Source organism: Cibotium barometz, chromosome 7, assembly GCF_041138505.1.
Source record: "Cibotium barometz isolate CiBa-2024 chromosome 7, ASM4113850v1, whole genome shotgun sequence".
In the NCBI taxonomy this organism is placed as follows: Eukaryota; Viridiplantae; Streptophyta; class Polypodiopsida; order Cyatheales; family Cibotiaceae; genus Cibotium; species Cibotium barometz.
In genome coordinates, this window is record NC_141052.1 from 4,307,865 (window position 1) to 4,452,043 (window position 144,179).

The 144,179-nt window shown below is 40.9% G+C and overlaps 3 protein-coding genes across 11 annotated transcripts; 2 read left to right on the top strand and 1 right to left on the bottom strand.

Annotated features, from left to right (window-relative positions):
• Positions 1 to 62,773: 62,773 nt before the first annotated feature.
• Positions 62,774 to 65,729, top strand: LOC147636599 (uncharacterized). Its single transcript, XM_086799810.1, has 2 exons — positions 62,774 to 62,874; positions 65,009 to 65,729. The coding sequence occupies exon 2, from the start codon at positions 65,010 to 65,012 to the stop codon at positions 65,637 to 65,639; it is 630 nt and encodes a 209-aa protein (XP_086655936.1). The 5' UTR covers positions 62,774 to 62,874; position 65,009; the 3' UTR covers positions 65,640 to 65,729.
• Positions 65,730 to 66,340: 611 nt separating this feature from the next.
• Positions 66,341 to 73,940, top strand: LOC147636600 (uncharacterized). 2 transcript variants are annotated; one of them, XM_086799811.1, is made up of 6 exons: positions 66,351 to 66,415; positions 67,232 to 67,304; positions 73,053 to 73,103; positions 73,190 to 73,262; positions 73,357 to 73,613; positions 73,717 to 73,940. In XM_086799811.1, the coding sequence occupies exons 3-6, from the start codon at positions 73,055 to 73,057 to the stop codon at positions 73,857 to 73,859; spliced, it is 522 nt and encodes a 173-aa protein (XP_086655937.1). In that variant the 5' UTR covers positions 66,351 to 66,415; positions 67,232 to 67,304; positions 73,053 to 73,054; the 3' UTR covers positions 73,860 to 73,940. The 2 variants fall into 2 exon arrangements, with proteins under 2 accessions (XP_086655939.1, XP_086655937.1); XM_086799813.1 differs by lacking the exon at positions 67,232 to 67,304 and having other exon boundaries at positions 66,341 to 66,415.
• A 3,305-nt stretch (positions 73,941 to 77,245) lies between these two features.
• Positions 77,246 to 117,952, bottom strand: LOC147636601 (uncharacterized). Of its 8 annotated transcripts, none has more exons than XM_086800031.1 (9): positions 117,785 to 117,952; positions 108,933 to 109,088; positions 108,737 to 108,853; positions 99,860 to 99,988; positions 99,558 to 99,734; positions 99,320 to 99,460; positions 99,005 to 99,199; positions 98,854 to 98,925; positions 77,246 to 77,461 (listed from the first exon to the last, which is right to left on the bottom strand). In XM_086800031.1, the coding sequence occupies exons 1-9, from the start codon at positions 117,908 to 117,910 to the stop codon at positions 77,306 to 77,308; spliced, it is 1,269 nt and encodes a 422-aa protein (XP_086656157.1). In that variant the 5' UTR covers positions 117,911 to 117,952; the 3' UTR covers positions 77,246 to 77,305. The 8 variants fall into 8 exon arrangements, with proteins under 8 accessions (XP_086656157.1, XP_086656161.1, XP_086656162.1 ...); XM_086800035.1 differs by having other exon boundaries at positions 98,833 to 98,925; XM_086800032.1 differs by lacking the exon at positions 77,246 to 77,461 and adding an exon at positions 77,483 to 77,742.
• Between the last annotated feature and the right edge of the window lie 26,227 nt (positions 117,953 to 144,179).

Below are 144,179 nucleotides of genomic sequence, written 5' to 3' on the forward strand. Positions count from 1 at the left end.
TCCACTTCCTTAGCTATAGTGACAGCTCTAGCTGTTGCAGTATGAGGTGGAAATCTCTCTCTTTGGTTTCCCCAATTCTGGGAGGGAGTTTGGAGACTACTTTGCATGGAGACTGCACGCTGAGTTGGCACTCTTCTGGGGTTGCCCTGATTTTGGTGTGGGAGACCCTGATTGGACTGATACGAAGGAGTATGTCTGTGAACTCTCAGGCCCTTGCTTCCTTGGCCCACAGAAGGAGATGGACAATCCTTGAGCTGGTGCCCAAGCCCGTGACAATCAAAACACCTGTTCTGACTTTGAAGCTCTTCCCTCTGCATTCTTGAAGGAGCCGGAGTTCTTGAGAAAGGGTAAAAGATCCCTACCACCTCTGCGCAAGGAATTCGGGGGTGCTAGCAGCGGAAGTAGCACTTCTTGTGCGAGACAGAGCCTCTCACTCGGGGCCTCGCCCACCACGGATTTTCGGACAAGAGACTAATCCCTTGGTTCTTCCAAAATCGAACCCGAAAAAACTTCCCTCGCCCAGAAAGCATAGGCGATTTCTCCATAATATTTTTATTCTAACGTAGTCAAGAGCCTTAACTAACCAAACTGATCCGACCAAACCCATAAATCACATGGTCAGATCAAGGAAAAGACTTGCACTTGGACATAGAGACCAATGCTTTTTTCCTCATCTCGAGAGGCACAACCATTGATTCTTTTCCATAGAACAAGGACTGTCTGAGATTTACTTCATGTATCGTACCATAACAGAATTGAGTCTCATTTTAGGGATCCATTAGTCCAGCCTAACTCCATCCAGTCTCGTAGGTCCAACCACTATAGTGATGGAATCCATTTAGGAATTTGGTTATGTTTTGTCCCGGGTAGCAGGGAAAAGAGTTCCCAGGCCCCCTAGCCAACATTTCATGCAAACTTCAAGATAGCCACACCACTTACACACCCAATATGAAATTGCCTATTTCACAGATTCAGCTGACTTTAAAACAATCTTTTAATGAAACCATAGTATCACTGATCATAATCCTCCAAAATATCCGGTTGAATTTTAATTTCCAATCATTCCTTCATCGATGTACCTATGGCATCGTTCGCAACCAAAACGCTCACCACCTGTCCACTCACAGGGACGTTTTCAATAGTTCCTAGCTCATATTACCTAGTAATATATTCACTTATAAAAATCCAGATGGACTCTCCATTGAAGATCAGCAAGATCAACCAATAGATCCATTTAAAAGAGCCATGGACTCATCCATTCACATCACATCTCATTCATTCACATCTATCCCAATTCATATCCCATCACATCTCATCCATTCCCATCACATCTCATCCATTCACATCACATCTCATTCATTCACATCTATCTCGATTCACATCTATTCACATCACATATCATCCATTCACATCTATCCCAATTTACATCATATCACATCACATCCATTTGACATTCATCACATTCATTGTATCCCCATTCCATCACATACATTCTATCCACATTAGATCATGTCCACATCTATCCACATCATATCTCATTCATTCCATGCACTTTACATCACATCCACATCATATCTCATTCATACACATCCCATCTCATTCATCCACATCCATCCAATCATTCACATGCACGACTATCCACATCTTTCCATACATTCACCTCTATCACTTCACATCCACATATATTCACATCACATCACATTTCATCCACATCTCTTTACATCACATCACATCACATCTCATCCACATCCACATCCACATCCACATCACATTCACATCCACATCCACATCACATCCCCTTACATCACATCACATCTCATCCACATCCACATCACATTCACATCCACATCTCTTTTCAGCACATTACATCTCATCCACATCCACATCTCTTTACATTACATTCACATACACATCCACATCCATTTATATCACATTCTTTCACATACACATCCACATCCATTTACATCACATTCTTTCACATATACACATACACATCCACATCCATTTACTTCCCATCTCACCCTTTCACATATCCTCTCATCACATTCACATCCACATCTCTTTTCAGCACATTACATCTCATCCACATCCACATCACATTACAAAATAACACTTTTGAAATGAAAATAAATCCTTTATGCATAAAATCAACTTTAATGAGAACAACACTTTTGAAATAAAAATAATTCCTTTATTCAACTTTCTATGCATAAAATCAAATTTAATGAAAATAACACTTTTGAAATAAAAATAAATCCTTTATGCATCTTTCTATGCAAAAATCAATTTTAATGGAAATAAAACTTTTGAAATAAAAATAAATATTTTATGCATCTTTCTTTGCATAAAATCAATTTTGATGAAAATAACACTTTTGAAATAAAATTAAATCCTTTATGCATCTTTCTATGTATAAAATCAATTTTAATGAAAATAACAGTTTTATAATAAGAAAATTTCCATTATGCATCTTTCTATGCATAGAAATTAAATTTAATGAAAATAACACTTTTATAATAAAACAATTTCCATTATGCATCTTTCTATGCATAGAAATCAATTTTAATAATTAATATCAGTGATATCCATGCATATTCATAGGTGAATATGTACATGGGCATTCTCAGTTCAGTGATTTTGCTGCAAAGAATTCACTATTGGGTGATAAATCATCTACATCCTTGATAAAGTAATGGTCTACAAGACGAGCAACCTCTAATTCGTGGCATATTATTATATTCTAATTTAACATTTCTATGTATACAAGATCTTTGATCTTCTTCCCACATTTTGAGTCCACTGGGACAACCAAGGTCGGTTTGCAAACAATTCTTCTATGAGATCCCTTATTCTTATAGTGATCTGATAAAGATCTTGCATGGATTCCGAATTACTATTATCTATAGGGGAGTCGTCTTCATTCATCGACATTCTTATGAGATAACAAAATTCATTAGACTCATTTTTTAAGGAATTTTTTATTGGATAACTGGAATTAACAAAGACATTTCTTTATTTATATATCGTTTTAATACGTACAATAGAGAAATACGGTTCAAAGATCAAGCTCTCATGTGACTATGCATAGCTTGACGGTATAAAGTTGGGGATATATGTGGATATCTTCGTGTCCTTACTACTAAGAGTGCTATAATTTTACTTCTATGTATAAAACATTTAAGAAGCGTATACATACGGCACATAAGCCTAAAGTCTGGGGGTATCGGATCATAAAGTACAATATTATAGGTAACCCCTAACTTTCATAAGATCATTGCCAAAGAGATATTCTCTCTCAACTTCTGGTGCTGATTGCAACATGCATGGATCCTCTGTCCATGAAACCACATATACTATCATCACTCGACAGGATCAAGAAAATAGAGATTCTTAAAATGTTTTGCGAGCTGGTTTCTACTTGAACGGGTCCTCGCTGACGAAATGAGATGCTCAAATGCAAATGCCATCATATCTTGACTCTGGGGGCCAGATCGAGAATACCCGACAGATATGGAGCATCCATCTATAAAACCCAATTTACTAACTATAAGTTTTCACCATGGAAATGAAGTTCATCATGTGAATTTCATCTTCCTTACTACTAAGAGTGCTGTAATTTTACTTCTATGTATAAAACATTTAAGAAGCGTATACATACAGCACATAAGCCTAAAGTCTGGGGGTATCGGATCATAAAGTACAATATTATAGGCAACCCCTAACTTCCATAAGATCATTGCCAAAGAGATATTCTCTCTCAACTTCTGGTGCTGATTGCAACATGCATGGATCCTCTATCCATGAAACCACATATACTGTCATCGCTCGACAGGATCAGGAAAATAGAGATTCTTAAAATGTTTTTGCGAGCTGGTTTCTACTTGAATGGGTCCTCGTTGACGAAATGAGATGCTCGAATGCGAATGCCATCATATCTTGACTCTGGGGGGCCCAGATCAAGAATACCCGACAGATATGGAGCGTCCATCTATAAAACCCAATTTACTAACTTTAAGTTTTCACCACCATGGAAATGTTCATCACGTGAATTTCATCTTCTTTGTATGGTTGACCATTTCTCATTTTCATCATTCTAATTTCAATTTAAATTAACCCAATCTAGATGTGTAGGACTCTAATCTACTCAATTTTTAGAATTCAGGAGAGTAAACAATAAGAAAAGTTTAATTAATCAAACTAATCTTTCTAGGATTAAGAAAGGCTGAATTGTAAAGAAGAGAAGGGGGTGGCCTTTTCATCAAGGCATAGCATTAGAATCTACTTTAATCATTTATAAAACAAGAAAATTAAGAAAACCATAGATTTAAAATAAAAAGTAAGTGTAAGCTTTCCTTTGGTGGCTTGATGGATTGAGGGTTCTACTCTTGTTTGAAGCAAGAGTGGCCACCAATTACCTTGAAGAGGATTAAGCCAAAAACAATTGAATTATCAAGAAAATTCAATGTAAATGGCTCATGGCTCTGGGTAGGAGTAGAGTAATAGTGCATAAACACCATTAGACCTTTACAAAAGGGGGAGGCTTCTATTTATAAGAAAAAGTGAGCCTCTAACCAAGAAAATTGATTCTAGAATTTTCCATATCAGTTTTATCAATTTTTGACCATTTTTAGGTCAGTTTAGCTTACTTTTTGGGATCTAGTTGAAACAGGAGAGATGAAAATATCTAGTTGAAAAAGGAGAGAGGAGAGATGAAAATATCTAGTTGAAACAGGAGAGAGGAGAGATGAAAATATCTCATTATTTTTGAGTTTAAAACTCCTCCACACATGTGAAATAGGAGCCTCCTTCATGAGGGGAGATCGCCACATTGAGTTGTCAAACATGCATCATTTCCTCTAAATCTCTCTTAATTTTTAACTAATAAACCTTGTACTTAGTCAACTCTTCATCTTATGTGAGCATTTACTCATTTTTGGGGGTTTTTCTTTTATTCTTCAATTTATCTCCTCCCTACATTTGGATTAATCTTATTGGTCCATAGAAAACTTAATTGGAGCATAATTCAAAATTTTCTAAAAATCTGGACCCTTAGGCTAGGTCCTTTTACCTATTTTTAATTAATTCCAATTGCACATTGGAAAATTCAAGTTTTGAGTTTCTGTTTTAGGAGAAACCATTTTAGACACTAGGAGGATTTTTATATCCAAAAATATCTCAATTTTGAATTACCTCTCTCTAGATATTTTCTCTCTCTAGACCAAAATAGATAAAAACAAGATCTGCTATTATTCTGAAAAGGGGATTGATTACAGGGGGAGAAACTGGACATCTTGAGGGGCTGGGGAGGAATCTTACATCCTATCCCACTTAAAAAATGCAAGATGTCCTCATCTCGAAGGTGGAGTATGATCTCTTTCATCATCTTCTTTTTAATCACTTCCAGCATTACTGCCTTGGAAGTGGACGGCCGATTTGGAAACATCTCTCTTTGACTTCCCCTATTCTGAGGCGGAGGTCTTGCATTACTTTGGATTGAAACTGCAGGTTGGTTAGAGGGTCTACCTCTCTGGGATTTCCTTGATTTTGGCAGAAAGAGACCTGATTACTCTGGAAGGAAGGAGCTGGAGTCTGGAATCTTGATCCCTGATTTCCTTGCCCCGAAAACCTTGATCCAAAACGAGGTGAGAAATCCATACTATGATGTCCAAATCCTTGATAGTTATAGCATTTCACTCCCTTGCTCAAGGGTGGAACTTCTGAAGTTGAATTCCAGGGGATTGAGTTTCGAGAAAAGGGCATTTCTTCCATTCTGGAACTTCCCATATCCTGGGCTTGACCTGATATCTTTTAGGCGGTGGAAGGTTGGAATCACCTTCTAGAATTAAAAACCTTTTGAAAGGTGATGGTGTTGGCTTTGACGGGACTTTGAAATCAAAGGCCTTGGCGAAATCCTTCTCCATCCGCACTACTTCAGCCATGGAAACTCGCTTGGAATTCTTCACTAGGATATTCAAAGGCTCGTTCAGTCCTCGAATGAACTTGGCCATCAACTATTCTTCATCTAGCGGTGGTGAGTATTTTAAGAGGAGAGCAAATGCTTAGTGATATATTTCAATAGTTCTGCTCTCCTGGGTTAGCTCTAAGAATTCGTTCATCTTTGTTTCCAAAAAGCCAGGAGGACAGAACCTCGTCCTTAGGTAAATTTTGAGATCATTCCATGTCTGGGTATTCCGATCCAGACGGTTTGTCTCGCAGTGGTTTCTTCATGCCACTCTGGCTGTTTCTACCATCTTCAACCTTGCAAGAGCCGTTTTTCTCTTCTCATTGTACCCAGTGACATTGAAGTACTCTTCCATTGCTTCGATCCACTTCTCTACAGCCTCGCCCAAGTTTTTCCCTTCAACCTTGAAAGGTTCAAGCTGCAATCTATGAAGAGTTTTACAAACATCCAAGTTGAGCTCTTTCTCATCGAGTTGGGGGTTGTCATTTCTACCACGACGACCTCGATCCATGTTCCTATCAATATGAAATTTCTTGTCTGGAATTAGTAGAACCAGACAAGTACTCACCCACCCATAATTGAATGCCTTTCTTAACTTTTGCTTTAGAATACAGATACGCACACACTCCTCTTTAAACTTTAATTTTTAAAAATAATTATTGGTTATAGATGTCATAACTCAAAATTTCCATTCAATCCTTGTTTCTCACAAAACAATATCACTCTGGACTCTCCGTTGAGACCAGTAGGTCAGCAACGAGATCCAGTAAGAGATTATAATAATTTTCTCGTCATCATACATATATATATCTTCCGCGACATACGCATGGGTGTCCTAAGCACCGCGAGCCCATGCATCGCCTGGTCAGAACCCTCCAGGATCCTCCTTAGGTGTCCTGGCACTTCACTCAGGAACCGCTTTGTCGACCCTCGCCCATCGTATTGGAAGCACACCATTTGCCGCGTGAGCCGTCCTTTGAACACTCATGTTAGGGCTTTCTTATGTAATTCTTAGACCTTAGTCAAAGGGCTTGGGGGTTAGTTACGTGTGGATGTACCCTTTGGGATGTGAACTGAGTAGTTATTACCCTGACAGTTGCATCTAGGGATAAGATGGATAGGACGTTGATTCTGATCGCTAATGAATGAAGGAGAAGTTCTGCTATGTCTTTGCTCAATGTTTATCATGTCTTTCTTAATGTTTGTGCAATCATTATGCTATCACGATGAATCAGAGTTTGCGCTCTGATGTGCTCTGAATGGTGTTGAGTGATGTATTATTTGTTAATGCCTTGTACAGAACCTTTTAGAGGGCCATGTACACATTGGCGATCTTGCGAGTTCGAATGCCCTGAGTTCTGGGAGGATATAACATATTCAGAGGACCGCTAGCCTTGGATGTCTGAAGATAATTCAGGAAATTCTTCACGGTGGTTTCAACCACAATGGTTGATTAGGATGGAGCCTACAATAGGAGCATGCAAAGCAAGTGCTGCAGATTCAGGAGGCGAAATTAGATTTAGGAGGCAAAATTAGAGGCAAAATCAGATTCAGGAGGTGAAATCAGAGGCGAAATAGATTCAGGAGGCGAAATCAGATTTAGGAGGCGAAATCAGATTTAGGAGGCGAAATCAGATTGACATAATCAATTATGGTTCTTGGAAGTTAGATACTGAATGATTGCTCTGATCTTGCAGAAAGCAGACTACTCTGAATCTGTAGACTGCTCTGATCTTGTAGCAGACTACTCTGAATCTGTAGACTGCTCTGATCTTGTAGCGGACTACTCAGAACCTGCAAGTGGAGCAAAATCAAAATCTGCAAGTGCAGCAGAATCACAATCTGTAGGTGCAACAGAATTAGAATCTACATATCCTTGGTGGAATTCCTCATTCAAAGTGCTACTTCACATTGGAGGTTGACGTGTTCCAAGTAAGCCATCATTCAGATTTTGCATAATAAAGACCTCAAATTCTGATTTTAGAAAGTTTTTAGCAATGTTTGAGCACCTATTTGTCATGAGTGGAGTGGATCTCGGTATAGCACCGCAACTCTCCATTCCAAGCATACATATGGGCTCTATTTGGTGTGGTGCATTGAATATGAGAGCTCACATAGCTATCTAATTTCTAACTTCAAATATGGGTCAAAAGAAGAAGAATAAGTGCTCTATTTGTTTGAAGCATGAGCATTGTACGAAGGAGTGTCCATACATTTGTGAGGAGTGTTGCATGGGAGATGATTGCAAGAAGTTTTGCATGATTGATCTATGCACAAAATTTCACAAAATCATCAAGCATTTTCATAAAGCATCATCATGTGAGAAGATGAAGAGAGCTAGAGAGAAGCTAGATGTATTTGAAGGAGTGTTGGAAGATGCATATGAGTATCATCATGTGAGAAGATGAAGAGAGCTAGAGAGAAGCTAGATATATTTGAAGGAGTGTTGGAAGATGCATATGAGTATCATAGGGATCATGAGGGTAGAAGATGTAGATCTTGTTCTAGCAAGAAGAGGGTGAAAAAGTTGGAGAAAGCATGTGAGAAATTGAGGGAGAAATATGAGGATGAATTTGTAGGTGAATCAAGTGATGATGATGAATGGTTTAGCTACCAAATGGAGATGCCAGTGATTGGAGTGAAGGGAGTACAAATGGGTGAGAGCCAACAAAACCCAAAAGATACCCCTAGCCCAACATTAGAGCTAGCTCATAGAGTAGTTAAAGATTATCCATCAAAAGAAGTGATGAGAATGATGTCATGGTGTATTAGAGTTTGTATTTCTTGTGTAATTTGTGATGTATTGCAACATAGCAATGAATCCCAAAAAGATGATGTTTACTTGCATAATAAGCATGTTTGTGATGGAGATGGGATGGAAAGGATGGAGGCTAGAGGCATAATTGAGGATCTAGAGGGCCAAAGAAGCCAAATAGAGTCCCAAGATGGCCCTACACTCATGTGATAAGACATTCTTTATTAAGGCATATGCTGTTGTTTAAAAGAATACAAACTTTAAATGGTAAATCAATCAAATAGATCACTGTAACAATCCATAGAGAAGCCGGGGCCATACCTCAACCCCTAAGAATGATATATAATTGAAAAACAAAATATGTATATACCTTATAGAAATTTGTCATTTATCGTTGTCTTTGCTCGTATTAACAAGAGCTTTAGAACTTGACATATGAGAATAGAGTCCTCTAATACCTTGTCTTTTGATTAAAATCATCCAATAATCTCCAAGCTTTATCTTCTCTTACTCATACTGTGACTCTTCTCTCTTTCTAAGGTCTATGGCAAAATAGCCTTCTCTTATAGGATTACGGTCTACTATTCTTTCTCTACAAGAAAAGCTATGGAGTTTTGGTCTCTTCCTTCGAAAGACCATAGAAATCTAAGCTTCTTTTCTAAGATATTAGATAAGAATGAAGGGATATATACATCTCAAACTCTAGGATTACCTTGAGGCTACTTGCTACCTTCTCACAGTTTTCTCTGTGTAGAGACCTTGACAGAAACAGTAAATTGTTTCGACCATAACTCTTTGATAAAAACTCAGAATATAGTCATATAACCAGTCAAAAGAACGAGAAAGTATCTGGTCTACAAGCCATTGTTTCGACCATAACTCTCTGATAAAAACTCAGAATACAGTCATATAGCCAGTCAAAAGAACGGGAAAGCATCTGGTCTACAAGCCAACGCGGGCAAAATAGGCAAAAACGTTTGTATATAGCCACAAATGCGCCATCTTTAGAAACGCGTTGATTTTTCACATTTTTAGTATGCATGGACTCTAAATATGTAAAAGTACTCTAAATATGATCTCTTATCACCTAAACTCAAAATTCTATTTTTGAGAATACTTATCTCTTAATAGAACTATTCTTATATTCTTATTTCTTTTAGGATTTTTGGAGCTAATATTTTTATTCTAACACTTTCCTAATGTTTCTAGCCTTGTTGTCTCACTCTTCTCTAATTACACTCTCTTTCCTTATTGAAATCTATATTAAAAGAGACGCATACATACATGGCTTGGGAGGAACCTTACAATTATGAATCAATCCATAATTGGATAATGATCCAATTAGTGGTCATTCTAATCATATCAATAATATTAAACTTCACTCTTTCAATTAAATTGAGAATATAAGTAATAGTATAGTAGAGCTATGGTAAAATTTTTGTAAAATAAACACATAAAACATTTTCATTCATAATATGAAAAGAGGACTTCCTACCATATTCTAGGAATTATCATCCTAGATTCATTGAATGATTCTCATTGTAATCATGGAGAAATTGATTTTTATGTTTATGCATAATTAGTAAATTAGAAAAAAGAAGAATTTCTAGTAATTTATTTTTTTGTTAAAAGAGTAATCCCCATGACATTGAAAATCCATGTATTCCAATGATTTAGAGAAAAAAAATTGGAATGCTAAAATAATGTATATTTTATGAAAGATTTTAGTTAAATTTATCTTTTTATATAGATAAATTTTTATGATGAAAGAGAAATTCTCACCATATTTAAATTTAAATATTTAAATAAGAAAAGTATAATTCCTAGTGCAAAGGAGTTAATGAAGATTTTTATTTAATTTTTAAGAGAAAATATAGTTAAATTTATCTTTTTGTATAGATAAATTTTTATGATGAAAGAGGAACACCCACCATATTGGAATCCAATTAATTAAATGAAGAAAGTGTAATTCCTAGTGCAAAGGAGTTAATGGAGATTTTTATTTAAATTTTAAGAGAAAAATTTAGTTAAATTTATCTTTTTACATAGATAAGTTTAAATGATAAAAGAGAAATTCCCACTATATTGGAATTCAAATGTTTAGATAAGAAAAGTGGAATTTTTAGCTTAAAGGAATTAATGGTTATTTTTATGATATTTTAAGAATAATTTAAATAGATTTAATTTAGGAAAAAGAGGAATTCCCATGATAATTGGATTGCACTCATTAAAATGAGAAAACGAAGGATTTCAGGTTTATTAAAAAAAATAGGTATTTATATTTTGATTAAAAGATGAACTTGCATGATATTTGAGAAAAGATGGATTTGAATTAAATTCTAATGTCAAAAGATGAATTTCCATCATAATTCTACTTAATGAATTAAGGTTGAGAATTTATGTGGGAAAAAGAATATCTTGGATATTTGAATTGGTAAAATCACTAAATGGATATTTACCCAAAAACTAGATGTTTAGTTGAAAGTTATCCTGGTAGAACTAAACTGAATGAATTTAGTTAGACTACGTGAGGTCGGACAGTAAACCTAATTGTCCTTCTCTCGAATTGAATCAGACAAAAACTTTGTGAGACCAATTCCAGTTACTAAATCCAAAGAATAGACTACCAAAACTAATCTAGTTTTTTCCTGACCAATCTCACCAAGAATCTAGTTGGATAAATGGATAAAATGACGGGTAGATTACCCTCATGAGAAATCAAGGATCCTCATTATGAAACTGGGAATTATTAGAAAAATGGGTCTTTGGAACCGATCTCAAACTAGAATCTCACTTGCATTCGAAACTCTGTTTTTTATTCAAAGGACAGTTTTACGCCAGAATACTGGAGGAAGCATTTGGCTTATGTTTTTCTAAGAGGAGGTTCGTTGGAACAGTTCACGGGGAGTCATCAAGGGACGTCACCCACGGCAAAGCCTACCGAGCTCTTGACTCTACTAGCCTCAGTACGGTTAAAATGGTGCGCTTCCAGTACGATGGGCGAGGACCGACGAAGCGGTCCCTAAGTGAAGTGCTAGGACACCTAAGGAAGATCCTAGAGGGTTTTGACCAGGTGATGCACGGGCTCACCGGCTGCTAGGACACCCAGGCATACATCGAGGAAGATATTTGATGGGACAAAAAGGAAAGGATTTTGGAAACAAAAACTTGATACTAGATCTCGTTGGTTGGCCAGACAACGGAGAGTTCAGAGGATGCATTTTTATAATACAATGGACTTGAAATTTTAAAAAATGATGATCGAAAATATTATGATTTTATTCAAGGATTGTCTTAAAGCCAATCGAATCTGTTATAAATGGCTATTTCATATTGGGTGTGTACGTGGTATGCCTATTTGATTTTTGCATGAATCGCCAGCTAGGGGGCCTAGGAACTCTTTTTCCTCGGTACCTGGGTAAAAACCCAATCAAATCTTTATAAAGGAATCCCACCAATTCAATGGTCGGGTGGTTGGCTAACCCATGGGCTGGCTGGATCGGAGGATTCTTGAGAAACAACTAGATACGATTAGTTATGTTAATCAGTTTAAATCCTGAGAAGACCTTGTTCTATGGAAAGGGATCATCGGCTGTGCCTCAAAAATGAGGAAAAAAGTGGTGATTCCATGGACCAAATGTAAGTCTCTTCTTGATCTGACCATGTGACTTCAGGCTCGGTCAGATCAATTTAATTTAGTCAAGACTTGACTCGTTAGAGTAATCTCCTAGTTAGAAGATTTTTCCCCTTCCTGGCAGAATCGCTCGTGCCTTCCAGGCGAGTGGAGTCTTCCGGGCCCGATCTCGGAGGGACCGCCCCCCGGGCTAGCCTCTCATCCCGGACATCCGCGGGCGAGGCCTCGAGTGTGCAGGACCCTCGCCTCGTGCGGGAGGCTAACGCCGCTTCCGCCGTCGAAGATAGGAGCCTTGGACGGACGGGCGAGTGGGGACCTCACAGATGGTTTAATGAGTTTACCATGTATTCTAGTATACAGAGAGATGGTTATAGTGTTCTTACTTTTGCATAAGTTACGCTTTGGTTCTTACTTTTAAGTTCACTCTATCAAGTCTTCAAATCCTCTTCTACTTAGAATGATTTTTTCTTTTTTTTATGTAGTCTTTTTCTGAAGCATTTCAAGAGCATCATGACAATTTGTACAATACCAACCACTCCACCATTGATGATTCTGATTATGAAGAGAATGAAGGTATAGACATAGATGACTCAGAGGAAGATGTTGAAGTTCTTGAAGAGACTTCTGGGTCAAAGTCTCAAGATGTGAGTGTGATACTTTGCTTTCTGGACCTGGAGCTCCAAAGTCTAATCCTTCAGAATCTTCTGGTCTTAATACCATAAGAAATAAAGCCAAAAGGTTTCATATGGTTAATGAGAGACCCTTAATTTGTGTCTAACATAGAATGTCCTCCATTGGATCCTGTTTCAAATAAGAGACCACTAGAAGTTAAAGTAATGATGAAGGAGAAACCAACAACAAATGTTTTACCCCTTCTTGTTCTTGTGGATAAGTCTTCTTGTGTTAACAAAGAGAGTTTTGAGAGATCAAAAATCAATCAATACAAATACTTTGTCTTGGGGGGAACTCACTCTCTCATTGCTAAAAAAGAGTTATGTGCTGAGTATCCTCATGTAGAGAGCTATAAGACAGTCCTAGCATGGGTCTATGCTGGGTTAAGTGATGATGATGCAAAGCTACTTGCCCTTGATCATAGCATTGATTTCGAGATGCGACTATCCATGTCTTTCTTACAAAAGATAAGATTTTTTTCACAACGAGTGGATCAATCATATTTAGCAAGGTCATAAAGTTAATGAAGCTTTCAAAATCAAGCTTTGTGAGCAAGTTGGCCTTGTCACACAAAGAAGTCAAGCAAAGCTGGACGCTCTAGAAAAACAAATGTTCGAAGTCATGACAATTTATTTCAGTTGGCCTTTCGTGATGAAGAGATATGGGATCTACAAGAAGACATTTTCAAGCTTTGGGAGAGGAAGGTAAAATCAAAGGGCAAAAAGTAAAGCTCCCACCTGGAAGTCAAAAGGGCAAAGGAATAGGGAATGAGGACACTTTCGGAAGCCAATTCCTGAAGAAATGCGTATCACAAATTGGCAAGCAATGCAAGGAATATGTGAGAAAAATATTATCATAACCATCTTGGCACAAGTGAAAGGAGGTTCTTTGACACTCATTGAAATGGCAAAGGAATTAGAACAGTACGTTGCTAATTCTTCTTTTTAAATCTACTTATTTTATTTCATCTAAAGTTGTTTTTTCATTTTGTGTTTTTTTGAAATAGGCAAAAGACTTTCTTGTACATGCAAAGAATCATGATTGAAAAACTTAATTGCAAGGATTGGAACGAGGTTCAAATGTTTCATCCCATCACTAGTTAGCCAAGCTCCTTAGAGCATTTCATTTATCTTTTCAAAAATGTAGTAAGTAAACTACATATTCAAATAGATTTTTTTGAGTGTTTTTGAAGGTTTTGTAGAAATTTAAATCAAATATTTCAAAAAATTGATTTTGATTTTTTTAATCCAGTCAATGTGTATTCTAGAACACATTTAATGTTTACTTATTTTTATTTTAACAAGTCTTGAGCACCTCATGCTCCCATAAAGAGCATTCCTCAAGAGTTTGAGCAACATTTGAGTCGCGCAAGGGCAGAGCGGAAGAGATTAGAAGAGGCACAAACTTTGGTGACCATTTAAGAGGCAAATATTTTCATTTGTGATGATGTGTCTGTAGAACCAGTTCAATATTTTGTTCATGAAGGCAAAGTAGAGAACATGGAATCGTTTGTGACTGCTAGCCTTGTTGATGCTCCGTATGGATTTAAGGCACCACACTTAATACACGACGAAGTAAAGTACAGTGTAAGTGCATATAAAAGAGTCATCAATGCTTTCAAGAAGGTCACAACGATTGAATCATGGTGGGCACTGGTAATTTTTCATGCTCATGATCAAATCTCTGCTGCTGCAGAGAAAGCATTCGTTGACAATCAAATGGTCCATCATCTATGCATATTGTATGTTAAATTTCAAGGATTCTTTTGCAAGTTATAAAAGCTTAAGTTAAAGCCTAACTTTTTCTTTTGTAGGACAAAGCCTAACATCAAAGGCTATAAGCTTGACAGACTTTCTTTTGCTGCCAAGTTTGCTACCATTGGTTTCAAGTCTTTTACGGGTTTGAACAGTAAAGAAAATTTTAATTTTGCTTCTCGAAACCTAACCAAACAAATATTTTTGATAGACCAGGCGTGTGTCGAAAGCTTAGGGATCTTTCTGGTGATTCAAATGAGGTCATGAATCCTTATCAAAAACCACAACTTTTGATGATGGATTTAATTGAGCTTCTATCTTTAAAAGGAGAGTGGATCATGGATCTTTTTGTGGGGATAGGTAATCATGCAACCTTAACTTTTTACATATTTTATATTGCTCATTTAAGTGAGCTTTACCATGTTGATTCTTTTTTTCTTAGGAACAACCACTATTAGTGCTTTTAAAAAGGAAGGAATGCTGTAGAACTAGATCCAGTTCAAGTTTGTTTTATTCAACAACGAGTCGGTGCAAGGAAAGAATTGTCAAACGAGTTTCAAGAAGTTGGAATGAAATACATGGCAACAAACCCAAGAGTTGTGGATGCGTCTGGATTACCCTAATCACAATGCTAAACTAAGGTGGATAGAAATGAAGAAAACTCACAATGAGAGTGTGCTCATTAAGATGCACTCAAGTACAATTAGACACCAAGATGAATTAGCTTTGATACATAAAGAGACTTGAGATAAGTGTAAGTGATATGATTCATTGCTTGAAATGCCCCCCTTTTATATGAGGAGGTACACCCTTGGTCTTGTACATGAATGTGGGATAAATCCCTTTGCTAATGTGGATTCATGCTAGGTTTTGCACTTTCTTGGCTTACTCAACTCACTCCCTACCTTTTACTTGTGCTCTTTAACACCACATCTCTCAAAAACATCATCCCTAAACATTTAGGAGATCTGCTTGATCCAACAAGGGTACGCTCGTTCCTTCACTAGTGTACACTCGTTCATTCATAAGAGTACGCATGTTCCTTCACAAGTATATGTCCATTCCTTCACAAGCAAATGCCTGCACCATCTACCCAACCACATCTATGACTTCCTCAAAGTGTACATCCATGCCTTCCATAAGAGTACATCCATGCCTTCCATAAGCATACATCCATGCCTTCCATAAGCATACATTTGTGCCTTCCATAAGCAAACGCCCATTCCTTTCTTAGCCACATTCGTGCCTTTTAGAAAAGAACACCCATTCCTTCTATAAGAGAATTCCCATTCTTTAACAAGTATACAGCCATACCTTCACCCTAAAAAAAGCATTGTTCAAAGGGGGATTTGGCACTTCCACTTCCCACATTCATGCATTTACAAACAAGCTTTGTTTGACGATGTTGACTTTGCTGATGCTCCCTTGATTGTAAATTCAAGCCCTTTGGTCAACAGAGTGTGGAGCTAAATGGTGTTAGTTCTTGACAGCACCAGTGAGAGTGAGGAGCATCCTAGCATGGGATGCACTACCCCTGACTTTGATGGGACTAGAGACCCGATACCTCATTTAAAAATGTTCAATCAGATATTTGAGGCATTTGGCCATGTAGATGAACAAGTTAAGGAGGTGAGTGCCTCGGCCTCACCCTAGATGGCAAAGCCAGGGAGTGGTTTTAATAACTCAAGGTGGAGGATAAAGCCACCTTTTGACACCTTGAAAGTAGGATACTCATGCCAAGGAACCAAATGGAGCCCAATTGAAAAATTACACAACGGAAAAACAGAGGGATGGGAAATCCATTCGGGACTATATCAACTGGGTGAGATACCTCCACTCCTGCTGTAATGACAAAGACAAGGAAACTCGTTATCTTGACAATTTCATGAAGACACATCCGAGGCATCTTTCAAAACCACTAGCACAAGATCTGAAGGGAAAGGGAAAGAGTCCTCTTCAGGACAAAAGGTACAAAAATTGGCACAGAAGCCTTGATGCACCAAATTAGAGAATAGACCAAGGATGGGATTGAGTCGGCTAACCCCATCTTTACCCAAAGAGGGAATTAGGATGGGATTGAGTCAGCTAACCCCATCTTTACCCAAAGAGGGAATTAGTATGGTGCCCAATCTGTCAAGATAACCACACTAGCATAAAGTGTCCACATTTGAGACCCCATCCCACTCTCTATTGCACTTATTGTTGCCAAAGATGGGGCAATCATGAAACCAAAAATTGTTACCATCATCAAAGAGCTGCTTAAGCGCTATCCCAAGCTTTGCCAACAAACCCTAGACAACCGCTGGCCTTTCTAGCACCAGCATTGCATAATGCACCTCAACCAGGCCATGAAGTGGCTAAGAGAGGAATTCTTAGGGTACCCAAAGTGCCCTTACCACCCTATGTACTACCACCACAGCCCCCCCCACTACCTCGAATCATCCTCGTTCATCAATTAACCTTGAATAAAATCTTCAAAGAGGGTGATGAGGGGGAAGCCATAGAAGGGACCACCTTTGATCTCTTTGAATCAAACAGTCCACCCTCCCATATCCTAAGTCACTACTATGTGATGGAGGGAGACAGATGTACCTTGTGTACCTAGCAATCCCAACTCCGCGTGGGGACATGAATTGAATAACATGTCCAAATGACTACCCATTCAATGCTATCATTGTGTAGGACCTTGCCGAGTAGCTGAGTGTCCAGTCAAAAAAGGGATGGCTAGTACTCGTGTGAATACCTCCACCATAACTCCCTTACGCACATGGTGTGGAATAGACCATATTGACAAGGACTGTCCCCTAGCACCACAATGGGGAAAACACGTGAGCTAATCCTAGCACAAGCATTAATTTGCTAAGTTTATGAGATGGCTTTATCCATATGGTCCCTCTTAATACAATTACGAGAATGAAAAGTAGAAGAAGGGCCTAGCTCACACTACTACTACAGTTGAGGGAACTTCATAAAATTAGGGATACCCTAGACATGCAAAAGTTCTATCACATAAGGATGTTTGAGAACAAGCACGTGCAACAAGGTGCTTGCAGAAGAAGAGGGCCACGAAGATAGGCAAGGGGGATAGCCATGTGGTCACATAAACCGAAGATGGAAAAACCACCAAATGAGTCGACCTCCTTGTCTGAAGGGGAGAAAGTACTACCTTCATCCCCTCTTTTTAGAGGACAGATAGACCCCGAATAGCTACCCCAAAAGTTAGCTGAATATCCTAACCCCATTGAAGAAAAATAAAGGCTAAAGGTGGCTCAAGAGTTTTTCAAGGATGGTTAAGCTCAATTGGAGGAGCCTCAAATGGCATACCTTGAACCATGTCCCTCGATCTCGGACATAAGGCCAAATGAGGAAGCTCAGGAACATAAAAGGGGTTTCCATGATACCCTATGAGAGACCTCCTTGAGTGGTAGCACCAATAGCTATAGATACCCCCCCACCAGGGAAACCCAATTTGCAGAATATCTCAAAAACCTAGGAGATGACCACCCAAAAATAACTGGCATGGAAGTCTAGGTTCTAATACCCTACACCTACACTTCAATCCCAATGCCACATCCTTAACTTCTTTTACCACCCCGGATGATGGGACTACATTGATATTTTTATTCCCCCATGAGCTATGCCCATACCCAGCCTCCACAAAACATCATTAACAGAGCCATCCAATGGATGTGCACACATGGTTGGCATGTAGTCAACAAGCCCATTAGGATATCATAGAATTTGGAAGTAGCTCTACTGCAACTCATGATTAAAGTTTATTCACACCACACTCCATGTAAACTCCTAAACTTGTGGCACTTTTGTGTGTCCAATGCCTTTATAAAGATATTAGCCACATGATCCTTTGTGCTGACATATACCAAATCTACATCACCTCTCTCTCCCAAAGCGATAATGCACCTCAATATGCTTTGTTCTAGCATGGTATACTCGGTTATGGCCAATTGTATGCTAATCATGTTATCACAATAAATGACAACTTCCTTATCCACCACGGGCTCACCCATATCACCAAGTAGCTTCTAAAAAACCAAGCTACCTCACAAGTTGCCATAGTAGCACCCCTATAATCTGCCTATGTATTCAACAAAGAAAGTGTTAGATATTTATTACGACAACTCACAGTAGCACTCCCAAAACATAAAGCCATAGTAGACCTCCTATCTATGACACTAAAAGCCCAATCAGCATCTGTGTATCCATGTAGTTGCATCTTTGTACTAGCCTCATAATAGAAAATTCCATAATCAATTGTGGACTTTATGTACCTGGGAATCCATCTAGCCACTTTCAAGTGTGGCTTCCTAAGGTTCTGCATAAACTGACTCACAAGTCCACCAATAGTATCACTCAAGTCTAGCCTAGTAATGGTCATGATAATTAAGCTACCCACACTATGCAGCTATACGTAGTGGGGTTCTCCAAAAGCTCACGTTTATCTCTGGAAATCTTTGTGTTCTACTCCAATGGCACTAAAATAGGCTTACAACCTATCATACCATACTTGGACAACATGTCCAACTCATATTTCCTTTGTAATAATAGAATACCATGAGGTGATCTCATGATCTCTATGCCCAAGAAATACCCCAACTCACCCAAATCCTTCATCTCAAACTTCTTTTTCAAAAGCCTCAACATCATGTATGTCATCATCACTATCTCACCTTTGATAAATCAAGGCATCCACATAAATTATTGATAGCATGATCCCTCTATTTATCGTTTTCACATAAAGTGAAAAATTTGCATTGGATATCTGAAATCCAATGGTAACAAAATACCCCCAATCTTTTTTGACCGTGCTATGGGTGCCTTCTTCAAGCCATACATGGCTTTTCATAAACCGCACACAAAATCTGGGTATGCATCACTCTCATAACCTGGTGGCTACATCATGTATACTTCTCGTAAATCACCATGCAAGAAGACATTCTTTACATCCATATAATGTAAAGACCAACCCTTCGTTGCAGCCACAACAATGAAAGCTCTCACAGTTGCCATTCTCATAACCAAGCTGAATGTCTCCTCTTATTAAATGCCATAGGTCTACACATATCCCTTAGAAACCAATCTTTCCCTATACTTGCTCACTAAACCATCTATGTTATGCTTGACCTTATACACCCACTTACATCCAATTGTCTTCTTTTCCTTAAGCAAAGACACTAACTCCCATGTTGCATTTGCATTTAATGTTGCCATCTCCTCTTTCATGGAATCTTCCCATTTTTTATTTCCAAGTGCCTGCTCAAATAAGTGGGCTCCAACTCTTATATTGCTTTAACCATGTAAGCATAATGATGGGTTATATATACATTATATCTCAACCTATCACAATAGGATACGGAACCCTCGTAGACCTGTGTACACCTGGATTACTACCATGGGGTCCTCAAAACAACCCTAGTTTTCCTTACACTAGGAGTCACCATAGATAGAATGCCAAGCTCATCATTGAGGCTCTACTCACAGCCACTAGAGTCGCATCCACATATGAGTGACCTATTCATGACAGATCAAGCATAAAAGGTTGATCTACCTTTTCCTTCCCTTTGCATGACACATGTGTACCTACATCTATCCTCAACATGCATGACCATGACATTAGAGGGCTCCCCAAGTCCACTAAGCACCTGTGATTGTTGCTATACATGTGGTGCAGCATCATTACTTATATCTTCATCTTCTATTGTCTACATTGGTGCATACTAGCTACTCATCTTGTCAAAGATAACATCTTTGCTTACTTGCATCTCAAGAGACGAGTGATAGGGTTATAACATCTATTGTGAGACCCCATTGTCCCCTCTGTGCATCGGATTCCCGGTTGCTACTAGTAACAGAAGTAGCTTCCTCATGCGCAGGGCAGGGTTTCCTACTCAGGGCCTCGCCCTCAAATATCCAGACACGAGACTAATCTCGTGGTCATTCCGAAACCGAAATCGAGAAAATTTCCCTTGCCCAAAAAACGGGGATGATTCCACCTTTTTTGCTTTCTTAACAAATTTTCTAACGGGGTCAAGAGACTAAACTATCCTTCTCCTGATTAAACCAGATAGAAGGAAAACTATTACTGACTTAATTTGAAGAAACCAATGCTTTTTTCCTAAATCAGGCATAGCCATTGATCTAATCATTTGAGAAATTCTTTAGGTTTTTATTTAACTACTCGAATTCTAAGCGTATTCCTATTATTTTAATTTAATTATTAAAACCCCATTGATTCTAGCCTAACCCCATCCGGCCTATGGGTTAGCCACCACCCAACAACTGGAATCGGTAGAACCTGACAATTACTCACCCACCCATAATTGAATGCCTTTCTTAACTTTTGCTTTCGAATACAGATATGCACACACTCCTCTTTAAAACTTTAACATATAAAATAATCCATTGACAAATGATTATTGGTTACAGATGTCATAACTCAAAAATTTCATCCAGACCCTTGTTTCTCAAAAAAATAGTATCACTCTGGACTCTGCGTTGAGACCAACTGGTCAGCAACAACGAGATCCAGTAACAGATTACAATAATCATTTCATCCATCATACATATCTTCCATGACATACGCATGGGTGTCCTTGGCACCGCGAGCTCGTGCATCGTCTAGTCAAAAACCTCGAGGATCCTCCTTAGGTGTCCTGGCACTTCACTTAGGGACCGCTTCGTCGGCCATAGTCCATCGTATTGGAAGAAGCCCACCAGGCTTTGCCGTGTGAGCTGTCCTTTGAACACTCCCCGCCATGTTGCAAAACCGAACTTTCCTTAGAAAAACATATACCAAATGCTCCCTCCAGCATGCGTAAGAAAGTCCTTTAAGAAAATAGGGTTTCTATGCAAGTTTTCAGATTGATTTTATTTTGAATACAAGGAGTATTTCTTGAATCAGTATCCCCAAAACTTCTTGATCGGCATTCTGAATTTCATACCAGAATTTCTCAAATTCTATAACCTTGATCCACATATCAATTCGAAGGGTCTCAAACTTAGTTTCAGATTTGGCGAGAGTTTTGAGTGTATTTTTCTAAACTGGTCACATCTTCTTTCCTCGAAACTGACAAAAGAGTTTGATCTTAGTAGTCTGATTCAAGGTTCGAGTTGGATAAGATTTTCTTTTGAACTATCTTTCTCGAAAAGGTTTGATAATTCAGTTACTAATTTTACTGAATTTCTTTCTTTGAATATTCACTTAACTGATTTCTAAACTAGTTACAAACTCCAGTGAGGAATAAATTAATCATTTGTCTGAATATTCGGATCTCGATAGATTCTCTGAATTTTCTTTTTACAATCCGTGTGAATATGAAACGATAGAAATTTCTCTCTTAGAGTATTTAATTATTCATTTATCAAATACTCATAGAATTTAAGAGAATTCTAATTTTCATATAAAAATTCTTTATGCATCTATTTATGCATAAAAATCAACTTTAATGGGAACAACACTTTTATAAAAATAAATCCTTTTATGCATCTATTTATACATAAAAATCAATTTTAATAGGAAGAACACTTTTAAAATATAATTTCTATGCATCTTTCTATGCATAGAAATCAAATTTAATAAGAATAACACTTTTATAATAAAAAAAATTCTTTATACATCTTTCTATGAAAAGAAATCAATTTTAATATGAATTACACTTTTGTAATAAAAAAATTTCCTTTATGCATCTTTCTATGCATAGAAATAAATTTTAATAAGAATAACACTTTTGTAATAAAAAATTCCTTTATGCATCTTTCTATGCATAGAAATAAATTTTAATAAGAATAACACTTTTGTAATAAAAAAATTTCCTTTATGCATCTTTCTATGCATAGAAATCAATTTTAATAAGAATATCAGTGATATCCATGCATATTCATAGGTGAATATGTACATGGAGTAATTAGAATATTTCTTTTAGATGCAAAAATGGTGGGAATTACTCTTTTGGAATAACATAAAAACAAACTTTCTTTTTCACAAAATTCTGGAAAATTTTACCATAACCTTCTTTGTATGGCTGGCCATTTCTCATTTTTATCATTCTTTATTTAACTTAAATTAACCCAAATTAGATTTATAGAACTCTAATCTACATAATTTTTTAAATTCAAGAGAGTAAACAATAAGAAGAGTTTAATTAATTCCTTAGTTAATCTTTCTAGGATTGAGAAAGGTTGGAATGTAACACCAGCGACCTGCAATTATTGTAGTTTTGGTCAGTCCCCATACATCTAAATATATAACATCTAATAGCCTTGCATTGACATGCTTTTCATGTGGGAAAGGATATTTGACCTACTTACCAAGCTGGCATGCTTCACATACTCTATGCATACCATCAACCTTAAACTTTGGCAAACTTGTAGCAATATTATAGGCCTGAATAGACTTTAGCTACTATATATTCACATGACCTATGTTCTTGTGTCATATGTCAATATCTACAATGACACATGTTCCATGCATAAACATGGCTGCCTTTACCTCAAGCATATTCAAAGTAAATATCTTGCCATTTATGTTATCCTTTGCAAGCAAGCAACACTGATTTTTGAAGTCTTGCACAAATTTAAACATCCTTGAGGATTAAACCTCACTTGTAGACCCTGCTAAACCATCTATCCAACAGAAACAAGGTTCTTTAAAATATACGTGCAGGCGCAAGGCGCTCTGGCGAATTGTGGAGAGCTCAACGATTGTAAGGGTGGCCGCCTTGGGTACGAGAAGCGGTGGCTAGTGATGCTACGGGCGACTGGAGACGCTGATGAGACAGGCTTAGCTGGTGCTGGTTGCGAGTGCATAGCCAACGAGGGGTGTGCTTTGTAGCTGACCAAGCCGCCGTGAAGGTTGCCTGGCCATGCATGATCGTGGCTGGCGTCAAAGGCGATTAGCAAGAGATAGCAAAAAGGGACGTGTGAGAAGTGATAGGCTGGCGGAGGCCTTGGAGGTGATGACAAAATGACTTGGAAGTGGAGGTAAAGAAGGCGCAGAGCAGCTGGGGCGCTCAGTAAGGGTGATGGCGGTCTACAACAGAGAGGAGCAGAGGTTGGGCGAATAGTTAAAGACGGGGTGGCAAAGAGGGAGCAGTGAAGAGGGCACGCGTGGCCGTATAAAGGATTGTGCAGGCTGGTGGGGCTAGTAGCACTGTAGAGAAGTGGTAGAGGAAGTGGCTGACAGAGGATCAACACAGAGACAGAGAGAGAGAGAGAGAGATGTTTGGGTAGCTGCTGCTGCTGCTGCTGGCGACACACATAGAAGTGATGGGCACACAGAGAGTTGAGGGTTAGCTGGTGGGGCGCCCTCTGAAGAGAGAAGTGGCCAGGTTCTTTTTGGTGTGGTTGGCACAGCACACAGGCGAGAGGTTCGCGGTGATTGGGGATGTGGTGTATCCTCGGCAGTGATGACAGGTCAGAGTGTTGATGTGTTTGTGGTTGCAAAGGCTTGGTCGTCAGACGCAAGGTTGTAGTTCCTGAGGTGGTGTGGCCGTGGTGGAATTCCCTTAGTAAATCCAGGCCTGAGTGTTTGTAAGTTGTGTGAGTAAGGCTTCTGTGTCGGGAGAAGCTTGTATGATGTGTTGATTGGAAATATATTGCTGGGTGTTTGCTTTGTCTATGGTGCCCCTGTTTTGTGCTGTCTTTTTGGCGTGGGTGGGTGGTGAATTGTGAGAAGTGTTCCAGCCGGTGGGGCTGGTGGTGCCTCCACCGTGGTGTTGTTATTTTCCAAGTTTGGGGAGGTGAAGGGCTATAGAGGCGTGGTTCTTTTCTTCTTTTTTTCACCTCATTCTTTCTAAGTATGTCAGGCATTTTCCTGAGAGGTGTTTTGGGCTTGTGTACATATGGAATGCATGGCGTGTGGAGAGTTTTGCCCGCGGGAATGCCTTGGCAGATGTACAGGGTGGACGGTTTTCATTTGGGCTTGTGTAGGCCTGTCCGGAATGTGGTTCATTGGAGATGATATCAGCGTTTGGCAGCTTGGTTGTGTATGCATCCCTTTAAATGAATGGGCACTCAAAGCTGTATTCAAGTGTGTGGAAAGCATGGGGAGCAATTAAAGATTAAAGGGCATTGAGGAGGCCATCTTCTAGGCCTTAGGAAAAATAAGAAAATAATAATTAACGTGGCCAATTTGAGAAAAGACACATGGCTGTTTGCCTTGCAGCCAACGTTGGCTAGCACGTGAAAGGAAGACGCGAGAAGCTAGCGAGCGCGCGAGTGATGCGCAGCTGCAGACAAAAAGTGGAGGCCGCCTTGTTTTGTTTTGGGGCTCTGATCGATTTGTAGAGAAGAAGGCAAAGGGGAGCCGCCGGGATGCAACCAGAGATTGGGAGCCTCCCTTGTGAGGGGCAGTGCAAGAGGGCGTTGGATGCAATGAGACAGGTTTTGGGTCATTGATGACGTGTGGCTAGGCGCGCAGCCGGGAGCTACAGTGAGCGGACAGGGCGAGTCAGGTTTTGAGGTGGTGTGGCCATCACCTAGAGCCGGGGGCTTCCCTTGTGAGCTGGAGGCGTTGAAGTCAGCTGGTGAGTGCGCAGGCAAAAAGCGTCGACGTGTGGGCTGGTAAGGGTGAGTGTAGAGACGCAAGGTTGGCGTGGAGGCGCAAAGGATAGCAAGGGGAGCCACCAAATAAAGGCTGGCGTGAGAGGAGTTGGGGCGCAGCCACACAAAGACACAGAGGGGAGGCCGCCTTTGAGGTGTTGGCACAACAGAGTGCGCAGTAGTTGGCGCAGAGAAGCGGACAGAGGTGACAGGCCGGCAAAGGGTGGCTGGTGTGGGCCGCTAGGTGAAGCCGGATGTGGAAGCACAGGTAGGTGCTGAAGACAGGGTTGGCGAAGGGCTGCAGGCCTCTGGGTGCGCAGAGAAGACGGGCTACTAGGGCGGCCCCTGGTGTGGACACCGAGCGGGTGATTCTGGGTGAGCAAAGGTGGTGAAGGTTGCCACCTGGAGCGAGGGTTGACAGACGTGGCGAGTCAGGTTTTTTGAAGTGGAAAAGGCGGATGCCAAGAGGGAGAGACGTAGCTCTCGCTGGAGCGAGCAGGCGCCGAAGACAAAGTAGCCGCCTTATAGAAGACAGCTTGGGAGCTGAAGATGCTGCAGTGAGTGTGGAGGGCAAACAGTCGGGCTGGTGTGGTAGCTGCTGTGGGTGCGCAGGTGTAGCTGGCGAAGATGGGAAGGTTAGGAGCTGCCTTGGTACGAAGGACTCGTGGTCAGTTGAGGAAGACTGGCTGCAGGCAAAGAGATGGAAGCCTTCAAGGATAGACATGTCGATGAAGTCTGTTGGTTTTTGAGAAGGGATTCCAAAACTTAAAAGTAGGCACCAGCTAGTAAGGGTAGCCTGGAGAGCATGTTGAGGCATCCACGTGTTGGCTAGTGTGGACTGTACGTTGGGGTTGTGGGCCTTTGGTCCTTATGCAACTATTATACGGGTGCTTGAGTATGTGAACGCTATCTTTTTGGGACGGGGACTCCTAATTTGAGGCGACGGCCTTGATATGCATGTTGGAACCAGCGTACAATCCTTCCGGTTGCACATGGCTTGTTCACAAGGTAAAGCAAAGCTTGATGATCTACGAAGAATGTAAATTTGTTGGCCAAAAGGTAATGCCGAAACTTCTTCATAGCATAGATCATAGCTAAGTCTTCTCTTTCCGTGGCGGTGTAATTCTTTTCAGCACTATTCAACTGGCGCGGCTAGCATATGAGACTGGAAAGTCCATTTTGTTCTCGCCTGGTTGAGCTAAAATACAACCAATTGCAAAAGCCGAAGCATCTATATGTACGTGGAATAAATTATCCCAATCTGGCAACCTGAGAATAGGTGCCGTCTCACTAATGCTTTCTTCAGCTTTTCAAAGGCTTCTTCACAATCCTCTGTCCATTCAAATACAACAAAGAGTGCGTACAATGGCCGTGCTATTTCAGCGTACATGTAGATAAATCTACGATAGTAGCCGCAATGCCTTATAAAAACTATTACCCCTTTTGCATTGTAAGGTCTAGGTAGCTCAACAATAACAGCTATCTTTTTCGCATCCGTGGATATACCATTCCTAGACATAATGTGGCCTAGAATCTTCCCTTGCCTAACCATAAACTTGCATTTATCAGGGTTAAGGCATATGCGATACACTCTGCATTTCTCAAAGATTTTTTTGAGATGCTCTATGTGTTCTTCTCTGTTGATGGAATGCACACACAAGTCATCCATGAATATTTCAAATAATCATAGGTATTCTTTGAACACATGGCTCATCAGCCTTTGAAAGGTGGCTGGAGCGTTAGTCAAACAACTAAAAGGCATGACTCTATATGCAAACACTCCCCATTCTGTAGCAAATGTGGTTTTGTGTTGATCCTTGGGATCAATAGATACCTGGTTGTAGCCCAAAAATCCATCAAGAAAACTGTATGCCTTCTTACCAGAGCTACCCTCTCCAATACATGATCAGTGAGTGGAAGCGAATAGTGGTCCCGGACAGTAGCAGCATTTACTTTCTTTAGATTGACACATACTCGTAGTTTTCCATTCTTCTTAGGTACTACCACAATCGGTGAAACCCATTTTGTATGTTCAATCTCATAAATAAATTCAACCGCCCGCTAACAGCTTGTCAATCTCTTCTTTGATCTTTTTGGCAAAATTATCGTTATACGTGTAAGGACACTACTTGGACGGCTTGGCATCCTCTCGCATGGGAATTGTATGTTGGCAGATCTTTGGATCTACCCCCTTAAGGTCTTTGTAACTCCAAGCAAATATATCTCGATACTCTCTCAGAGTAGAGATTAGCAATTCTTCCTCCGCTTGGGTTAAGTCTGTGGGGAATCCACACGTTACGTTGCTCTTCACTTGGTTCTACCAGGTCTATTTTCTTGGCGTCCTCAGTCCTGGTTCCTCAGGTTTTTGTCGAATAGGTTATTGCAAGACTATTTTCCGATCTTGTATGGTGAATTTCTTGAAGTTTGAGGGGATATTTGTGGTATCCTCTTCTTCCTTTGAGTCATCACTCATGGAAGACCATGCTGCTTTTAGCATTCTCTTCCTTTCTTGCACTAGAGCTTTACGCTCCACTCTTGTCATGGTGCTTTGTTCAGTCTTGACTAAATGCACTGAAGCCTTAGATTTTAGCTTCGATTTTTGTTTCCTCCTCTTCTTCTTTGGGTTGTCACTCTCCTTAGTTTTTTCACTAATTGAAAGCCGTATCTCCATTTCATCTCGTCTTTGATGCAATCATCAGCTCCCAAGTAGTACAAGTACTCGTTATTACCTACAAAGGTTGGAGGTGGAATAAAGTCTTCTTTATCCACATCTTCTCTTTCTTTTTGTTGTTGTTGTCTCTTTTTCTCGACTTTCTGTTTGCAAAACTTCCGGTGACTCTTGTAAAACTTACGTTTGTCACTACTACTAGGAATACTCAGCAAGACCTCTCTGCCCTTTAACAACAATCTTATCTTCTCTAACTCTGATTCAGGGACGATGGCATCGTCATCAGAATCCTTCCCATCATAGGATTCTAAGCATCTATCCTCATCTCCTTTGTCAGCTAAGCTGTACTCAAGAGGGGATACTTTCTCTATAGATACCATATCTCCTAGCAATAATGATTTGTTTGCTTCATACCTAGGGGCTTCTTGAAGTTCCTCTGCATAGCTCGGTCTTAGCATTCTTACGGGAATAATGATTTGTTTGCTTCATACCTAGGGGCTTCTTGAGGTTCCTCTGCATAGATCGGTCTTAGCATTCTTACGGGAATAATGTCATACCCATCTGGATCACATAACTGTGTTTGCCTCGACAATGCACAAGTGTCTATGGTAGCTAAAACATGGTTCTATTCTAAGGGATCTATCAAGTTCTCAAGAAAAGGTATAGGGATATACGCCTCATCTGTCACACTTCTGTCTATGGTAACATTTCCAGGTTGCAAGTCTCGAGCGACAAGATGCTCCACAGATCCATAGATCAGCTCTTCCTTCAGACATAGTTGCTCCCGATGCTTCTGAAGAAGCGGAATCAAACTCATCCATAGGAGAGTGCGTCACATCTCGATAAGCATGGTTTTTCAGATTCACCCTCGTGGTTACATTCTCATGTCTGAGGTACAAGTAATTGTAACCCCAGTCTTGAATCATTTTGAATTGGCGCAAGAATGGCCTTCCTAGGATCACTTCGTAATTTGTGTTCTTGCCAAAGTCTACAATAGCAAAGGTATGTCCGTACTCAATGCCACATGACTTGACTATAATGTTCTCAAGAAATCCTATGGGACTCTCTAGATTTCCGTCTGCCACATGACTTGACTATAACGTTCTCAAGCAATCCTATGGGACTCTCTAGATTTCCGTCTGCCAATTGCAAACTCATCCTTGTACTTCTAATTGCAGGTTTTCCCCACATTTCCCATATAGTTTTTGTTGCTATACTCACCTCTGCTCCGCTATCTAGAATAGCTATAGATTCAATCTTGTTGATCTCCATAGGAAACGTAGTATTTCCTTCGTCGTCTTCACAATGCTTGCCAACTTTGTTCACAGGAACTGGAATTGTTTGCTTAAGCATTAGCTCAGAAGCCTTTACCTTCAACAACTCCTTAACCTGGATGTTCTGGTTCCACAATCCTTGCTAAGTTAATTGTGTAGCCACTTCTCCCCACAATCTTGGCCTAAGCTTTAAGAACTCTGCGAGTGGAATGGTACATGTAACTGGTGCCGACATTAAAGCTTGCAAACTCCCTATGTCTCGTTCCTGATGAGGTTGTCGTGTCATTGATGGTACTCGCATGATTTGGCTATGTGCTTCGTACAGTCCTAAATATGAGGGCAGTGTCTTGCATGTGAGCTTGTTGCTCTGAGCTGAGACAACAGTCTGAGCATCATCTGGTAGAGATAAAGCATCTAATTCTTGAACCCTTTGATTCGAGAATCCTACTATAGAGAACGGTGGTGACTTGTCAGAAGATGCTAGATCTTCAACTTGTTTTTGCACCGCTTCCCACATCTCTTGCTACTTCTTCCTCTATTTCAGGAATTTCATCTCCAAAATTCGCGATAGTCAATGGTTTTGACTCGTCTGCATTGGCATGAGGTAAATCATCTTCTTCAGGCATTTTTGGGAAATGTAGAGATACAACTTCACTTCCCTTTTCCATGCTTGGCGTGGCTTCTGGTATCGTCTCTAAGTTAGGCTTCAGAGAAGCATGTCCTCTTGCGTACATAGGTGGTGGGCCGTCTATTAGAGTCTGAGTATCCCTAATCAACTGCTTATGGATAGCCAAGTTGATTGTCTCTTCACGAGGGTTGGGATATTCTTTCAGCTTCTTAGGCAGCTCGGTCAGAGCTGTGATCCTACTATTATATGCTTGAAGCGCTGCATCTAAAGGCTCGTACACTTTGTCCACCTGAGCTTTCCTCTCAGACTCGGATGCTTTTCCCTTTTGCTCATTTTGAGTTTTCTCTCCAATTTGTTTCGTTTTCAACATTCCTTCTAGCTCTTTTGGGATAGAGTTTCCTCCATCAGAGCTCTTCTGCTCCTTCGACTTCTTCCTCCCCTTGTTGCGTGGTTTACGTCGAGTTGATTTCTTTCTCTCTTTTCCGTCTTTGGATAGAACCTTAATCTCAGAGGGTTTCTCAACAACCTCTTTGACATTCTTTTGCGCTTGGGCTCTAGTCACTACTCTTAGCGACACTAGTTTGTTCTCCTCCTCAGATGTCGTGTGGGTGATGGAATCACTTCAACATAGTTGAGGGGCGCTTTAGCTTTTTGTGCTGCCGGATCCGCAGGCTTCAACAAGCAATCCTTTGGTAGATGGTCAATGCTACACCCTTGGCAAAACCTCTCTATAGGTGGAAACGTAGATGTTGTGCCTATGTTAGCTAAGAGGGGTCGTTTCTTGTTTGGACATTCTCTCGCCCAATGTGGTCCACCACATTCATAGGATGGTCCTGTTTGTTGCATGGGGTATAGTCTCTTTGTAGGATATGGTCCTGGATAACCTTGAGTCTTGGTTGGCTGAGATCCAAAGAGCTTGGATCTCCATTAAAGTCATGAACTAGGCTTGGTCCGGTTGGGTTCTAAAAGTAGGGTTCGACAAGAGGATGCTCCATTTTGATGTAGTATGGTTGAGAGCTAACCATCTCCATTCCTAATTCAGGATTCTCATATTCCACATATCTAAAGGAGGTTGTGCCAGGTGGAGGAGGTTTAGCTCCTAGCACCGGCCGTGCTTGCTCTTAAGCAACTAAGGTTCTCTCATGGTTCACAACTTGCTGCCTAGGTGCAGAGTTGTTTGCTTGTTCCCTTTGTATCCTTGCAATGTGATTGCAGTCCGAAGTCACATGTGTGTAGTTCCATTTACAAAGCTGGCACCACTTCTTTGTTGGTTGATTGCCAACCAATGGTGAGAAGGTTGGGCACTGCTCGGTTTTATGGCTACCTCCACATCCTCTACAGACGTAGGGGCCTAGGTACAGTATGCATGTATGATGGTTGGGGTCGGTAGGAAGGTCTGTAGTATTGCCCCATCTTTTTCAATACTATCTCGGCAATTTGATCTGGATTAACTAATGGCACACTAGAGTCAGAGCCCTTCCCAGAGCTACGTTTATCATCCAGATGACTATCTTGGTTTCCCATGCCAGTCATGTCAAAGTTATCATCATAATCCATGGCATCCATGCAACACTCATTGAAGATGACATGCTTCTTTGCGTACAAGTGAGCGTGAAGCGTCTTGTTTTGTAAGCCTTCCAGGAAGATAGAAATTAATCTTCCTTGGCTTGGCTTCTCATCGTCAGGGCATCGATTGATGTACTGCTTTAGCCTATTTACGCAATCTCGCATAGATTCTTGATCTTTTTGCTTAAAGGTGTAAATTTGAGCTACCGCGTTCCCATTTTTGAAAACGCAGCTATAAAGCTCTTTTCCAGCCCATCGAGAAAGATCGCTTTGCCTCAGGCTCTAAAGTTTGAAACCATGATAAAGACTTACTCTCTAGTGTCAAGCCAAATCCTTCGATTTGCGTATGCGTATCCGTGACTTGCTCCACATGTATAGCTTGCTTAAAAGCTGCTATATGGTCATATGGGTCATCGGATCCGTCATACTTCTTGACAAGCTTTTGCAGCGCAGATGGTCTCACTTTTCTAGAATATTCATCGTCATGTCTCCTATATGAGTCTCGGCCTCTAACTCTAGGCTCTTCAAATGTCAGTTCACTTGGTCTCTATGGGGTTCTCTTGGAGGTATATATCCACTTGCTCGTGGTCTTTCTTCTCCCCTAGATTCTCTAATAGCCCCGGGTCTCCTCGTAGGATCAATCGTTGGAAAGACTGGTCCTCTAGCAGTTGTTCGCATGGAAGGTGCCGGTCGAGCCACACTTGGGGTTCTAGCCCATGGGGGTGCTAGTGTTTTTCCTCGAAATGCAGATTCATCTAGACGTGCTGTGTCTAAGATAGACACGGCAGATTCGTCTGGACGTGCCGTGTGAGACACCTCAGTGAAAAGGGGCCTTCCTTTCCATGTCATTTCCCTAACCTCCTCTGGCCATTCAAGGGTTCTAAAGTCGTTCCCCCATCTATCATGAACACGCTTAGTGAAACCTTCTAGATGCTCTACAATTATTGTATGCGTGACTGGAAGCTCTAAGCTCGGGTGCTTAGTGGTTGCATAGTAGGTTTCTACCACATCCCTATACACCTCTTTAATTGGGTTGTCCTAATAGATTTTAACTACTGGAATTTCTTTTACTATGTCCCATGGGTTTTTCTTGGTCTCTTTTTCTTTTCCCGTTCTTTCTCTATCCTCCCAATTCCGGTCAGAAAACAATTCTTCAAGTAAAGAAATGGGCGTACCAAGTCTGCGGCGCGATGTTCCTGGCACATTTGGGTCCGATGGAAGCTCCTTCTTCTGCTTTGTTTGTGCGCTAGGTTGAAGTACACCCAAAGCATCCACTTGTTCAGGATTTTTGGTGATCTCGTAGCATACTCCATTTCTACCCATGTACATATCGTCTTGGTAGTTTACCCATGGTGTTGGTTCAAACACAGAATGAATGTCTACAATTTTAACAACAAACCGGCTCATTGGATCTTTGTAGATCTCACCGCCCGCCATGCGCGTTTGTATACAAGAAATGGAGTCTCATGTTGTCAATCAACTCCCCATCTGCTGGGATTTCAAATGGATTAGCAGAATCTACCATACCAATGGGTGTGGATGGTCTATTCATGCCAAATGACTCGTTTACATCCATTGAAATATCACTCTCGGTTCTTGAGAGGCTCTCTGTTTGAGACTCCGAAGATGTCTCAAGAATGCTCTCCAAGTTGCCAACAACCGATTGAGTGCCGCTCCCTTGAGTGGTTACCCTAGATGGTGCACTAGTGTTACATCTCCCTAGTATTGTTCCCGAGCGTAGATGCATACGTTATTTTTAGCACCTTGCAGTGTCCAATTTTTGAAAAATAATTTTAATTTATATATATATATATATATATATATATATATATATATAACCTACCTAACCACTAAATGCAACTAACATGAATATGTGTGTATATACATATTTTATTTTATTTTATTTTATTTTATTTTATTTTATTTTTAATTATTACACAAAAATACGAATTATGCTAAAAATACTAATTATGCAGATTACACTAATTATGTAAAAAATTACAAAAATTTTTAAAAAAATACAGAATATGCAAAAAATGTGGACTCAAAAAGAAAACACATAATTTATAGATTTTTTAACTATTATTTATTATTATTATTATTTTAAATGCAAAAAACCTAAAAATTACCTAGTATGCAGAAATTGCAGATTTTTAAAAAATTAAAGACTAACAAAAAAAAAACACTAACCTTTTTGCACTGGCACCTTATCGTTTTTGCTATTTGCGCCGGCCACCTTATCCGGCCTCTTTCTCTCTGCTGCTGCGGGCACGTCCACCCTCGCTCTCTCTGCTGTGGCCACCTTGGCCTTCTTTTCCTCTGATGCGGCCCTCTTCTCTGCTGACGCCACCCTCGGACGCTCTTCTGGCTGGCGATGGCAGCAGCGGGTGCCTAGAGCAGCTTGTGCAAATGGACAACGCAGGGCAGGTTGTGGCGTGCCGCAGTGCTTGTGACGCTTTTGCAGCTCCTCAGTATTGCTGCACAGGCGCCTTCAGCACCCCTCAGACCTGCGGACCATCTAGCTACTCCGAGCTCTTCAAGAGCAGCAACAAGAATCAACCATATACTGCTGCTTTTCCCCCTCAGATCTAGCGCATATATAATATATATTCACTAGTTGAGGGGTGTATGTTGAACTTGCAGCAGCTCTGCTCTGCTCTGCTGCTGCTGATGATGATCATATGAGCTCAAGCTGCATTTTCTAAGCATCTAACATGCGTTACTACTCAAGCTATGCAATTATGGCCTTCAATTGGAGGTTCCAAATGCTGTTAATGTTGTTGGTGCTTTCATTATGTCTGCAAAGCGGCCTCTGCAAAACTGATCACGCCGCTGATGATGCGTGCCCCTCCTTTGTGTTTGCATTTGGGGACTCTTGATGAGGTCAAGTAGCTTCGACCCCTTGAATGTTTAGAATGTAATGGCTGCCAAGGATCCTCAACCAACCGTAGGTCGTATCCCCGGCAGCGGCGCCAATGGAAAGACGGTCGTCTCCCTACGTATGCAATATGGGCAAGTAGACTACGCTCCTAGCTCACCAATGGAATGATAAACACTCCTTTCATCGCTAGGGGATTCAACCCGGTTAAGTGCATGGAATCTTATCCCTTTCGGGAGAGAATGCTATGAACACCACTACCTTGACATAGACTTTACACACACAAGCTCAATCTTGCCATAGCTCATTCACTCATCATCCCACTCATTCATGCATCCAATACAAGAAGAAGGCTAAGCTAATGCACACACAAGCTCACTCATAAGCACACAAGCTCAAAGCACACTTCATTCTCAAGCACTTACTTCCCTAGCATGCACACAAACCTTGAAGCTTCTAGTATTAATTTCTCCCCTATGATTTATTTATTTGTCACATTTTATTATTTATCTACAATTAAAAAAAATAAAAAATAAGACTTGAAAAATTTGATTCCAACATGGCTAGTGGGGGTAGTTTGTCGTCATTAGGTGGATTAGGGGGGTTTTCTCATATGTTGTCGTCTGTGTCCATCTTGTCCAAGGCCAATGTCCGAAACCATATTTGCCAGGTAGTGATTACTACTCGCGAGATTGAGATGATGTGATCTCCTTTAGGCTCGCGAGGGATTCATTGACATAATCTCCTGATGTTTTCATGTCCGTAGATGACCTCGTAGGTCCATCCATAGTGATGGGACATGGAGTTAGTGGACAAGCAGTCATTGTAGAATGAGGATGCTAATGATAATTACTCCAAGGACAATCTTCTCAATGAGGACACCTATGGAGATGATACTCAACCCATAGATATGGAGTTAGAGGAGGCTCAGATGGATATCTCGAGGGGTCCATAGGCTAGTTGTTTTGTAGTGCATTGGAGAGAAATTAGACCAAGATTTTATCCATGCTTAGGAATATTCATGCCCATTTGGATGTAGTCTTGCTACTCCTAGAGGGAATGTTGTTATGCCGAGATCTGCACAAATGAGGGTGCATTTTCCTCCTACCGAGGACGTAGTGCCTTGAGTAGGATCGCGGGTTGGAGGGCCTATGAAGTCTGCCAGACTGCTAATGTCCTCATCGACCTCAAGCCACTGAGCTTTAGAGGAGAGGACAAATCGTGCAATAAGGACTCGATAATATCTTTTTGCAGAAGTGGTAAGATATCCACAACCTCAGGTAGGCATGCCAGAGTATGTGAGGCTTGTAAAAGTACAGCCTATCTCGTTTGACAAGCAAGGCGTACAAATGGTGGATGATTTTGGCCGAGAGTACCAAACTTCCAAGTACCTTGGTAGAGTTTGAAATAATATTTTGGAAAGAGTTTTTGCCTTGTGAATGAGTTACAGAGGTCTTGGAGTGATTGGAATAAATGCTTGAGGGCATCTCCCTCACATAGTACATCTCCAACTACCGCAAGATTGTGTTGAAATTAAAGGGAATCGATGAGTACCAGAATTTATGTGGATTCATGAGAGGATGACCTAGACTATGAGGCTTTTGTAGAGCCTATATTTTGGTGAGGCCATAAAGTATACATAGAATTATGACAACATTTCATGTCACTCTAAATCTGGGCTTAGCAAGATTACTCAGGATAAAGAGGGCTCTAAGTTTAAGAGGAAATTGTTCTAGGGAGATAGGGGGCAAGGGGACTAGAGTAAGCACAACAGAGAGGGAAGAGTGGGTGTTAGGTGAATAAACTGCAACATTTTCAGGCAAAAAACCAATATAAACCCACTACAAAGGAACAGTATGAGAAAATTAGAAAGGACATAGCAAGGTACCATGTCCAAATCTGGGACTGGAGGTAGTTCCAGCAATGCCAAGAAGGATGGTAAATCCTCTTGGGAGCTACATACTATGCAGTTACCACTTAGTTCCATAGAGTTCAGAGAGGTGACTGTAGGACGCACGGATAGTACCCTCATGCTTGTTGCATTACCTAGGCGATGTGCAACCATCAGTGGGACCACATGATTTAGTCCCCTTATATGGCAAGTTAGATGGCCATAGAGTCACTGTCATGATTGATAATGAAGCCACTCACAACTTCCTTAACTACACATTAGTTAAGAAGTGATTACTAGATACCAAGAGTGACCATAAGTACATTGTATCATTGGCTAACTTGCCACTATAAGATTATTTGGGACACAATGGTCTTGGGGGTATCTTTAGCTATGTAGGTCTACGAGGCCTGTTTGGATTTTCAGGTCATACACTTGGGTAGAGCCGATATTTTAGGCAAGGAGTCGTATAACCTTGGCCCTAGCCTCAGTCATATCTACCAAGACAATAGCTTAGAGTTTCTGCATGAGGGGAGAGTGGTGAGGTTACAGAAAGAGTGATCAAGAGGTTCCAGTTGCACCCATGATTTTGTCCCTAGAGTTGTGTCGTGCCCTCTCGACGTTGATAATATATAGCATGTATATATTTGTACTCTCTTGCATTAATTTTTTTTTGTAGATGAAATAGATGTGAGTGATAAAGGTTTCGTAGTTGAAACTAATTTAAGTTGTGACAACTTAAATGGCCTTGGTCGAAACCATTGTTTTCCAAAACATGTTTTGTCTTCTTGTGAAAAACATGTAAATACCAAGGCTAAAACCAAGATAATAAAACAAAAGCACATTTAATTGCTTTGAGTGATTTATTGCGAGACATTAGGGATGTGTTTCCCGATGATCTCCCAGATGGGGCTCCACTAGCTAAGGAGCTTGACCATGGCATTAATGTGCCATCAGGGTCAAAACCTATAAGAAAACTTGCTTATAGATTAAGCCACTCCAAGGTAAAGAAAGTGGAATGCTAGTTAGCCAAATATATGAAGAAAGGGTTTATAAATACGCCTGAGTTCTTCACCATGGGCATCACCCATTCTTTTGGTAAAAAATTAAGATGGGTCTATGTGGATGTGCATAGACTTTCATGCTCTTAATTAGATTATGATTATGAAAAATACCCAATGCCACACATTGACGAGTTATTTAACCAACTTAATAATGTGAAATACTTTTGTAATATTGATCTTATATCCGAGTATCACCAAGTTAAAAGAAGGAAACAAGATATTCCCAAAACTGCATTTAGGACTCGTTTTGGACATTATGAGTTTCTAGTCATGTTGTTCGTCTTGAGGAATGCTCCAATGACATTTATGATGCTGATAGACAAGGTTTTACATCCATATCTGGGAAAATTTGTAGTATTTTTCCTTGATGACATACTTGTATATAGTAAGTCGAAAGAAGAACACTTACAACATTTGCATTCAGTGTTCAAACTCCTTAAGGAAAATAAGCTATTTGGGAGGGAATCCAAGTGTAAATTATGTACTAAGGAGATCCACTATTTAGGCCATATTGTCTCTACAGATGGATCTTGATGGCAGATGCTACTGTCAGATGGCCTGAACCAAGAAATCTCAAAGAACCGTAGATTTTTCTAGGTATTTTGGGGTTTTACCGACAATATGTAAAAGGACTACATGAAGATCAGAGTCCCCTTAACCGATGAGCAAAGGACAAAGGATAAAACTATTCGTTGGGGGGATCCTCAACAAAGAAATTTTGAAAATCTCAAGGTGGCCATCACGATGGCACCAATATTGAGCATTGTGGAACCAAATGAACCATTGGTTTTGGATACAGATGCTAGTGGGGAGGCATTGGGGCAGTTTTATTGTAAAGGAGATGCTATGTTGCATTTGAAAGCAAGAAGCTTGCCCGTGCCTTACCGTTAAATGAGCAAGTGTTACTTACTATTATTCATGCTCTAAAATAGTGGTGACATTATTTTTATGACTATGTTTGAGGTTCTTACAGATCATGAAAGTCTCAAATAGCTTTCAAGTCAAAGTGAGTTAAAGGATAGAAAAGCTCAGTGGTGGCGGAGATCCTACAAACCTTACTCTGTTACCAGAGAGGTCAATTTAACATAGTAGTGGATGCGCTAAGCTGCCTGATGGTGAACGAGTTGAGTTTCACCACCTTGAAGAGTAAAATCTTGGAGTTACTATATGGTTTATGTGAGCATCATTCATCTTTTTTAGAGATATGGTAGCAACCAACTCCCTCGTCTAAAAAAGGAGTACTAGTTTGACGAGACTAGTTTGAATCTTTTTGTGGAAAGAGGAGTGAGTGCTAGCCCAAAGAAACTAGATGAGTCTCTCGGGTTATGTATCAAGGGGGTGGACTCTTCACAACCATTTGACACTAATTCACTTGGGGGTGATAAACTTCATCGGGGGAAAAAGTATAGACACTATTCCATTGACAATGAGTACCTGCTTCTTCGGGGGTGCCCTATTAAGAAACCATGTATATCACGTGCATTTAAGGGGTATTTAAAAACCCCTTACCTGTGAATTTTTCATGAATAAAATGATCCCTTTTTCTTTATGGACTTACGGTTTTTTTCAAAACCAATTAAAAAAATTCCTTCTATAAAAATATTTATGTATATTTGCCTTGAAATTGTAAAATTTATGTATATTTGCCTTGAAATTGTAAAATTTATGTATATTTGCCTTGAAATTGTAAAATTTAAAACCCCTTCATTTGAACTCAAGTGATATACTTACATATTTTTAGGTGAACCCCTCGAGGTACCTGCTCTATAAAGGTAGAGTTTGTGTACTAGCTATTGGTGATTTTTGGGCCCAAATTCTTATAAAGTCACAATAGTCTGAGTGCTGTGGTCATTCTGGGATACGAAAGACCTATGCACTAGTTAAAAGACAATTTTATTGGCCTAGTTTATTTAAGTCTCTTGAATCTAACATTACCACGACCGTTCCATTTTTGCCACGGCCATTCCATATGTGCCACGACTGTTCCTTCCCAAAGGGTACGCCCGTTCCAAAGTCTTCATCTTGTTTGCCGCACCCGTGTTTGTTTTGCCATGCTCGTGCCATTTCCTCTTGCCCCAGCTCTAGAAAGTGTACGGCCCATCACATCAATAAAGTCAAATAGCTCCATTCTCGCTGTAGTGCTAGAGACAAGTTCTCTGATGAATGATTAATTCAGAGATTCGTGGAAGGTTTGGATGACGTACCCTTACACAATTCATTGTCTGCCTTAGCCCATACATCCTTTGAGCAATGTTGTAGGAGTGCTATTGAGGACAACTTCAAGGGAACATGTTCTCGAGATCTTTATGGATGGGGTACATCAAAAGCCTAATTCAAGACCACTAGCACTAAAATGTGATGAAAAGAGCAAAGATTCCACATCTGGATAGCAAGTTGAGCAGTTGGCCCCCACTACATTAATGCAGTAGATGACCCAACATTGGAGCCAAGGTCAGGATTGGGTGGGCCAACCCTATCTCTATCCAAAGAGAGAGCTTGCATGGTGCCCGCCGATCTATTAAGCTAACCATACCAACACGGAGTGTCCACATCTGCGACCCCATCCCAACCTCTATTGCATATATTTCCAAAGATGGGGCAATCACTAGGTAACAAACTGCTATCAACAGAGGGCTGCTCAAGCCCTTGCTCTACCTCAAGCCTTGCCAGCCAACCCAAGGCAACCACTGGCTTTGCCAGCACACCTGCTCTCCATAATGCACCTCAACTAGCCCAAGAAGTGGCCAAAAGAGAAATTTTTAGGGTTCCTGAAATTCCCTTATCACCCCTGATTCTCCCACCTCAACCCCCATTTCCATGAATCACACTAGTTCATTATCTAATCCTAATGAAAGTCTTTGAAGAAGGGGATGAGGGGGAAATTCTAGAAGTTCCTACCTATGAAACCCTTAAGCCAACAAGCCCTCCCCCTCAAACACTAAGTCACTATGTTATGGAGGGTGACCAAATGTGCCCAATGTACTTAGCTACCCCAATGCCATGGGGTAGAGACATGTATAAAATGGCGAAATGACCACCTATGCAATACTACCATTGTGCAAGACCTCACTAAGTGGCTGAGTGTCCTATCAAGAAAGGGATGGGCAATTACCTCTGTAAGTGCTGCTCTCGCATTTAACCCCTTTATATGCTAGGTGTGGAATTGACCATATGTATAAAGATTGTCTGCTAAGATCTGGAACAATGAGGAAGGCTCGTGAAGCTAATCCCAACATGAGCATTAACCTATTGAGTGTGAGAGATGGCTTCATCCACACGGTCCCTCAATGTCGTAACCCAATTACAAAACAGACAGAGAGTCTCAACTCTTACTATATCAAAAGCATCTACCTCACGAGTGGAAGATGGCACGACAACACATGCATCAACCTCTTTGTCAGAAGAACACTCAGCTACCCAATCCCGGGAATTGATTGATGCTAATCAACTCCCAAAAAATCTTGCTGAATATCCTAGCCCCGTAGAGGAGAAAGAAAGACTATTGGGCATCCCAAGAATTGGTCAAGGATTGCCAAGCACAAATAGAAGACAAGCCTCCTACTATTTACCTTAAGCCTTGTCCATTGGTCTCCCATATGAGACCTACTAAAAAGGCTCAAGTATATTCTAGAGAGCTCCTCAACCCATCACCCACAGAGGCCAACAGAAGCGCAGTAGCACCCACTGTAGCATCTCAAGGTACATGATGTATTCCATGTCAGTTTGTTTAAGAAATATGTACCTAGCCCGAGTCACATGCTTGACAGTTACCCCCACCAAGGAAATCGGGGAGCTGAAATTCTCAAAGATCTAGGGGATAACCACCTTAAAAGAACTGATACAAAAATCCCTATCCACATCCCATATACCGCCTCTAGGTCACGGGCGGTGATCCTGGATGAGGGAGAAGGAGTGAGCATTGTTACAAAAAAATGTTGGGAAAAATGGGGAGCACCTGCCATGGATGACACCACATTACTAGTCAAACTCGCTGATGGAGCCATAGCTAAACCCATTTTTCTACTGAAGGATTTGAAAATAAAGATCCTTGGAACCACATACCGCCAAACCTTTGTGGTGATGAACTTTGGACATCAACCTATTTCTTATGACTGTATCCTTTGGCCACCATTCATGAGAGAATCAAGGATGATCCATAATTGGGATACCAACCACATTTACATTCGAAGAAAGGATCAAACTGTAAAGATCAACCCACGCACATGGAAGGTACATCCAATGAGTGGCAAACCCTATTTCTTATGATTGTATCCTTTGGCCACATTTACATTCGAAGAAAGGATCAAACCATAAAGATCAACCCACGCACATGGAAGGTACATCCATGAGTGGTAGACCCTTTGCAGAGGACTCAATAACAACAACTAGATCCACTGTAGCCCATCTGTGTTAAACGTGCCACAAGAAATTAGATGATGAAAAGGATAGTGAGGAATGTGCACCTCTTGCGGAGCCAGAAGACTCCAAGAATTGGATGCATATCTTGCCACCCTAGACATTCTACCTAGATGCACTCGCATGAGGGTTGCTATGGGCAGATGAGCAGAAGATCACATCTCTATATATACTTAGCTCGGCATACCTGCCTGATGTTGCCATCACCCAGGAACTTGAAAAGGCCATTAGATTGGAACCATCAAGAGACACACGCTCCCACAGGACTCGCAAGCCTGATGGATTCCCTAGGCCGCCAGAATGATATGTCTTTCGAGACGATTTAGACACCCACTGGCTAAAGTATTTTGGGGTAATTAAGGTTCCTATGGGCCAATAGGATTATCCAAGTGTTGGGATGAGATAAATCCAAAGAATAAAAGAAAATATCCAAAAATGAGTAAATGCTCACATAAGATGAAGAGTTGATTGAGTATAAGGTATCTTAGTTAGAAACTATGAGATATTACTAAAAAAAATGAGATATTTTAGAATAATGATGCATTTTTGACACCTTGGTAAGGAGAGGGGGACTCTTGAGGTAGGTGCCTATTTCACACATGTGGAAGGGCTTTTAATTCAAAAAAATTGTGATATTTTTATCTCTCCTGGATCAAACTGGATCAAAAAGGGAGCCAAACTGGTCCAAATCTTGTCCAAATTGAGTCAAACTAAACGTGGAAAATTCTAGAACCCAATTGGACTTGGTTAGTGGCCTCCCTCACCTATAAATAGACCCTTAGTCTTTTGTAAAAAAATCTGTGAGCTATACCATACCAGTATTACATTAAAATAATCATATTTTCTATTATCCCTTAAAAATCCTCTACTTTTGGAGAGATTGGAGCTTCTCTCTCTCTTCAACAACTCTTGGAGCTTTCTTCTCAACTCACTAAACCAATTTATTGGTTGGGGGCTTCACTTCTAGATAAAGAAGCTAGCCAAACCTAGAGGTAAGAAGGAATTTCATGGTTTTTGTTAGTATTCTAAAATGATTTCACTTCTCAACCCCTCTCAAGCTTGAGAAGTTTCTAATTAGTTGTTTTCAATGCAAATCAAGCTTTCTCTAAGAACTTTAATGATTAATCACAAAAAAGTTAATCTTTATGCTTATTTTGAATGCTTTTTATGTATATCTCTCTCTCCTAATAGAATAGTCATTTCTATGGCTAATTCTTTAGAAAAAGAATGCTCTCATTGATAAATTCTTAATTCAAAACCAAACTCTAAGCTTATTAAGCTAGAGGTTAAGAAAATAGCATTTTTATGCTTTTATGTTAATAAAATTATAGTAAATTTATGATTTAATTCCATAATTTGGATTTAAGTTTAAGGATAGTTCTTCTATCATAATTGTATTACAAAGTCTTATTCTTTTCTAGAAAAATTAAAAATTAACTGTAAGCGGCAGCAAAGCTATGGCAAAATTTTTAGAAATTAACACATATCTTATTTTTATGCATAATGCTAAAAGAGGACTTCCTACCATATTCTAGGATTCCTATGCAAAAAGAATGATTTTTATCATATTCATGAGAAATAATTTTTTTTATAATTATGCTTAATTAAATTGATTAAGAGAAAAGAGTAATTTTTGGTAAATTTATTTTTATACAAAAAGAGAAATTCCCATGATATTTGAGAATCAAGTATTTAAATGGCAAAGGAGTAATTTTTGGTAAATTTATTTTTATGCAAAAGGAGAAATTCTCATGATATTTGAGAATCAACTATTTAAATGGTAAAAGAGTAATTTTTGGTAAATTTATTTTTATGCAAAAAGAGAAATTCTAATGATAATTAAGATCCAAGAAATTAAATGGTAAAAGAGGAATTTTTGGCACAATTCAAATTATGAGTATTTATCAAAAGTGAAATTTTGAGGATTATTAAATTTAATTGGAAAATATGGGTAGAATTGATTTTTGTAAATCCCATTAATCTTTTACTCAAAAAGAAGAATATTGAATATATTTCACTTGAGAAATTTGAGAAAGAATATGAAAATATCCATCCAAAAAAAGTACCTTTAACTAGGCCAAGCAATTGGCAGAAACTTTGAAAAGTCCCATCGGTATCGAAAGTAGAAAACCGTACTAAAAGTGGATGTGATAAGATGTGAATGTGATGTGAGGAGATATAAATAGATGTGGATGTGAATGTGATAAGATGTGAATGCGATAAGATGTGAATGTGATGTGATAAGATGTGAATGTGATGTGAGGAGATGTGAGTGGATGTGATGAGATGTGAATAAGATGTGATGCGATGTAAATAGATGTGGATGTGAATATAATGCGATGAGATGTGAATGGATGTGAATGTGATGTGATGATATCTGAATGGATATGATGTGATGTGAATATGATATGCTGAGATATAAATGGATGTCAATATAATGTGATGAGACGTGAATGGATGAGATGTGATGTGAACGGATGTGATGTGAATGGATGAGATGTGATGTGAATGGATGTGATGTGAATGGATGTGATGTGATGTGATGTGGATCGAGATAGATGTGAATGGATGAGATGTGATGTGAATGGATGTGATGTGGATCGGGGAAGATATGAATGGACGAGATGTGATGTGAATGGATGTGATGTGATGTGATGTGATGTGGATCGGGGTAGATGTGAATGGATGAGATGTGATGTGAATGGATGTGATGTGATGTGATGTGATGTGATGTGGATCGGGGTAGATGTGAATGGATGAGATGTGATGTGAATGGATGTGATGAGATGTGATGTGGATCGGGGTAGATGATGTGAATGGATGAGATGTGATGTGATGTGATGTGGATCGGGGTAGATGTGAATGGATGAGATGTGATGTGAATGGATGTGATGAGATGTGATGTGGATCAGGTTAGATGTGAATGGATGAGATGTGATGTGATGTGATGTGGATATGGGTAGATGTGAATGGATGAGATGTGATGAGGATAGATGTGACGTGATGTGATGAGGATCTGAATAGATGTAATTGGATGTGATGAGATGCGATGTGGATGAATGTGATGTGATATGGAAAGATGTGATAAGATGTGATGTGGATGAATGTGATGTGATGTGGATAGATGTGATGTGGATAGATGTGATGAGATGTAATATGGTATGATTATATGAGAATGGATGAAGGATGATGGGAATAGATATGACTGGTTGTGGTGGAATAAGCAAAGTGAATTGATGTGGAACAATGTGGAAAGATGAGAGTTCGTTATTAGAAACTGTATTTATGATGACCTGTTTTATATCAAGAATGCTGGGAAAGCATTTTTGACCATCTTGTGAATGAGGTCATGGTGACCTAAGTGATAAAGTTACAACAACTGACAGAGAGTCAACAGAGGACGTCTTGCGTAGCAAGGTCGGTCGAGGTCTTGACTAGCATCGGTTTGATTTAAATGGTGAGCTTCCGGTACGGTGGATGAGGGACCAAGGAAGCGGCCTATGAGTGAAGCGCTAGGTGACCTGCGAAGAAACCTCGAGGGTGCTGACCATACGGTGTTCGGGCTCTCGCTCATCGAAGATACCCACACATGCATCGAGGAAGAAAATGGAACAAGGTATTAGAGTTATTTTCTGAACTCGAGCATGGATCTGGTTGATTGTCCTTGCTGGTCCTCAACGGATGAGTCCATGGCTCTTTTATATGGATCTGTTGGTTGATCTTGCTGATCTTCAACGGAGAGTCCATCTGGATTTTCTTATGTGATTGTATTACCGAGTACTATGAGATAGGAACTATTGAAAAGGCCCCTGAGTGAACAAGTGGTGAGCGTTCTGGTTGCCAATGATGCCATCATAGGGACACCGATGAAGGAATGATCAAAAATTAGAATTCAAGCTGGATAGAGGATTATGATTAGTGATACTATGGTTTCATTAAAAGATTGTTTTAAAGACAGCTGAATCTGTGAAAACAGGCAATTTCATATTGGGTGTGTAAGTGGTGTGACTATCTTGAAGTTTGCTTGAAGCGCTGGCTAGGGGGCCTGGGAACTCTTTTCCCTGGTACCCGGGACAAAACATAACCAAATTTCTAAATGGATCCTGTCAGTGGTTGGGTGGTTGGCTAACCCATGGGATTGGATGGGTTAGGCTAGACTGATAGATCCCTAAAATGATACCATTCGTGACATCAAGAATGGCAAGAGAAATGATAAAAGAGAAGAAGTTCAAGGTGGTTCAACGAGACATAGTGGATGAATTTGTAACCAACAATATAGTTTCAGCTGCATTGTGGTTTGCGGATATTCAATCCGCCATGGATTCAAGTGGAGTCAGTCGTGAGGGTCATAGTGCCATCTAGAAGTAGTGTCATCACTCCTTGAGGCCAAAGGCATTAAAGCAAAGCTACTTCCAACACGTACAAAAGTTTGGAGACATAGGATGGAATTAAACACAGAAAGGTTTTGTCGTAGTTACCCAGACCTCATCACCTAGAGCGATATTAGCACACTACCCCTTCATGACCATTGGGGATGCCCGAGAAGTCATTATGTCATGTAAATGGTTCATGGGTGATTTTGTTATTTTTGAATGCATGGCATATAGCGAGAGTGAGACCAGACTAAGTATTATCAAAATGATCCCATGTGAAACACGAGAGTCGTTAGGTGTACATTTGGAACTAAATCATTGTTTTAGCATGTGATTTATATTTACATCTTTGTGTGGCCATATCTTCGTGTGTAATTTGGTCTATTCATAGCTTTGTGGAACACTGACTTGATTACCTTTATGAGTAGATGAAGAGAGGCATACATGATTCTAAGTATGCGTGCATTATGATGATGATCTCGATAGTATATGCAAGATACTTACTAGATGTCCAATGGTATTCTTGATGGTGGCATGATCACCACCACGATTATTTTTTTTGGCCATGTGCCATTATTTGTACATATTATTTATCCGCGTTGCAGGCTATTTGTATTAGTGCATGTGAACTAGATTTATTACTCTATTTTTTAACAGTTTAACCCCAATTTTGTATCAGGCAACAAGTTTAGCTCCAATGGGCTAATTTTGAATATAAATTAAAAATCCTCATGTCGTGAAGGGAGCTACATGCATAAGGGGGAAATTCATCCCAATCTTGTGTTGATGGTGCAATTTTTTTTTTTAATTTCTTATGCTATGGTTTTTGGACATGGCTTGCTGCTTAGTTAGCATGGAAAAAGGTACTAAGGGCCATGTACTCTTGCTAACAAAAATTCCTAGGAAGGGTCATAACCATATTTACTTTTACCCATCACATGGCCATGAAAAAGATCGAGACTTGGAAGAGAGACCAAGACTCCATACTTACTTGTAGCATTGATGGTACCTTATCCCATGAAGGGAATCCTGATATGGTTTTCATTCCTAAGAGACTGCTAAGAGTATTTTTGTTGGTAAGGGGTAGTAAGGGCCATGTACTTCTACTAGCAAAAATACCTAGGAAGGGTCCTAACCATATTTACTTTCACCCATCATCACACATAGCTATGAAAGGGTCCTAACCATGTACTTCTACTAGAAAAATAAGGGGTAGTAAGGGCCATGTATTTTTTTGGTAAGGGATAGTAAGGGCCATATACTTCTACTAGCAAAAATGCCTAGGAAGAGTCCTAGGCATATTTATTTTCACCCATCACACATAGCTATGAAAATACCAAGACACGGAAGAGAGACCGACCTGAAAATGCATAGGATAAAACATGGCTTCCTTCTTAAGACTCATATGGCATGGAAAGGGGTAGTAAAGGCTGTGTTTTCATAAATAAAATGCATGGACTCCATAAACCATTTTATCGATGAGCATATCGCATATGGATATTGTCCATCTATATGCAATATTTTCCATCCATAAGCTTGCTTAAGAGTTCCTAGAGTATTTTTCATCTATAAACTTGCTCTTTTAAGAGCTTCTATAGTATTTTTTATCGATGAGCATATTGCATATGGATATTTTCCATCCATATTGCATATGGATATTTTCCATCCATAAGCTTGCTTGTAAGAGCTCCTAGTGTATTTTTCATCCATAAACTTGCTCTTGTATAGAGTATTTTTAATTGGATGGATATTTTCCATCCATAAAATAAATAAAATACATGGACTTGATGAACCATTGTATCGATGAGCATATTGCATATGGATATTTTCCATCCATATGCAATAATTTCCATATTGCATATGGATATTTTCCATCCATAAACTTGCTTTGTAAGAGCATCGGATGGATATTTTCCATTCATAAACTTGCTTGTAAGAGCTCCTAAAGTATTTTTGCAAGCAAAATAACCAAAAAGGATCTTAACCATATCTATTTTTTCCCATCACCACATGGCCATGAAAAGGACCAAGATTCCACCTACTTGCACCAATGATTAGATAGTCCATGAAGTGAATTCCTCCTTGTTCTTCATACCCATGGCCCATAAATAGGGCCCCAAAGGGTATTTTCACTAGGGAAAATACCTAGTAAGCCCATAGTTGCAGGCTCACATGAAGTGGGAATCAACCAACAAAACCTTATCATGATCATATATCCCTACTCTAAATATATTCATTCAACCACTCATTCAAATCCAAAAAATGTCGTTGACCTCTTTGTGACATCAATTTTTACATCTCTTTTAGCTCCGCCATAAATGTTTCAGTTTTCATTAAAATGGTGTTTATATGTATAGTTTTTATTTTTGGGTTGTTCAATTATTTTTAAGGTACAATAACGCCATTTGGCTATTTACATGTTTAGCTTTTTTTTGCCATTTGACTATTCTCATGTGAACATTCATATAAAAAAACTAAGATACAACAAATTATAAACCTAAAGTCCCTTTGTATACTAAAAAATAAGAATAAAATAGTATCAACATCCAAATGATTATTAACAATAAATAACCAAGAAATTAAATCTCATGATCTAGTTAACATATGATTCCTTTTTCCATTATTAGTATAGCTAGCCCCACTAGTAAGGATTTAAAAATGAAGCATATTAATTTTAGTAACATACATACATACATACATACATGCACACACATACATATGTATGTATATATATACATACACACACACATATATGTATGTGTGTCTGTATACAGACACACACACGCACACATACATATATGTCTATGTGTGTGTGTGTGTGTGTGTGTGTGTGTGTGTGTGTGTGTGTGTGTGTGTGTGTGTGTGTAACATATATAAATATACGTATGTATGTATATATACGCCTCCAACTATCGTGAGATTGTGTTGAAATTAAAGAGAATCAATGAGTTCCAAACTGTACGTGGATTCATGAGATGCATACAACCAGACTATGAGGATTTTGTAGAGCCTAGATTCGGTGAGGCCATAAAGTATGCACATAATAATTATGACATTACACATCGCTCTAAATCTGGAGTTATTAGCAAGACGACTAAGGGTAAAGAGGGCTCCAGCTTTAAGAGGAAATTATTCCGGGGTGATAGGGGGTAAGGGGACCAGAGTGAGCAACAACAGAGAGGGCAGAGTGGATGCTAGGCAAAGAAACCACACTATTTTCAAGATGAAATTCAATCTAAATCCACTACGAAGGAACAATATGAGAAAGTTAGAAAAGAAAATCTATGCTTTAGCTATTTTAAGGCTAGGCATAGCAAGACAGCATGTCCAAAACTGGGAGCTAGAGGTAGTTCTACTAATGCCAAAGAAGGATGGTAAATCCTCTTCGGAGCTACATACTATCAAGCAGTTACCTCTTAGTTTTGCAGAGATCTGAGAGGTGACTGTAGGAAACACGGATAGTACCCCCATGCTTGCTATGTTACCCAAGCGATGTGGAAACCATCACTGGGACCACATGATTTGGTCCGCTTTTATGGTAGGTTAGGTGGTCGTAGAGTCACCATCATGATTGATAATGAAGACACTCAACTTCCTGAACTACACATTAGTTAAAAAGTTGTGATTGCCAAAGACCAAGAGCGACCATAAGTACATTATATCATTGACTAATGGTCACAATAATATTGCTTAGGACATAGTGGTCTTGGGGGTACCTTTAGCTATGCAGGGAGCTATGAGGCCTCTTTGGATTTTTCAGGTCATGCATTTGGCTAGAGTCAATATTTTAGGCAACGAGTGGTTGTATAACCTCGGCTCTATCCCAAGTCGTAGCTACCAAGACAATAGCCTAGAATTTGTACATGAGGGAAGAGTAGTGAGGCTACAGGGTGAGCGAGAGGTTCGAGTTGCACCCATGATTTTGCCCCTAGAGTTGTGTCATGCCATCGTCGACAATATATAGTAGGTATATATTTGTACTCTCTTGCATCAATTTATTTCCGTAGATGAAATAGATGTCATTGATAAAGTTTCCATAGATAGTTGAAACTAATTTAAGTTGTGAACTTAAATGGCCTTGGTCAAGACCAATGTTTCCCAAAACCTGTTTTATCTTCTTGTGAACAAAACGTAAATACCAAGGCTAAAACCAAGACAATAAAACAAAAGTACATAGTTGCTTTGAGTGATTTATCGTCGCGAGACTTTAAGGATGTGTTTCTCGATAATCTCCCAAATAGTGTTCCACTATCCAAGGAGCTTGACCATGGCATTAATGTGCTACTAAGATCAAAACCTGTGAGCAAACCTACTTATAGGTTTAAGCCACTTTGAGATAAAAGAAGTGGAATGCTATTTAGTCGAGTATATGAAGAAAGGGTTTATACGCCCAAGTTCTTCACCATGGGCATCACCCATTCTTTTGGTAAAAAATAAAGACTGCATTTAGGACTCGTTTTGGACATTATGAGTTCCTAGTCATGCTGTTCGTCTTTACGAATGATCCAAAGACATTTATGATGCTAATAGACAAGGTTTTACATCCATATTTAGAAAAAATTATAGTAGTTTTCCTTGATGACATGCTTGTATATAGTTCACTCTGACTTGAAAGCAATTTGAGACTTTCATGATCCGTCCGAACCTAAAATGTAGCACCATACAAATAATGTCGCCATTTTTTTAGAGCATGAATAATAGATAGTAACTCTCGCTTGTGTAAGCCGAGTAGTAAAGCTAGGCACGATCAAGCTTCTTACTTTCAAATGCAACAGAGCGTCCCCTTTACAATAAAACCGCCCCAATGGCCTCCTCTCTAGCCTCTGTCTCCAAAACAAATGGCTCATTGGGGTCCACAATGCTCAATATGGTTTCCAGTCGAGATCTCCTACAGCCGTAGGGCTAGAGAAGGAGAAGTTGCAATCTGTCAAGGAAATCATTGACGACATGCAAGGCATGTTGCAAGGTAACAAAAGATAGCATACGTAGTACACAAGATCATGCAAAGATGTATGCAGACAAGGGTCGCAAAGAAGTAGCCTTTAAAGAAGGTGTCTTTGTATATTTGAAAGTCCCTACAAAATTGGAGACTTTAAAGACGGTAAAGTGTCAAAAACTTTCACCTAGATAATGTGGTCCCTTTAAAATCCTTAAGAAGGCCGGTGGTGGATTAGTGTACAAACTTAAGTTGTCGGAGAGCTCTCGAGTTCATCCTATTTTTCATGTCAGTAGACTGCGAAAAACCATTGACCATAAGGAGAACATAGTTTCTCCAAGCGTTTTGTTGGAGTTGATAGAACCACCATCTATTCCACATGAGCCCGAGAGGATTCTCGGATTTGGAGATCGGAACACGAGGCACACTATACGTACCGAGAGGCACTTGTTAAGTGGAAAAATTGCGAGCATGAGGCATCCTCGTTGGAGCGCTTGAGTACGCTAACCAAGAACTTTTGAGAGTTCATTTTCATGGATGAAGATTCTTCCTAAGGAGGAAGTGATGTTGAATAGCCCATAGCGGCTTACGGGGAGCTCAATCAGCTTCAACACTACCTGTCGAAGCATGGGCAGTGAGCGAGCCGGGGTTCAAGGGAGAGGGCACCTGGGCATAGTATCGCAGCCAGGTGGCCACGTATGTGTGGAGAGGCAGGCCACCATATGTACCCGACAGTGGGGAATATTAATCCCATTCCCTCTATGGTTGGATGGTGATCCAGAATTGTCCTCTTTCTGTCGTCACTACCTACAACATAACATGTAAGATTAAAATGTCAATCCTCGAGGAACATATCATGTTAATTTTCTAACAGATGCATGGAATACCTTCCACATGTAATAAAATGTCATTACTCGAGCGTAACATGTAAGATTAAAATGTCAATCCTGGAGCATCATATCATGTCAATTTTCTAACACATGCATGGAATACCTTCCACAACATGTATTAAAGCAACAAACACAATGAGGTTGCTTTACTTGAAGAAAAATCTTCACAACATGGAGATTGAAGAGTGCCAAATCATGGCATTGTTCTTGATAGCCTCAAGGAGGTGTGTGATGAGGTACATGCAATTGATCAAGTGGATGATGTGGATATGGTGAGCATTGTGTTCAAGGCACTTCCTCTAAGCTATCAAAGCTTGCACACAACTTTAATGATTCAGCAAAGCACTCCCTCTTTTGAAGAGCTCTCGCGTATCTTACTTCACTCATGAGGAGAATGGAAGAATGCCAAGGGTTAAAGGGGAGTGAAGAGAATATAATATGGGATCGAACTTCCAAAGAGGAATGAGGACATGGTCATGGAGGAAGAGACAATTACAAATTTCCTTCCAACCATCCTATGCAAAGACAAGGTGAGAATTTCTTCATTTGGATAGCCACAACCAACAAAGGTTCAATCTCTATAGGTAGAGGAAATTGTAGGTCATCTAACAATAATGCAATGCAATGCAATGCAAAGGCCCATATTAATATTGTGGAAAAGATGGGCACATAGAGAGGGATTTTTGCATTAAGAAACAACGAGCATAGCAAGGTAGTGGAGGAAGAGGAAGAGGACAAAGCTTCCCCAACTATAGAAAGAAAACGTCAAATTTTGTTGACCAGAGAGAGCAAAAGGGGAAGAGCTCTTTCTCATGGCAACAACTACAACCTCAACCCATGATGGTAAGTAGTTTCTTAAAACTTTTGGAAGAGGGGGCATCCTCTCATATGATATATCATAAAGATTGCTTTGCAAAATTTTGAAAGTGTTGCCATATATATAGGCAGTGATGTGTGTGAACACACTTAGGACCACCGGGGCACTTTTTCCCTCCTTAGGAGGTTTTTTCCCCGGCTTGTATATACACCCATCATTCTAGGGCTAACTTATCTTTGTACATTGACACAATCTAATACACTGTGTGTTGTGTGCATTCTTGCTTCTTCTTCTCCAAGCTTTGTGCGCTTTCCTGCAACCCTAATTCCAACAATTGGTATCAGAGTAGGCATCGGCTCCCAGGGTTACGTCACTAGCACCCTCCGACTCACGTTCTCCGATTGAGGTGAGCTTTCACTGCGAGCGCTTTGCAGGTCCCTATACTCTGTAGATAAGCTCGTAGGGCTTGGCGTTCTCAGAAATTGCATCTGAGGTCGTTTCGGGCTCCATTTTTGCATTACAAGTTTTGCACATGTGTTTTTGTCATTGTGCAGAAATTTCGACAGTGCAATTTTTTGCAAAATAGACATACGTATTCTATTGTTGTGGAGCGTGCTACATAGCACGAGTTGTTTTCTGTTCAGTCTTTGCTTCATTACAGGTAGCTTTTACATCAGTTTCAGTCAGTGGCCGTGGTGGCTGATAACAGCAATGATGTATTTCGCATGTTGTCTTTCTGCTGATGACAAATTGGATGGAGACAGCAACTACCCACTTTGGGCATACATGATGCAGCAAGTTTTGGTTGCAAAAGGAGTGTGGAACATTGTGCAGGGTATGGATGTGCGTCCAGGTTCTGTGGATGTAGGATCTGTTGAGGATGTTGCAGGTTCTAGCAGCTCTACTGTTGCTGTTATTTTACCCACTCCTGAACAAGATCGTTGTTGGGATGGTAAAGATGCGTAGGCTCATGCCTTGATTGCACTTTCTGTCAAACGTAACATCACTCCACATATTCGTTCCAGCTAAAATAGCAAAACAGGCTTGGGATATTCTAGCTAGTTTGTATGCAAGTTGTAACGAGGCAAAAAATCTCTTACCTGCATGAAATAGAAACGAAGATTATGCAGGAAGATGATGACATGAATGTTTTTCTTGCTGAGATTAAAGATCTCAACGAACAGTTGATTTTTGCAGGTGAGATTATTCCCGATCATTCTCTTATGCAGACTGTTCTTGATGCTTTACTTAAGTCATATTAAACTTTTGCTTCCACGTGGAGACTTGTTACTGAGGACAGACCTGATGTTGTCAAGTATGATACTTTAGTCAACAAGCTCTTGTTGCAAGAGGCACAGTCCAGGCAAAATAGGGCTAGGCAGCGTGCAGTTGATCTGGCATTTGTTGCTGCCCAGCAGAGAAGAAGTGGTAAGGCAGCCCCTTCCACTGTTTCTTCTCCTATTAGTAGGTTTGCAACTTCTTCCCTTTCATAGGTAGCAACAATAGGTCTGAGAAGGCTCTTGATAAAGGTAAGAAAAAGATCAGGTGCAACTATTGTAAGGCAACTGATCATGTCATTAAGAATTGCCCTAAGCTAAAGGCTAAAGCGGCAAAGAAGAAAGAGTCAAATGCAACCACAATAGCGGATGCTTCTATAAATGCAGATTTTGCAAATGTTGTGCAGGATACAGAATGGGCGTTTAGTGTGTATTGCCAGTATGACCCATCTGTATACATGATGCATGTGTTGACTCTGATGTATGGTATTTTGACAGTGGTGCTACAAAGCACATTACCTCGCATTGTGATATGTTCACTTGTCTTGACGCTATCTCTAATGGGAATACTATCACATGTGTCAATAATGCTTCTTACCCAGTGAAGGGCATTGGTAAAATTATGCTTACTGCTGCAAATGGCAGCGCTTTCACACTTTCGGATGCTTTGTATGTGCCAAGGATAAAGAAGAATCTATTGTCTGTCTCTGTGCTTCCTAGACTTTGACTTGTAGTCAAATTTGTGGATGACAGATGTACTGTTCATGATTTGACTTCTGGTGATATGATTATTGCATCTGGCACCTTGTTTCGTGGGCTGTATAGGGTCAATTTTTATGACAAGTGTGTGGAAGATTCAGCACATGCAGTTTCTGATGATGAAAAGGCAGTTTCAGATGCAAAACTATGGCATGCTCGTTTTGGTCATCTGAACTTTGCTAGTTTGCTGCGTTTACAGAAATTTGATATGGTTGCTTCATTGCCCCCTCTTGAGGCACCATTAAAACATGTTTGTGAAGGCTGTATTTTGGGAAAAATGCAGCGTTCTACATTTCCAAAGGATGGTTCTGTGCGGGCCACTCTCAAATTGCAACTTATACATAGTGATGTATGTGGGCCAACTCTGTCATTTGGTAAACACTTGTACTTTGTGACTTTCATTGATGATTACTCAAGGCATGCATGGGTATATCCACTGAAGGCAAAGTCCGAAGTGTTTTTGTGCTTCAAACAGTTTTTGCTTATGGTTGAAAATGTATCCAATTGTACTGTGGGCACCCTCCGTTCTAATCGAGGGGGGGGAGTACATGTCTAAAGAGTTTGATGCATTTCTTGCTAGTTGTGGGATAAAACACCAATGTACAGTGCCGTATACCCCTCAGCAAAATGGTGTTGCTGAGAGGAAAAACAGGTCACTTATGGAGATGGCACGATGTATGGTCAAGAGCCAAGCTTTGCCACATGCATTTTGGCTTGAAGCTGTCATGTGTGCTACATATGTACTCAACACGTGTCCCACTAAGGCCTTGCAGTCTGTTACTCCATACGAAGCTTGGCATGGCACGAAGCCTTCTATTGGTCACTTGCGTGTCTTTGGTTGCTTGGCCTATGCTTTAGTGCCTGTGCAACAACGTAGAAAATTGATGATAAGGCTGTCAAATGCATTTTTGTTGGTTTTACGAGCAAGGGTTATAGATTGTATCATCCACAGTCAAAGCGTATCTTGATTAGTCGAGATGTTGTTTTTGTGGAAGATGTTGTGCAGCCTTTGTTATCATATACCAAAGAGATAGGTGTGAGCTCACGGGATGTATTTGATACGTTGTTGCCTCTGTTTACAAGTGGGAATTCAAATGTAAGTCCTAATGAGGCAAATATTCAGCCTATGCAGATTTCAAACGATATCATAGATCAGCCTATTTCTGATGCAGATTTACAGGATGTAATTTATGAGGATAGGGCTGAAAATGAGAAGGCTAAAGGTATGCCTAAATGGCTGGTGCAAACATTGCATGATAGTAAAATTGATACACCTATTTCTAGTCGTACTCGTTCAGGTTTTCAGCATGCCTCTTATGGATCAGATTGTTATGCTTTGGCTGTGTCTAGTATGTGTGAAGAGGAAGAACCTCTTTCATTTGATGAGGCACAAAAATCAGAAAATTGGTTGGCTGCAATGCAAAGTGAATATGATGCTATAATGAAGAATGGTACATGGTCTTTGTGTGATTTGCCTATTGGTAAAAAGGTCATTGGATGTAAGTGGGTTTTTAAGTTGAGACGAAAGCCAGATGGCAGTGTTGATAGCTATAAGGCTAGACTTGTTGCAAAGGGTTATGCTCAAGAAAAGGGCATTGATTTTTTTGATGAGACCTTTGCTCACTACCATTTGTAGCATTTGTGCTTTGGTAGCTCATAATGGTTGGAATGTACATCAGTTGGACATAAAGACGGCGTTCTTGAATGGAGATTTGCATGAGGAGGGGTATGTATCGCAGCCTCGTGGTTTTGTTCAAAGAGGGCAAGAAAACAAAGTGTGCAAGTTGAAAAAGGCTTTGTATGGTTTAAAGCAAGCTCCACAAGCTTGGTATGAAAAGATACATGCATATTTGACTACACATGGTTTTCAGAATAGTCCAACAACAGAAAGCACTTTGTATGTTAAACGTGTGGATGATGTACATCTAATCATTGCTCTCTATGTCGATGACATGCTGCTCACAGGACCAAATGAGAGTCATATTGCTGATTTTAAGGCTGATTTGAATGCCTCTTTTGAGATGTCAGATTTGGGGCATTTGCATCATTATTTGGGGATACAACTTAAGCAGTGTGATGGAGGTATTGCTTTGTGTCAGACAAAGTATATTGAGACATTGTTGCGGAGATTTGGCCTTGAAGACTGCAAGCCTATTGCTACTCCAATGGAGACAGGTTTGACGTTGAGTCTTCATGATGCTAGAGATCACTTTGATGTCACACTCTATCAGACAGTTGTTGGTTGCCTCTATGCATTACGAGGCCGGACATTCAGTTTGCAGTCTCACAGGTGAGCAGGTTTATGCATAGCCCAGGGTCTCAGCATTGGAAGGCAGTTAAATGCATCTTTCGCTACTTGAGTGGCACCATACATCTTGGGTTGTTTTATCCCAAGGGGGGATCGTTGCCGCCAAATTTACATGCTTTTTTGGACTCAGATTATTGGGCTGGTTGCTATGACACAAGAGTGTCCACAAGTGGTTTTTGTTTCATGCTAGTCGGTAGCTCATGCATATCTTGGTTGAGCAAGAAGCAACCTACTGTTGTCACTTCTAGTTGTGAAGCTGAGTACAGGACAGCTTTCACAGCTACGGTTGAGTGTGTGTGGCTCAGACGGCTTATGGCTAACTTGGGTGTTGGACAGGAGTCTGCCACCTCTATCTACACTGACAGTCATCACAGTGCATTGGTGGCAGTTGTTGCGAGAAACCCAGTTTTTCATGCTCGCACAAAGCACATTGAGGTGCATTATCACTATGTCAGGAGGAGAGACTCTCAGTAGGAGAGATCATCTTGGCATACGTGCCAACACAGGACAACCTCGTCTCGCCGATCTTTTCACAAAGGCACTTCCTCTGACAAGTTTGAAGCTTTCCGCAAAGCTTTGGGCTTGCTCCCCTTTGTGGAGTGATCTACTTCGGGCATGGCACTTCCCTATATATGAGTGCCAGCTCTCGTTCACACCATCACTCCCAGGGAGATTTGTTTCCATAGGCAATGATGTGTGTGAACACACTTAGGACCGCGAGGGTACTTTTTCCCTCCTTAAGAGGTTTTTTTCCCCGGCTTGTATATACACCCATCATTCTAGGGCTAACTTATCTTTGTACATTGACACAATCTAATACATTGTGTGTTGTGTGCATTCTTGCTTCTTCTTCTCCAAGCTTTGTGCGCTTTCCTGCAACCCTAATTCTAACAGAAAGAAGGGGCATCCTCATATGATATATCATAAAGATTGGTTTTCAAACTTTTGATATATCACAAAAATTGGTTTTCAAACTTTTGGAAGAAGGCAATTCTTGGTTATGATAATGCTCAAGGGATCAAAGGGTATGAAGACATACCAATTCCAGTGTGAAAGTTCACATTAAAGATGTACTAGTCTCTAACTTGGCAAGAAGCTTGCTTTCTGTGGGTTATATTGTAGATCAAGACATGAATATTGAGTTTCATAAAGATACGTGCCTCATCAAAGACATGAAGAAGAACTTTCGAGTCGTTGCTTATGGCACAAGAAATGGAAGAAAGCTTAAAAGCTAGACACTGTTTTGGACCATCATGACATATGGCATGAAAGATCTAGGGATTCAAGCCATGATAATCTTCAGCTACTTCATGAAAAAGGTATGGTCGGTGGATTTCCAAAGATAGTGTCAAAAAATTCAAGTGTTTATATGGTCAGTGGATTTCCAAAGATAGTGTCAAATTCAAGTCTTTGTGAGCCATGCATGATTTGAATGTCCATTTTTGAAACATGAAGTATATAGGGGAAAAGGGGTACTTGATCTTATTCATCACGAATATATTTGGGATCCTTTTCCAATAAGATCTCTTGGAGAGCTATCTTATTATGTCACATTCGTTATGGATGTTCAGGTAAAATCAAGACATCAACCCATCATCTTGGTTTGATGGTGAGGATGATGTAGAAAATGTAGTCTATGAATACATTAAGAAGACATCTATACAAGATTAAGGGAGACTGGCCCTCCCTCCACGTGGCCAAACGAGGGGGGCCTATTTCAAAATTATCCCCCCTCCTGCAAGCGTGATGTTCACGCTTAGTTCCCACGCTTCGTTTCCACGTCAATGTCACCTACGTTCGACGTGTTCCACGCGGTTGCTGCTCCACGCCTGTCTGCCATTCCGCCTCGAGCTCCACACGGTACGTCGTCTGCAGTGTTTCGTCTCACGTCGAATGTTAATGTTTGTAATGTTTGTAAAGCTAATGTTTGGATTGAGCGGGGAGGGTGCTGACGACGTCAGAGTCTGCAACTGCGGGGCTGGCCAGGGGGTAGAGGGGGCGCAGAGCTCTGGGGTGAGTGGGGCGCCTCAGCGCAGTGCCAGCGACGCGGATTGAGCGGGGAGGGTGCTGACGACGCCAGTGAAGCGACGTGTGGATTGAGCGGGGAGGGTGCTGACGACGCCAGAGCTCTGGGGTGAGTGGGGCGCCTCAGCGCAGTGCCAGTGAAGCGACGTGTGGATTGAGCGGGGAGGGTGCTGACGACGCCAGAGCTCTGGGGTGAGTGGGGCGCCTCAGCGCAGTGCCAGCGACGCGGATTGAGCGGGGAGGGTGCTGACGACGCCAGTCAACCGACGTGCCAGCGATGTGGATTGAGCGGGGAGGGTGCTGACGACGCCAGTGAAGCGACGGAGCGCTCTCGAGACTGTGTAGGCTTTTCACTGCAGGTGAGCGTAGGCATAGGCCGGCTCAGCATGTATAGCGGAACAGAGACCGACGACGTGCTCTGGGGTGAGTGGGAGCGACGCGGATTGAGCGGGGAGGGTGCTGACGACGCCAGTGAAGCGACGGAGCGCTCTCGAGACTGTGTAGGCTTTTCACTGCAGGTGAGCGTAGGCATAGGCCGGCTCAGCATGTATAGGGGAACAGAGACCGACGACGACGCAACAGACTGGACGTCGCTGGCGTTTGCATGGGAGATCTACTAGACAAATGGAGGGCGCAACAGACTGGACGTCGCTGGCGTTTGCATGGGAGATCTACTAGACAAATGGACCTGCATGAAGATATGCCGTGTGCTACCGTTGGATAGGAGATCCGACTGCAGCTGAGCCAGAGAACTACAGTTTTCTGAATTCGAGCCATTCCACGTTTCAAGCCATTCCACGTTTCAAAACAAATGATTTTTTATTTAAAAAATCTAAAATTATATACACATGTGTGTGTGTGTATAAGATTTAAATAAAAAAGAGCCCCCCGCGATGGATACCACGCGAATAGGACTATAGCTGTGCAGCTCCGGGGAGAGCCCCCCTCCGCGATGGATACCCACCACACCCACGAGCTCTGGGCATGACCTTCTTGGCTCTCTTCAGAAGACGTATCAATTAAATGGAGAGCGCCCCACCCACCACACCCACGTGCTGATTGCAAAGCTGGCTTTAGAGCCATGCAGCTGGGAGAGCCTCTGGACCTTTTTGGCTCTCTTCAGAAGACGTATCAATTAAATAAGCCGCAATATATATATTTCTAAAAACAAGTATAAAAGTATTTCATATACACATGTGTGTGTGTGTGTGTGTGTGTGTGTGTGTGTATAAGATCCGACTGCAGCTGAGCCAGAGAACTACAGTTTTATGAATTCGAGCCATTCCACGTTTCAAGCCATTCCACGTTTCAAAACAAATGATTTTTTATTTAAAAAATCTAAAATTATATACACATGTGTGTGTGTGTGTGTATAAGATTTAAATAAAAAAGAGCCCCCCGCGATGGATACCACGCGAATAGGACTATAGCCGTGCAGCTCCGGGGAGAGCCCCCCTCCGCGATGGATACCCACCACACCCACGAGCTCTTGGCATGACCTTCTTGGCTCTCTTCAGAAGACGTATCAATTAAATGGAGAGCGCCCCACCCACCACACCCACGTGCTGATTGCAAAGCTGGCTTTAGAGCCATGCAGCTGGGAGAGCCTCTGGACCTTTTTGGCTCTCTTCAGAAGACGTATCAATTAAATAAGCCGCAATATATATATTTCTAAAAACAAGTATAAAAGTATTTCATATACACATGTGTGTGTGTGTGTGTGTGTGTGTGTGTGTGTATAAGATTTAAATAAAAAAGATTTGGATTGTTCGGAGAGCCCCCCGCGATGGATACCACGCGAATAGGACTATAGCCGTGCAGCTCCGGGGAGAGCCCCCCTCCGCGATGGATACCCACCACACCCACGAGCTCTGGGCATGACCTTCTTGGCTCTCTTCAGAAGACGTATCAATTAAATGGAGAGCGCCCCACCCACCACACCCACGTGCTGATTGCAAAGCTGGCTTTAGAGCCATGCAGCTGGGAGAGCCTCTGGACCTTTTTGGCTCTCTTCAGAAGACGTATCAATTAAATAAGCCGCAATATATATATTTCTAAAAACAAGTATAAAAGTATTTCATATACACATGTGTGTGTGTGTGTGTGTGTGTGTGTGTGTGTATAAGATTTGGATTGTTCGGAGAGCCCCCCGCGATGGATACCACGCGAATAGGACTATAGCCGTGCAGCTCCGGGGAGAGCCCCCCTCCGCGATGGATACCCACCACACCCACGAGCTCTGGGCATGACCTTCTTGGCTCTCTTCAGAAGACGTATCAATTAAATGGAGAGCGCCCCACCCACCACACCCACGTGCTGATTGCAAAGCTGGCTTTAGAGCCATGCAGCTGGGAGAGCCTCTGGACCTTTTTGGCTCTCTTCAGAAGACGTATCAATTAAATAAGCCGCAATATATATATTTCTAAAAACAAGTATAAAAGTATTTCATATACACATGTGTGTGTGTGTGTGTGTGTGTGTGTGTGTGTATAAGATTTAAATAAAAAAGATTTGGATTGTTCGGAGAGCCCCCCGCGATGGATACCATGCGAATAGGACTATAGCCGTGCAGCTCCGGGGAGAGCCCCCCTCCGCGATGGATACCCACCACACCCACGAGCTCTGGGCATGACCTTTTTGGCTCTCTTCAGAAGACGTATCAATTAAAGGGAGAGCGCCCCACCCACCACACCCACGTGCTGATTGCAAAGCTGGCTTTAGAGCCATGCAGCTGGGAGAGCCTCTGGACCTTTTTGGCTCTCTTTAGAAGACGTATCAATTAAATAAGCTGCAATATATATATCTCTAAAAACAAGTATAAAAGTATTTCTTTGCATTAATTAATTACTCTTCTCAATTTTAAATTTTGACGTACTCATACCCCCCCCCCCAAAAAAAAGGAACAGCGGATTGATGTGGCCTTGGGCCGGATAAGGAATGGTGAGGACATGAAAATCTATACAAGATTAACCACATCCCCACCTCTTTCCACGTGACCGGTTGAACACCGGTTGAAAAGATATTATTTTATTTTATATAGTTAATAAAAAGGCCCTAACATTGGCACCTTTGACCGCTGGGTCGTCATCTATCTATACAGGATTAAGGAGAACCCCACCTCAGACTTATTTTCATCCATCTTTTTAAATTAGTTCCCTAAGAGTTCTAAAAGTGTATTTTGTAAAATGATTTTGGACTTTTTAGATAAAAAATGATTTGTTTTGTTATATATATATATATATATATATAGAGAGAGAGAGAGAGAGAGAGAGAGAGAGAGAGAGAGAGAGAGAGAGAGAGAGAGAGAGAGAGAGAGAAGTGTAGAATAATTCGGGTTTTTTAATTAAAAAATGATTGAGAAAAAGTGGTTGCATTTTGGCTAGCCTTCAAATTTTTAAAAATTTTGGTTATTCCCTAAGAGTTCTAAAAGTGTATTTTGTAAAATGATTTTGGACTTTTTAGATAAAAAATGATTTGTTTTGTTATATATATATATATATATATATATATATATATATATAGAGAGAGAGAGAGAGAGAGAGAGAGAGAGAGAGAGAGAGAGAAAGTGTAGAATAATTCGGGTTTTTTAATTAAAAAATGATTGAGAAAAAGTGGTTGCATTTTGGCTAGCCTTCAAATTTTTAAAAATTTTGGTTATTCTATGTATGCCAGGCACCTCAGTCTGCTAGCTTTGAGCTCCACGTGGTCGTGCCTTCGCCTCCTCGAGCTCCTCGACCGCCTTTGCCTCCTCCAAGTGCAAACCAGAACTGGTACTGCGCTGTTACCTTGAACTCGATGCAATTGTATACATGAGTGTTGTAATGAATTGTTTTATAATTAATGATTCAACCTAATATAAACATCAATTCAAAACCTTCCTAAAAAGTCGAAGATTGATGACTTTTGATTAATGTTTGATAAAGATTTGGATTGTTTTGTTTTAAATAAAAGATTTATTTATATAGAATATATATATATATAGAGGACTACCTAAAGATTTCAAACAAAATGTATTATATATATTTATCTATACCTTGAACTCGATGCATTCATGGATGGGAGAGGAGGCTATTCACATGAACGGCTTGATGTCAACGGTGTGGCCAACGGCAGCCCCTTCGCCATGGCAGAAGGAAATGATCGATCACTGTCTTGGTTTTTGTTGTGATACCTGAGAAGCCCATGGGACCAAATCCCTTCTGCATTGCATTGCCCCTCATACCTCTTATGCTCGAATTATTGACATGCACGCCTTCAAGAACAGATTTTTTTATGAAAGTTGGCACAGTATGTGTCCTCTACATGGGGAACACCCACGTGCTGATTGCAAAGCTGGCTTTAGAGCCATGCAGCTGAGAGAGCCTCTGGACCTTTTTGGCTCTCTTTAGAAGACGTATCAATTAAATAAGCCGCAATATATATATCTCTAAAAACAAGTATAAAAGTATTTCTTTGCATTAATTAATTGCTCTTCTCAATTTTAAATTTTGACGTACTCATACCGCCCCCCCAAAAAAAGGAACAGCGGATTGATGTGGCCTTGGGCCGGATAAGGAATGGTGAGGACATGAAAATCTATACAAGATTAACCACATCCCCACCTCTTTCCACGTGGGCAAAGGAGGTGCGCAACCCCTATGCTATCGATAGAGAGCAGCTGAGGCAAAACCTAATCTCACCAAAATCCTAGCCTATTCAAACCCTAGGTTGTCCAAGCCCTAATCTGTTGATCCTTGGAGGTCGATGAGAAGAGCTGCGGACAGCGACGATGATAATGTAGAGAAAAAGACGACAAGGAGGGCCAGTAAAACTAAAACTAGGAATTGAAGGGCATTTTGGTTCCCCAAAGAAAAACATAGAATAGCATTGGAAATGTCATGACGCCTTTGACCGGTTGAACACCGGTTGAAAAGATATTATTTTATTTTATATAGTTAATAAAAAGGCCCTAACATTGGCACCTTTGACCGCTGGGTCGTCATCTATCTATGAAAGTTGACATAGTATGTCTCCTCTACATGGGGAACATACATGTTGTTCAAACAATATGTGTCCTCTACATGGGGAACATGCATGTTGTTGAGACAAAGAGAGTGGTTCTCACGATAAGTGTAAGGGAGTTCACTAAAGGAGTAGTTTAAAACTCTTTAAAGCTGAGGCAAAACCTAATCTCACCAAAATCCTAGCCTATTCAAACCCTAGGTTGTCCAAGCCCTAATCTGTTGATCCTTGGAGGTCGATGAGAAGAGCTGCGGACAGCGACGATGATAATGTAGAGAAAAAGACGACAAGGAGGGCCAGTAAAACTAAAACTAGGAATTGAAGGTTGATGTTTTAAATATACCCATTTTGTTAACTTCAAGGTAATAAACTACGGTTAAGCTTAGAACTTTCTTCATTCTTTGTATTTAAAAAATCGAGGATGTATGTAAAACTTTATGTGAGTCGATGAAATTGTAAGCGCCTTTTGTTTAACTCACATGATATTTTACATATTCCTAGGTGAATACCTTGGGCCCGCACTCTCAGCCATCTTTTTCAATGAGTTTCCCAAAAGCTAAAATTAGGTGAACCGCCTTCAGACATATATAGATATATATACAAATACATATACATATATATATGTATGTATATGCATATACATATATATATACATATACAAATACATATACAACCATATATGTATGTATATGCATATGCATATACATGTACATATACATATACATCATGTGGATACCTTTTTACCATTCATTCACTTGAGCGTAGTTGGGTCTTAATCTATTCTACGTACGTGTGATTTAGTTTGTGATTCACCGTTTCGATTATTTTCATAATCCATAATTTCTTCTAGATTAAAAAAAATTTGAAAAATATTTCATTAATATATTTCTTAATGATGTACAGTATGGATAACGAGGGGGAAATTGTGAGGTGTTCCATGGACGTTCAGGATAGAAGCCATTGTGCAGAGTATTCAAGACCTCAACAATCTGAGGTAAGAGAAGATAATGAGAAGACTCAACGAATAATGCATGCTTTTAAGCAATGCCGGAGGAAACTAAAAACCTCTACTAAGTGGGTGCGACGTAACCATGGTAAGAAGACTCGAAATGGAAAGAAGACAATAAATGTAACATCAGAGAATATACTCCATTTGGTCAACGACACAAACTCCCATGTGTTAAATGTGGAGAGCTTGATTGCTGGTCTTGGTCAGTGCATAAGAAATCATGGAAGTGGGGAGAGCAGTTCAACTCGAGAATCAGTTTCTGCCATTATAAGTGGCAATCACGAGATCAAGGATATTGTCGAAGCTACCTACCTCCGCATAATGGATACATGTGGTGCTTTTGGAGCACACCTTTGTGATATTGGTTGTCGAAAGACAATTGATGCTATAAAAGAGCAACAAGACAAGTTAAGTGCCCATGTTGATAGGCTTGGAATGGAAGTATCAAGCCTTAAAGTAACATTGAATAGGTTTGGGGCTTTACTTACCCAAATGAGTCGTAGATTGCAAACACGTGGAATGTAATTACTCAATTGGTTCACCAATTAGGAGTTGATCTTATGATCCTTTTGTAATGCTTATGACACTATTATCTTTTTGAAAGTTTGGGCTCTAAGTACTCTAATGATAATGATTACCAAAATGAGTTATAGATTGCAAACACGTGGAATGTAATTATTCATTTGGTTCACCGATTGGAAGTTGATGTTATGATCCTTTTGTAATGCTTATGACAGTATTTTCTTTTTGTAACTTTGGGCTCTAAGTACTCGAATGATAAGTATGGTTCTTTTTGTCTCTCAGATATCATTGTTGTGAGAGAGAGAGAGAGAGAGAGAGAGAGAGAGAGAGAGAGAGAGATTGATTTATATATGTGGATATAATCTCTTAGTATTTATATGGAGATTATAGAGAATGTCTCTTTTAATGGTTTTTTTATAGAAAATTCTCTTTTTATGGCTTTTTGTCTCTTATATGTACATGGGGGGAAGAGAGAGAGAGATTTCTAAGCTTGGTTTGGTCATTGGAAGACATTGGATGTTGATTTTATAATGTTTTTGTAATATTTGTGACATTGTTATTGTCTTTTTATAAGTATATATGTAATGTTTTAGGATTATAGATTTTGTCTGTTATTTTTATATATGTAAGTTTTAAGGAAAAATGTGAAATGAAGTTAAGGGGATGGAAAGAGCTCTCATGTATTCTACTTTGTGGATCAATGTAGGTACATTAGCTTTTCATAGGGCTGCCATATTGTTGATTTGTCATATAGTTTGGGTCTTCCTTAGTCTTTTGAGGTAAGCTACCAAAACTTTACTTTATTTTTGTTTTTCTTCTTAATTGTATGTTTATTTTTAGAATTTATGATTTTTAAATACGAATAGTTCGATATAGTTTGATAAGAGCATAAGGATTTTAATGCTCATGAGAAAAGATGAAACTTGGCAAAGATCAAATAAGTTTATGACATTTACTTACCTGCATATAAGCACAATCTAGCTTGAGTCAAAGGGATGGATATATATATAGATATATATATATATGTATATATATATATACACATGTACATATATATATACATGTATATATATATATATATATATATATATATATTCATGTATATACATGTATATATTCATGTATATACATATATATATATACATGTATATATAGATGTATATATACATGTATATACACATGAATATATAGATGTATATATATATATATATGTGTGTGTGTGTGTGTGTATATATATATATATACATGTAAATATATATGTATAGATATATATATACATGTATATATATATATATATATATATATATATATATATATACATATATATATATATACATATATATATATACATATATATACACATGCATATATAGATGTATATATTCTACTTTGTGGATCAATGTAGGTACATTAGCTTTTCATAGGGCTGCCATATTGTTGATTTGTCATATAGTTTGGGTCTTCCTTAGTGTAATGTTTTAGGATAATAGATTTTGTCTGTTATTTTTATATATGTAAGTTTTAAGGAAAAATGTGAAATGAAGTTAAGGGGATGGAAAGAGCTCTCATCTATTCTACTTTGTGGATCAATGTAGGTACATTAGCTTTTCATAGGGCTGCCATATTGTTGATTTGTCATATAGTTTGGTTCTTCCTTAGTCTTTTGAGGTAAGCTACCAAAACTTTGCTTTATTTTTGTTTTTCTTCTTAATTGTATGTTTATTTTTAGAATTTATGATTTTTAAATACGAATAGTTCGATATAGTTTGATAAGAGCATAAGGATTTTAATGCTCATGAGAAAAGATGAAACTTGGCAAAGATCAAATAAGTTTATGACATTTACTTACCTGCATTTAAGCACAATCTAGCTTGAGTCAAAGGGATGGATATATATATAGATATATATATATGTATATATATATATATACATGTACATATATATATATATATATATATATATTCATGTATATACATGTATATATTCATGTATATACATATATATATATACATGTATATATAGATGTATATATACATGTAAATATATATGTATAGATATATATATACATGTATATATATATATGTATATATATATATACATATATATATATATACATATATATATACATATATATATATATACATATATATATATATACATATATATATATATATATACATCCCAAGAGAGAGAGAGAGAGAGAGAGAGAGAGCTTTATAATCTTTTAGTATGTATGTGAAGATTGGAGAAAATCTCATGAGGGATTTGTATATTATGTGTATACACAAATATCATAGAAAAAATATTGTTATTTTTATTCAATGTTTACTATTTTATAATAAAGAAAATGACTTTACTATTTTATGATGGAATTAGGTTTATAGCAAGAATGGTAGAGACACGTAGTTTGAGGTGTCCTCTTCAGACCATTTCCTTGAATGCTCCAAGGAAAAGAAGAAGAAATGAAAAAATAAAATGTGCACAGGAGTCAAGGGATAGTGAACCTCATTGTTGTGATGCAAGGATGCATAATGTTACCTGTAATACCGGTGATGTATTGATGCAAGAGACTCATAGGATTCTTGCAGAAAACGATACCTTTTGTGCACAAAGACAAGTAGCAAAAGAAACTTTGATGTGTTTACCTCAATCTAGCACTAAGAGGTCTCAAATTGCCTTGGGTGGAGATAAAAGGATATCTAACAAGAGTGCTAGAAGTGTTCGCCGTGAAATTGCTAGGAATAGGACTCTTTTGAAAGAAATAACAAGGGAAATGGCAAGTGGAGTTTATTCAGGGATATCACTGGTTCAAAGTTTGAGACTTACAAGAAGGTACCGTCGCTTCATCGCTAGAAATAGGACCTCTTATAATGCAGCTAGAAGAGTAAATGAGGGTAATGCAATTACAATGTCTTCCTTTTTTTCCCATGAAGAGAGAGAAGTACCATTTGCTAATACAATAAGAAGGGAGAGTATCGAAGAAATTACCTCTTATGTATTTGAAAAAAGAAAGGGAGGGATTTTGTCTATCCTCCATGAACTCCCGCCCGTACAAGGTACACATGCAGCTACTTGGCCTTTGGTATATTCGTGCACTTTAAGTCACTCATTAGGAGGGATGACACATGAGTGTCGGTTTTGTGGAGCACAGTTATGGGCAAGTGAAAAGAAGATGAGTTGTGGACAGGTTCTTGGCAAATATTGTTGTAAACATGGGCGTGTGTCTGTTCCTTCACTTGCTGAACCACCTGAGCCATTAAGGTCTCTTTTGATTGGTAGTGACACTACAAGTAAAAAATTTCGAGAAAACATCAGGGCTTATAATAGTGTGTTGGCTTTTTCATCATTGGGTGCACAAATAGATGACTCTCTCTTTCACAATAGTAGTGTCTATACTTTCAAGGTGCATGGGACTGTTTATCATCGGATTGGGTCCTTGGTCCCCAATAATATGTACAATCCTAAGCCACAGTTTGCACAGTTGTATGTGTTTGATACTGAGCACGAATTACAAAATCGACTAGGTGTCATGAATGGATTGGAATCCACAACCCTAGAAGCACTTCAATCGATGATGCACACTTCTAATCCATTTGCACAAGCTTTTAAGTATGTGGGAAGAATGTTGAGTGACAATCCAAGTTTGGATTTGAAAATGACTATATGTGAGACGAAATCCACATCTAGGCAGTACTCAATGCCAACAGCTTCCGAGATTGCTGGTATCATGATTGGTCAAGGTGATGATCATAATGTTGGTCGTCGTGATATTTTATTGCATACTCGAGAAGGCACATGCAAACACATCTCTAATTTGCATAGGTGCTATATGCCTCTTTTGTACGTCATGTTATTTCCAAGAGGGGAGGATGGATGGCACTTGAGAATCCCTTATGCTGATGCACAAGTGAGTGCATTGAGAAATGGTCATTGTGTGACTCAACGACAATACTATGCTTATCGATTGCAAATTCGCCCAGATACAAATGCATGCTTGCTACGTGGTGGAAGGTTGTTGCAACAGTTTATGGTTGATGCCTATTGCAGTGTTGAAGAGTCACGATTATCTTGGCTACGCCATAATCAAAAAAGTTTGCGTTCAGAGGTTTATAGTGGTTTAGCAGACATGCTTCATGTGGAAGGAAGTGGAAGTGGTATTGCAGGAAGGACAGTGGGAAGTAGAATAGTGTTACCTTCCAGTTTTACTGGTGGGCCACGACAAATGTATCAACTTTATCAGGATGCCATGGCAATTGTTCGTTCAAAGGGCAAGCCCGATTTATTCATTACTTTCACCTGTAACCCAAAGTGGCCAGAGGTATTAGATGCTTTACTCCCGGGGCAAAGTGCATGTGACCGGCCTGATTTGACTACTAGAGTATTTCACCAAAAACATTCAGATATGATGAAAAATATCGTGAAGAAGGACCTCTTTGGTAAGGTGATTGGATATGTGAGTGTCATTGAGTTCCAAAAAAGAGGATTGCCTCATTCACACACGTTATTGATCTTGGATAGTGCCTATAAACCTAAGACTGTCCAAGACTATGATAGATTAGTATGTGCCGAATTGCCTGACAAGCAAATGTTTCCTGCTCTGCATGATGTCGTGTTGCATTGCAATATCCATGGGCCCTGTGGGCCATTCAATCCAAGTGCAATTTGTATGGATAAAGGGAAATGCACAAGGAACTATCCACGAGCTTTTGCACAAGAGACTACTGTGGATGAGAGTGGTTACCCCGTGTATATGCGTCGAAATGATGGAAGAACTGTGGCATTGAAAAAGTGTAATGTTGATAATAGATGGGTTGTGCCATATAACCCTTATCTTTCAGTCACATATAATGCTCATGTAAATGTGGAAATATGCTCAACAATAGCAGCAGTGAAATATCTTTACAAGTACATATACAAGGGGCATGACAGAGCAACAATAAGATTTAGCACTGTACAAGGTGGGGATGTTAATGCTGCTTGCGTAGTCGATGAGATTCAGAGGTATTTGGATGCACGTTACGTCTCTGCATCAGAGGCATGTTGGAGACTCTTTGAGTATGATTTACACAATGAGAAGCCTGATGTGCAACGGTTGCAGGTACACTTAGATGGGGGTCATAATGTTATCTTCAGAGATGATGATAATATTGCAGATGTTTTTCAGAGGGAAAATGTAGGCAAGACTACTATGACTGAATGGTTTACCTGTAATCAACAACATCCTGAAGCAAACAATACATTGTATGGTGATTTCCCTCAACAATGGGTTTGGAACTCCAGGTTGAAGAAATGGACCAAAAGAAAGATTGGAAACACTATAGGGCGCATGTACTTTGTAGCTCCTTCGGCAGGTGAGGCATACTATGTTCGCCTACTTCTTACAATATGTAAAGGATCTAAGTCATTTGAAGATTTGCGTTCGCTCAATGGTCACATCTATCCTTCTTTCAAGGCAGCTTGCATTGCCAGAGGGATACTGGAAGATGATTCTGAATGGGTTGCATGTATGGAGGAAGCATCATCTATGCAAAATGCCTTGCAATTGAGATGTCTTTTTGGTACTATATTGCTATTTTGTGAGCCTTCCTGTCCAGGAATATTGTGGAAGAGATTTCGAGAAGAAATGATAGAAGATTTTCTATACCAGTTATCAAGAAGCAGGGGTCAGTTTATTGGTATTGAACAATTAGCTGAAACTCATGCACTACTACATTTGGAAGAAATTCTTCGTGCTCAGAGACGGACATTGGCAGATTTTGAAGGAATGCCTGAACTAAACAGAACTGATTTGGAAGTCTTGGGTGAAAATACATTGCTTTTGGAAGAGAGATCTTTTGATACTGTGGAACAATATAACCTGTCAAGTGCTATGGAGTCAACATTAACAGATAGCCAGCGTGTTGCTTTCGATGCTGTAATGCATGCAATTGCGACAGATGCAGGTGACATTTTTTTCCTGGATGGTCCGGGGGGATCGGGCAAGACCTATTTGTATAATTGCTTGCTTGCGCGAGTACGTGGACAAGGGTATGTTGCTTTGGCCACTGCATCGTCAGGTATTGCTTCTCTACTCTTGGCGAATGGACGTACTGCACATTCTAGATTCAAGATACCTCTGGAGCTAAACAATTCTTCAACTTGCAAAATCCCTGTACATGGACAACTTGCTGAGGTTTTGAGAGTTTGTAAGCTCATTATTTGGGATGAGGCTCCAATGATTCATCGTTATGCTTTTGAAGCATTGGATAGGAGCTTACAAGATGTATTATTCTCAGATAAGCCATTTGGTGGAAAGGTTGTATTAATGGGAGGAGATTTTAGACAAATCTTGCCTGTTATTATGAAGGGAAGACGTGAGGATATTGTTAATGCAGCATTGTGTCGTTCCTTTCTATGGAACTCTATCAAAGTTCTAAAGTTAGCTGGAAATATGCGTATTCAATCAAGCAATACTAATGGATGCAATGAGTTTAAACAGTGGGTCATGAATATTGGGAATGGAGTGGATTGTAGCGATGATAATACGATGGTGACACTACCAAGTAATATGGTCTTACAAAGATCGAGTCTTAAAGACTTGGTACATTGGGTATACTCTGAATTGGCTATCACTACGACATATGCTTCATACTTTAGTGAGCGTGCTATTCTTGCTCCGATAAACAGTCAAGTGGATATTGTGAATAAGACAGCTTTGGATGCAATGCCTGGTGAGCCTAAGCAATATTTCAGTGCAGATTCAATTCTTGAAAATGATGAAAATTCATTCCTGTATTCCACAGAATTTTTGAACACAATCGACCTTCGGGGCGGATATCCACCTCACTGCTTGGTTTTAAAGTTAGAAGCTCCTGTTATTTTGCTTCGTAACTTGGATCCAAGACGTGGACTCTGTAATGGTACACGGATGATATGTAAGGCCTTTCACTCTAAAGTCTTGGAGACTGAAATCATCACTGGTACTAAAGTTGGTGAAAGAGTATTTCTTCCACGGATTACCTTTATATGCAGCGAGGCCCAACTACCATTCACCATGAGGAGGAGACAGTTTCCCGTCCGGCTGGCATTTGGCATGTCAATAAACAAATCACAAGGCCAAACCCTAAATGTCTTGGGGTTGTATTTGGTGACTCCAGTGTTTACTCATGGACAACTGTATGTCGCGTTGTCACGAGCACGGTCTCCTCATGCTGTGAAGGTGTTACTTGAGGATAACGCTAATGTGGAGTGTTCATTTGATGATCTTCAAAGTTATACACCTACAACAAACAATATTGTTTATAAGGAGATCTTGATGACTTCAGAGTGACAAGTCAGGTTTCTTATTTAAGTTCTGCAATTTGATTAATTTTGTTGTGATTTCTTTTTTTATACATATTTGTCCATGGTAAAAGTACCTATTTTTGTTGTTTACAGACATGTCTGAGATTACCTTTACATTGGACATGCCTTTGTCGAGGATAGAACGTGAGTTTTTCTCTATATTTGCTTAACTTTTCTTGATTACAAAGTATGGAACATGACATTCTATACTAATGTCTATCTGTATACAGAGCCACCGCTATGGTCAGCTCCTATTACTGCAGGTCACGTAGCAGGGATTATGATTGATGCTTATAGGGATGGGTAAGTATAAGTGTAATTGTTAGGCATTGTATGAATATTTTTTGAACCTATATATAAATAATTGTATAACCTATTTGTTATGCTTTGATTTTAGGATATTACATGACATTGATACGTTTATGGTAAGAGTTGTCGACGAAGGCATCGAGATGTACGGGATTGGTGTTCCTGATGAGGAGTGGGGTGTGTATTTGTTTTGGAGAGAGATGGACAGATGCTTTGCATCATTTGAGGGGTATTCAGTACCCGATGAGTGGGTGTTTCTTACATCCATCATGGCCATTGGTATTCGTTATGCGTTTTATACTAGAGCTCCTCATGTACCATCCACTCGATGTTCTATTGTACGAGGTAATTTTGATTATGTTTTTCTATTATAAGATTTTTTTGAGATTTTATTTATCGATGTGTCGTTATGTGCAGATTTGATTTATCATTGTTTCGTTTTGTGCAGGTCCTTTGCATTCATCGATAGTAGAGCATGTGCGGGATGGATCACCGCTTTACAATAGAGAGCGTATTGTGATGAGGAGACAATTGAATGATCCTTCTCACAAGAGAAGAATTCAATTTGTTGATTCTGACATTACTGACTGAGAATACGTATTTTGTGGTGCATTTTGAGAATATGTAATATTGGTCCTTTTTTGCATCTTTGTATGCTACATTACTATGATATTTTTGTTTTCGCCATAAATCTACGAGACATGGATGTTATTTTAAGATATATATATATAAAGTCACTTGAAATAATGTATTGTGTTTACTTAAAACATGACCTAAATTGGAGAAACTGAGTTTATTTTTTCTAGAACTCTACCTGTCGGCCGCAGCAACGCGCGGGTCCAATACTTGTCAACAATTCATCCCATGATAATGATGTATCATCGCATATCAAAGCGATGTATCATCGCATCAAAACTCGCCTTAAAACAATCTAAGGAAAGAAGTGACTGTTCTCGAAGAGGAGACACCTCTAAATATTGTGAAGAAGCCTTCACGGTAATATTTGAAGACCATCAAAGATAGTAAAATCAAGGCCCAACTTAGCAACGAGTAGCGAGCAACTCGAAAGCAGTAAAGCAGGCCTCTAACTCTATCATGTGAGAGAGAAATATGTGAGTTTTGTCGTGATGACAAATGTATTGTAAAATTTATAACCTAAATCATTTGTAGAAGCTCCTCAACACAAGAAATGGAAGCAAGCCATGGATGAGAAGTACAACTCCATTATGAAGAACAATACTTTACAACTTATACCACTTCCAAAAGGCAAGGAGGATACTGGTAAAAAGTGGATGTACAAGCTAAAATATAATGATGATAATAGCATTGACAAGCATAAATCAAGGCTTGTGGGGCAAAAGGGTATGTGCAAAAGGACGGTACTAAATTTGAGAAAACATTTTCTTTCGTGATTAAAATGAATACCATTAGGATTGTCCAATCATTATGATTAATATGTGATTCAAACTAATGTCAAAAAGTGCATTCTTACGTATATGTCAAACAATCACGGGGTTAGCTTGTTAAAAACAAGGAGAATCTGGTTTGCAAATTCTCAAAGACTTTATATAGTCTCAAGAATTGATAAGTTCTTATTGCAAAGTGGTTTCATCTAAAGTAAGTGTGATCCAAACTTATATATTCTTTAAGGCAAATCATATTATTTTACTTTTTGTATACGTGGATAATCTTATTTATACCGATAGCAACAAATCTTGTTATAAGTGAAGTGAAAGTGGATCTTTTTGATGAGTTTCATATGAAACAAATTTGGGATCTCTTCATTGAGGTATGGAGACAACAAAGTAGTTTATTTTTTACTTGATCCAAGTTTATCAAGGAGCTACTATTGGAAAAGTTTAATATGGACAATTGCAACAAATATAGAGCCAAACTAAAAATTTCCAACATCAATTATAAATTACATGCATATGGGACTTTCTACAAGCAACTTGTTTTTGATAGTCTTATTTACCATGCATATGGGACTTTGTACAAGCAACTTGTTGTTAGTCTTATTTAGGAAATCATGACTCGCCTAAATATTTCTTATGAAAAGCAAGCTTAGTCGACACAGCAAAGATCCTCATTGGCGTGCACCAAAACGTGTGTTGAGAAACTTCAAAGGAATATATAATTTTGGTATTGAATGTCTCCACATCTAATCTTATTTTGTCAAGATTTTGGGCAACAGATGTGGATGATAGAAAATCTCTATGTCTCCACATCTAATCTTATTTTGTCAAGATTTTGGGCAACAGATGTGGATGATAGAAAATCTCTATGTCTTTATCTTTTCTATGGGTTCAGATACTGAAACATGGAAAAGCAAGCAGCAAAAGCAATCAACCGTGGCCTTACCTTCTATACAGAGACTAAGCATATTTCATCAAAGAATGTTGCTTGTTAATGTATACAACTGAGAAGGCTTTTCGAAGAATTATGTTAATTCAAAATGAATAACTCCCATATATTATGACAACCAAAGTTGCATCTAAGAATTCGGTATTTCATGCTCGAACAAAACATAGTGAAATACATTATCTTTTTGTTCGAAAAAAAGTGCAAGCAAAAAAGGTGGAATTAGTTTATTGTTCCACAAATAATCAAGTTATTGATATACTTATCAAACCTCTTGGAAAACCTAAGTTTAAGTACTTCAGACATTTGATGGGTGTAACTAGCAATAAGCTCATCATTAATCAGATATTGAATGGATACAATGACCACATATTCTTAGATTTGTGGATCCGTGATAAAGATCAGCATGGCACTCAAAGCATGTGGAGTATCAAAACGCACCTCATGCTTCATTGGAATCATCAAGGGCTTCATGAATATGTGTAGGACATTTTCATTACATAGGATTATATTCAAGTTTAAAATGCATGGGCGTTAGTAAGCAACATTAGGACGTTTATTAGGTGTATATTCAATTCATTATTATCCAACCATAAAGAGGTACATGGAAAAACCTCACATACACATCTTCATTGTAATCGATTTTATCTAATGCAATACACGAAGCTTCCTCTCTATGATAAACAATAATCAGGTCTTAATTTGTTAAATCAATTTTGCATTTGATTGATTTTCTCACATTATTGACCACCAAAATTGAACACTTTAGTTCTTGGGAATTACTAAATCATTGGCCAAAACTAAGCTCTCTTTGTTTTTTTTAAAAGAGTAATGTTGATTTTTCTACTAGCTAAAGCAAAGCACATATGACATTTATACGTAACTAAAGCAAAGCAAGTCTTATTGTGTGGCTTATTCCAATGCTTGTTTTAAAAGAGCCCATTAACGAGAGACATTTTACTCTTCCACGTTGTAGGCGTCCTTTGTGGAGCAAATACAGATTATTAGAGGGGTTTCTCATTTCCACGTCACAACAAAAGAATGCTTTGTTTGCACTCCGAACATCTACTTCGCAATCCTCGAATTGTCTACACGAACGTTCATGACGTTGCGACCGCATATCCCATTGCTAAACTAGCAGTTACAATGCGCCTCTCCTCTCCATTGCACCATGTTAAGAACATCTTAAAATCCGTGTGTGTTTTGTGTATACATTATTCCACCACCTTAACGTCCCCTTATCATGTGTGTGTATATTCTACCATCTTAGAAACCCAACCTAAATACCAGAGTCTAAACATCACTTTGGGTTAAGACTTTGGCATTGACTTACAATCTCACCTATGTAAATAAACTCACGTGTTCATCACTTGAACTAATCTAAGAAATTTAGATATCTATTAACCATGGACAACCAAGGCACAAGGAGAGGAGAGAAAAAAGAAATCTTGGATTTTAAAAAAAAAATAAGAGAAAAAAAACCCTCCGATTGACCCTTTGTATTCCATTCCTACGTTTTGCTTCTTAATGTCTTTTACATACCGCAACAACACGTGGGTTTAGTAGTTATATTTAATTGCAGTACCTCTAACAAGGGTAATCTTGTATGGGTAATGTGGGAGTAAAAGGAAGATTAAATTTATAAGCAATCATACACGTCGATAGTAGCTACACAACTACACAGAAACCATAGTCCTCCCATGTATGGAAGCATTTACATTGTTAATTTGTCCAAGATGTCTCACTCCAAACCTCCGTAATGAGTAAGGATCAACTCCTGCTTTGTGTGCAGCCATCACACCCAGTGCCTCCCAGTAATTTGCAACCCGTACCTGGAAGCCAAACCTTCAACTACTCTCTCTGCCTCTCTCTCTCTCTCTCTCTCTCTCTCTCTCTCTCAATCAAGGGCCTTGAATGTGAGGGTCACCCGCCCGCCTTTCCAAAGGGCCATCATCCAAAGAGGATGGAGAAGCATTATGTAGACAAATGGATATTACAAGATCCCCATTCGTCCATGCATGGCAACCAGGAAAGACATGTCAAGGGAACAGCCCCTCCACCGGTTCAAAGATCAAGGATCAAGGGTAGCAGTCTTGTGACAAAGAGTGGCTCTCTGCACCAGCAAGATCTACTTGAGCAATGATCCCACACCATTGCAACTTGAGAATAGAAAACTCGGGATGAATAAAAGGAAGCAATTACTTACATAATTAACACCATAGATAATAGATATCTGATTAATGCAATTAGATTCATAACAGAGAGAAAGCACTATACATTGCTTTGAATTCATGAACGATAGCATGTGGTAGAGAGCTTGATACACGTACCTAGTCATGGCTGAATATAAAAGCATTACATTCACACCTAATAATGTCAATAAGTTACTTACTAACGTTCATACAATGAAACTTGAATAAAATCCTATCCATAGAGAATGTCCTACACATCCATCATATCATCTCGAAGCTCTTGCCGAGTGCTTCACTGTTCTTCATACCTGAGCTGCAAACATGAGAATACCAAGCTCTTGGAGCTTGCGTGAGACTATATAAAGCCTTTGAGAGTTTGCATACAAGATTCTCCTTGCCTTTGACAACATTACCTTCTGGTTGTTTTTGACATAAAACTCCTCTTCCAAATAACCATTTGAGTGTGCACTTTTGACGCACCTTTGAATCACATCCCAAATGTATTGCAAAACAGTCCTAATGGTATTCATTTTAAACATGGGAGAAAATGTTTCCTCAAAGTCAATACCTTCATTTTGCACATTATTTTGATGCAAGACTTGCTTTATGCTAGTCAATGCTACCATCAGCATTATATTTCAGCTTGTACACCCACTTTGTACCAATAGCCTGCTTGCCTTTTGGAAGTGGTACAAGTTGCCAAGTATTGTTCTTTATAAAATCGAGTTGTACTCATCTATAACTTGCTTCCATTTTTTGCGTTGAAAAGCTTCTACAAACGATTTAGGCTCTGAATTTTGCAATACATTTGTCATCAAAGCAAAATTCACATAACTCTTTGGCTTTCTTTCCCTTAAGAGACACTTAGAGACTTGCTTGTTGCTCTTGGGCTGATCCTTGATTTTACTATCCTCAATGGTTTTAAGAACCACCATGGAGGCTTCTTTAGAGGTGACTCTTGCTCGGGAACGTTCACTTCAATCCTTGGATTTTTTGGGCTGAATCGTTGATGTTTTCTCCATGTTGAGGGACTTCATTTTCTTGATATCTCCATCACCAAACCATAATGATGAGGAATGGTCCTAATTTTGCTGAGAAAAATCAGCAGTTATTTTCATCAAAAATCACATCGTGGCTTAAAATGACTTTTCTTTCAATGGGGTCAAACAAACGGTATGATTTCTCATTCGAAGTATAGCCAATGAAGATGTATTTGCATCTATTTTCCTCTTACACTCACATACGCATCACAACCAAATACTGTCAAATGAAAAATCTTAGGTTTGATTCCCAAAACACCTGTTGAGGTGTCATACCTTCCAAAATTGTTGGTGATTTATTTTGAAGATATGTGGCTGTTTGGACCGCTTTGGCCCAAAAACCATCTTCAAGATTCCCTACCTTCAGCATGCTTCTCGTCCCGGCAGAAGAAGTCAGAAGGGGGCAGTGGTTCAGTGGAGAAGGATCACCAGAGGAGTCGAAAGGTTGCCAGGTATACCACCCAGCAAAACAGTTTAGCAGAGGGGAATGTCACGTGCACACCCATCAGGTGTACAAGTGGCATGGCATCATCAGGCATATAATCAGGATATTCATTCAGACATATATCAGTATGAGCATCATATGGGGGTGTTTTATCACCAACATCAGCACTCTAGTCATCATGAGCATTGTAAGGCATTCATGTGCATCAGCCGACAGCATTTATAAAACAGCCGACTGGCATTTATGGCATTCATATGCAGCCGTGAGCATTCAGGGCTGGCCGACTGCAGCAAGGCTGCCTGACCAGCATCATGCAAACATATAAATAAGAGGCGCATCCATTCAGTCCAGAATCAAGAGGCGCATCCATTCAGTCCAGAATCAAGAGCGTTTTCATATCTTTACACTACAGGGGATCGTTGAGGAGGGGAGAGCTCACAGGCATCGGATATACTACTGCTTTGTGGATTTCCTCAAAGCTTTTGATATGGAGACTGCATAGGCCAAACTGATGAGGAGACTGCAAGATATGGGAGTGCCAACAAAGATGCTTTGGGGGTCATTACACTCTATGAGTCAGTCACAGGCAGAGTACGGGCTCCAGGAGGTGACTCAAAGATCATACACAGCACTATCGGGATGAAGCAGGGCTGCCCCTTGTCTCCTAACTCTATTTGGTCTATACATTGATGAGATCTCGGATTACATAGCAGACAGGGAGGACCAGGAGCACATTTAGCACCAGTCCTGATACCGATCCTCTTGTATGCAGATGATAATGTTCTTATTTCTGATTCACTAGAGGGGCTGCAGAGGCATTTGGATGCATTACGGGCCTTTTGTGAGGACCGGGACCTCACTTTGAACCTTGGAAAAACCAAGGTCATGATCTTTAACACCTCCTCACAGTGGATAAGTAGATCTGCAGTACAGTTTACACAGAGTGGAGAGCCTGTGGAGTATGTTACCTCATATGTATGCCTTGGGATCACTTTTGATGGGCCCACGGCAACCGCACCAAAGGACAGGATATGCCAGCTCTGTCACACAGAGCCTGAGACAAAGGATCATTACATATGCCGATGCCCCGTATACTATGAGATTCGAGGGAGGTTCCACTGCCTCTTCCGAGCTGGGTTCAGACCACTGTCCAGGATCATGGACTTCCCAGATCAGAGATGCCTAGGACTTTTTCTTCTAGAGCTCCGTAGACACAGGGAGTCCTTAGTGAGATCCATATCAGCTATACCTGCTCGAGGACCAGCACACGAGCTCTCATCGACTTCTTCCATACTAGCACTGTCGATCCACCCAAAATACCCCAAACCACAGGCTAGTGCAGGAGCTCGGCCGAGAGATGTTACACTCAACAGAGCCATTGAGTTAGGCAGAGCTCGACGCCCCAAACCCCATGGCCCTCGCCCACGGCCACGCCACCACAGGAGGATCTGGGCCATCATCGCAGGACCTCACGCCAGCTCAGTTTTACCGCCTTGAGCACCATGTCACAGCAACCCATGAGGGATGTATTAGGGCGATATGAGAGCTCTCTGCTCATGTACCTAGATTAGATTTTATAGTTCTAGATTTTTGTTGTCTTTCTTTATTACCATTTTGTACCCAGGATGATGTACCTCATGGATATGATGTAGCCTTTTGGTCTCATAGGTCATTTTGGCCTTTTGAAGACGTTAATACAACTCTCTCTCTCTCTCTCTCTCTCTCTCTCTCTCTCTCTCTCTCAAGCTCTTTCTCTTGAGTCTCAAGGTCTCTCTCTCTTTGGCAATGAGGTCCCGAGGGAAGGAAAAGCACGAGGCTTTTGCCTTATATACCACCACCGGTGAGAAACCTACCGGTAATTCAGGGACATGGAAATGGACGTGCATCTTTTGCAGGAAGGGTTACACAAGTAGCGCCACAAGGCTCCTTGCACATGTCCAAGCTTGGTGGAAAAGTTGCACCGTGCAAGAAGATTCCTCAAGAAATTGTGGATGGTATAGTGAAGAAGTACTCACTCATCCGCAACCAAGGCAAATGTGGATGTGGAGGAGCTTCCATGTCCAGTACCTCCGCATCCGTGAGTCCCCTGCCCATCCGGCTTCGGCTCCGCCTTGGCCGGTTTCAACTTCCAATCAAAGAGACCAAGGGAGGAGAACTCTCTAGCAATGAGGCAAATTGCCATTGGTGATTGCAATCTGTCCTTCCATGTGCTCAAGGTCCCATAATGGCACAAAATGGTGAAGGCCATTGCGGAGGTGGGACTATCCCATGGCGATCGGCATGGTATCACCTACCATGAGATGCGCACCACCGCGCTTGATGGCGAGAGGCAAAGGATCAACAACAAACTCACACCCATGCGAGAAGGATGGGTGAAGTATGGTTGCTCTATCCTCTCCGATGGATGGAGTGATCGGAAGAAGAGGGGTATCATGAATATCCTTGTTTCATGCACTCTCAGCACATACTTCTTACATGCCGTAGATATCGGAAAGGCGGGGACATCGGGCAACTTTATCTATCGTCATATTCGGCAAGCCATCATAGAGGTGAAATTTAAATGACGACTCTATGTGCATTGCGATTTAAGTTTTAACTCTCGAGTCTCTAGTATCTATGTTCAAGCTTCTAAAGAATGTCATGACTCATTGCATTTGCCATTGTGTTACATGTAGGTCGTGCACAAAAATGTCATTCAAGTCATCTTTGTGTGTATGAGTGAGTAGGAACTCCAGTTCCTCTCACATGCCCCAAAGAGTAATCCTATGAGAAAATAAGAGACAGTTAGATGTAAGATCTAGTTACTACTCTAAAGTATAAACTTTAAAGTTAAACTTTAGAGTTAAAAGTCTTGAATATTCAATAGTCACCTGTGACAAGACTCTCAAAGCCACTTTTTGTGCGTGAGTCATTCGATAACCAAATGACTCCTACCAAAAAACTGGTTGGACCATCGACTCCCTACTCAAGCAAAGTGGGTTCATGAAAGCGGCTCCCCTCTGATCATTGTACCAAATGAGCTCTTGAAGGAACTCTTTTTGCTCGTGGTAGGGAAGTATCTTTGGAAAGTAGGAATCCCAATCGAAAAGTAGCTCTGCATCAGCGAAGAGCCTTGATACTTTGTAGGTGGGATGCAATAAGGCCGCAAGACCATGGATAGGTATGTGCATCCACCACCACCTCCTCTCCACAAGCACCACAAGTGAAATGCGTCATGGTGTGGGTGGAGGCTCGGTGGGATCCCTAGAATGCATAAAGGCCACTTTAAGGTTAATAAGTATTAATTATAAAGGAAAAAGAAGGAGATTTGAAAACAAGAAAAAATAAAGAGCTAGAAGGAGAATCAAGATGGCCAATGGGACCTAGGTTTACCTAATCCCCTCCATAGGAATGTCGGGATCCTCCTCATCAAGGCTAGGGCCTCTCGCATGAAGTGGGTGAGTAGCCCCAATGTGAAGCCCTCCATGTCAGCCATGCGCAAAATCCTATACTAGGGAGTCATTGCAATGACAATGGCATGCACCTTGCGCCAAAAGGACTCTCTCATGCACAGCCGTTGAACGGCTCGGGCCTCGTCCGCACAAGTCCCCATCTCTTCTCTTAGCCATGCAATGAAATCCGGGGAGACCACTGTCATCTGGAGCTTCGGTTGTACGTCGTATGGCCGCTCCAAGAGAAGCCACATGTAGGCAAACCGCGTGGAAGAGGGCTTCTTAAGCTCCAAGTCGCTTTGCTCACGAAACATAACAAGCACCTTCATCTTCTCTGTGAAGAAATTCACAATTGATAGGCCTTGTGCGACCACCCTCTTCACCCACTCTAGCTTCCCCACATCCTCCATTAGTAAGTCTAGACAATGGGAGGCACAAGGAGTCCATACAATGGATGGAAACTCCACCTCTAGTGAGTGCCCCATTTTGCGGCGGCATTCGTCATCATACCAATAGTTCTGGGGCATGGAACTGCAAGGTCGCTTGGCAGTAGACCGCGCATGCACATGAAAGAAGTGGTGGCAGATGTGTGGAGTATGGTGGTAAGCTGTGATGTGAGGGTGGGTAGGGGGACAGTAGGTTCCACATCCTCGAGTTGGCGGTAGATGGGGTTGGAGTAAACAAGGTCAAGCTCGTGATCAAAATGGACCTGGGTGTAATGTGAGACGAGGGATGGTGGCAGAAGGGTGGATGGTGTCCAGGTAAGAGTGAAAGAGAGGTAGGCATGGTCAACTTCAAAGGGGCGTGGCGGGATAAAGAAGTGGAGAAGGTGTGCCAAAACCAGAGATCCCATAAGGTGTACCTCCTGAGTGAGGGAAGGAGGAGAGAGCATTGGAGGAGGGCCATTAGGACATCGTGTTATAGATAATGAGACCATGTGTCACAGGCAGGCACGTATAATACAGAAAACTAGTGGCCCAAATCACAGCATACATTCAACATCCATCACAACATGAGCATGAAACCTCACCCAACGCAAGAAATGGGAGTTCTACACTCAAAAAGAGGATGAAATACACCAACTCTTCTTGGGGTCAAACTGCAAAGAGGCTTGGAGGAAACCCCAAGAACATCGCCCCCCCCCCCCCCCCCCCCCCCCCCCCACTTGCCCGGACACATGGCATTCCTATACACGCTCCCTCTACCATATCCCCCATCATCCACCTTTGCACCCACCACCACATCCCCGCCCCACCACCTCCATCTATTCACAAAGGGCATAGATCACGAGGGATTCATTGCCAATGAGTACATCTCACATGCCGATGGTACCCTCACGCCCCTACTAGCCTACATGTTCAAAAGAGCCATTTCTAAAGGATTTCCACCCTCTTGGTCCACTAACACCATCAACCCATCCTCAAAGTTGAAGACCCACTTGATCCTAATAATTACATGACCATCATGATTGGCCACACATTGGCCAAACTCTATGGATCGATGCTAGAGATGGAGCTCAATTCATTTGCATAGAGACAAAGATGCAGAGCCTCAAGACAAGATAGGCTTTCGGAGGAGCTACTCCACCCTTCACCACATCTTCACCCTCCATACCATCATCGAAGAGGGTAGAGCACAACATCAAAGGATTTTCTATTTCTTTGTGTATTTCCACAAATCTTTTGGTAATGTACTCCGAGCCTGCCTCCTACAGTGTTTACAAGAGACAGGAGTCCCATGTGACATCCCCCTCTATGAGTCCGTCACCGAGCAAGTGAGAGCCCCAGGAGGTACATCGCAAAAGATTTCCGACATTATTGGGGTGAAACAGGGCTGCCCTCTATCACCCACTCTTTTTGGCCTCTACATTGATCAGATCTCGAGCTCCATTGTGACAGATTAGGCAGGGCTGGTCCCATAGTGGCAGGCATATTGATCCCCCTACTACTTTATGCTGATGACATCGTCCTCCTTTCAAATTCAGCCGAGGGGCTTCAAAGACATTTGGATGCCTTACAACGGGACCAAGGTAATGGTCTTCAATACCTCCAACCCCTGCACATCCAGATTGAGCTTCCCATACACAGGGCATCCTATAGAGATTGTCTCATCCTATGTCTACCTTGGTGTCACTTCTAGTAGCCCACACTTCACATGGTTCCCACAGCACATGCCAAAGTCACACGGAATATGCAGCCTTGACTTCCTTGAGCAACAGTGCTTCCAGTCACATTTCCAGGAGCCCTGGACAAAGGATTGGCTTTTTGACACCCTCATCACACCAGCCTTGATGTATGCAGCAGCCTTTAGGGGTGAAATTTATCTGATGAGGATTGGCAGCGAGTTGAGAGGCCCCAGGTCATGATGTTCTCCTATACAATCCGCAACAAATCATCAGCCTCACACCAGATTATCCAAGCAGAGATTGTTGCAGCCCAAATGGTAGTGGATGCACTCGGATGGAATTATCTGAGCCTCAGTTGTGTGAGCTGTGTCTAGATTGTTTTGGTGTGAACACCCTCTTAGGTGTAAATGCCCCTTATTAAGGGTTAGGTCAGAAGATACGGCCTTAGTGCCAATAAATACAGTGTACATGGTGTGAGTATTATCATTCATAATACTACAATCATTGTGTTTATGTGCAATCTCTATCTCACTTGAGCTCCATCTCCTTCCTCCCTCAAGCCTCATCTCTCTCCACCACACATCATCATGGTGAAGCTGTTCCAACCTTCATAGCCTGGACCTCTGTATTTTCTACATGGTATCAGAGCCATGGCCATCATCTTGCGTTTTTTTCCCATGTGGCCTCTGAAATTTTCTTATCCATCATTTGCGTTTCCATTCACTATGAGTATAAGCTTGCATTCTTCCTTCTGAACGGGTTGCCCACTTCAGCATTTTTTTCTGTTCGCTGGCTTGGAGGACTGCCAGTGTGCAACCAAGCAGAGCCACGGCTGCCTGTTACATCGACTATTCAAAGGTTTAGCCACAGCGCCGCTGCTCGCCACCTGGTGGCTCAGCATCCACTTCCTCTGTAAACGCCACCGCTGACCACCTACTGTGGCTGTGGCTCCTTCTGCCCGCCTGCGTTCACCTCTAGGCACCACCAACTGCACACTAAGGCTCACGATTTCTCCTGCTTCCACCAGCCACCACTCCCACTGTGCGCCTGGCTGGCTGTCTTGCCTGTTGACCTTCCTCAGAGTCTTCTGGAGGTTGCGTTTACCTCCACTTTGGCTGCGTTTTATGTTTGCAACCCCCTTTTCTTTTCTTTTTGCTACTACAGCAACTGCACCTGCTCCTCAACAGCCAGTTTCTTGGAGTGCCTTTCTTGGGCAAGAGGGCCACCCGGCTGCCTCTTCTGCAAAGGCTTCTTTCAACATCAGCAAGCACGTGAGTGTTGTAGGGTCCTCTCACAGACTCCGTGTCACATTGGGTGGTGTATGCTAAGGTTAAAGGAAGGTCATCAAACCCCTAAAACTTTTATTGTTTTTTGGTGTTCGGGGGTCTTTGCAAGAAGATCTTGCACGTATACATTGATCATATCATTTAAGATTAGGTATCATAAAGAAACTCTTCCCTTTTCTCGGGTCCTTTGCCTGGCTTTTATGCCTAAAAAGATTGTAACTGTCGACACTACAAACACCATGATGATGCATTTATTTCTTGCAAGTAGACGTCCCACACTTGCTCATCAAGTGTCAGAATCTTGGAAACGACATCGAAAAAGGATCTTCATTGGCACCGCGGGGGGAATCTTCCTCAACTTTTAGATCTTATCTATGTATGAGTCAAGGGTTCTCAGCCCGAGTTGTCCCCCAAAATTTGAGTATTTTTGGAGTTGTAAATCCTTGATGCTATAAAAGGCAAAGATGTATTCTTATCCCAGTTAGGAGTCGCAGGGGGGGGGGGGATGGGGGGGATGGGGGTGGTGTTGGGGTGGTTTGACTATGCAATAATCTTAGCATCCGTCATAAGCTAATTGAGGGAATAGTTATGGCACGGGACGTGCACATGGCTAGGTCACCTCTGCAAGATGTGATGGGAGTTGGAGGTTGGTTGCTTCTTTTGCGTTCAGGTGTAAGCCCAACGGGGCGTGCAGTGACAGACTCAACCACGTGTCCAAGATATAAAAATATAAAGAGAGAGAGGGGAGAGAGAAAAGGGAATGGGGATCTTGCACAATACACCACATTGAGCGAGGAACAGGCCCCGCCCCCTTTCAGGAATTTATTCTGGGACAATCCACGGGCACGCTGGCCAAGATCAATACAATCAATGAATACAAAACAAACAAATATGTTGATGTAGGATATCCATGTCGATGTCGACGCACAAGATCTCTGATATAGAGCACACCACCGGGATGACCCACAAGTATCTCTCACCGGACTAGTACCAGATCTATGCTCAAGTTCAAGCTTCCATGTCCAAGCTTCATGTTCCATGTCCAAGCTCTATGCCCAAGTTCCATGTCCAAGCTCTAAATCCACTCGCTCATCCCATGAATAATCTCCACAATTCCTATAGCCTTGTCGATGATGAAAACCCTAGAGAAGCTCTTTCTGGCAAGAAAACTGATATAAAACCTGTTTTAATGGTTTTCGAGCAATAAACCTCAAAAAAGCAGTTTTTAGGGTTTATGAAATTTTCTGTCCGTACAGCTGTACAGATCCGTACAGTCGCACAGAAAGATGGTGACGTGGCACTACAATTGCTGGAGGCGCTCTGAAATCAACGGGTAGCGATGAAAAACTCCATGATTTGGTTCATAGATGATGATGAAGAAGATGATCTCCACGCTTGAACGAAGATGGCAACGCGATGAAGAGGTTCTTCTTCAACTTGATGCTCAAGAGTGACTCATGCTTCTTTTATACTTGGGGAAGCCTTGCTTTTTGCCAAAAAGTAATGCTTTTGCTTTTCTTTTGTCTTTTTATTAAATATTATTAATAATAGCCAAAGTTCTTGATTTGTGCTTTTACAACTTCAGGGCCTTGTTTTTTGGGCCTAGAGCTGCTTTTTGAGAAAGCGGCTTTTAGCTTTTTGGTCCGGCTTAGTCTCCTCTTTCCAATGGTGCCCTTGTCTTGTGGTCAACCCTGTTTGACTTTTTGCTTTTTCTTGCTTTTTGACCAAGAATGGTGCTTTTTCTTAATCAATCCTTCTGTACCCTGTCCCATGTCTTCTTCCACATGTCTGGTGTCCGGCCATGGATTTCATTATGTGAAATAGTTCCATGCCTTCTTCCACCTGTCTGGTGTCCTGGCATGGATTTCATTATGCCAAATAGTTACATCGGGCATAGTTGTCACAGTTCAAAAATACGATACTGTACTGGAATTTTTGGTACGATATGAAATTTTGGGATACTGCAAGATAAAATACAGTTTTCTTTTTACACTTACAAACTATGGAGCTTCAGGCTTGAATGTGAGGGAAGGTTGGGGAGGGAGAAGTCCACAGTGCTTGAGGAACCAGAACATGGAGATGTGTCTCTCCCCGTTGGATCTCCCAATTGTCTCCAAAAAAGAGCCTGCATGGGTAATGCGATACCAAAGGTCTCCCAATGTAGTGTTTGTTTATGACTAAGGGACCGTCCTTGCACAGTTACGGGCTATGCATCTAGGGTGATAGGTTTAGGGACTCCTATGTAGATCAAAATGGCCCTATCCAAATCTTCTCCCTCATACATAACTTGAGGATCTGATTGTCTAGCCTACCTATCCCAAGGATCTCCAAGTGATGTAGCAAGATTCTCTCATCCTACCAATCAAGTATGGTGTACACTACCAGTCTACCTTGCCAAATTTTTTAGGTCTCTCAGTAACCCCATATGGAATACTGAGTGGGCACGAAAGTTGCAATAATTGCGGATATTTGGGATCTTCGTTGAGCAGGCTTTCTTTTCTTTTTTTTGAGCATTTGGAATTTTTTTCTCAAGGGTGGGGTGGGGGGGGGGGACTCGTACCTCATGAAACCGTGCGATATCGTATGGAACCGTGCCGTACGAACCATACAGTACGAATAGGTTCGTACCGGTACGAGAAACAACCATGCACGGTTCGGGTCTCACCACCTTCACTCTGAGGGGGTGTTGGAATTCCAGACAATCACATACCCTTATCACATCAAACACATGGATCCCCACAAGTACACAAGGCTTGCCCTAGAGTCCTCGAGACAACTAGCACTCGAGGGCCGCCCTGGAGTATAGTATGCATGAGTTTCCACCACTTGCTTCTCAGGATATGGGCTCCGCATGGATCGCCTCCCACCCCTTTGATACAGTTTGGACTCCCCTTTTCTCCAGCTCTCTCATGGGGACACCAACTGGGTTATCTGGTTAGATCTTCTCAGCCTCTACACCCATTGCACATGAATCACACCTTCGGAGCTCCCACCAAAGATGCACTTCTACAGAGATCACTTCCTCAAGCTCACTGAGGATGGATTCACCCACCAGCAGTCAGGCTACCTGAGTGTTCACATGTCCCATGCCATGTGGATTGCGATTGGCTAGATTCGGATTTCATCCCATCACCTCAGAGTGGAGACAAGGAGAGCTAAGCACGTCTTCAAAGCTAGAGAGCTCATACGGAGACCACGGAAGATTTCATTATCTGTTCCGAGAGGGATTTGGCCCACTTTTCAAGAGCATTGACTTCCCACATCAGCCCTGCCTAGAGCTGTTTCTGCTCAAGCTCCGAGACATAAGGACACTATTTCATTATCTGTTCCAAGAGGGATTTGGCCCACTTTCTAAGAACATCGACTTCCCGCACCACCGTTGCCTAGAGCTCTTCCTCCTCAAGCTCCACAGACACAAGGACACTTTCTTGAGAGAGCTTTGGCCCAACCTCCCTCGCCAACCAACCTCACCAGCTTCTTCAAGACCCACAAGTAGTATTGGAAGCTCACGGCTTGACCATCTACATACCACATGCATAGTGCCAGGGATAATGAGATCATACATAAATAATAGAAGACTAGGGCCATTATCATCCCTCGTCCACCAACTTTCATGGCTTGGAAGGGATTAGAGCCGTGAAGGTTAAGCGTGCAGTGGCGTGAACACTACTCGGATGGGCAGCCTCCCAGGAAGTGGCCCCCAGTGTTAGCGGAGCTCGTCAACTTGCCAATTCCTCTCGGTGGAGCTAAATGAAGACCAAATGAGTGTACAACTAAGAAGGCTACATCGTGCTAGTATGCCTGCAGTAATCACTAGCAAGCGGACATATGCTGGAATAGCCGGGTGACATATCTAGGAGAGTAGGCAGGCCTCTGAGCCAAGTGTCGTTAGAGCCTCTAGGTACCCTATGTCCTGGTCATTGATAGAGGGTGTTGGAAGGTCATGGCCTGGCCGTCTACATAGCACATGCATAGTGCCAAGGATAATGAGATCATACATAAATAATAGAAGACTAGGGCCACTATCATCCCTCCACCAATTTTCATGGCTTGGAAGGGATTAGAGTGGTGGAGGTTAAGCGCGCAGTGGCGTGAACACTACTAGGATGGGTGACCTCCAAGGAAGTGGCCCCCAATTTTGAGCAAGGACACCCATACATTGAATCCTCTAGACCCACCTCGGGCTACTATGAACCCACCTCGCTCGAGAGGAGTTACCTCGCACCAGACTTCCGCATCCCAGCATGCCCAACACCCCCGGTCCCCCCCAAACCTAGGCCACGATCCCCTCATTAACTCCAAATCCAAGACATGCTCCATCACCATCATCTATTGAAAGCTGAAGCTCCTCTCATGTTTCATGTTCCTTGTATTCCATGATGAGATTTCCATGGATAGTTTTGTATCACTCTAGTAAGAGAGTTTTGTATCACTCTAGTAAGATAGTTTTGATTTACTCTATTTTATATTCCATTCCATGATGAGATATGCCATGGACATTATTGTATGACTTGGTCTCATAAGCCCATTGCGTCTTTAGTAGAGCTCTCTCTCTCTCTCTCTCTCTCTCTCTCTCTCTCTCTCGCCATGCGGATTGTGATTGGCCAGATAGGGGTTTCAAAAAACCGCCTTAGAGTGGAGATAGGAAGAGTTGAGAGCGTCTTTAGAGTCAGGGAGCTCATACGGAGACCCGAGGAGGAAAGGATCTGCTGATTCAGCAACACAGAGGTTGAGACAGAGGATCACTACACAGTATTCTATGAGATCCACGGGAGGTTTCCCTATCTGTTCCATGAGGGATTTGGCCCACTCTCCAAGATCATTGACTTCCTGGACCAGCATTGCCTAGGGCTCTTCCTGCTCGAGCTACAGAGACACAAGACACTTTCTTGAGAAAGCTTCGGCCAACCCGACCCCTCCCTTGCCAATCAACCATCACCAGCTTGTTCAGGACCCAAGAGGAGGATGACAGCCATATAGTTGATCCCGTGGACCCACCTCGGGCTGCTTTGGACCCACCTCGGGCTGCTTTGGACCCCCCTCGCCCAAGAGGAGTTACCTCGAACGGGGCCTTCGCATTCCAGCATGCCCGACGCACCCAGCTCTCTGGACGTCGGCCATGATCTCCTCGTCAACTCCAAATCCAGGACATGCCCCATTGCCATTGAGCTACCTTTCCATGTGACTTAGCCAAGGAAGACCTCTCGGCCATACTCATTAGCCCCATGCTTGATATTTTGGAGAGTGGTATACCATCTATTGGAGGCTTATGCTCCTATCATGTTTCATGTTCCTGGTATTCCATGATGAGATTTCCATGGCCAGTTTGTATCACTCTTAGTGAGATAGTTTTGTTTTGTTCTATTTTTTTCCCCGTTCCATGATGAAATATGCCATGGACATTATTGTATCACTTTGGTCTCATAGGCCCATTGGGTCTTTAGTAGACGCTCTCTCTCTCTCCCCCACCCCACCCCGCCCCCCCACGCTGCACTTTGGAAAGATGGAACAGCTACCTTTAAGACAAAATACCCACCAAGTTTCAAACAAAACCACTCCACTATCAAGCATGACTTCACACCATTCAAAACTCTGAGTTATCAAGTTTGCACTATTGCAAAAATAAGTATTAAAATATATTTATGATTCAACCTTTGTACTCCTGGGCATAGTTGCTCTCGTGCGACTACGTCGTACGGTGCCGTACGGTCGAATTCCCAATTTTTGACCATTGCTGGTTTTGACTGTTATTTACCTCTTTTTTGGGAAAAACTATCCATTTATGACCGTTTTTTTACTGCTATGAGGCTTGCTTGGCCTTGGGTGGGTCTTTGGCCTCCCTTTATAAAGCTCTCCTCCAACCTTCTCTCCATCACAAGCTCAAGCCATAGCCATAGCCATTATCAAGCTCAAGCCATAGCCATTCTCTCTCTCTCTCTCTCTCTCTCTCTCTCTCTCTCTCTCTCTCCCATCACAAAGGCCTGACATTCACTCCACCATCAGATCGGTTCTAGCCGAAGTGGGTATCGTCATTAGCTGATCACAACATATCTCACTCCACACAAGATCATCTGTTGATCACATGTACTGTCAAATGTTTCATTTTACTTTTTTCTTTCAGTTTTCCATGGCTCAGTATATCCATGGTACCATTGTATTACTTTTGGTCTCATAGGCCCTTGGGGTCTTCCGTAGACGTTAATGTAGCTTTCTTTCTTTCTTCTCTCTCTCTCTCTCTCTCTCTCTCTCTCTCTCTCTCTCTCTCTCTCTAGGTGAATACATCCTCCCCCACCACCTCCATATCCGCTTCTGCAACTGCTCAAGCCTCCGCCTCCGCCTCCACGAAGATGTAAAGGTTCAAGCAACCAAAGAGGCAAGCCACTCTTGCCGAAGCTACCAGGGGGATCCCTACTTTGTCTTCGCATCTTCGAGAACACCAACACCTAGCGGAGGTGGAGATTGCATGCACCATTATTGAGTGCACTCTCATTCCATGTGCTTAGAGTAGAGCAATGGAAGCCAATGGTCAAAGCCATTTCGAATGTGGACCCATGTGAAGAATGAATCGGCGTAGGCTACTCCGACATGCACACTAAAAGGCTTGATGAAGAGAAGCAAAGAATCGATAGGTCTCTCAACCCCGTGCAAGCGGAATGAGACAAGTACGGATGTAGCATCCTCTCCAATATGGAGAAGAGGGGTATCATCAACATACTCGTCTCTTGCCCTCTTGGCACTTACTTTGTGCGGGCCGTTGATTCCAGAAAGCCGGGGAGGAAAACCTGGGACGAGTTCATATATCGCCATATCAAGCAAGCAATTATGAAGGTGAGTTGCAAAATTGCAAGTTGCATATGAATCATGTCGATGTTGCATCCATAATTCCATTCACATAATGATGTATTTTGTGGACCGTGGTATGTAGGTCGACCCAGAGAATGTGGTGCATGTCGTCACCGACAATGCATCAATTTGCCGTTAGATGGGGCGCTTGATCAAGGAGGACTAACCCTCCATAGTGTGGACCCCATGTGCCTCCCATTGCATTGACTTACTCATGGAGGACATGGGCAAGTTAATGTGGATGAAAGAAGCGATGGTGGCGGACGCTTCATCCATTGTCACCTTCTTCACAACAAAGGTGAAGGTGCTTGCTATGTTCCGCAAGCATAGCAAGCTAGAGTTGAAGAAGCCGTCGTCCACACGATTCACCTACATGTGGCTTTTATTGGAGCGGCTCTATGATGTCAAGTCTCCCCTTCACCAAATGATGGTCTCAACAATGTGGAACGTATGGGATGAGCGGAAATCGAAGGAGGCCAAAGCCACGCAACGGCTTTGGCTAAACGAGAAGTTTTGGAAAGCTTTGCGCACAATCATCATTGCAGTCACTCTTCTATAGGGTTTTGTGCATGATGGATATGGAGAGGACCACCTTGGGCCTCCTCATTCACTTCATGAGAGAGGCCATTCCGGAGTTGTGCGCTTCTCCTTCCATCGACGGAAGCGCGAAGATATTTTGGGCATAGTAGAGAAGAGGTGGAAGTGAATGTGAAGACCTATCTATGGTCTAGCCGCCTTATTGCATCCGGCCTACAAATCGCCAGCCCACTTCAGCGACATGGAGTTGCTTCAAAATTGCGATGCTTTCTTGCTGAAAGCATTGCTAGAGGAGCATCCTGGGAAGTTCCTAGAGGAGCTCATTAGCTACAACAACCAAAGGGGGGAAGCCACATTTGCATCTCCCACTTGCTAGAAGAGGGAATCAATGGTAAGCCTCTCTTTTGGTGGAAGACATTCGGGTATGTGCATAGCCATCTCCAAAATGCAGATTTGAGGATCTTAGCGCAAGATTGCTATTCGGGTGCATGTGAGAGAAGCAAGAGTTCCTACTCACTTATACACACAAAGATACGCAATCACTTGAGCACGCGATAGTTTGAGCGGCTAGTGTATTGCTGCGCTAACTTGCGCATGGTGCATGCCATGCACAAGATGGATTCCGTAAGGCAAGTGTAAGTCTTGTCAAGTTGTCATATTGCAATTTGCAATGTATTTATTAATGTGTATAATCATTAATGTGATTATGTAATTTGTAAATTGTAGGTAAATGTGGATGCATTCAAGCTAATAGGGGACACTTGTCATGACCTTGTGAATTTGTGCAACATAAGTGTGAGCATGGTGGTCAGTGAGCAAGACATATTTTTTTTAATGTTCACACTTGGGACAAGGGAACAAAGGTTGTAAAAACTAATAAAACCCCATGTGTGGAGGGGACAAGGGGACAAAGGTTTTAAAAACCTTTTAACTAAAAGGATACCCCTTTTTAAAGTGAATCGTGGCCTTTTTAGAGGAACCCACACTATTATAGGAGGGGCTGGCTTTTTGGACTAGTGGGTTGGAAGAAAACGTGGAGATGAACAGCACGTAGGCTCTCTCTCTCTCTCTCTCTCTCTCTCTCTCTCTCTCTCTCTCTCGCGAAGAGTCTACTGCAGCATACACACGCATGTGCTTCTCTTGGAAAGGGTGGGCGGCTGGACTGCAGCTACACGCAGGAGGTTTGGTGCTTGGGAAAGCTGCCGACTGGCTGGGCTGCGCGCTGAGGACACTCAGGACAGAAACGATCTTCTCTCTCTCTCTCCTTGGCGACGGCTGGACTACACGTGGACTGGGCTGTGGAGAACCGGCAGGTCTGGACTGCGCGTGGGCAGGTAGTCTCTGTAGGTGAACAGCTCTCCCCTTTGTGAGTAGGCCGGCGGCCAGGACTGCAAGACAGCAGGTTGCAGACGGAGGTGTGGGCTGAAGCCTCTCTCTCTCTCTCTCTCTCTCTCTCTCTCTCTCTCTCTCTCTCGATCGCGATCGGTGAAGATAGAGATTGAGGCAAGGATGATGGCTGCTCTGGTCACACGCTTGCGAGCCTAAGGAGTACATTATGTACATAGTTTGTGGTATTGACTGATCATCAGTCAATCAAGTATGTGTGTGATGCGGATGATTTGAGAGGCAGGAAAGCTCGTTGGACAGAGTTAATGCAAGATTTTGATTTTGAGATCCGTTATCGGAAAGGGTCCATGAATAGTATTGTAGATGCGCTTAGTCGGATTAGAGAGGTGAATACTTTGTCGTTCACCGAGATTTCTACTGACTTATTTCAGTCATTGAGAGGGCTTTGCAGGACTGATAGTTATTTTGGTCCATTTTGGCAGAAGATCCAGGACGGGAGCTCATTGATTGACCAAGACTCGATGATTGAGCAATTTACCATTCAAGCTGCAGGAGGCCAGTGGATGATTCGGAATGGTTTGCTATTCCGTAATGACAAAATTTGTGTACCACAGATCCCGGACATTAGGTCCAAGATTCTTAAGGAGTGTCACGACGCCCCTTCTACTGGACACCCTGGGGTACACAAGACACTATCATTAGTGAAACACACTTTTTATTGGCCGAAGATGAAAGGGTATGTAGAAGATTATGTTCTCAAGTGTCAAATTTGTCAGGCAAATAAAGCTGAACGCTTTAGACAGGCTGGGTTGTTGCATCCTTTGCAAATCCCAGGTAATAAATGGGAAAGTATTTCCATGGATTTTATTACCGGATTGCCAAGAACACATCAAGGCCACGATTCTATTTGGGTTGTGGTAGATCGCTTGACATAAAAGGCTAGATTTTTACCGACCCGGAAGACTATTCCAGCTACACAATTAGCTCGGCAATTTATCGAGCAATTGTTTAGACTGTACGGGTCACCGCAGGACATAGTCAGTGACAGGGACTCAGTTTACGAGTGATTTTTGAAAACTTGTTTTTGAGAAGTTGGAAATAACTTTGAATTTGAGTTCCTCTGATCATCCTCAATCTGATGGCCAGACTGAAAGAGTGAATCAGATTTTGGAGGATATGCTTCGAGCTCCAAAAGACAAAGTTCATGGGAGGATTATCTTCCTATGTTAGAATTTGCATATAACAGTACTAAGAGTATAGGGTTTAGTCCTTTCATGCTTATGTATGGTTTTCAACCTAGATCACCTGTTACAGTAGGATTCTCAGGACTTCAGCATGATGCAGCACGTAACTTTTTGCAAGATATGCAGGAAATGTTACAAGTTACAAAGGAATCTATTAGAAGTGCTCAAGACCGAGACAGGTTTTATTCTAATAGACATCGTTCACCGAGAGAGTTCTTTGAAGGAACGATGGTGTATTTGCGAGTTCCGAAAGATTCCGAGACTTTATGGACAGGTAGATCTCCGAAATTATTCCCTAGATACTGTGGACCATTTCGTGTTACACGACGGATTGGTTCAGTTGCATATGAATTGGATTTGCCTTCTCATGTGAAAGTTCATCCTGTATTTCATGTCAGTAGACTTAATGAAGTACTGGGTGGAGCAGATCAGTTAGTTACTCCTCAAAAAATTATAGATGTCGAGGACATGACATTTGTTCCGCACGAACCTGAAAAGATTCTTGGATTTCGTGAACGCAAATTGCGTAATACGCTTATCACGGAATACAAGATCAAGTGGAAGGATCGTGTTGAGGAGGACGCTACATGGGAGACATTGACTACTCTTCAGAGAGATTACCCTGGCTTTTTAGTGAGCTCTTAGAGGAAGGGAAGTATGTCATGTGCACAGTGTGTATCTACCGTGTGCTACACGCATGCAAGACTAGTTTCGAGGCTTGGGGAAGCTTGGAACTAGGCAAGCTGATTGACGAGCTAAGTTAGGGAAATACTAACGGGCGGGCACCCAAGTATAGACGGGCGGGCGGCCAAGTGTGGACGCCCGATGACCGGCCAAGAGCCTATAAAATGGTGGCCAAGGTTAGTTATTGATATAGAGAGTCTCGCGAGTTTGTGAGAGCTCTATGGTCTTGGAGCCTGGATCTAGTGCAGACGTGCACCTGCTTTACGCAGCCGAGGCCAGCAGCAATCTCGAGGCCCGCGAGGGAAGCTTCGTGGCGGTATGGGACGTCGCGAGGAGGAGATTGGTCGGTACGTCATCCTAGTTAGCTCAGCTCGTGGCTCAGTGGGGACAGCCAAGACTGTGGGCTTGCCCACGGCTGTCATGGTTGGGAGGTGAGTCAGGCCTGCACCCCCTTGCTTGTTTGTTTGTTCATTTGTTTGCAGGATTCGAGTTTCGAACCAAGATCGATCACGAGGGGATCCGTGGGGATTTGACAGAAACCTCTATGCTAAGAGGTCCAGAGGACTGGTAGTTTGGGCAAGCTTATGTATAAGCCATGAATGGCCATGATGTATTGAGTTAAACTCTTCCATTGAATGTGAATAAAGAAATACCGAAAGGGCCACCAAGATTTGGGGCCAACAGGTGTCATTGTTCTTTTTGTGTAGGAGCACTCTAGGTCTCTTTTTATCTGCCTTATTTGCTGGATTACAACTGTGTTTGGGTGACTGTTAGTCTACCGCACTTTGGTTTCTACCAGAGGCCGGTTTCAACACTCTTAAGAGTGTCCATAAAGAGCAGGATGAGAAGGAGGAGAGGATCTATGTAGAGATCTATAGAGAGCTCGAGGCGGTTGATCAATGACTTACTCGTACTCGTCGTGGGCATGCAGCTAGTGGCAAAGGAGTGCAAAGGGGATGGTGCAGACCTACATGCGGCGCGATTCCCATAGCTCTTCAGCCGCTCTTGAAGATGAGGATGATCCCCTTGGCTTCTCACATGAAGTCAGAGAGCCCAAGTTTGACGAGGACGACAACCTCCTTAGCGATAGTAACTTCGGTGAGGGCTCGGAGGCGCCCTCTTCTCCTACAGATGATCTCAACGAGAGCTCCGATAGTGATGCTCTCCATTTAGGTCCTAGGATTTAGATTCTAGCCTCTACCCTTCTTATCTATTTTTTTGTACTCCTTTTTTATACTTGCACGTAGCGCACATTGCACCAATCTTATCGTCTAGCCGGCGGCCACCCTTAGTACTATGCTTTGTACTTTTGTTTGTAACTCGTTTTTGTCTTGTAACAACCTCTGAGCTCTCTATCTTCTCAAATTGATAATCTATAAATTTAGAAGTGTTTTTTTTAACCATGCTTTACCATATCGTATTCCAAAATTTCATACAGTCCAGTAAATTCCGGTACGGTATCGTACCGGACCATATTGTACAACCGTACGCCAACAACTATGCAAACCCCAATGTCCCATACCACCTAAGTCCACTATCTGCATGGATAAGCTTGGTCTAGGGCCTACTCCCCTGGGAATCCTCCCAGTGAAGTACCCCTGAGCAATCCATTCCCTTGGGTCAGTAATACAAATGTGTTCTATAAAGGGGTATCTACAAGTCACTTAACACGGTCCCTGATAATTAGCTAGCCCCATTGAAATGCCAGCATAGTTATGTCCTCTACGCACATAACATTGATGATTGCGTGCCTAGTAATGATTACCAGGGCCCCATTTGTATGCCATTCCATTCCAGCTAAATGTGCGGTGGGCCCTTCTTAGTATGGCCCGAAGTGTGCGCATAACTGCACTCTCTTCTGTGTGCTTATTTTCAGATGAAATACACATGCCCAAACTAGCACTTTTTCTCCTCGATGGATTTTATCTGATACTTCTTTTAATGGTAAGCACATTATACCATACTCTCACGATTCAATTAAGATGGTAAAAAAGCTTGCTAATAATATTGCGTAACCACAGAAATTCACCCCAGCAATGAAGAATCATACTGTGCTCATTTGTAGCTTATCAGGGGTGTCATCCAGAACCGTTTCATTCTCCTCTACCGCAATCAGCAAGGGCTGCATCATTGCCAAAAAGATGGTCAATTTATTTGAAACATGTTTGCCTGCTAGATAACAAAACTTGAAGTACGCACACCTTATGGTTTTTCTTGCTGAAAGCAAGAGTGCCAACACCCCCACATGCATTGATAGGAACCACAACACAATCGATATCATGAGCCCATAGGGATCCTTGAATTGAGACGCCTTCTCCCAAAATCTCCCTCTTAATGACATACTGAGGAGCCCTGCTAAGGCCGGCAAGCACAGAAGGCAAGAAGGTGTACCCAATCTGTTCAAGAAACAAAGTCATCCAGACCAAGTGGAGTTAGGTCAAGGCATGGACTCTGCTCCCTTTCTGAAGAGATTGAAACAAATGGGCTATAAAGGTAAAGTTTTGAATGCCAACAACCTCTTCAGCAGCTGACCGTGGAGAGACAGTTGGATCTAAAGGTAAGGGAGAGAGAGCAGGTGCATGTGCACAGGGAATTCGAAATGTTTCTACAACCATATGACTTATAACTGCTTCGACACCTGCTAAGGCATCAACTCCCTGCATAAAAGAGCATAATGTTGCTCATCGCAGAAGCACTGATACCATATAACAAGACTTGAAAACTTGCTCTGATACCATAGCAGGAGGAAATCACCTGACCCTGACGATAATCGTTAATCTCCTCAATGCTATCGTCTGGGAATCGAGCAACTACAGCGATTGCATTAACATCTGTTTGCCTCACCATGGTGTCCACAGCTCTCATTAGTGAATCTGAGTGATGCAGGCGGCCTGTTGACTGACCTGTTTCGCTATCTATCCATTTTTCAACCTGCAAAGAGAGCATTAAATCAACCAATCCAAGATTTGATCATCAAAGGTGGTCATGACCAAGTTCAGCACACACCCTATAGCATATCACATAAAAAACTAAAGACAAAAGGCAAGCATACATACCCCAAGTGGCATATCAGTGACAACGTGTTCTGCAATCGGCAAACCAAGAGATGCATGAGCTGCATCAGCAACTTGCAGATGTCGAAGTTGTAGATCCCTTTCAATGCCTGAGTCTAAGACAAGCCCAATCTGCAGCCCAAGATACATATTGTTATCAGTGCACCAATGGAAAAAGTTGTGATTACTTACTTGACATGAAAGCAAGATTGTCACCAGCCTGGACATTTCCCAGTCTGAAAGGGGTCTGGTGGACTCCAGGATGTTTAAATATTTGGAAAGTACAAGCTTTGGGAATGGGGAATTATCCTAGAATACAAAGGACCACACTCCTAAAATTTAGGAGAGTTGCTATTTTTGGCCCGACTCCGATGGAAATTCTGTTCGCGTCATTACATCTGGAATTGAGGAGATACCAAGAGTTGGCAAAGTGCCTATGACAAAATGTCTACCAGTTGGGATATTTTTAGAGATAAAGTTTATGGAAGGACCCATCTCTTAGATTGGGACATGTGGCAAGCAAGTGGACCAAAGTGAGACAAGTGGCCTGACACTTGTTGGAAAGTGGATCAAAGTGAGACAAGTGGCCTCACACTTGTCACTTCAGCTATTGTGTGGCTCTCCACTTGTCATTGTAGCCTTCTCTTGCCATTTTAGCTCATGGGAGGCCCAAATCTATAAATTGGAGCCCTCTCTCTTCATTAAAAGAGGCTCTCTTGCTGCACACTAGCCTCTACCACCATTACAGGCTGCCCTAATGATGGCTACTCTCTTTCTCTCTCTCTTGAAGGCTGCCCATGAAGAATACCGGCTGTTGGGGACTATTTTGGAGGCTTCCATCACGAAGAAATACTGAAGGCAAGGGTATTTAATCATTTATTATGATTTCTAGCCATTGTACTTGTTGTACCAACATTTGTACTTGATGTACTTGATGTACCAATCCTTGTACTCGTTGTACCAGCTTCGGCACTTGTTGTACCACCCATTGTACCGGCTATATCAGCTTCTGTACTTGCTGTACCAGCCACCGTACCAGTTGTACTAGCCATTGTACATGCTATACCAACCACTGTACCGGCTGTACCAGCCATTGTACCTGCTGTACCGGCTGAATGGAGAGTTGTACTTTCTCTACCCTTTCTATTGCATGAAGACCCGTAGTTTTTGGGGAAGAATCAGTACCCACACGGAGGTATATGGATTATATTGTTGGCTCGGCATTTCTACAGCCTATGTTCCGGCTTGGTTGCCTCGTGTTGGGCTGTGTTATGGCATTTGTATATGGATAATCCGGCATCTCCCGTGGGGAGAGTAAGGCCCTCAAAGCTTGTACATGATATTATTCTCCTTGGGTAATAAAATACTCCAAGGGGGGGGTCGGCCCATTCCGGCCTCTATGCGGTGTCACACGTGCAAGCTCCATTTTCAGCATTTGTGGATGTTTTGTCCAGCTTTATGTTTTATGCAAAGTGATGATGGATATGTGTTAAGGCTGTGGCCATGTTTAAATGTTTTAATATGCATTGATGGTATCAACAAGTGTGTCAAAGGCCCTAGTCCCCCGGGCACCCGCCGCGAGTTACATTGGTATCAGAGCATAGGCTTTCTTGGAAGCGGAGGCTTCCTTCTATCAATAAGGAAGAGAAAAGATCTCAAGTGGGGACCACACTTACCATCATTGCTGTTAAGCATGGCCAGCCGCTTCATAGCTTATGAAGCAAGAGCATGAGCAGTAGACAGCTTGTTGATCTAAGGATTTATGAATTCACAAAATTGATCTTTATGTGCACACGTTTAGCACTCTTTCCATATGGATATTGTGGATTATATTATCAAGCTTACAGGCAAGCTATATGGAGATATATCTCGGGATATCTTAAGGATATGGTAAGGAGATATTTCTTTTGCCTTCATGACCAACCTGGCAAAGAACAGCTAAGTATACTTTAAGTTTGCAAAGTTGGTGCTTTTGCTATTTACTATGAAGTGTTTTTGATGTTCACTAACCCTTGTATAGCTATGCAAGGAGAAAGGTGTTGTTGTTTGCCTTGAGATGGTTTCAGGGAAACATTGTTTATGGCTCCCTTTAATGGGATGAATTCTTTTCATGGCTCCCTTTATTGGGATGGATTATATCCATGGAGATTTCTTTCTTGGACGAGATTTATATAGATATTGGGCTTCACAAGCAATTTCTATGGACGAATCTGTCCGAGTTTATAGAGAAGAAATCTTTGGATATCTCATGGATATGATGCTTTTATGGATAAAGTCCACCTCTACTCCAAGGTGTGTGGTTAGCACGGAGTATGTGGTAAGAGTTATGGTATACAAGGATTATGGTATCCAGGTCTATGGATTCCTCGACTTCTTTTCTAGGGATTTGGATCCATCCTCAGGTTTATGGATTATTCTTTTTGGCTCCCTTTATTTGGGATGCATTGGACTTATGAAAATCATGATTCACATACCCTGTGTAGTGTTCTCTTGTCTTACGTGCTCTCTTGAAGATTGTTTCTACCATGTGAGGGTGGAACAATAGAGAGCAGATGGAAGGGAACATGGGCACTTCAAAGGGTAGTGACAAGCACAACATACCCTGTGTAGTGTTCTCTTGTCCTACGTGCTCTCTTGAAGATTGTTTCTACCATGTGTGGGTGGAACAATAGAGAGCAGATGGAAGGCAACATGGGCACTTGAGAGGGTAGTGTGAGTTGGTGACCGAAATGCCTACAAACTATTGGTGGCCGAAATGCCTATAAACTATGTGTAGCAGAAATGCTTATGCAACACCAAGTTATCTATGCCTGCGAGTGATTGTTTTATCTTGTTACTTGAGCCCACCTCTCATCCAAGGTGTGTGGTCAGAGTACCAACACGGAGTGCAAGTGGTAAAGTGGACATGACGGGACTTATGTCTATGCCAACGGTCATGTGGACCGATGTCTTGTTGGCAGGAGACTTATTTTGTCTCGCCCATTTACTTGGGACATGGATCATGATATCTAGACTTATGGGACTGATTTGTCCGCCCATTTACTTGGGACATGGATTATGATATCTGGACTTATGGGACTGTTTTGTCTCGCCCATTTACTTGGGACATGGATTATGATATCTGGACTTATGGGACTGATTTGTCTCGCCCATTTATCTTGGGACATGATTATGATATCTGGACTTATGGGACTGTTTTTGTCTCGCCCATTTATCTTGGGAGATGATTTTGATATTGGTATTATGGAGACCAATCACATGTACATTCAATGCATGAGATTGTCAGCATTCTTCCTCTTCCAATGTTGCCTACGAGAGAGAGAGAGAGAGAGAGAAAGAAAGAAAGAAAGAAAGATTTTATTAACGTCTTCCAAAAGACCGAACTCGGCCTATGAGACAAATTGGAGTACCTGTATGGGGTATCCTCTGTCATCCCAACAAAATGAAAAAGTACTAAACAAAAAAAGCTGAATCTGGGTGTGCAGGGGATGGAGCTCTACTACTAGGAGAATGCAAAGCTATATGCATGGAGTATACAATCATGATATGCAACCTAGCTAGAGAGAGAGAGAGAGATTAAGCGTCTACTAAAAACCTAATGGGCCTATGAGACTAAAGTGATACAATAATGTCCATGGCATATCTCATCATGGAACAGAAAATAAAATAGAACAAATCAAAACTATCTCAATTGAGTGATACAAACTGTCCCAAGGAAATCTCATCATGGAATACAAGGAACATGAAACATGACAACAGGAGCATCTGCCCCAAATAGATGGTATACCACTCTCCAAAATATCAAGCATGGGGCTAATTAGTGTAGAAGACCTTGCTACTTTTGGCACACTTGGGTTTGTGACACCGGACTGTGTCATGGGTTCACTCTATGGTAGTATGCCTCCAAGAGTTGCGACTTGCCTAGGGAGAAAAGCGGCTACATTGCCCGACTCCACTATGCATTCACACAACTCTTGACAAGACACTATGATTGACTTGCACCCGAGCAACAGAGACAACCAGCAATTGGCTAGATGACACTTCAATAGAACAGTTGAAGAGAAGAGGCATACACAGAACGCAGACAAATGAAGAAAAAGCACAATTGCATTGATTCACTAACACTAATTGATCCCTCGACAGTCCCATGAATGCTCATTTATACAAGTGGTTCATCCACGGTGAGTAGGTGCACCATTTGGGCCATAAAAGTGCCCGCACTGAATGAGGAGTGTGACATGGGGTGCACAACCCACGTTCTAATGGTGCGCAAGTGACAGTCCTCCAAGGTAAGAGATAGACCTAGTAAATGCCACAAAGCATACGTAGCCGATGAAGAGGTGGGTTGTAGGTAGGTACATCCTTCAATGGATCACCAGCTTGGAGTGCTACTTGTCGTGTTCCCTAATAGCTAGTCGGCTGTACCTACAAGCAAGGTAACGTATTGAAGTGCCTCGAGGGCCATGATGTGCCGGTGTAGTTTGTTCTCCACCTCACTAAGGTTGGAATCGGATGTCTTTTTGTGCTCCTTGATTAGTGCCTTCATTGCCGTCTTGAGGGCCTCGAGCTTCTCTTGGAGACTCAGAGCCATTCCTCGAGATTACTCTACAGCGCTTCCCACAGGCAAGGAGGAGAGAGAGAGAGAGAGAGAGAGAGAGAGAGAGTTATGTTGCTGCCTTGGGGGCCTGAGGAAGGGTGGGTGGGAAAAGCGAGGCGGAGGGACTAGCGGGCGGGCGGACAAGGAGACAGGCCAGCATAGTGCGAGCAGGGCAGCGAGGCGAACAAAATAGCGGGTGAGAAGCAAACGGCAGGAAGGCGAACAGAATAGCGAAGCGAAAGGCAAGCAGTGAGCGAGACGAAGGGACTAGCAAGTGAGGCAAAGGGTGGGTGGGAAAAGAGAGACGGAGGGACTAGCGGGCGGGCGGACAAGGAGACGGGCCAGTATAGCGCAAGCAAGGTAGCGAGGCGAACAGAAAAGCGGGACAGAGAGAGAGAGAGAGAGAGAGTTGTATTAACGTCTTCAAAAGGCCAAAATGACCTATGAGACCAAAAGGTTACATCATATCCATGAGGTACATCATCCTGGGTACAAAATAGTAATAAAGAAAGATAATAAAAATCTAGAACTTTAAAATCTGATCTAGGTACATGAACAGAAAGCTCTCATATCACCCTGATACATCCCTCATGGGCCACTGTGACATGGTGCTCAAGGTGGTAAAACTGAGCTGGCGCGAGAAGGTCCTGCAATGATGGGAAATGATGGCCCGGATCTTCCTGTGGTGGCATGGCCGTGGGCAAGGGCCATGGGGTCTGGGGCATCGAGCTCTACATAACTCAGTGGCTCTGTCGAGTGTCACACCTCTCGGCCGAGCACCTACACTAGCCTGTGGTCTGGGTATGATGGGTGGATCGGCCCTCAGAGTGCTGGTATGGAAGAAGTTGGTGAGAGCTCTCAGTGCTGGTCCTCCAGCAAGTACAGCTGATCTGGATCTCACTAAGGACTCCATGTTTCTACGGAGCTCTGGAAGAAAAAGTCCCATGCATTTCTGATCTGGGAAGTCCATGATCCTAGAAAGTGGTCCGAACCCAGCTCGGAAGAGGCAGTGGAACCTCCCCAGAATCTAATAGTATACAGAGGGCATCGGCATATGTAATGGTCCTCTGTCTCGGGCTCTGTGTGACAGAGCTGGCATATCCTGTCCTCTGGTGCGGCCGCCCTAGGCCCATATCTAGCAATCTCCACTCTCAGCTGGTGGGACGAGGTGCGGATCTCTGGCCGATCGCGCATCTCACCCCAAGGGATAGGTATGTGTCCATGTAGCGTGGACGGATGATGAACCCATCCTCTGTCAAGCATAGGAGGTGATCTCTGTTAGAAGGCCATCTTCGTCCCCAGTGGACGACTAGGTGAACTCCATGTCCTCTGAGTATCCAGTCTGACAATGTCCTTCCTGATAACCCTGTTCCGCTCTGTGCGGCTGAGAGCAAATGACGGGGCCTCTATGCTATACTGGAAGGGGGGGAGTGCCTCCATCTGCATACCGTGCATGCCAAACCAAGTGCCTACCTGTGCATACCAGCACTCTGTATCTCCCTCAAGTGTCAACTGTCTCAAGGACTCCCGAGGGTATCTATCAAGTGGAAGCTCCCATAGCCTATGCCAATATGTCACTATCTGGAATAGAGCCTCTGTCACTATCGATGCAGCCCCCATCTCTGCCCGCAAAATCTCATGTGGCACTAATGGTTTACTCCTAATCATGCGTGAGATCATCGCCACTAGGGGCCTCTCCATCGGCTTCCACCCATCATATACCTCCTCTGTATCTGTCTCGGTCGGCTCTCTCCTCTGTCTCCTCCTGTGGTATAAGCTAGGACCCAAGATGGGGGCACCATACAGTAGTGCAAGTGTAACTAGAGTATCAAATAGCCAAACCTTCGTCCTCGGCTCCTGAAACTATATCTGTGAGCATTGCCTCTCTAGCGAGCCAAGGGCTACATATCCCCTCATCAATCTAGCATCGGCCACCTTCCGCATCGAGAACTGAGGTCCAACAAAAGTGATCCCAAGGAGGTAACATACTCCACAGGCTCTCCACTGTATGTAAACTGTACTGCAGATCTACTTATCCACTGTGAAGAGGTGTTAAAGATCATGACCTTGGTCTTTCCAAGGTTCACAGTAAGGTCCCAGTCCTCGCAAAAGGCCCGTAAAGCAGCAGTATATCCATTGCCCGTGAGCTCTCCCCTCTTTAATGATCCCCCATAGTGTAAAGATATGATCTAGTGTGGAGTGCCCTCTCCTAAAGCCTGCCTGCCCCGCTGCTCTGAGTCTCTGCTCCTCGGACCATCTACTAAGCTCATGCTCTAAAATCGAACCATAAATCTTGGCCAAGGTGTGACCAATCATGATAGTCCTATAGTTGTTGGGGTCCATGGGGTCACCTACTTTCAAGATAGGTACAATAGTATTCGATGACCAGCTGACGGGGAAGCCCTCACATAAAGCGTTGTTAAGCATGTGAACCAGTAAAGGGGCTAGCGTGTCCCTAGCATGGGAGAAATGCTCGGTGAGGAGTCCATCATGATCCTGTGCTCTCCCAGTCTGCATCCTGTCAATAGCATCTCTCACCATGCTAAGGTGACAGAAGGAAGAGTGGGGGGGACGAGGTTCGGGTGGATGGGGGAGAGGTGGCTGCTCGGGGACATGGTAGAGAGAGGTGGCATAGGTGTGCCAGGTGCTGGGTGAAGTAATCAGAGTTGGAAGGCGATGACCTAGAAGATCCTCTAGGCCTCCTTACAGTCCCTTCCAAGAAATAGCTGGTATAAGGCTCTCTTCTTTCTCCGTGTGAGACGTCGAAAGATCATCCGCGCCTGTTGGTGAGTGGTGGATCCTAGTGCCATCGCCCGATGTAGACGGGCTCGGGTATCACGACATTCCTCGTCGTACCAGCTATTCTGTGGGACAGTCCCTCCTGGTGATGTAGGGGTGGCTCTAAAGTGTGGGAAGGCGGCTGCACCGGACGTATGGAGGGTGGTTGAGAGGTGTGTAGTAAGCTCATCGAGTGGGATGTGGGGGTCGAGATCAGAGAGGATGCGGCAGACGTGATCAGAATAGATGGAAGAGGTCTCTCTGGTGAAGTGGTATCTCAGACGGTGATGGGGCAAAGCAAGTGGTTGCATGGTGTATCGGCGTGTGAGGGAGAAGGCCAAGTATGCATGGTCGGCTGCAACACCATGGGGCGAGGAGAGATGGTAAACTCCGGAATGAGTGGGATCAAATAGAGGGATCCCATTAGATAGTCCACTGTACTAGCTCCATGTCCGAAGGGGTAGGAGGTGAAGGAGTTGGATCTAGGCCATCTAGCCAGGCCATTATAAATGGCTAGCCTATGAGCCCCACTGAAGGCTAAGAGATACTCTCCATAGTTTGTGCGGGCTGCTATATCCTATGATGTCCGCTCCAGATCCGTACCCACCGTGTCAATCTCCTGGTACATGGGATCATCTGTCTCAAAGAAGGGTACCTGTGCACCTGCGGTGCGGGCATTGAAGTCTCCAACCAGGAGGATGTCCCCTAGACTGGAAAACGTCATAATGTCACCATAAAGGGGCAGGTACAGGGACTCTCCATGGGTGGCATATTTAGAATTGGAGGGTGCAAAGTAGCACACTACAAGGTAGATGTCTCGGGCCCTCTCTGTCTGGATCCTCACCCACAAAAACCGTGCGGCCTCATCCCGTCCGACCACCTGTATCACATGTTGAAGCTCCTCCCTCTATAGTAAAGCCACCCCTCCCGACCCCCGGGTACCCCCTACTATGTGTGGGTGTGGGCGGTGAGCAGACTCCCATCTGTATCCTCTCACCTCTGGAAGCCGACTCCCCTGGCACTAATGAGTCTCTGTGTATAAGACCAAGTCTCTCTCTACATGTCTCCTCGAACAGACCTGCATCTGTCCTCAAGGCGCCATTGCAGTTCCAAACCGCAATCTCTAGCTTGGTCTCATAGGTCTCGCACCGTCATTGGGCACGTCGCTCGGTGATGATCACCCTCCCATCTCTGTACACAGATGTAAATTGACGTCTTCAAAAGACCCAGAGGGTCTTTGAGACCAAAAAGGTAATACAATGTACCCATGATAAATATTTAACCATGGAAAAGAAAAACTGTACAAAACTAACATGTCATGCTACATGATGACAAGGATGTACAATGATACCAACCTCCTCCATATCAAAGCGCAAACCAGCCACAGCATCTCCCCTCTGTGATAGGAGCTCGCCATGTCATCGAAGGATATCCTGGGCCTGCAGCTGTTGGGTGGAGAGAGAGAGAGAGAGAGAGAGAGAGAGAGAGAGAGAGAGAGAGATTACCTTGTTTTGATGGACTGGAGCAAGTCCCCACTCTCCTTCTGCAAAACGGTCAAGGGCAAAGCCCTCTACATACAAAGTATTAGGCATGGGCCAATACAGCATTGCTGCATTAAGCACCTACACAACATGTTACACAAAGAAATAAGGATAAATTTGATAGAAAGTACAAGAAGCAAATGTCAAATATTAACCTCACATTTGGATGTGTGACTAAATTATCACATAAAGAAGCCATAGCTCGAGCAACTGGGAGAGCATCACCAGCAAAGCCACCAATGCTGGCACCAACTCCAGTGGGAACAATCAAAACGGAAGAATAAGGCCTTTCAACTGAAGAAACACCTGCTACCACCTGAACCCACATAATGTTAATTATAAAATATCAGTCAAACTCCTCTCAAAGTCTCCAGCACAAGAGTGCCCTTCCATAAAAAGTGGGTGCAGACAGCCTCCATGCAGACATTGATGTCGAAGACCCACATTGATCCCACCTTACTGTATAACTGTATCATTGATATTCACATGGATGTTTTTCCTTCAGTTCCAGTTGTTTTTCTTTATGTTTTTTTTTCATGATCCAGTCACTTCATGGATACATTGTAACCCCGCCCCTGCATCCAGGGATCTAGACCTACCACCTATCAGCTGCAGATCCAGGACATGCATTGCCGCCATGGAGAGGCCACTCCATGGCATAGTTGTTTCTCATACCTATATGAACCCATTCGTACTGTACGGTACGGTACCGTATGGTTTGTACGGTACGGTACGGTACGATATTGTACGGTACGAAACGGTTTCCCCCCCCCCAAACTTTGAAAAAAAAAATCCAAATGCTTTTAAAAAATACAGAAACCCTACTTAACGAAGATCCCAAATGCCCGCAATACTTTAGTGTACACTTGTTTGGTAGGATGAGAGAATCTTGCTACATCACTTGGAGATCCCTGGTATAGGTAGGCTAGACCATAGTTGTTTCTCGTACCGGTATTCATACCATACGGTTTCGTACAGTACGAGGTTCGCCCCCCCCCCCCCCCCCCCCCCCCCCCCCCCCCCCCCCCCCCACACACACACACACACACCTTGAGAAAAGAATTCCAAATGCTAAAAAAAAAATATAGAAATCCTGCTTAACGAAGATCCCAAATGCCCGCAATAGTTCGCAACTTTCGTGTCCACTCAGTATTCCATATGGGGTTGCTGAGAGACCTAAAAAATCTGGCAAGGTAGACTGGTAGTGTACACTTGATTGGTAGGATGAGAGAATCTTGCTACATCACTTGGAGATCCTTGGTATAGGTAGGCTAGACAGTCAGATCCTCAGGTTATGTACGAGGGAGAAGATTTGGACATGGCCATTTCATATCGTACCAAAAATTCCCATACGATATCGTATTTTCGTACCGTGACAACTATGCTCCATGGGCAGGGGGCGCCATCGCAGCTCTACGCTCGCTTATGGAGGAGGATGGCACTATCATCGGATGAGGAGATCCAGGTATCTCTGGCCAGCTTGCTCCAGGAATTTCAATACCACATGTATGGGATGCCTGGGCCCTATGTAGTACGCAAGTCTTTTTTTCATTTCATTTTCAGCACATTTTGTTTCAATGTTCACAGTATACACATGGAACTTTTGTAACACATGTTGCTCTCATAGACCCATTGGGTCTTTTGTAGACATTAAAACTCTCTCTCTCTCTCTCTCTCTCTCTCTCTCTCTCTCTCTCTTGAGAATAGCTTTATCACACACCCACGCTACATGGACACACCTCTGTCATTTCGAATGAGATGTGTGATTGGCCAGATCCGCACCTCATCCCACCGGTTGAGCGTGGAGACAGCCACATATGGGCCGAGGACCGCTCAGATATGGGCCGAGGACCGCTACATCAGAGGATAGGATGTGTCAGCTTTTGCCATACAAAGGCCGAGACAGAGAAGCACTACATATGCTGATGTCCGGTAATCTATGAGATCAGGGGGAGGTTCCATTGCCTATGGTTTGGACCACCCTCCAGGATCATGGACTTCCCCAATAGGAGGTGCGTAGGGCTCTTCCTTCTGAAGCTTCGCTAACATAGGGAGTCACTGTCGTGGCCCAAACCAACAGCACCTACCCAAGGACCAGCACACAAAGCTCTCACTGATTTCTTCCAAACCCGAGCTCCAGGGCAACGGCCCTTGCCCACACCCGCGCTACCATAGGAGGATCATCTCCATCATCTTATACCATCACAGGACTTCCTTACACAGCTCAGCTTTACCACTCTGACTGCCATGTTGCAACGCCCCATGCAGGATATCTTGGGATGATATGCGAGCCTTATGCTCTTTGTACATGGATCAGTCCTAGCATCTCAGCTTTAGCATTTTAGCTTTGTCATTTTCTTTCATTTTAGTATCCATGATAATGTATTCCATGGACATGATGTAATCCATTTGGTTTCATAGGTCATTTTGGCCTTTTGTAGACGTTAATATAACTTTCTTTCTTTCTTTCTCTCAGAGACTTCAGCATAACGCAGCCCTAACCTTGGAGGTAAAGGAACTCAAGATGAAAGTATTAAGCTTCAAAAAGACCTAGAACAAGCCACAACAAAAAATGCAAGCATCAAAATAGATATTGAAGCAACCACTCAATGGGTCGAAAGTGCAAAGGACATAACAGCCACCTCCCAATGGGTGGAAGTGGCACATAAACAACACCCAAATGTAGAACAAAATGCCATCATGCAAGCGACATTGGAAAAGGAAAAACGCCAACAATCTCTCGTGCATTTTATGTACGAGTGATTGGGGTTCCCGCAAGCTTCCCCCAAAGTAGATGGCAAACAACTATGTCGACAAATGAGTGTGGATGGCATGCCATGCATTCATGTATGGCGAGCAAGAAAAGACATACCCACGGGGAGACATCTTTTGCTTGAATTCAAGGATGCTCTTGCTTGTCGGGCTTTTATGAACAAACGGATTGCATTGAAAGACACGAACATAGGGAATGACCTCACCCCTTTGCGAGTGGAGCAAAGCAAGGTTGGAATGATTCACGTTCATGAGGCACACAAAGCATGGAAATGGGCTATCTATCGTGTGTTTTAATCATCATAACAAAGAGACGCCCAGCATGACGGTACAGGGTCTATGTGTTACAACCCCACAGATCTCCTAAACACAAAACACAAGTGATTAGTAAAACCCCCTAAGGTCTGACTCCCACAGATCCATGCTAGTCTGCCCCCATAGACCCATAGAGGCCTTCAGTATGCCGATCTATGCTCTCTGCCACATGCGTGGCCAAAGTCTTGGTCGAACTCTAACCGATAGTAAGGTTATGACAACAATAACCCATTTTCAATTATATAGTGCCCACTGCTGCTATAAATAACCATTCTATTAAAAATAGCCAGTACACATGGATTTATTAATAATAACCTCAACCACCCGTATTAGCTTGCTTTCTCCTAATCCCAGGGCTCCCCTAACCCTATCGGATTAGGCCACTAATCTTGAGGATTAGCACTAACTCAAAGGTCGAGTACATGGCCAGATTTACGTGTTTGTAAGGGCTATTGTGCCAGATCATTGTAATATTGTCAAGGCACCCAATGACCAGCCCAATGTGGACAGAGTTATTGGGTTATTGTGTGAACACACTTAGTTGGACATTATTATTAGGGTTGGCACTGAAAGAAAGTGAAGCAAATATAAAACACAGATGTAGGCCTAGGTACAAGACCTGTAAATGCTGGAAACTGATGTTTATTGCTGAAATCTAAGCACGAGGGAAGCCCGTAGGTGTTGTACAATGGTAAGGGCTATTCTGCCAGATCATTGTAATATTGTCAAGGCACCCAATGACCAGCCCAATGTGAACAGAGTTATTGGGTTATTGTTTGAACACACTTAGTTGGACATTATTATTAGGGTTGGCAGTGAAAGAAAGTGAAGCAAATATAAAACACAGATGTAGGCCTAGGTACAAGACCTGTAAATGCTGGAAACTGATGTTTATTGCTGAAATCTAAGCACGAGGGAAGCCCGTAGGTGCTGTACAATGGTAAGAAGCAGTAACAACTACTAATGACCTCAACTGAATGCTAAATGCTGAAAAAATGAGATGAACTGGGGGAAAGGGAGTCAGCCCTTATATATTTCCCCAAGATGCTGGTTGGCCAACTGTAGCAAGCCGACAACATGGCAGTAGCATAAAATGCTACAAAAAATGCCTAAATATACCAAAAAATGATAGAAAAATGCTGAATAATCTCTACTATGCAGGGCCTCATAAATGGCCAATACAAGCATGTAAAAAGGTGATGTAGACCCTCTGGAGATGATATAATCCAACACCTCCTCTTCAGCGCCAGAAGGGCGGTCCAATACCAGCACGCTTAAGTAACACCTCCATAGTAGCTCTCAGAAGTCGTTTGGTGAAGAGATCAGCCACATTGTCCTTGGTAGAACAGTAGGCCAATCGAAGAAGGCCCAGCTCAATCTAGTCGCATACAAAATGATAATGCACTTCGATATGCTTGGATCATCCCCGTATCATAGGATTCTGTGCTAGGGCAATAGCACTCTGAGAATCCGAGAAAATAGAACCCGGGGAAGTGTCGGCGAACAGCACAAATGCTCCTTCTCCTGTTGATTCTCCAGCACCATCACAGCCTGGATCCCCTGCTCCCGCCGCTCCACAGGTGGTTCCTATTCCCAATCTTTCCTCTCTGAGTTTCTCTCATCCAGGTCTTGCTCCCACCCCTACCCACATACCATCCTACAATCCTCCACAAATCAGTGACTCCATGAAGCTTACAACCACCAACTATCATACTTGGTCTTTCTACACTCGGTTGTTGTTGGAAGGAGCCGGTGTGTGGATGGCTATCTCCACACCTCACTTGCTTTGAGAAGCATATTGGATGCTCGTGCTCGTCTTATCATCATACATTGCATGACTCCATCCATACAGGCACAATTTGTCTCCTCTCGGAGTAATGCTCATCAGATGTGGACAGAGATCTAGAGGAGGTATGGGAGAGTTTTGATAGTGAAGATTGCCAAATTGGAGTCAGATCTGGAAAAGCTTACCATCACTAAGTCAGATAACTTGTTTGAGAAGATTGGAGAGTTCTCCCGTGTATCAAGCTACAAATTGAGGAGTACAAGAGCACCATCAACAATCCCAAAACAGAAAACGCAGCTTTCTTATGCTCACAGGTCAGCGTTTTGCTCTAATACCATGAAAGAAAGTGAAGCAAATATAAAACACAAATGTAGGCCCAGGTACAAGACCTGTAAATGCTGGAAACTGATGTTTATTGCTGAAATATGAGCACGAGGGAAGCCCGTAGGTGCTGTACAATGGTAAGAAGCAGTAACAGTTGCTAATGACCTCAACTGAATGCTAAAAAAATGAGATGAACTGGGGGAAAGGGAGTCAGCCCTTATATATTCCCCCAAGATGCTGGTCGGCCAGCTGTAGCAGCCAACAGCATGGTAATAGCAAAAAATGCTACAAAAATTATAGAAAAATGCTGAATAATCTCTGCTAAGATATGCCAATGCAGGGCCTCATAAATGGCCAATACAAGCATGAAAAAAGGTGATGTAGACCCCTAGAGATGATATAATCCAACAAGCAGAGTTGGTAGCCAACTCACCAACATTAGACACTATAAATAGGAATCTAGCCTTTAGCCATATTCATTCATTGATCAATCAGGACTCAATTATCATTGAGTCATTGAGAACTCGTGAGCAATGCTACCATTGAGTGTCTCTATTCAAGATTGTATATATTTCATGTTAGTAATACATGATAGATTAGGTCATCTCTCTCTACTATGTATTGAGCATGAAGAAGAAGCAGTTTGTACATGGGTTTAAGTCTGATTAGGCGCTAATCAATTCATAAACACGCTTTCCCAAGCACCCATGTTACATTGGTATCAAAGCATTTTTGACAGCAGAAAGGCTGCAATTTCTTTCTCTCATAAGGGCGTGGAGATCCATCATGAAAAAAACCATCACATCTGCATTTTCACTCAAGTTTTGTGACACGCGAGGGATTGATCGTAGTAAAACAACCTTAGGCTTAACTAAACTTCACTTAGAAACACTTAAGAGAAAGAGAATGGTTTCAATGCAAATGCAATGCAGCTATATTGAATGCGATGGTTACAATGAGATCTATGAATAGATCTATGCCTGTCCTAAATGAGTACCCTTCTCAGGAAGAGAGAGAGCTGCTGAATGATGATGATGATTGATTGTTCCTTTCTTCAATGCTGAGGTCCACCCTTTGGATGCTAGTTTTCCTCCCTATAGGAGGCAGGAGATGACCTGAATGCTGACTACTTTACTGTTGAATGCTGAATTCCACACCTTACTAGGGCCTTGGGCTAAAGACTACCAAAACGATGGAGATATCTTGGACTGAATGATGCGCTTTGCCTTTTATATGCGAACTGGATGCTGGTTGGGCTGTGCCTACTGCAGTCGGCTGAGGGAATGTGTCCACGACTGGAATTAATGCCAGTAGGCTGGCTATAGTACCCTGTCAGCTGCTGAACACTCAAGTCGGCTGCTGAATATTCCTGTTGGCTGCCCAAAATGTTGCCTAATGCTTGAATGCCATGCTTAATGCTTGCTTCATGGTAAGAATGCTCTGATCAATGCTCATGAATGCTAAGAATGCCATGTCACCTGTACACCAACTGGGTGTGCACGTGACAAGTTTGCCTTTTTTTTCATCGAGTTTGCGTTTTTTTTTCATAGGGGCTGTGTTTTGCAAATTTTGTACCAGTTAGCTCCTGTATACACGGGGCGCTCAACCAAAGTGCAAGAAAGAGGGCCAAACACACCAAGTAAAGGGGGGACAGAGCAAGCAAGCAAGGCAGCTTGTTGGTGCTTCAAATGCAGCCAGACGAGAAAGGCGCATCCGGGGTGTCCAAAGGTGGGCACTCAAAGGTCAGATCCAAGAAGAGCATAAGGGTGGCCAAATTCAGGAAAAAAAAGAACCTATGCAGGCCGCAGGATAGTCAGATTCAGCAAAAACACAGCATATTCAGGCTGCAGGACACAACACGCAATAGGCGGCCATATATAATAGCAAAACGCAGCAGAAGGGTGCCTCCAAGGGAGCACTACAAGCCAGCCGGTTCATGGATAGAGGGGGCAGATAGGGCAACGTTTTATACATCCGGATATATGTGGCTTCCTTGTCCGTGCAATTGGCTACACCCCCTCTTCCTCCGTTGCAAAGTTGAACCTTCGCCTAGTCTTTGACCACAAGGGTGTTGGTTTTCTTCAAGTAAATTTGCAGCAGCAACAAAACAGGAGTTTCGGCAGGTGTCAGATAGCTCTTTGGTTACTTGGGAGAAAGCATGGTCCACCAACCTCGATCTCAATGGCATGATATAAGATATGAGGGGAATTAGGAGATTATCCAGCAGTTGGAGGGCAAGTTGGCAGCATGCCGACAAGAGATCCAAGTAAGAAAGGTAGCACATATAGTGGAAAGTCCATCCATAGATAAAGCTCAACAAACAAGATTGTCCAGGGATGCCCGAACGGCGAAAGCTTTTAAGAGAGGAAGTGGTATCGGTGACAGAGTCCCCAAGTACGGAGCAGATTCTCGAGGATGAGCCCAAGGAGCGGACGCTACCAGGCTTGGAGGTGATCCACACAAATGGAGAACCCCCCATCCTAGAATCCATTTCTGTTTTAGAACGTCTTAGTAAGTGAACTTCAGATTTTTCTCTCCAAATCCATTGAGGAGAAGGATGAGATGAGTGATTCTACACTGGTGTCTACCATGCAGAGGGGGTAGTTCCAGTGCCCGTAGTTCCCGAGGAGGCAGTGGGAGACATCATTGGAAACAGCCGGTCCAATAGCCGTGCTATTGGAGTTCAGACCGGTGTATGGACGAAAGGCCAAGTTCGCCAAAAGATCCGTACCTACTACTAGGGTGGTTCAGTAAGCATCAATTGCACCCGTGCTCCTAGTTAAGGAGAAGGGGATGTCATGTGCACACTCTCTCGAGCGTGACGTGGACATGCTTCTACGCATTGGCCAACTCAGAGGTCAAGTACGTGGCCGGATTTATGTGTTTGTAAGGGCTATTCTGCCAGATCATTGCAACATTGCAGGTGCCCAATGAGCAGCCCAGTGTGGACAAAGTTATTTGGTTATTATGTGAACACACTTAGTTGGACATTATTATTAGGGTTGGTAGAGTTGGTAACCAACTCACCAACATTAAACACTGTAAATAGGAGTCCAAGCTTTAGCCATATTCATTCATTGATCAGTCAGAACTCAAGACTCAGTTATCACTCAGTCATTGAGAACTCCAGAGCAATGCTCCCATCGAGTATCTCTATTCAGGATTGTACCAAATATACATACTAAAACAACTTCCCCCAAAAAAAAGGTTATTTTTTTCCTAAAGTGCGATCCAAACTCCATGAATGTCTACTCACAAAGCTTAATATGATCAACTCCATCATGGCATAGCATAGACTAGGTGCCATCAACAACCAAGTGTAGATGGGTGTCATGCATAAAGATAAGTCCACCTTAGCAAACAAATCTTCATGGATCAACACTGAGTTTCTACCCCTTTTCTCTAGGTGAAGGGAAGACTCGTCAGTCATGATGAAGGCTACCACAAAAGAGACACGCACACAGGTATCTTGCTGTGGAACCCCATTCCAGCCAGTCTAACAGTTTAACTGATTAATCAGAAACCTAGACAGCAATTGCAAGGAATGAATTTTGAGAAAAGGTTTCTTTCGGTATTAACCCAAAAAAAAAAAATCTCATCTAATTCTTTTTTAAGGTTTTTGTTGAGAATTTGCAGATTCTTGAGCTAACATACAACAAAAACGCCTTAAATATTGCAGATTTTTCAAAGAGACCGTCTTGCATTACGCTATAAATTCATTTTAAAGGGGTTTTCTTGGGTGTACTTGTCAATATAGAATACAGGCGATTCAACAGACCAAAAAAAAAAGGATGACAAAAAGCCATGAAGTGCACCTGGAAGGTGCGAAGCTTGGTCCTGCGGGAAGCGTGTCCACAATGACGGCGAGAGAAGTTGCAGGAGCCATAAATCTCTCTGGTAGCGTGAAGGTGAATGGTTGGCACCGGGCCAACAGCAGCCATCCCTGTATGGATTTTCTTTTCCACTTTGTTGGTCTTGCAATGTGGAGGGTGGACGGCCTTGGTGAACGGTTTTTTTTTTTAAAAAAAACTTTTCTTTTTGAAAAAAATAGATTAAAACGGGATAATGGTTTTAAGTGTGTCATTTGGAAGTCTATTTTTGTACCTTGCCAAATGGCATAAATTTTGTTTTGTTTTTCTTTAAAAAATTGGAACGAGAAGATTTGTATTATTCAGAAAACAAAAGACTCCAATACAACCAAGCTTTTTGAGAGAAGCTTAACTCAAAGATAGTTATGTATGGAATTTTTAACATCCGCCAGATCCAAGATGAATTGAGCTAGTTTAGCACCTTCTTCTGCAAGCTTATTTCCAACTTCCGTCCACTCTTGTTCCTATCTAAACCGATCCGCTCTGATGGTCCGGATCTTCTCCTCGTATTCTTCACGTGTTTCATTAATATTCAGCGCTTCCCCCACCTCAATCTTATGAATCACTAAGTCTCCTTGCCATCACTTTAGCAAAAAATTTATATGTTGTAGGTAGCATGGAGATAGGTCTCCAGTTAGAGCATGGAGATAGGTCTCCAGTTAGATAAAACATCTTTGGGACCCCTTTTGTGAATCAGTTTGATTAAACCTTCATTCAGCAAAATCTGTAGAGCACCATGGTCTAGACCTTCTTTCCACACTAGTAGGAGAGGAGTGATTATCGGTTCTTTAAACTGTTTGAAGAAATCTGTTGGTAAACCATCTATCCCAAGACTTTTCCCATCCTGCAAGCAATCTATGGCATCTACAAGTTCCCCCTTTGATACATCAACTTCGAGAGTTGCAGCTAAGGATTTAGGGACTTTCCTGCGGTCTCTATTGATGAGGAGAATATGACCATTGCCAGAGAGCACTTCTTGAACATTTTCAGCACTCCTACAGTTTGGAATGAGGAGAAGGAAAGAGCATATAAGACCATTTCAGCATGCAGGCATCAAACTGTCCATAAATTTTGTTTTATGGTGTGGGCTTGTTTAAATATTCAAGCTTCAATTTAAAGCAAGCTTGAAGCGACGAGAGGTAGTGGCGATTAATGCTCTCATGTGGCGGTGGATGCATCAGTACCATGATCAAATGCTGTGAGCACATGTTTGCTGCATGCATGCGGCAGGATGGTTGGCGACTAGGATCAACTGGAAGAAAGGGATGGGGCGAATGGGACTTAGAAGACGAGATGAAGAGAGAAAGGGAAGATAAAGGAGATGATGGGGTCACGAAAAGGTGACAGTAAGACTGGATTTCCTCCCGTCTGAATGCTTAGCAATGCCAAGAGAACTTGTGTAGCGGAAAGGTATGTATTAACATCTCGTCAAAGTTTGTCAAAAGGCAAGTTGGTTTGTTTTCCATGAGCATCGCAATATTGTTCTATTCCGGGAAACTGCCTAGTAAGGTAGAGATGGGTAGATGGCTCCAAGACAAAGTATTTTATGAGAGGGTTGTCTCTCAAGTCTACTATCTCGAGAAAGGGTTTTTCAATGTGCTGTTTGTTAAAGGTTTGATGGTAGTCAATTTGTTTGCAAAAGCTCCGTTATTTATGGGGTCAAAGTTGATACATGCTATGCCTTTTGATCCCACATTTGATGTGAATCGGAGCCTCAAGGAATCGTGCCCAGTCTAGGTTGATATAATAGGCCTCCCACCCTAGTTGAGACCGACTTTGAAGGAATTTGCAAGTGCACTAGGGCTTGTATTGTTTGTGCCTAGTGATGAAGACAACACCCGACCACTCTAACAAAGTCGGTGTATCTTGGAACACAATGGTTGAAACTCCAAAATCACTTGAAATGCACTTAGGGGAACTGGGGAAAATGGAACTGAAGTTAAAGTTTGAAGTTTCCCTAGAGCTTGCTTCAGATGTGGGAACTTCGGTCATATTGCTAGGAATTGTGAACTGTGCAATAATATGGAAATAACTGAAGAAAGGAATAAGGAAGAGGGTTCAATAGGGGGGGGGGAGCAAAGTTTGAAGTTTCCCTAGAGCTTGCTTCAGATGTGGGAACTTCGGTCATATTGCTAGGAATTGTGAACTGTGCAATAATATGGAAATAACTGAAGAAAGGAATAAGGAAGAGGGTTCAATAGGGGGGGGGAGCAAAGTTGAAATCCCAAGTTTGTAGGCTGACAAAGGAGACAGGGGGGGAAAAGAGAAGATGAGTATGGAAGAAAGATCATGGATGGACCAGGTTTAGGGAGACAAATCCAAGGGGAGGAACAACCTTAGAAAAATCAAAGGTGAAGCCAAAAACAACCAACTTAAAATGGGAGGGAAAGGGGTGGAAGCATGTAAGTCTTTGGAGAAGGGAGGCATGATGGGACAAGAGAAGAAGAAATGGGATAATCTTAGAGGAAAACTAGGGCTAGTTGGGCAAGAGAAGAAGAAATGGGATAATCTTAGAGGAAAACTAGGGTTAACTAATGGATGGAAATTGGGACCTTGGGGCTCTGACTTATTAGGACACACCTACTTCAGCCTTCAATATCTGGGGTCATCTTCTAGACTAGATAGAGCTTTCTTTAGCCCTCAGGCTTCATGGGTGCCTCACACAGTATTTGTCAAAGTGGAAACCTCTTCTGTGCTCTCTGATCATATGTCTTTAATGTGGGACTGGCAGATAGCTGACTGGAAGGAGGATGAACTTAGAAACTTTCCGTTAGAAAGTTGAGGGTGAACAATAGTTTTCTTAAGGATGATTTGTTCATATTCCTTACAAAAGAGGCCATTAACATGATGAAGAGCAAGGGAGAGATAGAGGGATCCTAGAGAAAGTTTGCAAATGAGATGCAGGGCATCATCAGAAGGGTGGGTAAATTGAGAGCTTATCTATAAAAGACAAGAAAGGCAATATTGGGAGAATTTTTTGGATGTATTATAAAAGAAGTGGTAGCTGAGTGGCTTGTCCAGGATGGATATTGGTCAGTACTTGGAATGTCAGACTCATTTAAAGGAGGAAGATGACAAATTGGCCAAATAGAGAGAAAAAGGGGATAGATGGATAGTCTATAATAACATGAGAAAACCAGTCAAATATTTGTTTGGGTTAGCCAAAGAGAGGGGGAGTAGGGAATCGCAAGGATAAATCAGAGATGGGAGAGGGCATGAATTAGGGGATATTCAACAAATTGCTCTGAAGTGGGTAGAGTTTTTGGGCACTACTCTGAGTCTTGAGGAAGATACCTCTCACGAAAGGTTTCAGGCAGAAACCAAAATTTTAGACTTGGTCAACAAAAGCATTAAAGCTAATAGAGCTAGATGGCTAGACAAGGATATTGAGATTGAGGAATGTTGGGAGGCCCTAAAAAAATTGGGCAAGAAGAAATCCCCAGGTTGGGATGGGCTTTTAGTTGAATTTTTTATAGCCTTCTAGGACTCTTTGAGAGACTAGATATGGGCTACATGCAAGAAGGCTTTTTCCATAGGAGAGTTAGACATTGACTTGAGGGAAGGGATGGTAGAGTTAATCCCCAAGTAGCCTGCTTGTACTCACTTGAACCATTGGAGGCCTATTATCTTACTCACAGTAATATACAAGATCTTAGCAAAGGTGATAGCTATGAGAATCAACCCATCTCTACTACAAGAGGTGATTTCTAACAAACAACATGGGTTCATCAAAGGTAGATCTATCTATGATAACATTTTTGCAGCAATGTTAGGTAAAGATATAGCTCAAAGGACAAGCCGGGAATGTGTTATCTTCCAACTAGATCTAGAGAAGGCTTATGACAAAATACATTGGTCCTTTGTGGCAAGAGTGATGGTGGAGAAGCTGGGCTTTGGTTAGAAGATTGCCTCCTATATCTATACTCTTACAGAGCTGGAGCACATTCTAAGGTGTTATTAAATGGGAGACTAGTTGGGGGTTTTGAGATCAAAAGATCTATAAGACAAGGTTGTCTTGTGGCTCCGTTTTGCTGTTTGATGTGGCCTCTCATCCTGTGCTGGTAACCTTAGAAGATGCTCATGAAAAAGGGTTAATCTTAGGGTTGAAACTTAAAAATGGGGAATAGCTCATTATTCAATGTTTTGCTGATGATTCCTTGCTATTTTTGAAAGTTGACAATATGAGAATGTGAGAAATGCTATGCAATTAGTACAGTTGTTTGCTAAATCTTTTGGATCCAAGGGTAACATTCATAAATCTAGAATCGTAAGCTTAACTTGAGGAGGACAATTGTGATATGGAAACATGGGGTTGTGATGTCATCAAAAAGGGAAGGATTATTAGACACCTAGGGGTTCCTTTTGGGGTGGGAATGAGCAACAAGGACTTGACAAACTGGGCTATTGAAAGATTCTATGCCAAGCTTAGGAAATGGGAAGGGGCGAGAGTGTCATTTCATGATAGGATAGCTATTGTAAATACATTCCTTAATTCTTATATTATGTTTATCTGCCCTGTAAATAGAGTTTAAGAAATGTCATTGGAAAAGAATTATTGCTCCTATCAGAGACTTTATGTGGAGGAATGGTAATAATGGAAAAAAGACTCCTACTTGGCTGGTGGCCTGGGATAAGGTTGCCTTACCAAAATGCTTGGGAGGTTTGGGGATATTACACTTGCCTACTCATGCTAAGGCTAGAGTGATAGTTAGCCTCTCCAAATTCCTATCTAGACCAATATGCGAAGAGAGGAGATAGAAGATGCATAAGTGCAACTTAGAGAGGCAAATGGTATGGCCAGATTGGAAGGAGAAACTATTATCATTTCCCCCCTTGAAAATGATGAGTTCTCCCTTTTGTAAAGTTCTATGTTTAAATTGGAAAGAGGCAATGGGCCTGATTAGTTAGAATGGGTGTAACAGAGCCTCTGAGAATTCCTCATTAAGCCCGAATATGTGGTGAACTCATGAGTTTAAACCCCCTCTAGCCCTCCTTGATACAAGGATCTCAAGAATATTGAATAACATAGGTTTAAGGAAACTAGGGGACATTTGGGATTTCTCCCAAGCTGGCTAGAAAGAATTACAAGAGAGTGAGGTTTTGATTTTGAGTTCTATGTTGGATGAGGTTGAGAAAAAAGCTTTTAAATTAAGCCTCTTGGTTTTAGTATTAGACCTGGTTCAATGGGGTCAAACTGGATAGAATCACTACTAAGACACTATATGAAGAGATAATTAAAGGTGAAATTAATGTAAAATATTATAACAAAGTTTGGAGAGTCAACTGATGCTTGAACACCTGCAGGAAGAGGTGGAATCTAATTTGGGAACCATTGATCCTAGTGAAAGCCCAAACCTTTCTTTGGAGAGTATGTTTGCTTGCTCTACCTCTTGGTTGTAAACTTCTTCAAAGGAACATTACTGCTGGGACATGCCCTAGATGCAAATCAGCAATTGAAATGCTTTTTGGGACTTCCTGTTTGCAATAAAGGGGGTTCTAGGAGAAAATAGGTAAATGGGTAGAAGGCAACTTGGGGGTGATGAGGGGATATTGGGGGGAGTGGCTTTTGGGGAGATTAGTCAAGGAGGTAGATGAGATTGATCTAATATTTTGTATTATAATATACTTTTTCTTGTGGGAGATTTGGGTTTCTAGGAATGTGTTGATATTCAATAAAGGGGCCAATAAGGGGGTAGATGCAACAGAAATGATGTTCAAATGTGTGCACTTTTGCTGGTCTATATACTATGTAAATAAGTAATAATATGTATGTTGAGGCAGTTCAGGCATTATAGGCAGGGATTAGGTGATTCATACACTTGATGAGATGCTATTACATAATAGGATACCCTAATGTTGCTTGATTGTTGGCAGGTATATACTTGGGATGATGTCAGAACCAAATATCCCAAACTTGGGCCCAGATCTAAAAGGTTATATCTAAAGGAAAAGAAACCGATGGAGATATTTATGGCCCTGATTCATGAAGCTACCAGATTTGGAGGTTTGAGGAGAGGTAGGGTAGGAGGAATTTGAAGCTGGAAATTATATACATGTGAAGCACGAGTCAACCCACTAGTGCTTGGGAATGAGAGGTCCAAAGGAGTTGTGGCAACATGAGGGTAATGTCACCATTACAAGCAACATGTGTGGTAGCTAGTGTGAGGCAAGGAAGATTAGTTCCATATATGTCAAGCCAAGCCAGATAAGTTCTCAATGGTGTGTACGCATGGGAAACTAATGATCAAAGCAAAGATCAACTGTGGACAAGCGTTCATATGTAGACGCCCAAGTTATTAATGATTAGAGCAAAGATCGAGTGTCAATGAGCTAGTTCATATTATGTATATATAGTAGGGGTATATCTTTTTACTTACGCCATGCTAGATTCATATGTAGACACCCAAGTTATTAGTATATATCGGAGGGCGGAACTTTTTCTTTATGCCATGCTAGGTTCATATGTAGATGCCCAAGTTATTAGTAGGGGTGGATCTTTTTCCTTATGCCATGCTAGGGTCTCTATTATTGAAGCATTACTTTGCTTTGTTGGGAATTATGCACGAAGACTTAGTGTGTTTTCATCTTCATCTTGCACTAGGGTTCAGGACAAAGGCGCATCATATTTGGAATTAGGGCAAGCAACTCTCCATGGCCCCTAAAAACTCACTTTAAGCATGGCGTATCTTCTTTGCGTCTGATCTTATAGTGCTATGATATCTTTTCTTGCAGCATTGTGCCAGTTACCTCGTAAACAAGCTTTTTATCAAAAGGTTGCTTTCTTTTCTGATGCCATGGGATTTTTCTATGGCGACATCAACTCTCCAACTTTGGTGTTCCCAATCTGAGACACATTTGACAGCAGCAATGTTCTTGTTCACAACGCTTCTTACATGGCACGACCGTCTCCGACTTTGAAGCTAGACCAAGGGATTCTAACTCTATTCCTACATTTTGATTATTGTTTTGGGATGTTTTACTTATGGTAAGAGATCTAGTTTTATGTAACCAACTTGATGTACTCCTCAAAACTCAAAAGAGAAATATGGTGTTTTCTAATCTTATGTAACCAACTTGATGTGCATATTTGCGTTTTTTTTTGGTGTGGTATTAAATGATGTCACAGAAGTGGCATTAATTGATATGGCCTCAGGTTACATGAGAAAAGCCTTGGTAAGATTTTTTACAAAAAAAACCTTAGGCATTAAAATTAACGATTATATCTCATGTGTATAGGAAAACAATTTTTAAAAAATAACAAATTGTCAAAATCATAAATGAAAAAAATGTAGCATGTCATATTATTTATGAGTACCACAAAGCCTTATTTATTTACATAAAGCAACTTTATAGGAAGTTGATTGTGAAAAGCAAAATAAGAAAGCATGCGTGCAATTCAAATTGTACACAAATACTATAAACTAGAAACGGACTCAAATAAAGCATTCATCTTCTTCACACAAGCCTACATAGTTTCTATATGCGGGACAGATGGGGATGCAATCCTCTCCCCATTAACCACCACAGCCTCTTTGAACTTCTTCATTTTTTTCCCAGATTAATAGGCGCTATTGTAATCTTCTTGTTTGTGGGAATATATCATCAATATCCACACATTATGTTAAGTGTGGTAATTTCATGACCTTCCAGATTGCTGAAGCTCTCTTTTGATCCATTCCATTCCTTGTTTTAGGAATGATCCACGAGGAAGTAGGATAATATTTGCCTATGCATAACATTCGAAGAAGAGTATTGCCCAGTGTTGTACCCATCCTATTAGGTATATAGTTATCCATAAAAACATATGTATGCTCAAATAGAATTAATGGGGATAGGCATACTTTGTTCTTAAGATCACCTTGTCCGTATAAAGCATAAAGCTAGTGACCGCGAGTTATTTCTTCCATTGATACATTATGATAGAAAAACCTAAATTGACTCTTATGTAGTGCAATATCCCAACATTCCTTCAAACGGCAAACTTGATGCACATCACTAGTACTTTGGGTTTGAGATAATCCCATTGCATATTTTTTTTATTAGCTTACTAATGCTAATCAGTTATGGTGCCCATGAGGGTCACAACCATTTGAAAGTGAAGATGGTTCAGCATGCCTCCTTTCTCTAGTGCAAACATGCCTTCCAATTATTCCATCCTCACAAATTCCTCGATAGATTCCCAACAGGATAGACCTATATCACCATTGCCTATACCTATTGTGATCGAAGCTTCAAAGAGCCTATTCTTTTTCACATCAAGAAATTTAGGAATTTTATCCACAGAAGGTTCCTGTCAGGACCTTTAAGACCCTTGGAGAAGGAAACTCTAATTTCTCAATATAAAAATTAGAGCATAAAATATATTTCCACAAATTGAAAGTATAAACCTTAATAAACCAAATAAAATAAACAAGAGAGAGATGGAAAATAGAGTAGAGATCACCGTCGACACAATATTGGGTTGAATCTCCCCTAGGTAGAGTGTGGCCCTTGTACCACTCTCCCATATTTATATGTATTAAAAAAACGCTTACTTTTCAAAAAGATAATTCCAAAAACAAAGCACAAGCAAGTGCTTGTGAGTTTATGAGCATGCAAGTTCTATTAAAATATAGCAAGCTTTAATATAAAGTCTTGGGCCTACCAAAAGTATAAAATATTATTTGGTACGTATAAAGGTATGAGGCCTTAGCCTTACAAAATATTGATGCCTAAATATGAAACCATAAAAGGTGTTCACATGTCTTCCAAACTATCTCATAATGGTTTAACACATGTTTCACCCCGCGATTAACACATAATTCGCCACTCATTCTTTGCCTACATCCAAAATAATAATAGTTAATCCTAACTATATCAAACTAGCGCACATAGCTTGATTAAACACATTAATCTTGGTAGACATCATACCAGTGCGGCACACAACTTGATTAAACGCATTAATCTTGGTAGATGATATAAAAATGTGTATTGGGTGTCCCCAAAGAGGTTATGACTAATAGATAAATTAGAACATAATATATATTTGCATAAATTAAACGCATAAACCTTAATAAACCAAATGAAATAAACAAGAGAGATGAAAAATAGAGTAGATATCATCGTCGACACAAGATTGGGTTGAATATCCCATGGCTAGAGTGTGGCCCTTGTACCACTCTCCCATATTTATATGTATTAGAAAAAGCACTTGCTTTTCAAAAAGATAATTCCAAAAACAAAGCACAAGTAAGTGCTTTTGAGTTTACGAGCATGCAAGCTCTGAAAAAGTATACCAAGCATTAATATAAAGTCTTGTGCCTACTAAAAATATAAGTACTATTTGGTATGTACAAAGATATGAGGCCTTAGCCTTCCAAAATATTGATGCCTAAATACAAAATTATAAAAGGTGTTCACATGTCTTCCAAAATATCTTAGAGTGGTCCAATACATGTTCCACCTATGATTAATGCATAATCTGCCACTTATTCTTTGCCTACATCTAAAATAATAATAGTCAGTGCACATAGCTGATAAAACACATTAATCCTAACCATATCATACTAGTGCACATAGTTTGATTAAACACATTAATCCTAACCATATCATACTAGTGCACATAGCTGATTAAACACATTAATTCTAACCATATCATACTAGTGCACATAGTTTGATTAAACACATTAATCCTAGTAAATGATATAAAAGGCACATTCAAAAATAAAATATGATGAAATAAAATAATGGGCATCCCCAGAGAGGAGGTTACGACTAATAGTTTCAAGGCACCTTTTTTGCCTTTCTTATCTTCTGAAAGCTGGGAAGAGATTTCAGTAATGCCAAAAAAAAGGAAAAGAAGAAGATGGGATAGCAAATTAATGGTTTTAATAAAGAACAAGAGTATTAATTTATAATCGCAACAAGAAAAATAAGAGAGAAAATTAATTTAAAAAAATATGAAAAAGAAATACTAGAAGATGAGGCTTTCGATTTCACTGCATGAAGATTTTGAATGCATGACAGACACTGAGGAGGCATTAATATCCTCATGGGAGCACCTGCCCTCTCAATAGTAGACGTAGTTTCCTTTCGTCGAGAAGATATGCAGGGCCTTGTATTTGAAATATCACATAGAGGAGCTCTGAATGCAATGCTGGAAGAACACATAAGAAGAGGATTTTATAATGAAGCTTCAATTACCAAAAAAAATAGTGTACCTTCCATTCTGTATAGAAAGGAAACACCATATCATGGACCAATAGGAACGTAGCTCTAGAACATTTGAATCACATCCTCCTTGAAGATTTTGGGTAGATTCAACAATCATTCATGTGCTAACTCGATGTCAATGTCTTCTTCATGTTGTTAAGCACTTTGATTCTTCACATTGCCCACCATCACTTTTTATATGGTGCCTGAAGAGAGAAAATAAAAGAAGGTGTTAGCTAGATCCTTCCACAGTAGATTGGTGATGCGTGAAATATCATTACATCGTGCTAATAGTTGGTATCATGGGTGATTCCATATCAAATACTAATCGGCTAGTGTTATTGGTGTGTGCACATTTGGGCCATGCTAGCGTTATTGGTATTGTGAGTGAACATACTAAGCTAGTGTTATTGGTGTTTATGTTTGTGCCTACTTTATGATATCATGTTGGGATTAATTATGAGGAGTCCAATTTATTGTATGTACCTAACATGATAAGAATTGTTGAGTAAAAGGTAATGAGCACTACAACGGAGCTGATTAGGATGTTGTATGGGTGCAGGGCTATGCATATTGCATATTTATTATTTGCGAAATCATGCGGAGTTACTTCATTATTGGCCACATGTTGATATTTTGTTATAATGACCTACGTAGCATTATATGGGTCATATAATGGATTTAGTACAAATAACACGGGTTATTTGTCATTTTCTCATTTAATTAGATGAATAACATTTTTTTAAATCGATAAGCTTATCGATTGATATCGATAATATATCGATCGATAAACTTATGATCGATATATTATCAATAAAAAAATTGGCGTTATAAGCCGCCGAAAGCTTATTCAATCAATTATCTTTTCGAGAGAGTAAGAGAGTGATTAGAGAGAGTACTCAGTGAGAGAGTGATTAGAGAGAGTACTCAGTGAAAGAGTGATTAGAGAGATTGATTAGTAGAGAGAGTACTTAGTGAGACTGATTAGGAGGTGTGATTACGAAACTTTTCCTTTTTTGCCTTTTAGTTTTCTTTTTATGCTTCTTTAAAAAAAAAAAGCTAGTTATGTTCACTCTAGCACCCGTATGGGGTAGTCTCTAGTTAAACACTAATAATTGTTTAAGCTTACTGTGTCCACTCTGGTCTTTACCTACCAGTCGTGTCCACTTTAAGCTTAATTTGTAGGAAGCCACTTACCGTGTCCACTCTGGTCTCTTTACCGGACCAGTTGTGTCCACTTTAAGTTATCGTCCCACGAAAGCCACTTATTGTGTCCACTCTGATATTTGTCGACCAGTTGTGTCCACTCTGATCTTTACCAACGAGTTGTGTCCACTTTAAGTTATCCTCACATGAAAGCCACTTATTGTGTCCACTCTAGTCTTACCGACTAGTTGTGTCCACTTCAAGTTATCCTCACACGAAAGCCACTTACTATGTCCACTCTAAGCTTACCGACCAGTTGTGTCCACTTCAAGTTATCCTCACACAAAGCCAATTACTGTGTCCACTATGGTCTTTACTGACTAGTTGTGTCCACTTTAAGTTTTCCTCACACGAAGCGACTTATTGTATCCACTTTGGTAGTTGTGTCCACTTTAAGTTTACTGTATAGGATCCCTTATCGTGTCCACTGTAAGGTTAAGTATGCCCACTTTAATATTAGGTGTGTTGACCTACAGTTTAGGTTCGCGGGTCATGCTTTGTGTCATGTGATCAATCGTATGTCATCTATAATTTTTAAGTTGTGCTATAAAATTACATAAACGGTTGCTTGGAAAAAAATCGTGTGATGAAATTAATGTTTGAAATTTATCATGTGATTAATTTTAAATCTTTTACATTTTGTAGACCATGGCCGAGTCAATTAACAGGCCTCAACGAAAACTCCTTTGAGAGACTGTTTGCATGTATTTAATAAACATGCCTGAAGATGAGCTCTGATCATGTTTTGATCCAAAGGAGGAAGGAGCTTTTTGAGAGCATGGTAGGTAAAGCTAGCAGGAGGGTGTTTAGCGCTCTTTGTGAGACCTAGGCAATTTTTGACAACCAAGTTGACTTGCTAACATCAGGCAAGATCCACATAGAGTATGCGTACTTTGGGCCAGCTTCAGGTGGTTGCAAAGAATATGCCCACAGAGAAGACAATTGCTGAGGGTTTTGCTACCCGATTAGCATTAATCATAAATTTATACAATAGCTACAAAGGCAAAGGCAAAGCTAAAGCCATAGTTGAAGAAGAGGAAGAGGTTGGTCGTCCTACAAAAATTACCAAAATAGAGGTCATTGCCATAGCCAATGCACCAGCTCTACGGTTGCTGGACAATTCGCGCCTAGAGTTCTTGCCAGGCTGCCAGATTTGGCGAAGGTGCATTCGGTTTTGTGTGCAAGGTCAAAGTGCATAACTTGGCCTTCCCAGATAATTGCTATGCTGCGAAGTGCATAATTGCTATGCTGCGAAGTGCATCACTTGTGGGGAATCATTCATGTCACCAGAGATGATGGCAATGCATGAGGCCACTTGAGTGCATATCACTCATCGTGGTATCATTTTTGCAAAGGGATTAGTGTGTTTAGAGGACAAACCAACAATCATCTAATCAGTTTTGGAATGGTGGACATCTAGAAAGATGGATGAGCTAACTTCGAACTGATGGATCAAGACCTATGCACCAAGGGATTTCTAGGACATGCCAGAGAATGTAAGCACAACAGGGACATTTAGAGGTCACATCCTACAAATCATTAATGGACTTTTGGAAACCCTTGAGTACATGCATGATAGGGCTTTCTTGCACAATGATCTGCATGGTAGGAATATTCTTTTTCATTTTGGTGAGAGCACAGGTAATGTTTATGTGGGGCGGCTGGCAGGCTGGGGTTGGGCAACACGCACACGAAGCACATCACATTTTTTGAAGCTTCCAGATGATGAAAGACTAGAGACAAAGACATAGTGGCAACAAAAATATAAACATGTTGCGCTTGAATGCTTTTCTACCAGTCCTCCTGCTAAGGCCCAAGATGTATATTCTATGAGTTTCCAAATCAAACGCTTGCTTAATTGTATTCCAAATCCATTTCCAAATGATGAAGTTGCTATATTAATCACTTGGATAAGCAAAACCATGCGATTAGGGATGTCAATATATCCCCTATCAAGGCCATCAACAACAAATTTAGCTTTATGTATGCATGGAGCCCAAAAAATTAGGGTAGATATTAATAGGTTCTCACACTTGCGTCCATATGATGAGTAGTTGACTTGTATTTACAAGTAACATGGATATATTGTACATCTTAGACTTGTATCTCAAAGAGTATATTTGAATTATCTCGAATATTAATGGCAATGTTAGTGTAAATTGTCTCAAAAATTCAAGTGTGAGTACTATGACTATGCATCTTTAAATTGTCTCGAATATTAATGGCAATGTTAGTGTAAATTGTCTCAAAAATTCAAGTGTGAGTACTATGACTATGCATCTTTAAATTGTCTCGAATATTAAAGTGTGACTATACTAAATTGTCTCGAATATTAATGGCAATGCTAGTGTAAATTGTCTCAAAAATTCAAGTGTGCCTACTATGATTGCATCTTTGAATTGTCTCGAATATTTAATTGTTTATCTGCATATGATTATCTCTAAATTGTCTGCATATTAATTGTTTATTTGTATATGAATTTTTTTGTTAAATATAATAACATTAATTATAAAATTTTATGAATACAGATTAACCAAATGACGGCGGCGACGGCTGAAGCAGTTGGTGAAGGATATAGACCTCGGTAGGTTGAGGGAATAGATCATGCAGAGTCCCAACGCATAATACAAGAGGAGACTCGTCGATTTGGCAAGCAAGATCTATGGATGTCCCAAATGAAGAAGGTTTGGAGGGAGATCCCCTAGCAATTAAGGACATGAAGAAGCTATGTCCTTCCCACTTTATATGTGACACTTTGTTCTAGATAAGTGGTCGAGCAAAGGAGGGGTCCCCGTTGAAACTCTCTGATCTTTAGCATGTGGGATTTGGCCAAGGTCCTACTTCTAAGGTTTATATAGAAAGAGAGAGCAATGCCAAATAATAATCATATGGCATTATATTTTATTCACCAGGTGTACATCCACCAAGATATGCTAAAGAGATGAGTAGATTGGACCTCTTGTGCAAAGAATGCAAGAATTGGTCTAGGTAGACCTAAGGAACGAGTAGCTGCAAGAAGAGAAAATATTCCCTTGTCAGCACAAAAGCGTCATGTTATCTTATTACACAATGAGCATGAGAAGATTATTGAGATGGCCAGCCAAGGAATTTTCCTTGTAAGCCAAGGACAAACAGTAGAGAGTGTGACTGAGAGGATTGTTTGACTTGAAGCAGAGGTTACATCACTACGTGGAGAGAACCAAAAGCTCCATGCAGTGATTGCACATTATCAAAGTCCAAGCAATGTGTCAGCTGAGTTGTTCTTTTACTAGCATTGGCACTATATCATCAACTTCATCCATATCTGAGGCATCTGATCGTACTTCCTATTCTTCCTCATCTTCACTACATCTCTCTTCTGCAACTTCATCAGTTGTCAAAGGCAATGGCATACAATATTGTGCATAATATATCGTTGCAACCTTAGTTGTAAGACTTATGATTAATTTTGTAAAAGACAAGCCCAATTTTGTTGGGAAAGCTAATTATGGCTTCTTGGGCTATTTCTGAAGAAATATAAAAAAATACCCACATGTAGAAAGTTGAGCCACTCATGTCAGGGGGAGATTGCACCCAATTCTTTGTCTTATGTTAATTTATTCATACTTTTATGTGCTCTCATATGCTTTTGCTGAAGATGATTTATTTACACATGTCGTTCAACAGGTAAGAGTGAGTGGTGAGAGATTTCTCCTTGTACTACAAAGATCGTGATAGTGGTATCAGAGCTTTGGTAAATTTCAAGGAAAAATTATAAACCTTGGAAACCATAAGGAAAAAGTCCAAATTTTATTTATTTATTTGTTCATAGATAAGTTTACATTTTCTTAATCAGACTTTTTAGGATTAGCACAAGGTTTAAGGTATCCATATTAAGTGTATTTATTATGTTGAGCCTTTTCAAGTATATGCAAAGTCCAAAAACTTACGTTTTCAAAAAGTGGGAGGCCAAGCAAAAAAAGGAGGTTTTTGCAAACAGTTGCCGGAACCCACAAAATGGGGATGTTTCTCATCTCGACTCTCTACGACGTCCGAAGGCTGGACGATTCAATTACTTGTTATGACTGCCATTATTACCACTTGCACCATTAGGCTAAAATTATCTTGCACAAATGACAACGTATATGGCAGGTTTCTCGGCTCGTCGAATTTCTTTCATGTTTTGAGTAGGGAATTTCTTTCATGTTTTAAGGAGTTTGCGACATGAACAAAGGGCAGCCATATCCTTTTTTATCTACATTAATTCTTTTGGATATTTGAGGTTTAAATATCACTATCTTTTCGAAATTTGGGGGTTTGCTTGTGTTGGTCTTAAGAACCATATTGGTTCTTTACACAATCGATTTGCAAGGCATAATTATTGTTTGAATTTATAGTGGAATGACCAGGGGGGCTTTTTATCCCTTCCTTATGTTGTTTACCGGTGATTTTGTGATCTCTTCCTTCTCTAAAAACATATAGTATTGAATAGATGTATGTATTCATTTTGAAACAAATTTGATCATAAGAAAGTATGTCTGGGACTTGGACCTATATAAATCCATATATTTTTTCCTCTTAGGATTTGACAAGGTGATGATAAATTTGATCCATTTACTATTTAGTTAGTGACCTTATATTCTATCCAAATACTTTGTGAGATAGATGAAATTATATTGAAGTCCAAGACATTGACCTCCAAGATTAGTTGTAAAATAGCAATCCAATTAGCTTTGTTAGAAACTTGTTGAACCCAAATTGTGACAACTTAGATAACTACAATTATTTATAGGAATCCCGACCTTAATGACAACACTAAGAGATTATTGTTAGACTTCTACATTTAAATTATATGTTGTAGATAACAAATAGTTTAAGAGAGTCATAACTTGAAGACTAGGATTTCGAGCTAGTGAACATATAATGGTTGTTGAGAACTAGTAGCCTTTTTTCATACACCATAGCTTAGCACTACATACCCTCTCCACACATGATGTGTTATGGTGCACACGCACATGTATATGTATATCTATTGGTGCACATATCCTATGTTATTTGTCATGGGATATCAGGGTTACATTTGATCTTATTGTGTACAGATCTTTGAGGACTCACCTATGTTCGCCATGTGGCACTTGTGCATATAGGATGGCCCAACTTTTTGCTATGTATAGAGAGCATGGGTAAGGGAGATCTTAACTTCCCTCTAGCTTAGATTGTGGAGTATATCTTGTGTTCTTTCCATTTGGTAGTTCAAGTCTTGTGCTCCCCTCTCATGCTCTATTTCCATTATCATCCAATGGTCTACATGTTGCATGGTTCTCACTCATCATTGGTATTTGCAAGAGCACGCCCATGTACATATACTTTTTCCTTGGAGTTTCGAGGGGGAATCTCTTTATCCTTTCCATTCCACATCACATCCGTCGGCATTAGCTCCACATGGTTCCATAGGCCCTACACCATTCATCATTGGCCTTTTCTTGGGCACCTTCCTTGAGCCACTTTATATTGGGTCATGGATTAGTCTACATTGACTTTTCATGGGCTTCATCGATGCCACCTTTTACACCAACATACCATTCCTTGGCATTTGCTAGAGCACCTACTCTAGCCTCCTACATTTGGGATCCCAACATACACCTTTAAGAGTACCTACTCTAGGCTCCTACGTTTGGGATCCCAACATACACCATTGGGAGCCCCTCAAGTTTCTTGTTTTCATTTGGGATCCCGATGGATGGGATCGACTTTTGAAGTGGGAGCATCCCTTACTTCCTTTTCTTCCATGGTCTACACCCTTGAGGTGGGGGTGCTTGGTATTGAAAGAGAATACCTCAGTGCTGATTTGGTTGTTTCTTTCGAGAATGACGCAATATTGTACCCAATTGAGTACTTGATCAGTTTGAACTTGGGTGGTGGTTACCCTCCTCATCGCTTGATTCTAAAGATTAATGCTCCTATCATGCTGCTCCACAATTTGGATCCTCGGTGGGGACTTTCTAATGGTACCAGATTGATATGCAAGCAATTTCACTCAAAGGTGATAGAAGCATAAATCATTACAGGTACAAACATTGGAGACATGGTCTTTATTCCTAGGATAACATTCATACCTACTATGCCAGACAATTTCCTTTTGACATAGAAGGAGACATCCCCATGGCTACGAAAATCTTCTATGTGTGACAACTGAGTGAGGATCTACTAGATGATGGGCTAGCACACCTACAAAACAAAAAAGTTACATTTTGCGGCTCTAAGAAGCTCCCAATGGCATATTATTTGGCAAGGCTATTGCTTAGCCTTGTAGCCACCCTGGATGCCCACTCCTACGGCCACCTTGGACTGGACAAAAGTGCCAGCCTGTAACATTCCTCCGTCTAGCTTTTGAGGTGTAAAGGTGTAAGAACCTCCCCTTCTATTCTTGAAATTATTCTCCTCTCTAAAATATAAGAAAGATCTTGTTTTACCCTGTTTTGGCCTAGAGAGAGAAAATATCTAGAGAGAGATAATCCAAAATTGAGATATCTTTGGATATAAAAATCCTCCTAGTGTCTAAAATGGATTCCCTTGAAACAGAAGTTCAAAATGAACTTTCCAAGGTGCATTAGAAATTATTGAAAATGTGTATAAGGGACCTTAGCCTAAGGGTCTACATTTTCAGAAATTTTTGGATTATGGTCCAATTAAGGTTCCAGTGGGTCAATTGGATTAATCCAAGTGTTGGGATGAGATAAATCCAAAAGAATAAAAGAAAATACCCAAAAATGAGTAAATGCTCACTTAAGATGAAGAGTTGACTGAGTACAAGGTTTATTAGTTAAAAATTATGAGATATTACTAAAAAAATGAGATATTTTAGAATAATGATGCATTTTTGACACCTTGGTAATAAGGAGAGGGGGACTCTTGAGGTAGGAGCCTTTTTCACATGTGTGGAAGGGTTTTTAATTTTAAAAAAATGTGATATTTTTATCTCTCCTCTCTCCTGAATCAAACCAAATAAAAAAGAGAGCCAAACTGGTCCAAATCTTGTCCAAATTGAGTCAAACTGAACCTGGAAAATTCTAGAACCCAGTTGGACTTGGTTAGTGGCCTCCCTCACCTATAAATAGACCCTCAGTCTTTTGTAAAAAAATATTAAAGCTATACTATGCCAATATTATATTAAAATAATCATATTTTTTATTATCCCTTAAATTTTTCTCTCTCTTGGGAGCTTGGAGCTCTCTCTCTCTACAAAAACTCTTGAAGTTGCTCTTGGTGGACCAATTGATTGGTCGGGGGCTTCACTGCCTAATAGAGAATCAAGCCAAACTTGGAGATAAAATCAAATTTTATGGTTTTTTCCAATTTATCTCAATGGCTTTCTTCTTCTCAACCCCTCTAAGGCTTGAGAAGCTTTCTAAATAATTGTTTTAATTCAAATCAAGCTTTCTCTTAAAGTCTTAATGCTTAATTAAGAGAAAGTTAATCTTTATGCTTATTTGTAATGCTTTCTTTAAGTAAATCTCTCTCTCTAAAAGAATAGCCATCTTTATGGCTAAATCCCTTGAAAAAGGATGCTTCTCAATAATAGTCTCTTGATCCAAAGCTAAACTCTAGGCTTGATAAGCTAGAGATTAAGAAAATGGTATTTTTATGATTTTGTGTTAACAAATTAATGGTTATTTCTTTTAGATTATTTATAAGTAGTTGAAAACTACTTTGATTGATTCTAAAATGAGAAATAGATTATCCTATCAATTTGGGAAAAGAGAAATAATGGAATTAGCTTAATCTAGTGGGATAATCATAATTAAGTTTATGATTATGGTTAAAATTATGATTTAAATTCATAGTTTGAATTTAAGCATAGAAGAGGAACTACTATCATATTTTCATTACAAGCTTTTACTCTTTTAAGAAAAAATTGAGAATTATCAGTAATTGTAGCGAAGCTATGGTAAAATTTTTAGAAAATAATACATATCTTATTTTTATGCATAATGCTAAAAGAGGACTTCCTACCATATTCTAGGATTGGACATCCTATGCAAAAAGAATGATTTTCATCATATTCATGAGAAATAAATTTTTTATAATTATGCATAATTAATTGATTACAAGAAAAGAGTAAACTTTGGTAAATTTATTTTTATACAAAAAGAGGAATTCCCATGATATTTGAGATCCAAGTAATTAAATGGTAAAAGAGAAATTTTTGGTAAATTTATTTTATGCAAAAAGAGGAATTCCCATGATAATTGAGATCCAAGAAATTCAATGGTAAAAGATGAATTTTTGGCATAATTCAAATTATGAGTATTTATCAAAAGTGAAATTTTGAGTATTATTATTTTTATTGGAAAATATGGGTAGAATTGATTTTTGTATATCCCATGAATCTTTTACTAGAAAAAGAAGAATATTGAATATATTTTAATTGAGAAATGTGAGAAAAAAAATATATGAAAATATCCATCGAGAAAACTTGAATAATTCATATTCAGAAAAAGAGAATCTAGAATCCCTAGAAGGATCGAGGATCCAATGAGTAAGCGGAAGTTTAGAATTAGTTCTTCATTTAATGAAGCTTAAGGAATGAAAATACAATATGTAAATGAATGTGATGGAATGTAAATGGATGCGATGTGATTAGATGAGATGTGAATATAATAAGAGGATATGTGAATGTGATAAGATGTGAATGTGATGTGGATGAGATGTGATGTGATGTAAATGGATGTAGATATGAATGTGATAAGATGTGAATGTGATGTGATGATATGTGAATGGGTGTGATGTGATGTAAATGGATGAGAATGAGATGTGAATTGATAGATGTGCATGTGAATGAATGGATGGATGTGGATAGATGTGAATGTGAATGAATGGATGGATGTGGATGAATGTGATGAGATGTGAATGTGAATGAATGAATGAATGGATGGATGAATGAATGTGATGAGATGTGAATGTGAATGAATGGATGGATGTGAATGGATGTGATGAGATGTGAATGGATGTGATGAGATATGGATAAACGTGGATGTAATGTAATGTGGATGGAATGAATGAGATGTGATGTGGACGTGATGTAATGTGGATGGAATGAATGTGATGTGATATGGATGGAATGAATGTGATGTGATAAGGATAGATGTGGATGGAATGTATGTGATGCGATGTGGATGCAATAAACGTAATGGATGTGAATGGGTGTGATGGATGTGGATGGATGTGAATGGGTGTGATGGATGTGAATAGGTGTGATGAGATGTAAATGGATTTGATGAGATGTGAATAGGTGTGATGGATGTGAATAGGTGTGATGAGATGTGAATGGATTTGATGAGATATGAATGGATGTGATGAGATGTGAGTGGATGTGATGAGATTTGAATGGATACGATGAGATGTGAATGTGATGTGATGATATCTGAATAGATGCGATGAGATGTGAATGGATGTGAATGTGATGTGATGATATTTGAATGGATGTGATGTGATGTGATGTGATGAGATTTGAATGGATACGATGAGATGTGAATGTGATGTGATGATATCTGAATGGATGCGATGAGATGTGAATGGATGTGAATGTGATGTGATGATATTTGAATGGATGTGATGTGATGCAAATATGATATGATGAGATGTAAATGGATGTGAATATGATGTGATGAGACATGAATGGATGAGATGTGATGTGAACGGATGTGATGAGATGTGATGTGAATCGGGGTAGATGTGAATGGATGAGATGTGATGTGGATATGGGTAGATGTGAATGGATGAGATGCGATGTGGATATGGGTAGATGTGAATGGATGAGATGCGATGAGGATAGATGTGATGAGATGTAATATGATGTGATTGGATGAGAATGGATGAAGACGATGGGAATACATATGACTAGATGTGGAATAAGCAACGTGAATTGATGTAGAAGAATGTGAAATAACGAGAAATAATGTGAAACAATGTGGAAAGATGAGAGTTCGTTAGAAACTGTATTTATGAAACCTGTTTTTAAATGACTGTTTTATGTCAAGAATGCTGGGAAAGCATTTTGAGCATCTTGTGAATGAGGTCGTGGAGACCTAAATGGTAAAGTTACAACAGCTGACCGAGAGTCAATGGAGGACGTCTCGCATGTAGCAAGGTCGGCCGAGACCTTGACCAGCCTCGGTTCGATTTAAATGGTGAGCTTCCGGTACGGTGGATGAGGGACCAAGGAAGCGGCCTATGAGTGAAGCGCTAGGTGACCTGCGAAGGAGCCTAGAGGGTGCTGACCATACGGTGCTCGGGCTCTGGGTCGCTGAAGATACCCACGCGTGGATCGTGGAAGAAAAATGGAACAAGGAGTTCGAGTTGTTTTTTGAACTCGGGCATGGATCTGGTGGATTGGCCTTGCTGGTCTTCAACGGATGAGTCCATGGCTCTTTTATATGGATCTGTTGGTTGATCTTACTGATCTTCAACGGAGAGTCCATCTGGATCTTTCTTATGTGATTATATTTCCAGGTACTATGAGCTAGGAACTATTGAAAAGGCCCCTTAGTGAACAGGTGGTGAGCGTTCTGGTTGCCAATGATGCCATAGGTACGCTGGGAAAGAAATGAATGTAGTACTTGATTATATTGTCGGGTACTATGAGCTACGAAGTATTGAAAAGGCCCCAGTGTGAGCAGGTAGTGAGCGTTCTGGTGCCAATGATGCCATAGGTACACCGATGAAGGAATGATTGAAAATTAGAATTCAAGTTGGATATTTTGGAGGATTATGATCAGTGATACTATGGTTTCATTAAAAGATTGTTTTAAAGATAGCTGAATCTGTGAAAAAGGCAATTTTATATTGGGTGTGTAAGTGGTGCGACTATCTTGAACTTTGCTTGAAGCGCCGGCTAGGGGGCCTGGGAACTCTTTTCCTTGGTACCCGGGGCAAAACATAACCAAATTTCTAAATGGATCCTATCACTACAGTGGTTGGACGGTTGGCTAACCCATGGGATTGGATGGGGTTAGGCTGGACTGATGGATCCCTAAAATGAGACTCAATTCTGTTAAGTTACGATAGTTGAAGTAAATCCCGGATAACCCTTGTTCTATGGAAAAGAATCAATGGCTGTGCCTCTTGATGAGGAAAAAAGCGTTAGACTCTATGATCCAAGTGCAAGTCTCTTCCTTGATCAGACCATGAGACTCACAGGTTCGGTCGGATCAGTTTGGTTAGTGATAACCTTGACTACGTTAGAATAAAATATCCTGGAGGAATCGCCTATGTCTACTGGGCAAGGGAAGTTTTTTCGGGTTCGGTTTTGGAAGAACCGAGGGATTGGTCTCGTGTCCGGATATCCGTAGTGAGGCCCCGAGTGAGAGGCTTTGCCCTGCGCAAGAAGTGCTACTTTCGCTCTAGCACCCCGAAATTCGTTGCGCAGAGAGGGGACAGGGATCTCTCAGCTGGTATCAGAGCAAATTGGCTAAAGTGGAACAATCAAGAAGCAAGAAATGTCAAAAATTTATGAAGTACCAGTAAAAGATTGTAATTGTGTGATGAAATTCATACAAATTCATATTCATAATGAAGATTCATAAATTGGAAATTGGGTCTTCAGATGGAAGTACCGCAATTGTGTGGAATCCATGACTTTCTTGAGGCCTAGATATGATGGTATTTACCTTATAGTTCCAAGGACTGTGATTACCCGTATATACCGTGGGTATAATTGCAGCTCTTTACTGGCAATATATATGAGTAAATCTAAGACCTTGAAATTATAAGCAAAAATGCTATCCAGATGATGAATTCGAATGCTGGTTGATATGGTTTTAGAATTCTGATTGAGAATTGATGAGTTGATTTGGATTCTGATTGAAAGATGATGATTTCTGAATTCTGGTTGAAAGAAGATAAGTTGAACAAAACCACAATGAAGATGAATGGGGAGAATCCCAGTGATGATGGTAGTAACTGGAAGATGATTATAACTTTTAGCAGATCACTATGAGATTAGTGGATTGTGCTGACAGATTGTTGCTGTCTGACCTTTGATCCAGTGGATCTAATTAAGGAATGACAAATTGAAAACTTGCATAACTGAAATTTCCATGGGGAATGTTCAGATAGAATTTCCGATTTCATGGACCATTATTGTGTTAAGGATATGAATGTGCTGTATGTTCTGAATGAATTGTTCATAATGAGTTCTATATGTTCTTCTTGCAGAAGGGATCTTTATCCTAGGATTCTGTGTGGGTTTACCAGACTATAAGGAACCCCAGAATCAGTTGGATCTTATGGTGAAAGAGTTTATCCTCCAGCTGCTACGAGATGAGGACATCTTGCGTTTTTTAAGTGGGGTAGGATGTAAGATTCCTCCCTCCAGCTTTTGAGGCGTAAAGGTTTAAGAACCTCCCCTTATGTTCTTGAAATTATTCCCCTCTCTAAAATATAAGAAAGATCTTGTTTTACCCTGTTTTTTGGCCTAGAGAGAGAAAATATTTAGAGAGAGATAATTCAAAATTGAGATATCTTTGGATATAAAAATCCTCCTAGTGTCTAAAATGGATTCCCCTGAAACAAAAGTTCAAAATGAACTTTCCAATGTGCATTAGGAATTTATTGAAAATGTGTATAAGGGACCTTAGCCTAAGGGTCTACATTTTCAAAACTTTTTGGATTATGGTCCAATCAAGGTTCCAATGGGCCAATTGGATTAATACAAGTGTTGGGATGAGATAAATCCAAAAGAATAAAAGAAAATACCCAAAAATGAGTAAATGCTCACTTAAGATGAAGAGTTGACTGAGTACAAGGTTTATTAGTTAAAAATTATGAGATATTACTAAAAAATGAGATATTTTAGAATAATGATGCATTTTTGACACCGTGGTAAGGAGAGGGGGACTCTTGAGGTAGTTGCCTTTCTCACATGTGTGGAAGGGTTTTTAATTAAAAAAAAAGTTTTTTTTATCTCTCCTCTCTCCTAGATCAAACCAAATAAAAAAGGGAGCTAAACTGGTCCAAATCTTGTCCAAATTGAGTCAAACTGAACCTAGAAAATTCTAGAACTCAGCTGGACTTGGTTAGTGGCCTCCCTCACCTATAAATAGACCCTCAGTATTTTGTAAAAAAATATTAGAGCTATACTATGCCAGTATTATATTAAAATAATCATATTTTCTATTATCCCTTAAATTTTCCTCTCTTGGGAGCTTGGAGCTCTTTCTCTCTACAACAACTCTTGGAGTTGCTCTTCTCCTCTTGGTGGACCAATTGATTGGTCGGGGGCTTCACACACTGCTGATAGAGAATCAAGCCAAACTTGGAGGTAAAATCAATTTTATGGTTTTTTTCAATTTATCTCAATGGCTTTCTTCTTCTCAACCCCTCTCAAGCTTGAGAAGCGTTCTAAATAATTGTTTTAATTCAGATCAAGCTTTCCCTTAAAGTCTTAATGCTTAATTAAGAGAAAGTTGATCTTTATGCTTATTTGTAATGCTTTCGTTAAGTAAATCTCTCTCTCTAAAAGAATAGCCATCTTTATGGCTAAATCCCTTGAAAAAGGATGCTTCTCAATGATAGTCTCTAATTCAAAGCTAAACTCTAGGCTTGACAAGCTAGAGATTAAGAAAATGATATTTTTATGATTTTGTGTTAACAAAATAATGGTTATTTCTTTTAGATTATTTATCAGTAGTTGAAAACTACTTTGATTGATTCTAAATGAGAAATAGATTATCCTATCAATTTGGGAAAAGAGAAAATAATGAAATTAGCTTAATCTAGTGAGATAATCATAATTAAGTTTATGATTATGGTTAAAATTATGATTTAAATTCATAGTTTGAATTTAAGCATAAAAGAGGAACTACTATCATATTTTCATTACAAGCTTTTACTCTTTTAAGAAAAAATTGAGAATTATCACAGTAATTGTAGCAAAGCTATGGTAAATTTTTTAGAAAATAATACATATCTTATTTTTATGCATAATGCTAAAAGAGGACTTCCTACCATATTCTAGGATTGGACATCCTATGCAAAAAGAATGATTTTCATCATATTCATGAGAAATAATTTTTTTGTAATTATGCATAATTAATTGATTACGAGAAAAGAGTAAATTTTGATAAATTTATTTCTATACAAAAAGAGGAATTCCCATGATATTTTAGATCCAAGTAATTATGATAAATTTATTTTTATGCAAAAAGAGAAATTTTTGGTAAATTTATTTTATGCAAAAAGAGGAATTCCCATGATACTTGAGATCCAAGAAATTAAATGCTAAAAGATGAATTTTTGGCATAATTCAAATTATGAGTATTTATCAAAAGTAAAATTTTGAATATTATTATTTTTATTGAAAAATATGGGTAGAATTGATTTTTGTAAATCCCATGAATCTTTTACTAGAAAAAGAAGAATATTGAATATATTTTAATTGAGAAATTTAAGAGAATGAATGTGATGGGATGTAAATGGATGCGATGTGATTAGATGAGATGTGAATATGATAAGAGGAGATGTGAATGTGATGTGATGTGATAAGATGTGAATGTGATGTGAGGAGATGTGAGTGGATGTGATGAGATGTGGATGAGATGTGATGCGATGTAAATGGATGTGGATATGAATGTGATAAGATGTGAATGCGATGTGATGATATGTGAATGGGTGTGATGTGATGTAAATGGATGAGAATGAGATATGAAGTGATAGATGTGAATGTGAATGAATGGATGGATGTGGATAGATGTGAATGTGAATGAATGGATGGATGTGGATGAATGTGATGAGATGTGGATGAATGTGATGAGATGTGAATGGATGTGATGAGATATGGATAGATGTGGATGCGATGTAATGTGGATGGAATGAATGAGATGTGATGTGGACGTGATGTAATGTGGATGGAATGAATGTGATGTGATATGGATAGATATGGATGGAATGTATGTGATGTGATGTG

Coding starts and splice junctions, on each gene's coding strand:
- LOC147636600 (XM_086799813.1), top strand. CDS start 73,055: ATGTCTGAGATTACCTTTACATTGGACATGCCTTTGTCGAGGATAGAA. Junction 73,263..73,356: donor ATTGATGCTTATAGGGATGG/GTAAGTATAAGT, acceptor CTTTGATTTTAG/GATATTACATGACATTGATA. Junction 73,614..73,716: donor TCGATGTTCTATTGTACGAG/GTAATTTTGATT, acceptor CGTTTTGTGCAG/GTCCTTTGCATTCATCGATA.
- LOC147636599 (XM_086799810.1), top strand. CDS start 65,010: ATGGATAACGAGGGGGAAATTGTGAGGTGTTCCATGGACGTTCAGGAT.
- LOC147636601 (XM_086800031.1), bottom strand. CDS start 117,910: ATGGCTGCTGTTGGCCCGGTGCCAACCATTCACCTTCACGCTACCAGA. Junction 108,854..108,932: donor ATTTAGTCACACATCCAAAT/GTGAGGTTAATA, acceptor CATGTTGTGTAG/GTGCTTAATGCAGCAATGCT. Junction 99,989..108,736: donor CTCCAGTCCATCAAAACAAG/GTAATCTCTCTC, acceptor CTTGGGCTGCAG/ATTGGGCTTGTCTTAGACTC.